The sequence below is a fragment of the Triturus cristatus genome, chromosome 10 (genome assembly GCF_964204655.1).
Source record: "Triturus cristatus chromosome 10, aTriCri1.1, whole genome shotgun sequence".
Taxonomy (NCBI): domain Eukaryota; kingdom Metazoa; phylum Chordata; class Amphibia; order Caudata; family Salamandridae; genus Triturus; species Triturus cristatus.
In genome coordinates this window covers 994,264,000-994,408,178 of record NC_140593.1, presented here as the reverse complement: position 1 = coordinate 994,408,178, position 144,179 = coordinate 994,264,000, and the positions used below count along the sequence as shown (strand labels likewise).

Here is a 144,179-nt window from a genome sequence, read left to right as displayed (position 1 = left end):
CTTAGCATTTAAAAAACCGTACAAATTCACTGAAAAAACCATAGGTTTCACACACGTTATAGTTAGGAATTAGCATTTAAAAAACCTTGCAAATTCACTGAAAAAACCATAGGTTTCACACATGTTATAGTTAGCTGTACATTTCACTCGTAAAAAACCAATGAAATTCCCCCGTTATAGTTAGTGCAGGCAACTATAACTCACGCGACCGCAATCTTCTGCTGATGACGTGTGTCTTTATGAAAAAAAAATATTTGTAATATATGTATAGCTAAAATTTAATGGAAGAAGACATGGGCAAATAAGTGTCTAAATACAGTATTAGCATCAGCAGAGGATTGCGGTCGCGTGAGTTATAGTTGCCTGCACTAACTATAACGGGGGAATTTCATTGGTTTTTTACGAGTGAAATGTACAGCTAACTATAACATGTGTGAAACCTATGGTTTTTTCAGTGAATTTGCAAGGTTTTTTAAATGCTAATTCCTAACTATAACGTGTGTGAAACCTATGGTTTTTTCAGTGAATATATATATATATATATATATATATATATATATATATATAGTTTCAGCTGACCAGGGTCCTTCCTAGAAAATGATCCCATAATTCCTATAAAATCAAATATATCAAATTCATATATATGATTTTTTATGAATTATGGGAACATCTGGGCAGCTGAAACAACAATTTTCTGTGAAATCTTTGCTTTGCGGCTTGCTAATTTGCATGAAACGCTACTTGGCCTTTGGGCGTCCTGATGAGTTGCATGTTCTTTTTAACAGTAGGAAATCAGCAACTCCTTCCAATAAAGGGAAAACCCTAGATGTCTCGTCTGTAAACGGTCTCTACCTTGTGACAGGTGCAGAGTTGAGTTTTTTGTATTGACTGTAAAACCCAGTCTTTGCAGCATCTGTAGAGTTATGCCTATTATATAGGAATACCAGGCCCGCAAACTTAATCAGCCAATTTTCCAAATGTGGCTTAATAGAGTACCTTCTCTTCTGAGATGTCCTGCCGCCACCGAACACAGTCTGCACTTTAAATATAAAATTCAGCAGTATCTTTCTTTTAGTTTTGAGAAATGCAATATCGGCCTCTCATTCCTTTTAAGCTTTCTCTCATGTCTATTTTCAGAGGCAACTCCAAAGCTTCCTTCTTAGAACAAACATTTTGATACATCTTCCATCTGCTCGTGCGATAGGTCTAAATTTCTTGTTGGAACGGTCACAGCAACCTAATGGTATTGTAACCAGTAGTAATGTTTGATTGAAAGGATCAAATATCTTCTGAAACAAAGCACTATTGGCTTCCAAGTGGGGTTGCCATGTTGACAGTGCTGGTCAGTGAATCATATCTTTGTGGCCACCGCCCCTGTGGTGGTATATGAATATCTTATACCTTTGACATTTCTGTAATTATCTTGCTTTCTTTGGGGTTAACTTCTTTTAGGAAGTACATCCTCCATATTTATTATCTGTTGTACTGTCACTTTTTCGAGGACCAGGTTGGTTTGCAGAAAAGCGCACTCTGCTACTTAGTCCCATTGGATTTTGTTTTTCTTGGCTTTATTTTTTTTTATTGTATTCAGGGTGCAATCTACTGGTGTGCATTCCTCTATTAAAAAAATGCATATTCCCTGATATGGCTTGTTAGACTTTGCACTTCTGGAGCAGCCATGGGCTGTCAGCCTTAACATGAAGCCTCTGTGACATAAAGTTAAGGCATTATGCTTAATGACCTACATTGAAAAAGGTGCGTTCCTTTTTTAATTCAAAGGACTAAGAGATTCCACGTTCTTCTGAAACCTTTCTAGGCGAGTTTTGGGTGGAAATCTTTTTGCATCTGCATACGGTCTGAATTAATTCATTCAGTGGAATAAATGTTGGGGTTTCCCACCTTGCTCCACTTTGATGAAGTGGGTTTTTATTTTAGACCTTTTCTTAACCTACTGTTATATTTCATATTGGTACCCTAATAGAGGTCCAGGGAACATCGTACACTTTCCCTTCATCATTTCCTCGTCATTTCATATGAACGAGCCTTATAAGGACATAACTCCAAATAAGGACAGAACGCCTTATAAGGACTGCAGCCTTTTATGGACTAAACCCTTCACCTAGTTCCATGCCGAAGGTGGGTTTTTCCCAATCAATATTGCTAAGACGTCATCTTTAGCACATATGAATAATTTATGAGTACAGTCTCCAGGGGGTATACTTCACCTCTCCCATCGATGCACAAGGATTAATCCCCAATGTCATTCTCATACTGAACAATGGGTAACACACGTACATAGACTGTATAAATACAGCACCTCTTGCTATCAGTAGTCAGGAGGGAACCGAGAGTTCAAGGCCGACACACTGACCAGAGACGCTGCGGCACCGACATGCAATCGCTCCAGCTGACAGTGGTCTGGCTATTCCTTGCGGGGTGTCCAACTCAAGTCCAGGACGAAGTCCCACACTCTCACTATTCAGGTATGGGGGTTTCACTAAATCCTAGTAGGATTCTTGGCTCTTAGATTCTAGGCTCTTTAGCACCTACTCACGGGCTAGGTACACTCAGGTACATCTAGACAGGCATCTTAGGAGTACGCACTTCATTTTATAAATGCATTTCATATTCATGTATGTATTCATGACTATTGCAAAATGCTAGAATAATACTATTCCCTTTTATTCACTGTACTGCTGGTTCTATATCTCTGCTACTGTGTTACAGCCATAACAGTGCACTTATTTTACATGAGAAGAACGGTACAATAAATTCTTATTGTAAACACGCTCAACTGTTTCTTCTATGTATCTCTCTGAGCAAAACAAGCAAGCACGAGTGACTGGATGAAAAGTAGTATATTGTTTCCACGAGTCTGAGGTTATTGTGTTCGGAGGTTGCCAAAAACAAATCTCTCCGATATCAGGAGATTCTATTGGCACTGCGAGCTAGCTAATGCAAAACATAGGCTAACATATGCAGCGGCGGTGTACGGAGTCAGTCTGCCATCAGACCCACTGTATATGTTATCCGTAAACAGGGTACGTCCGGCATTAAAGGGTACTATTGGAGCTACGCTACATCAGCGATGCCTCCATGGATAGATGCATGGTTTTTCGACCATGTCGTTTAGTCACTTACACCCTGAATGTAATTTTGGATGAGACATTTATGAGTTGTACGCGATGCAGCCAGAGACTTGAAACTACATTGGTGTGTCTTTAAATTGGATTGAATAGCCTGGGGAAAAATAGGCAAGGAATCATGTTTGAATTCATTAATGCTTATTATTACAGTCATATTCTTCCTCACCACTAACTCGAAATCCTTTTCCTCGTACCCAGTCTGTGAATTCAACTAATATGGTTTTAATTTATGGTAATAAATATGACCACTGGGGATGAAAGTAGAAGCACACAAGTAAAGGGAGGACCAAAAAAACATATTTTAGTTCAAAAGGCCATTGAGTGGGTGAGGAGGAGGGGACATTCTGGGCATGGATTAAACTTCATGTTGTAAAAACTCCGAGGAAGAGCGAGAGTCCGTGTAAATGAATTATAGCAGTACACTATCAAAGCACTTTTTTCCCTTCTGTAACCCACTACTGGTTATAGCTATTGAGCCAATAACTTACAAAATACTCAGGGTCAGGATATACCATCTCAGTTCACAAACCGGGGATTAACAAATTGCACACAGACTGGTTTGCGAACGGGGACTAACTGCCCGTCTCACAAATTATTGCAATTGATTACTTAGGCAGGTCACTATTTGTAATCTCCTGTGATTGACTGCAAATGCAGGGACAAAGACCTCCTTTATTTGCATTCCCTACCAAAACATAAAAAAAGAAAAGAAAAAGCATGGTAAAAGACGTGTGCTGTTTTTTTAAATACTATATGGGAAGAGCCAACTGCTTGCCTCCCCGAGGTGACTGACATTTATCAAAGTTTGTCTTTGCGAACCAGGTATCACCCCCAACTTGGAGTGGTAACTGCAGTCACAAACCATTGATTCATATCATTTCAACTCATGAAGTGGAGAGATCTGTCCCATTCACTCTTATTTGAGATTAGCAAATGGCTGCAACAGTCCTTGTGCATTGAAAAGACTTTTACCACTCATAAGTAAGCATTTGTGCATTGTAAAAAGCCCGGTTGCGGTTATAAACCCTATGATTGTGATAACTATAGGTTTTGAGGCTGCAAAAAGCCTATGAACATCTGGCCCCTCATTAAGACAGTATTCAAAAATACAAGCAGTGGAGTGTTTATATAGAGATCAAAACACATTCCAAATGGCAAATATTAACTGACATATTAGGAGACTGAACAAAGGGGCACAGTACATTTACCAACTACTTACTGTAAGTTTATGTATGTAGTACTGTAGATTCACATGCTCTGCATACTCCTACCATGTAGTGTTTGACGTTTGCAACTTGTTTTTGTTTTAGCTGGAAATGCAAATAGACATCAACTCCATTGTTAGATTGTTTTCTATACAGCAGGTGAAAGCAGTATGGAGTTGAAAGTGAAGATTACATGATGCCCATGTGCATTTCATGAAAGAAGATTATGAAGACCTCTAATGTTACATTCAGACATGTCTGGGTAGGAGGGTGGGTACATGCAAATCTACAGGACTTACGCTACAAACAGAAGACTACAGGGTAAGTAACATTTTCACTTTGAAGCATGTGTTGATGTAGATAAGCAAGCTTTGCACAGATTGTAAAGCAGTGCCTCCTCATAAGTGGCAGCTAGAGTGTGGATGATATAGATGTCTGGAATAATGTCCTAAAGACCATTTAACCAACCACTACTTGTTGTATAGAAAGTGCATCCACATCCACACAATGTTTGGCAAAGGTGTGAGGTGTTGACCAATTAGCTGCCTTATATATGCTGGTAAAGAACCTACCTTCCGTAACGCTTTATCTGGTAGACACTCTATCTAGCCGTAGATTCCTTATCTTAGAATATTCCCAAGCATCAGACTGGGTCGGGAATTGTTTGAGCAATCCTCCTTGTGTGCTGATAGATGGTGTCATTTAACTCCGTGCAGCATCGTTTGCGCTGGAAATTATGTGTACAGTGCCTATATAGGTGCCACCCCAGCACACTAACCTCAGTTCTAGACTGTATTTTCTGCAGCAGAAGCATGGAGCCCAGCTGAAGAGGAACGGCAAGATTGCCTGTGAGGTCCTAAAGGATCTCTTAACTGAGAGAAGACAGTTCACAGAAAAGGTAGATCAGGGGTGGAGATTTGTTAAGGAATCTGCGGCTAGATAAGATCTTTACCAGATTAAGTGTTACCGAAGGTATGGGTCAGTAACTTTTTCATCTGATAGAGACTCCTTCAGAGTCCCTACCTTAGAAGAGATACCAAAGCACTCTATTCCTGGAGGTAGGTCAGCAGACCACCTTAGAATAAGAAGTCCAGGAGGGCCAAACAGGCCAAGTGACTATCTCGTCAGACATGACTGTCAAGGCAATAATGGTTAGCAAACGTGTTCAGTGATGCCCACGTAGCTGCTAAACAGAGGTCCGAGACTGGGACTTCTCCAGCTAATGCCACGGTCACAGCAATAGCTCTGGTGGAGGGAATTCTTAAGCCCTCAGGGGGGCTGCTTCTTGGCCACTGCATAGCAGATCTTACTACAAAGGATTATCCATCAAGAGATGGTTCTCTTTTCAATTTTCTTCCCGTTCTTTGCCCCTGTAAATCCAAGAATAAGTTGTTTGTTCACCCGAACCCTTAAGTACAATCAATATACAATTATCAGGCTCTTTTTGGATCCAGAGAGTGGAGTCTCTCGTCTTCCTAAGAAGGATGAGGCACAGGAAAAAACATAGGCAGGGTGATGCTTTGCCCAACGTGAAAGGGTGTGGCCAAATCTGGCAAAAAGGAAGCCCAGGTACTAAGAACCAGCTTGTTTGGGAAAAAGGAAGTGTACGGGGATTAAAGGAAAGCACCTGCAATTCACTATCCCTCTTGGCAGATATTATCACCACAAGGAAGACAGTTTTGATCGTTCGGACGCGTAGAGGGCATCTGTGAATCAGATCAAGAGGCGAACACATGAGCTAGGTGATAACTAGATTTACATCCCACCAGGGCATAAAGAAGGGCTTAGGAGGAAACATATGCTGTCAACCTTTAAGGAATCTAATCACAACCAGTGACAAACAGGGAAGGTTGATTCGGCAACTATAAGAAAGTGTAAATGGCGGACAGATATTATTTTACTGTGCCCAAAGCAAAGCCTTTCCCGGCCAGAGAAAGAACGAAAAGGAGAACTTCAGACAAGGGTTCAGACAGAGGTTCGACTGATTTGGATGTACGCCCAGCCCCAAACTTGTCCCATCAACAGACGTAGATGGTTTTAGTAGAACAACGCCGGGCAGCTGGAATAACATCACATACTTCAGGAGGGAGATCAAAAACCCTCAACTGTCTTCGCTCAATACTCCATGCATGAAGGTGGAAAGTTGACAGGTTTGGGAGCAATACCCTGCCCTATTGCGTGAAAGAAAATCTTCCTGAATGGACAACCTGACTGGAAGACTGATTCTCATGCTCAAGAGTTTGGGATACCATACTCTCCGTGCCCAGTCTAGAGCCACTAAGATGACTTAGGCCCTGTCGTTCTTGAGAACTCTGGACAGGAATAGTATTGGTGGAAAAGTGTATAGGAGACCTGAACTTCACTCAAGACAAAATGCGTCTGTGATCGAGAACTGCGTTGGAACTCCAGCGTGCAAAAGTGCTGACATTGCGCATTCTTGGGGGTGGCGATAGATCTAACCAAGGCTCTCCCTAATCTCGGAAGAGACTTTGCACCACCTCCGGATGAAGTAGCCACGTGTGATCCGCTAGGCTTCGTCTGCTGAGTTTGTCTGCTCTGCTATTCAGAGAGCCTGCCAGGTGTTGAACCACCAGTGAAATGCCGGACTTTCCAGCCATGTCCAGAGGCGCAGGGCCTCTTGACGAAGGGTCCACTACCCCCACCCTGACTAGTTTATTGCACTACCAAATGGCAGTGGTGTTTTCCGTGAACACTTGCACTAGCTTTCCATTGACTGAAGAAAGAAAAGCTTTCAATGTCAACTGGATCGCCCGGAGCACTAGCATGTTGATGTGAAGCCTCAACTTTCCCAGAGTCCTCTGATCTCCACCTCTGTCAGATGGCTGCCCCAGTCCAGGAGTGACACACCTGTCACCATTCTGAGCTCTGGTTGAGGAAGAGACAGAGGTTGGCCATTGACCCATTCGCGGTACAAGAGCCACCACTGCAGGTCTTTTGCAATTCCCTTCGATATTTGGAGCAGATTGCAGAGATTTACCTGATGCTGTTCCCACTGGGTCTTCAAGTCCCACTGTAAAGGCTTCATATGCCAAATGCTCATGTTTTACCAACAGGATGCCCCCGCAGCCTCAGTTAGTCTCACTGAAATCCAGGACAGAGGCTGAACCATCGGTGTCATAGTCCGAATATCATGGACTTGCTGTTTCAGAGGATAAGCCTGGAACTGCACTGTATCCTGAACCACTCAGATGAAAGGGAGTGTTGGACCTGGCCCCTTTTGCAGGGTTATCCCTAACTTTTTGCCTTCCTCCTGTATTTTTTATGACCTGTTTTTGTTGGCTTTAGGACTCTGGGCACTTTACTACTGCTATTCAGTGCTAAAGTGCATGTGCTCTCGCCTTTAAACTTGCAATAATTGGTCCACACCCGTTTGCCATATTTAATTTAGATGCAAGTCCCTTGTACAGTGGTATCCCATATACCCAGGGCCTGTAAATTAAATACTACTAGTGGGCCAACAGCGCTGTTTGCGCAACCCACAAAAGTAGCCTTTCAAACCTGTCGGAAGCCTGCGACTGCAGGGTTTGCGTGCAAAGTTTGCTGCCACAGTGACTTGCGTTTAAAGTTACTTGCAAAGTCTGAAACTCCGCTTTTACCATATATAGGTCACCCCAAAGGTAGGTCCTTGGTCAAATTATGGGCAGGGTGCTGTGTAGGTAAAAGGTAGGACATGTGCCTTCATTGTGTGGCATGTCCTGGTAGTGGCAAACAACCTATTTGGTTCCTCACTGCTGTAAGGCCTGCTCCTCTCATAGGTTTGCCTTGGGATTCCCTGATGTTATTAAATGGTAATTTCTGATCTGAAAGGAGTAGTTACCATGTTTGGAATAGTGATGATAAATCCTGCTTATTGGTGAAGGTGGATTTTTCATTACTATTTTAGAAATGGCACTTTTTTAGAAAGTGGGCAATTCTTTGTGCTTTTCAGACTGACTCCAAACCACATCTAGGGTAGAGTAAGAGCTGGGATTGTGCTTACTTTCCAGACAACCATCGCACAGGAAAAGTTGGGTGTAACAGGGTTACATCTGCATTCATCTCCATACTGAATGGTCTTCCTGGGCTGGGAGAGTGGGTAGCGTTCATGCTTTACATTTGCATAGATTGTCCTGCCCACACACAAAAGGCTTGTTTACCCCCTACTGATGTCTGGAGCCAGAGCTTGGATTGAATGGGGGTGTTGTGCACTTCTAAAAGTTCTTTTGATGTTACTTCCAGAATCAAAGACATTTTGAGTACAAGTACAGGGGCTCTGGCCCATGTTTTTAGATGCTGCTTGCTTCACATTCTTCACCTTGCCAGGAGGAACTGCTGGGCTGTCAGGAGAAACCAACACTTGGACTTTGATCTGTAGTGCTGACCTGCTAAGAAGGACTGTCACCTTGCTTCAAAGACCCCTGTGCTAGCCAGCCTGTCTGTGGCCTGCTTTTGGTGCCCCAGTGCTCTTCCAGAGCCTGTTGGCCTTGCCCCTGGTTGTTGGTAACTCCAGGGTCATTAAGTGTGGTGTCAGTACACCTCTACTATGGGACTCTTGTGGTCTGCGAGTCCGGCAGCAGTGTGATCTGCAGTGGGAGCCGTGCTGGAGTGGCCCGATCTTGCCACCTTATTTACACTGCCAGCACGGGTTGAGCGCTGTTAGAGGCTGTTGTGTGTCCTCCCTCTCCTGGTAAACTCCGGTCTTGAAGTGCGTGGTGATCACTGCACACCTATTGGGTCTTCAGCGCTGTGGAGACCAGGTGCCTATATGCCGTCTTTTCTCGCCTGCAGCACCCCAATCATGTGTACACTTGAGGGTGCCCAAGAAGGGACCTACTGGAGTGCTTCTGTTCTGCCGTACACTCAATAGTCCCCTTCCCCTCCCCACAGGCCCAAGCAGGCACTAATTTCAGTGCAGACGAGAGGACTACTTGTCCCTGCCCCCAGCCCAACGACCTGCCTGCGAGGGAAGGACTTGTGCTTCCCTAGCCGCTCTGACCAAGGAAGCGCTCCTGTTTGGCCGGGCCCTATGTGATCAAGGGGGTGCTGAGTAACCCTGCATACATATGGTACTGTTTAGGGCTGTGGGAGCCCAGTGCCTCTCCCAGCTGCACTGTGTGGTCGTGGGCAGCTGCCCTTGTAGCCTTGCACGTGTAAGGACCCAGAGAGGTCTCCTGCTGGATATACAGTGTGTGCCCCCCCCCCCCTTGCCTGGGAGCACTTGCTGATAATGGCAAAAGTAAACCATGGGGGTGACCTCAACAGAGGTCCCCGATGTGTATTGGAAAGTGCTGCTTTTAGGAGGCTGCCTCAAAATTACCACATCTCACTGGCTAGGCATGCAGGGGTGCTGGTACCCTGTTTTGGGGATTGGAAGACCCTGGCGTCCCCGGGTCTCCTAAGTGTTCACCTTGTAATATGTGAAAGAAGCGCAAGTGTGCCATGACCAGCATATTTATGGGGATTTGTATATGTTGTTTTGGCCTTACCTTGGTCAAGATAAATGCTAATTAATTCAGGCTTGTAATGTATGCACAGCATTTATGATTCATATACTTTCTCGCTCTAACCGAACTCCTGCATTTCATGCTCTGATGTTATTATGTGTCATTTTATGCCTTGCATTGACAGATAACAAGTATTATTTCAGGACCTGCAGAATATGTGCAGTGATGGTGTTTTCATGACGTGTGCACATAAAAGTCTTTATCTTATTGAACCAATTGTGATGCTATGGCATTTGCTTTGTTGGCAAAGTGATTGGTTTATGTGGTTTAGGTCTATGTTTATACGCAATACAGAAACTTATTTAGGGTATAATATTGTGTGGAGTCCCTTTTGTGGTGTATTTATTGTTTCCCTGGTGTGTGTGTGTATGTTGCACAAACGCTTTACACATTGCCTCTGGTATAAGCCTGACTGTTCTGCCAAGTTGCCAAGCAGATGATATCCTGGGTGCATAACTCTGTTATCCTTACTAGCGTGATGAGCCCTTCCTGGCTTAGGTACATACCATAGCCAACCAGAAACCCCATTTCTAACAGGGAGCATCTGGGAGGGAGTCAGGTGTGACTTTGGTACATAGATAATGCGCCCCAGTGAGTGCAGGCGGTCCACTGTAGTCTGAAGGTGGGCGACGACTGCCTGGGGCGAGCCTGTCTTTAACAGCAAATCGTCGAGGTAAAGGAAGACAAACACCAGACCTCCGCAGCTGCAACCACCACCATTACCTTGGTAAACACCCAAAGGGCACTGGTAAGGCCAAATGGAAGACCAGCGAACTAATAATGCTCCTGGCTCACCATGAATTGCATGTAGGTACTGGGGGCAAGTAGGGTGGGAATGTGGAAATAGGTGTCCAGCAAATTAAACGCTACCATCCAGTCTCCAGGCTCAACGGCAGATAAGACATGGGCCAGGGTGAGCACTAATTGAGAGGGTGCAGATCTACGATAGGATGCAGGCCTCCATCCTTCTTTGGCACCAGAAAGTAGCGGGAATAGCAACCACGACCTACTGAGGATGCTGCCACCCTCTCAATGGCTCCTTTGGCAAGAATGGCCAGTACTTCCTGTTGCAAGATTACAGGGTAGTCCTCGGTCAGCAAATCTGGGAACAAAGGGAGCGGCAGTGGGGTTTGTTAGAACAGGGAGGCGTAATCACTTTGGATAATCTGGAGCACCCATTTGTCAGTTGTAATTTCCCTCCATTGGTGCAGATGGCATCGAATTCTGCCACCAACCAGATGCCCATGCTAGATTGAGGGCAAATTAAAGAGACTTTGGACGGTGTGGCTAGCGGGGCAGGAGCAGATTGAGCAGACCTCTGGCTTTGGGCCCTAGGGGCTTGTGGGAGCCGCATCCATGGCCACTCAAGAACAGAGCCTGTTTGCAATGGTGGCTAGGGGGGAAAAGAACACAGCTGATAACCCCTACCGTAGCCACAGAAGGGGCATTAGGCGGAATGCGGCTGTCGTGGGGCTACAGAGAATCCCAACGACCTAGAGTGGACCTACTATCCCCATGGCCAAATCTGCATTGTCTGAAGAGACTGGTTCCATTGAAGGGCATGTCGATAAAGGAGGCCAAAACATCTCCTGAAAACCCAGCATTCCACAACTAGGCATGATATCAAAGCGCCACTGAAGAAGCAATGGCTCTGTTCAGGGAGTCGGTCGTATCCAACCCACATCTGATTGTGAATTTAGCTGCATCTTGCCCTTAAAGAAACGCTTGTGAAAGTACGTCCAGGGCCTCATCCAGAACCATAGGCAGCACTTGCACAATCGTATTCTACACAGTATGGGAGTAACGGGCCAATAAGCACAGTGTTCACGGAGGGCAGTGCTTGGCTGGAAGAAGATCTTGGATTCCCTATCTGGTGGTGTGGTAGGGAACACACCGGGATTGAGTTGGGAAGTTGAGGCCTGGACTACCAGACTCTCAGGGGTAGGGTGAAGGGAGAGGAAGGCTGGAACCATGGGAACAGGGCAATGGAGGCGAGCAATGGTCCTATGCACAAGATTGCCTGTGCAGGGCTTGGACCGGGCCCCAAGGAGGACATTAGTCAGGGCTTCATTGAAGGGTAGTAAAGGTTCCGATGGGAATAATCCCAGTTAAAACACCTCTGTCAAAACATTGGGGAGGCGAGAGGAGGCAGTGTCTTGTGAGATGTCCAGAGCACTAGCATCAGCCAGGTCCTCCTACCAGTTATCATCGGCCATGGACTCTGCTAGTGGGTCAGCGTGGGAATAGGGATCCTCAGATCCCCTTCGTTCGTGTTCCTCAGTAAACCCTTCAGTGAAACAGGGCTGTCTCCAATTCAAGTTGTGTAGGCCTGGTCGGCAATGGACCTGAAGTTATGTAATGCCAGTCCAGCTCCATATCGGAGTCGGGAATCACGATGGGTTTGGCGCCGACAATGGGCGTCAGCGATGCCGGGACTGGCACCACTGGAACGGTCCCCGGAGGAGGCCCCGGCCAGGATGGCTCCTGGCCGGGGCTGATCCGGATCCATCAACAGATCCTAAGGGGTAGACTGGTGGCGAGGCCAAACCCGCCGGCAGAGCCCCAGTCGAAGACTCCGACGAACCCGTGGGACCTGAAGGTGTTCCAGAGGGGTTTGATCACCCAAAAATGAGGCTCTTGGCCTCATAAAACTCTCGGAGTTGGGCGGGGGTCGCTCTGGCTCCAAGGAATTGAGGGAATCATGGTGCGGATCCAGTTTTCCGATGCCACCTGCAAGTGAGGTCGGGGCTTGTAGCATCGTCGGAAGAATGGGAACGACGTGAAGAAGTCAAAGAGCACTTCAACTTCTTGCTGTGGGACTTACCAGAGTAAATCCTGGATTGAGACGATGACAGACATGAGCGACTCCGGAGCAGTCCTGAGACCTCCCATGCTAACTGGTCAAGGATCGGCAAGCGGTCGCATAATAAGCATCCAACAGATTTATGGCCCACTTGTAGATAGCCTTGGGGTTATGGTCTTCCACTCTGCACATGATGCAGAGTCATGGTATCTCTCCAGGCACCACAGACATACCTAGTGATGGTCCATCACCAACATCTGTCGATGACAGGCACCACAAGGGTAGAAACCAGTAGGTTTCTTCTGGGACATCTCTGAAAAAAGAATGCACACTAGACTTCGTAAAAAGGTCAAAAGAAGTCAGTCAAAAAATTACTGAGAGAAGCTCGATCCAGACACGCGCTGATGGCACAGAAAAGAAGGAACCGAGGTCAGCGCGCTGGGGTGGTATCTATAGAGGCACCACACAAATCAGCTCCAGCACGGATGACGCCAATGCCATGCAGAGCCAAAAAAAAAACACCAACTGGCGGGTAAGGGAGATTGGTCAAAAAATATCCGGATCCAGTCTGACACCTGGGAATATTCTAAAGTAAGGAATCTCTGGCTAGAAATCTCTATCAAATTGGGAGGTTACCTAGGAAGGCCACATATGCTGCCTTCTTTCTGGCATAACAGGCTCTAGGTGTTAAAAAAGTAGAGCTCTTTTTGCCTTGTGATAGCAAGTTTAGATCCATTTAACTATCCACCTAGCAATCTCTGCATTTGATATGGATTGGTCTTTGTGAGGTTTTGGAAAGGTCACAAATTGCTAATAAGTTTTGCAAAAAGATTTTGGGCTAGATGTATGAATATTAGAAGTTGCAAATACCAAATTGTGATTAGTACCGAATTGTAATTCGGGAATCACAATTATTATTGTATGCTACTTTTCATTTTAAAGTAGCGATTCCTAGTGGGTCGCAAATCGACCTACCTTATGAATATTAATGAGGTAGACGGCAATTTGCCCACTAGAAATCAACGCCATCAAATTGATGGTGGTCTGCTGACCTTAACAGGCCACCATGTCTGTGACTGCTTTTAAATAAAATGTATATATATATATATATTTTTTTTTAATGCAACCGAAATGCATTTAAAAATAAATTTTTATAATTTTATTTTGTTTGTTTACGAAGACGCAGTGGCTCCGTGAACCACTGCCTCCTCTGAAACAAACTTTTTTTTACATCCTCAATGGGGGAAAGCAGTCCCAAGGGGCCTCTTCTTGGTTGTGAATGCATTAGCACTACACCTCTGTAAGCAGTACATTATTAATGTTTTGAAACTGGAATTCCGAATCACAGTTTGGATTTGGCACATACCAAAATACTTTTTGGAATGCAGAAAAATTAGCAATGTTGCCAGTTTGGCATATACACCACTGTAATCATTACATGGGTCCGCTATTAAGCCAGGCTCATATGGTGCTTCATAGGGGATCTATAGGGTAGCTTGTGCTCCCCATCCAAATGGGGAGATTACATTGACGACCCCTCCAGAGAATACTTAGAAGGGGAGCGATGGTGGTGGAGGAGGTGTAGGAGCATGAGGGGGATGTGGACAAGGTGGGTGGCGGGTGCCAGTATACTTGTATTTTATGTGCCTCGGTGACTGCAAGAATACAAAGCGATCTCCTTTTCAAACGTTTGCCTTTTTTCCTAAGAAGTGTGTCTGTTGACTTCGCCAGAGTCATGGTTCCTATTAACCCAGTTTTTGATAAATAATCAAGAGTTTCTACTAGGCATTGAGCTCATCATGGAGACACTGAAGAATATGTTGTTCAGAGTTGTCCGATGCGGTAGACAAGTGTCTATTTGGTGCCAATTGGCTCTATGAGTCGAGAGTTCTTTCAACGTCAAAGGTGATTGTGCTCTTGGAGTCGAGAAAGGTTTCTACTTTGGCTTTAAGGTTGGTTTTGGTGCTGGGATTTGTTTCGGCAACGCCACAGTCTTAGTAAAGCATACAGCAAGTGATGGGTGGAATGTTTGAAGTAATCTCAGCCACTGGTAAATTACTCGGGTTACATCCCAGTCCATCAATATTTTGCACACCATGCCACCTCAGTTTGGACCTAGCTATATGCAAACCAGTCTTGACCCTGCTCCAATGGGAACAGTCCAGCCCGAACTGGAACACAAGAAACCCAGGAATTGTTTCTCCCTAGTTATGGGCTCATCAGACAGATATAGCTTGGTTCCAGGACACAGTGTGCCCGGGACCCATGTCTGGGCATACCCGTCCCACTCATGGCAACACATTAAAGCATACAAAAGTGGTAATTATGCTGGCCTCATCCCGGTCCATCATTATATTGCGCAATGTGCCACCTCAGTTTGGCCCAGACGTGGGTCCCGTGCACAATGTGCCACTGGAACCAAGCTAGATCCGTCTGATGAGCCCATAACAAGGGGGAAAACTGTTCCTGGATTGAGTGTGTTCCGGTTCAGGAAGGACCTGGCTTGGCAGTTCGGGCTGGACTGTTCATATTGCAGCAGGGTCAAGAATGATTTTCATATAGCTCGGTCCAAACTAAATCGGCACAGTGTGCAAGATAAATATGGGATGCGGCTCGAGTAATTATAAAGTGGCTGAGAGTAATACAAGCATTCCGTCCATCACTTTTGCATACTTTATTATGTTGTCCTAAGTGGGACGGGGATGCCAAGACGTGGGTCCAGAGCACACTGCGTCACTGGAACCAAGCAATATCCGACTGACAAGCCCAAAAGGGTGAAACCAGTTCTGGATTGCTTGTGTGCTGGTTCAGGGCAGACCTGGCTTGGCAGTTCAGGTTGGACTGTTCCTATTGGAGAAGGGTCAAGACTGGCTTGCAAAATCTGGGTCCAAACTGAGTTGGCATGGTGTGTAAAATAACGATGTACTGGGATTCAGCACTCAGTAATTACCAATGGCTGAGATTAATTCAAGCATTCCATCCATCACTTTTGTGTAACTTTATTATGTCGGGGGAGGAGCCTAGCGCGCAACCAAGATGGCCGCGTAAGTGCGAGGCTCCCGAGGACCTCCGCGACCTCCTGCATGAATCCTGACCATATCCTGTCCTAGACGAGGGGACTGTGTTCGTGAGACCGAGCTGAGGTGCCACCCGTTTTCCGTTTCCAAATCGGACCTCGGACACCGGCGGGAGCATCGATTGAGGTTTGCGGCCTTCTCCACGCCGGCCCCCCGGATTGGAGTTGTGGGGCGATCCGGAGACAAAGTGAACAACAGCGGCGGGCGAGGCTGGGCGATTCGCGTACCCCGCACTTTCACTTTCGCGCCCTCCTTGCTGCCAAGCGAGGTAGGGTCACGAGGCGGCGTGCGGTGGTGTGGCTTCATCGGGGTGCCCTGCCGGCCCGCCAGCTGTGATCCGCCCTTCGGAGCTGTGGTCGCCCTCCCCCGGAGCCCGTGAACTGGTTTGTCAGCCCCTTTCAAGGAGATTGGCACGATTTGGGGACTGGAGCCATGTCCACGAAACAAGATGGCGACCGGGCAAAGGTGAAATCGACCCGCCGTGGCGCAGCCCCTCAGTCTAACAGCATGGACCGCTACACCCTCCAGAAGGGATCTCCAGAGGCGCCGCGTAGGTCCCCTGTTGGCCCGACTGATGCTCCTGCTCTGCCCGCGGATCTGACCCTCCGGGACGTCATGGGCGCCATCGCCGAGATGAAGGCCTCAGTGGACCAGCGCTTTGACACTCTGGCGCAAAAGATTGACTCGGTCCTCGTGGATGTGGGCCTGGTGAGGGCCGATCTGTCCAAGACGAATGACCGGGTCGACTCTTTGGCCCACACCACCTCGGGCCTCACAACGGACGTGGCGGCCCTCCAAAAGGAGGTGCGCCGACTGGGCCAGGCGAGCGCCCTGATGGATCGTCGACAGGAAGATTCCGAGGGTCGGGCCCGGAGGAACAATGTTCGCATTGTCGGGGTGCCGGAGGGACGTGAGGGGGAGGCGGCGGATCTGTTTGTGGAGGACCTGATCCTCACCCGTCTCCAGCCCCAGGGGCTGAGTAAACTCTTCGCAGTGGAACGTGCCCACAGGGTCCCCGGAGGGAGACCTAAGATCGGAGCCCCTCCGAGGCCTCTCATTGCCCGGATCTTCAACTTTCGGGACAGAGACGCTATCCTGCAGACTTCTAGGCAACAAGGACCGGTCAGACTCGACAATATGGACGTAAACTTCTATCCTGATTTTACTCCGGCGGTCCAGAGGCAGAGACTGAGTTTTCTCGGAGTCAAACGTCGCCTACGGGACCTGAACCTCAAGTATGCGATGCTTTTTCCAGCGAAGTTGAGGGTAGAGGTGGATGGCCGCACGCACTTTTTTGATCGTCCCGAGGCGGCCGGGGACTGGTTGGACACTTTGCCCGGGGATCGGGGCCGGGGGGGGCGCGGTTGGTGGGGAGGGCTTGCCGGATCAGGACTGAGGGACTAATAGTAGGCCTTGCTCTGGACAACATTATTGTCATCATTGACTGATTGTGTAAGTTCCCCTCCCGTGGAGGTCGTACGGGGTCTCTTGGGGGCTTTCCCTCCTCCTCTGGGGGACTAGTTAGTGTTTTCATCTATGGGGCGACAGGCACACTGCACTTTGGGGAGGCTGTTTGGGCTCATGCAGGGGTGCAGGGAGGGGGGAGTTCTGTTGGGACGGGTGGGTTGGGGTGGGGTGTTGTTCGTTTTTACCGCAAGGCAAACCCTTTACTGTATTGGTGTTTTTGAGGTGCTCTCGGGGGGACGAATGATGGCTTCTGTATGTGATGGGGGGTAGGGACTTGACTTTGTTGTCTTGGAACGTTAATGGACTGGGGGATAGGATTAAGCGAGGTGTGGTCCTGCAGTATCTGAAACGAATTTCGCCAGATGTGGTCTTTCTGCAGGAGACACACCTTATTGGTAATTCCTTTTGTGCCATGAATCGGCGTGGCTATCGTTTGGTGGCCCACTCGGGCTTCACGTCTGGCTCGCGGGGGGTGGGCATCATGGTTAAGAACTCGCTCCCGCTGGAAATAGATGAGGTGCGCCATGATGAGAGGGGACGCTACACTGCCTTGGTGGGGAGAATGGAGGGCAAAGTGGTTGTCTTTGTTTCAGTGTATGTCCCACCGGGGCTACAGTCTACCACTTTTGCGGACCTGGGGCGCCTCCTCCTTGACCTTCCGGGGGGGCTTCTGGTGGTTGGGGGGGATTTCAATGCGGTGGTTTCTGGGACTATGGATCGTCACCCCCCTAGGGACCTCCCCCGGGCGCAGGCGTGGCTGTCCGGCCTCTTAGATACATTGGGATTGGTGGACTGCTGGCGCTTAAAACATCCCACGCAGCTGCAATACACCTTCCATTCGGGTGCCCATGGTAGCCTCTCGCGGCTTGATCATATCCTTGTCCCAGCGGCCTATGCTGGGAGGGTGGGAGAGGTGCGCCATCTGGCGCGGGGTATTTCAGATCACTCCCCGCTCCTGTTGCACTTTGGTGTCCTCCCGAGGGGGGAGGGCAGGGTAGCTCCAATCAATGCCTGGTACCTGCGCGACCCCACCATTCGTGCTGACCTGATTAAATCCTTGCAGCGGTATTTTGAGGAGAATGTGGGGTCTGTCCCTTCGGCTATCTCCCTTTGGGAGGCCTTCAAGACAGTTATTAGGGGGGAGGCCCTCTCCCTCATATCCCATGCCCGGAGGCGCGAGCAGGAGGAGGTGACCCGAGTGGAGGCCGAAATTACTGAATTAGAGGGTGATTTGGGGAGTGGGGTGACGGATGCTGCACTGCATGTTCTACACCTTAAGCAAGCGGCCTATAGGGCCCTCGTCACGGAGGCAGCCAGGGGCCTCAGTAGAGAGCAACAGGGGCGACTGTATGATGTGGGTGATAAGGCTGGTAAATTGATTGCGTGGTTGGATAAAAAGGAGAGAGTGAGTCGTGTGGTCCCGCTGATTGAGAGGATGGATGGTGTACGTGTCACCGAGCCAGAAGACATTGTCTCTTGCTTCGCGGATTATTTCCGCGAGGTGTATTCCCCGGTCTCTCCCTGCTCGGAGGCGGATTCCCATGCCCTGCTTCGAGATATCGCGCTGCCCTCCCTTTCGGTGGAGGACAGGGAGTCGTTGGATGCTGCTCCTACCTCGGACGAAATTGCCCTCGCTATACGCTCGGTCGCATCTGGCAAGGCCATGGGCCCGAACGGCATCCCTATCGAGTTGTATAAGCTGCGACCGGACGTACTGGCACCCCACCTCCGCGCGATGTTCCTGGCGGCCCACTCGCGGGGCTCCCTCCTGCCGGACCAACGTCTGGCTACAATCGTGGTGATCCACAAGGAGGGGAAACCCCGAGACCGGGTTGCCTCCTATCGGCCTATCTCGCTCTTGAATGCGGAGCCCAAAATCCTTGCCAAGGTGCTCGCCAACCGGCTGGTCGGCATGGTAGGCGATTTGGTCCACCAAGACCAGTCTGGCTTTATCCCCCATCGCAACACGGCCCTCAATCTGCGGCGCTTGCACGGGGTGCTCGCGCGTGTTCCGTTTGTGCGGGAGCCGGCCATCTTGGCGTCCTTAGACGCCACCATGGCGTTTGACACGCTCGAATGGCCATACATTTGGGCGATGCTGGCGAAATTTGGATTTGGACCGGGATTCATCAGCTGGGTCAAATTGTTGTACTCGGGCCCGTTAGCGCAGGTGGTAGTGAATGGGCGAGTCGCGCTAGGACGGGGCACGCGACAGGGTTGCCCCTTGTCGCCGCTCCTGTTTGCATTGGCCTTGGAACCCCGGGCGGAGTGGCTGCGGTGGCACCCTTCCATCCGTGGTCTCCGTTGGACCCCCGAGTATGAGGACCGCGTGTCCCTCTACGCTGACGATATCCTTTTGTACCTAGCCTCCCCGCGCAAATCACTGATTGTCCTGGTTGATGTCCTGCGCTCCTTTGGCCGTAACTCAGGCCTTGTCATCAACTGGGCTAAATCATGTGTCTATGTGCTTTCCGGGGAGGCTCCCGTCCTCCCGCGGGGATGTCCGATCCAGATTGCCTCGCAGGGGTTTCGGTACCTGGGTGTCTATATCACGCTGGACCCGGAGGCCCGCTACGAGCGAAACTTGCTTCCCCCCCTCCAGCGCTTGAAGGAGGACGTCGCGCGCTGGCGGGGCCTGCCGCTTTCGCCGCTCGGCCGGGCGGCATTGTTTAAGATGATGTCGTTGCCGCACTTCCTGTACGCTCTCCAGAACACTATGGACCTAGTCCCGGCGCGCTACTTCCGTGAGGTGGAGAGTTTACAGCGCCGCCTGTTCTGGGACGGGAGGCCGCGTATAGCCCTGGCGAAGTTGACGCTCCCGTGGTATGACGGGGGGATTGCCCTCCCGGACATTAAGCGGTATTACTGGGCCTCCCAGCTAGCTGCAATTAATCACGGCCTCTATGGGCCCGCCTTGAACCCGGCATTTGAAATGGACAAGATGCTCCTGCCCGGTGGCGACTACAATCGAGCACTCTACTCTGGCGCGCCGGATCCCCGCTTGACGGGGCCCACGCGTGTCATGGTGCGGGTGTGGCACGCGGCCAATGCAGCTATGGGGTGGAAGGACCGTTTGACCCGGGCGTCGCCGTTGTATGCGCCTCAGCGGTTGGGCTCCCTGTGGACCTCGAAGGGCTTCGAGAAGTGGGACACGATTGGCATCAGTAAAGTGGGGGACCTTTGGACGAGAGGGGGATTTAAAACATTCGAGACGCTGCAGACGGAGTTTCAGCTGCAGGGCAGTGAATACTTTCGGTACTTGCAGGTCCGTCATGCGCTGGGCTCCGTCTTCCCAGACGTCGCCTCCATCCCGGAGTCTTCCCCCCTGGAGGATAGAGTGCTGGATGGCCACGTTCCGGATAGCACGATCTCCCTCATTTACAAAAAATTGATTAATGACCGCTCGGGCCTGCTGACCGGCCTCCGCGAGGCTTGGGTTGCCGACGGGCTGGAGTTGGACGACGAGGACTGGATTTCCGCGGTGGCCTCTCCGAAGGAGGTGGCCATACCGGCTCGCCTTCGCTTCGTCCAGCTTAAGATACTCCACCGGGTTTACATGACGGGGCCAAGGCTTCTGCGTATGGGTTATGCTGAGGATGGGTTGTGTAAGCGTGGGTGTGGTGCTTTGGCGACTTTTTTGCATATTTTGTGGGAATGCCCGAAGGTGGAGCGATTCTGGCGTGGTGTGCATGAGGTCCTGCGTCTGGTTACGCATGTCGCGCTGTTGCCTGAAGCGAGGAGATGCTTGCTGAATGTGTGGGAACCAACTGATTACTCGGTTCCGCAGACGCGATGGGTGACTCTGGGATATATGATAGCTAAGCGTGACATCGCTCAACTGTGGGGATCCCAGCGGCCCCCGGCGGTGTCGGCCTGGAAAGAACATATGGATTGGTGCATGTTCCGAGAAAAGGTGGTGTATGTGGCGAGGGGCAGGCCTGGGGCGTGGGTGAAAATATGGGGCCCCTGGAACGCCTACCGCGGGGGTATCTGCGAGCCACCACTGCTGCCTGCTGCCTCACCGGCTCCGTCCCCCTAGTTGACCCCCTCCCCCAGCCCCGGGCACAGAGTTCCCCCAGTCCTGGACTTGTTTCCCTTCCCCCTCTTTAGATTCCTGTGGATGGTCGGGGTCCCTCATTTGAGGAGCACGTGTGATTACCTTCGATTGCGGGTTGCCTTGCGGGTGTGGTTTTTCTATGTTGTTGTGTTTGTATAAAATGAAACCGTATTGTGGGCTTAGAGTCATGTGGCCCACGTCGTAGATGCCTCCTGATTTACTTCTCTGCAACGCCAAGTGCCCTTTTGTAAGTTTGTCAGGTGCTCCTGTCACTCTAGCGGCCGGCCGGAAGGTTGTAGGCCCATACTTGTATATACTTGAGATTACAATAAACGGTTTCAAAAAAAAAAAAAAAAAAAACTTTATTATGTCACTACAGTCTTTAGTGCCAGGGGTGATGCAGAAAAAGTTTTTTGGGCCTCGAAGGATTGTGATGGTGTTTCAGACTAGAAATCCAGCTCAGTTCTGTGCCCAAAGGCAGGGCCAGTCTCGGTTCAGAAGTTTTTGCTCAGTATCTGACCATGGCTCAAAGGCACTGGTGGTCCGGCTGAGTGTCTGAGATCCAAAATTTGAGGTTTGGTCGCCCTTGGTATGAAGCTGCTGAGCAGGATCAAGTTGACCCACGGAGGACACGGTACTCACAGTCTTCGATGTGGTATAGACAACTCCAAGCTGCTCCTGCTGTTGTTCTTCAGACTCAAAGAAGAGCTTCGCCTCAACGTTCGGATATCACCGAGTAATCTCTGGTTCCGACGGCCCAGGCTGTTCCTCCTGTTATGATACACTGTCTTGCTCCCCAAAAATATCAGTGGTGGCTGGTTCCCAGTGTTGCATCCTATTGGTCCACCTGCACTCCTGTTTGTGCCTTAGGGCTTTTATTGGACCGAAAGACATGGCAGGCCCAACATGTGGTGGTGTTATGTTCCGGTGAGAAACAGAAGTTTGAGATTTGATAGAGATTAGTCCAATGGTATTTGGAGTGACACTGTGGACAATATTGAAAAGTCATCTCCTCCATCACTGCAAATGCATTTTCATCAAAAAGGTTTAAGGGAAGGGGCAAAAGCCCAAAAGCAGGTTGAAGGCCCTAATTGTTGGATACCATTAGTTTAAAGCCTTCTAGTACAAAGAATTGTGATGAAAATTGAATGAATTGTTGTCAAAATGTTTTTCGATGCAATCAGGGTTGAAAAGATGCAAAGAGAAGGCCCAAGAACTGTGCTGTTCACAATGAACATAGATACACTTTGGACCTGAAGTCAGAAAAAAAAAATCTAACAATGGAGTAGATGCCGATGTAGATTCACAGCTACGGGAGGAGTCACTATACCTCAAGAATCAAAGGACGACTTAGAAGACAAGCATTTGCAATGCTATAGGTCTCGCATTTACGCGAGTTTAAGCTATTGGCATTGTAAATGACAATGCCTATTATTTTAGTTTTTTGTCATTTACAATGCCAATACCTTAAATTTGCGTAAATGCGAGACCTATTGCATTGCAAATACTTGTTTAAGTGTAAAACTGAGCGTGGCGCCCCTTAAATTACACCGCGTGCCGTTTCTTTTTAAACTTTAACGCTGAGCGTGGTGTCCTTGAAGCGGGTGCCGCACTCAGTGTTAAAGTTAAAAATAAAAAAAGTAACCGAGTGAGGTGTCCTTGAAGCAGCGCCGCGCTTAGTTTTACATAAAAAACCCACAAAAAACAGCGTGCGTTTTCCCTGAAGCGGGCACCGCGCTCACTATAAATGTTAAAAATAAATAAATAAATAAATAAAAATTAAACAGAGCGCGGTGTCCCAGAAGTGGAGCTGCGCTCAATATTAAATTAAAAGAAATAAGTAAACTAAGCGCAGTCTCTAAAGCGGGCGTCGCGCTCAGTATACAAATAAAAAAAAAAAAATAGCAGCAGCCATTGTCCCCATAAGTGGCCATAAACAAAATAGTGCTCATCCCCTAGATAAAGCCAACCGTGTACGGAGCCAAGTAAAAGATCCAGTCGTCATGGGCGGTCACAAATGGAGAGAGGGCAGTTACAAGTAGGGACTAACAAGCCTCATGATGACTCGGAAGCCAGCATTTACCAAGAACAATGACACCAGCCAATCAAAAATATGGGCGGAGAGAAGGCGAGGCTTACACAGCATACTCAAATACTGCATGCCTCGCAGAGCGAGCAGCGCTTGCTCGCTGCTGGTAGGCTCGACCTAAAAAACAAGTTGCAAACATCCAAGCCCAACACTAGATGACAGAAGTAAGCTCAGCACATGTAACTAAAGCAACACATGCTACAAACGTCAGAATTTCCAATGCCAAAAACTAAGAATGGAAACGGGTACCAAATCTCAGCATTTTTACTATTTTCTAGATCGAGAAAATAGCATGCAGTACTAGAAGGACAATGTTTTAAGTATTCTCAAGATACACTCCTAACATAAAAGTAAACAATAATTTTGAACAAGTGTGTACGGGTCAAAAGCATGCCTAGAAGACACCTCATATTACTCCTTGCACAGTAAATTGCAAAATTAGGTAACAAATAGCTTTTTTTAAGCTGTAGATTTTACACTTATTGATGGCTCAGTCTTGCTTTTAATTAATTGTAAAAGATGTTGCCAAGTTTCAGCCATTTTGTGGTACTGAGTTACAGCTGAAATACTGGCGTGTCTGTTGGGCTTCTCTGAGAAGTCAATAGGATCACATGGTAAGTTTGTTAAGGATAGAATCCAGTGGTTTGCTGGTTGGGTAGGAATTACCAAAATGTGTTACTTTGGCTGAAGATGCATTTTGTGAACTGCATGAAATACACTTAAGCTTGCTACCTGTATATTGTAAAGCATCACCCCAGATACTGTAAAAGATATGCTATACTGGAATCTACTAGCGCTCTATTGCTTGAATTTTAAGAGTTTCACCTCCATCGGTTATTTACTTGGGAGTATTTGGGTGTACATTGGAAGAGAAATACAAAGATTAAAACAATGTTCATGCTTGCTGCAAGATTTAATTTTCTACAATAAATGTAGTGACCAATGGCACTGTCCCTGGGGGATGTGGGACCCCTGGGCCACACTACCTAGTCACCTCTGAGGGGATTATTGCTTCTGTCTAGTTATCCCACTCACACTTCTTAAGGCCTGAAGCATAACAAATTTGAACTAAAACCAAATGGATGCAACAATCCTCTCCCACAAGCACATTTAAAACAATGAAATGCATGCACAAAAGTAGGCAGCATAATTTGAATACTTTGAGCCACTGGCTGGCAGGTTTAATGTTAATACCAGCAAACTGCAGACTTGCTTGTGAAATCATCAGTGCTTAAAAGGCTGCTAGCCAATTGGTTATCTTTCCACACTTTGTAGTTAAAGGGAGAAAGCTGGAGGTCAGCTCTCATGTTCTGTGATTGTAAGATGCCGTATATATGAATTGTCTTTTGAGAAGTACAAGTTTCACTCTTTTTTGCTTGTCTTTCCCACCACCCTCGAGATGAGAGCATCACTGTTGGTTGTTCATCTTTTCCTCGGGCTTCATGGAAGCATACACTGATTTACGGCTCTTTTCCTCCTTCTCTTATGGAGGAGCTCTCTTTCTGCAGCAGGTCACATTGGCTTGGTTACAGCAGGGTAGGGGATGTCAGGCACCAGTGATCAGCAGCAGTGGAGATCTACTTCTTCACAATCTGGATAACATCTTCGTGTTCTATAATGTGCGTCAGTCCAACTCTCTGAGGGCTGTACTTTGTGCTTGTGCCCTGAGAATAGACAGCCAAAAAGAAATCATGAGCTAAAGAGTTTTTAATTGCAAAATACCAACATCATTGGCTCATTTGTCTGCCAAGTACTCACCCACACCAAGGCATATTTGAACTGGCTTGCAAGTGTTCTGTGAATTCGGTGGCACTACGAGGAAAAAACAAAACCTTTAAATTGTGCTATCAAACCTTTTTCAATAGCACTTAAACATGGGAAATACAAATGTTTACAATTAAGTTAGTTCTCATACATTGTATTCACCTTTAAATACATATCAATGTTTTAGAATTATGAGCCGGAGCATGCAACCAGCTTCTGAAAACTATTTTAAATATCAGCTGCTTGTTTACATTCCAGTTACTGCTTTTGGTGCTCTAGGCTTACTTCTCACAATTGTATGCCGTTTACCACAGATATTCCTTTATTACGCAAAGTAAGTGTAGTTAAGCTAAGTTAAACACACATATACATATATCATTTTAAATTCAAGCAAGCCCCCTCCATTTTTTAAAATTATGGCTTATTTTCTTTATGGACTTAGACCCCCTTTTTCTTTTTAATTCCCTTTACCACGCTATACCCCTACCACCCCTAAAAATACCCTTGCCACCCTATGCATCTACACACCGGAAAACCCTAAAAATACCCTTACCACCCTATACCCCTATCCACACCTAAAGCCTAAAAATACTCTTATCACCCTATAATCTTACCCATCCCGAAACCCAGAAAAACCCCTTTACCACTCTATACTCCTCTTTTAAGTTACAATACCTTGTGCCCTAAAGTAACTATCTCGCACCACCATCATGCAGTGTTATCAATGATGTTATTTCAGATGTTACAGTCTTGTTATTAATGAGGTGATTGAACATGTCATGAGTGATGCGATATGGGAGGTAATTAGCAGTGCATGGCAAGGGCGAGAGCTATAGTTACTTTAGGGCACGAGCTACTGGTACTTGAGATAACTATATCTGGTGAATTTCAATGGTTGTGTTAGTTTAAAACAGTATGTTTTAACAAAACTTTTCAGCTAACTATAACATCCCTTTAACCTTTGTTTTTTTCAGTGAATAGCGAAGGAAAATGCAAAGTAAGATAGAATTACAATTCCTAACTATAACTCCACTTTAACATTTGGCTTTTTCGTGATTTTTTTTTTTTAATGCAAAACACCAACCCCACACAGTGGGAGGTTGGACACAGGGCCAGGTCTGCGGCCCCCCTCCTCTAGCCTTTGGGGCCTCTGCTACCCCAACCCCATCCTCTAGGGCCATTTACTTTAAGCAAAGCGGCAATTGGTCCCCTCCTCAATCCAATAATGGCCCCAGTGACCATATGCCCCGGGGTCTCCGGTGGGTGCTTCTGTGTCCACACGCTGCACTAACAAAACACTATGATGGGGGCTGCGGTAGTGCCTCAAGGACCCGCCAGCTCCCCACATGCACTCATCCTGGGAGCATCAGAGTCAGTATTGCTCCCGCAAGAGGGAGCAGGATTTTCACTGCTTCCACCGGGTGGGAGCAATTTGCGTTTCCCTGCCCACAAGAGCGCATGCAGGTAAACACATGTCTGCTCTCACTCGGCTGGAGCATTTGTTGTGCTTCCACAGGATGTGAACAGACAAGTACCCCCCGCCCAAGTTCTCACAGACAGGGAAACTGTGTCCTGGTAGTGGTCTCTCCAGGACTGAGCGAGTGAGCTGGCCCCAGAAATGGGGTCTATGGGGCTTTGGAGGCTCAGGGCGGGGGGCCATGTGCTTCCCTTCGCTTTTTTTTGTATTCGGCCCAAGGGATATGGTCCCTGGGGCCTCCGAGAGGTGCAAGGAAGGGGGCCATGCACCACCTCCTCTAAATATTTAACTGTGCAGCCCTCCCTAGGGGGTATTTATTGTTGTAGCACGGATCCACTGCAAAATCGTGGAAATCTTTTTTTTTTTTTTTTTTATGTTGTTGGCACCAGGAGGGTGTGCCCCACTGGGACCCCTCCACTAGGCCTGGGTGGGCAGGGTATCTCTATCCTGCCCCATATAACTTTTTTCCACCATTTGTTTCTACATGACTCCTTAGTGGGCCCAGAGTCATAAGATGACTGGCGCCACATCATTGTGGATGTAGTGGCTGCCAATCACACCTCCTCTTGAGATTTGCAGACTCTACAGATGATCCGCGGCTTTACATATACAATGTTTTTGAGCCTAACTATTACAAAAGCTACTGAGCTGATTTACATCAATTCACAAAAAGCGCACGTTCTATACCAAAATCTAGCTTTCCGACAAATTTGGTGTGATTCCGTTCAGCACTTTTTGCGGTATCGCTGTACAATTTTCCTATGGAAAACGCATTTTGCACCCCCCCCCCCCCCACACACACACTCACTCTCAGCCCCATGCTTGACGAATCACCCTGAAACTTTCCAGGAAGGTGCCAATGAGATCTTTTTTTGGAAAGTTTTGTGAAAATTCGTCAAACGGTGCAAAAACTATTATCAAACCAAAAAATGATTTTCCAATGGAAACGCCGTCCTAATTATATCCAAGCACTGAGTAATAAATATGAATACTTACCTTAACTATACTTACCTTGCGTTGCAAAGGGAAGCCTGCTAAAGGCATATGTGTTCAGTCCAGGCATATGTGTGGTAAAGGCATAGGAGCGGTAGAGGCATAGGAGCGGTAAAGACGCATTTATGGTAAATTAGGTTTCCCCTCTTCACCGTTATAAATAAGCAATAAATGCCAGGGGATGTAGAAAGCACACTCTGGAACGGGGGAACTCTAATCCTAACCCCTAGCCAAAAAAGGCAATTAAGAGTAATCGTGCTATGAAACTAGGTTTGCCAGCTGACCAGTCGAACAGCACAGATTCTATACCCCAGCATTTAACACTGGCTATCATATCTGATAAAATGATAGAGCTATTAAGGCCACTATACGATAAATTAGATATTTTGGCCAGAGAAATTCATAAAATTACTGGAGTACTGGATAAAGTAAATGACAAACTTATAAAGGAGCCAAGTCGAATCCAACAGAAAGATGCTACTATAGGCCCTACTAATTTGATCACCGTACAGGATAGGGAACCCCCTAACAACTTAAAAGAGCAGATTATTGATTTAGAAGTAAGAAAGAAGGGAAATAAATGAAAGGTTTATAGTATCAGGTAACTCAGTTAATAATTATGGATTTAAACCACCTCAGAAGGACAGAACAGTAACTAGGCTGGACAAATTTACTATACCCAATTCTGTAAAATCAGATGGCTTAAGAGTGCCAGCCCACGAGGAAAGGAAGATGCCCTTGGTTACAAACCTGCCTTCCAAATGCAGTGCATATGTGGCAATCCTGGCCAACGTACCTAAACTTGAATTTGGCCAGGTAGAAGACCATGAGTCCCTTACAAATAAAGTAATGTTTTGGTTAGCTAACAACTGTAATTACCCAATGGAAGGGATAAACCAGATCCTGACAACACGTAGAGTAGGCTGGATCGGACCTTCAAGAAAATGTTTTATTGGCGATTGTATAATTATTCATTTTAGGTCCCCGAGGTGGGCATTTAATACACTTAATAACGCGCCATTGGGGGAGGAGCCAAGATGGCGACCGGGACGGCAGCGTAGACTCCCGGCTCCGTGAACCTCCGCATCCCGCACGGATATCCTGCATGAGATCCTCAGCCTGCGCTACGCGCTCGTATTTGTGAATGAGAGTGGCAACCGACCGTGTGACTCCGAAGTTTCTGGCGGCGGTACCGCCGGAGAAATGTGCCTTTGAAATTTGCGGCCCGTGCAGCCCTGGAGCCAGGACCTCGAGTGGACGCCTTGGCCGGGTGGCAGTTCAACAACAGCGGCCTGTGGTGACTGGGTGGAGTCGGACCACCGGAGCGGTGCACACCTCGGCCTACATTTCGCCGTGGTCGTTCCTACCGCTAAGCGTAGCGGACCGAGTGCATGCCCGGGGTGGCAATTCTGAGATTCTCCGGTGATTGCCCCTGCCTTTGAAGGTGAGCTGCCCGGACGCCGCCCGTAACTCGCCCTGATTCTTGCGGGCTGCTCCCGGATTTTCGCGGGCGCTGGTCCGTGGTGGGGACGACTGTTGCCCGTGACCACATAACGGATAATTTTTGCCTGCCCCCGGAACCCTGTTTCCAGCGACGTGGACCTTGAGGCGCTTGTCCCTGGGTCCCGGTCCCAATACGGGTCGGGCCTACCCGGCGGCCATCTTGTTATGATGAAGCCTACCATCCTGTCCACCGGGTCACAGCAGGATTGGGAGTGTGTGACTTTTGGGAGTGTGGCGGAGCGATCGCAGAGAGCTGTGCTGGGGTACGGCGACCTCCTCGAGGCTCTCGGTGCCCTTCATTCCACCTTGGTTCATGGCATCGGGGTCTTGGGGAGTAAGCTCGATGGTGTGGAATCAGCGTCGGGACAGTTGCGGCCTGCCTGTCCTCAGGTACACAGGGACTTCGCACACTGCACACAGGAGGACAATGTCGCGGCCACCCCTGAGATTAGTGAACAGCTGGAAACTCCGGACAGTATGCTTCCGTGTGATCGGCTGGCTGTGGGTCTGATCTGTTCCGGAGGTATTGGACCTGAGTGGGAGGTGGTGGCCTCGTCCCGTGCACGGCCTCCGGCGACCCAGGGAAAATTCAAGCAACAGTTGTCTACTTTGGCTGATTCCGCCTTCCTGGACCTTGTGTGCAGTGCAGATCCTGGGGCAACACTGGGAAAGACGTCCCTCCATGATGCGGACTGTGTTGGTACTCAGAGACTTCCACCCCACCTGTGTGCGTCGCTTCCCGGTCGTTTTTGGACACTCCTTTACCTTGTAACATTGGACATGGCGCTGGGTCGAGGGGTATGCATGGGCAGATTTGCAAAGAGTGGTCAAGGATAAGGTTGATCCTTCAGGGGTGGTCATCTAGTAGACGGGCGGGCTCAGGGGTTGCGTGCTCTCATGGCATAGCTATTAGTATAATTGGTGCATAATGCTCCCCATTTTTCTTTGACATGATCGATTTTGTGTTGCTTACTGTTTGCCTTGGGGAAAACTTACCGTGCGGGAGGGAGAAGCCGGGGGCATGTTTTGAAGGCCCTCCTCCAGTTTATTAATACTCTCTCTACCCCCCGTCTGGTGGGGTTCTTTTCTTACTCCCTTTTCTCTGTTCTTCTATATTTCGGGTCTGGTTCCAGGGCGACAGGCACACTGCTGGGGGGGTGGGGCCGTACTCATCTGCAGAGGTGCAGGGTGGGGGGTTGGGGAAGGGGATTCTTTAGTCTTTACCCCTTTTTTTCCATGGCCTCCTTTTTCTTCTCCGATTCTTCTTTGTTTTTCTTTTCTGGGATCAGCGTGGTACAACTCCTTTGTTGTGAATCACTGCTTTTTCATGTGTGCCACAATTTCCGGGGTGTTTTCTGGGCTTTAGGGCATGGGACTGCAGGCGCAACTGGTCATGATACTTCTCTACATCCTGCACTTCCTGTCTTAGCGCCATTGACTCGATAGATTGCCGTTTATTGTTTACGTTTGTTATTCTGCCTGCCATTTTTCGCTGCTGGGAAATTGTTTGGCACCTGATCCTTTCGTCTTTTCCTATTATAAAATGAAAGCCTTCTTAATCCTGGTGTCCTACTTGCGCCATTCACTGGCCGAGAATATATTAGCATGGAGATTCTGCTCCCCGAGGTTCTGCCTGTGTCAACATTGGATCTCTGTTGCTTTGACTGCTTAGCGGCCGGCCCCGGGGGGTTGTAGGCCCATACTTGTTATTGGTTGAAATGCTAATAAAGGTTTTTCAAAAAATAAAATAAAAAAATAAATAAATAACGCGCCATTACCCTCTCCTCGGGAATTCAACACTACTCTTCTTCCGTTAGGATACTTTTACAGACATTTAATGGGACCACTCGGAAACTGACACGTAGGTCGACCTAGAACTGGACCTCCGTCAATCCCTTATTTGTACCCTCCCGTATCTAGTTTTGCTGTCCCAGTAACCAATAAATACCAGGTGCTAGGTGACTTGGACAGCAACGATTGACGTAAGGGACTGTCATGGAATAACCAGGCAACAAGAGAAAGACACGTACCCAAAAGTCCCAAAACAGGAAATCTAAATGTCAAGAATATAATTAGAAAGGTTGATCTATGCACGTCAGAGCAGGGCGGGTCTTTAACTAAAAATTTAATATGCCCACGCTTTGCTTCTAGTGAACTAGAGTGCATTTTACCAGAAGTAAATATTACTAGAAAAGAGGTGGGTCACGATGAATCTTTTCAGCAACTTGATGTAACGAATTCCGCCATAGGGTACCAGGTCACTACTTGGAACATTGCTGGTTTCAACAAGAAACAAGCATTGGAAATGCATGAATAGGTCTCGCATTTGTTGGAGCTGGAGCTATTGGTATTGTAAATGGCAATGTTTTGTACTTTGAAAAAGGTCTTGTGTTTGTTGGAGCTAATCACATTGTAAATGGCAATGTTTTTTATTTATCCTTAGGGTTTTATATAGCACGAACTTAACAGCCTCAGTTGTGAATTTCGATTCATCAAAGTTTTGTGAGCCCTGAAATTTGCACAAGTAAAGGGCTAACAGTATAAATATGGGCACTGTTTAATAAACGAAGCCACTGCAATACAAGAGCAAAGGTGACAGAGTGACTGCTTCTGGGTTGACGGAGTTGCTTACACTCACTGGCCGTTAAAGCTAGCAAGCCCACTACTATGAGTTTATCAAACTTAATGCTATGTTTTCTTATGTTATGTTAAGCTATGCAATGCTATGTTTTGTTATGCTATGCTATGTTTTGTGTATGCTATGCTATGTTTTGTTTTGTTATGCTATGTTTTGCTATGCTATGTTTTGTTGTGTTTTGTTATGCTATACTATGTTTTGTTATGCTATGTTTTGTGTTTTCTTATGCTATACTATGTTTTATTTTGTTATGCTATGCTATGTTATGCTTTGTTTTGCTATGTTTTGTTAGGCTATGTTTTGTTATGCTATGTGTTGTTGAGTTGTGTTATGCTATGCTATGTTTTGTTATGCTATGCTTTGTTACGCTATGCTATGTTTTGTTTTGATATTTTTTGTTATGCTATGCTATTTTTTGTTATGCTATACTATATTTTGTTATGCTATGCTATGTTTTGTTGTGTTTTGCTATGCTATGCTTTGTTTTGTTATGCTATGCTATGTTTTGTGATGCTATGCTATGTTTTGTTGTGTTTTGTTATGCTATGCTTTGTTTTGTTATGCTATACTATGTTATGTTATGCTATACTATGTTATGTTTTGTTATGCTATGTTATGATTTGTTATGTTAGGCTAGGCTATGTTTTGTTACGTTTTGTTAAGTTATGGTATGCAACGCTTGGCTATGTTTTATTATGTTATGTAATGGTATGTTTTGTTATGTTAGGCTATGTTCTGTTATGTTATGCTGTTATTTTATGTTAGGCTAGGCTATGTTTTGTTATGTTATGGTGTATTAAACTACTGTGGATTTTAACACATCCAAAAGCTGATAAATGGAGCGGGCTTGCACGTCTTTGGGCTTGTGCGCGCTCCCCTCCCTCCCCCACCACAGTACTTTGCATTTTGCCCTGTGTTTGTAAGTGTGTTATCATGTGGAATTAAGGTGCCTGGTGACGGGGCACTATCCGGCGCAGCAGTGGGATTAGTGTCTTAATACTGAAAAGTAGCTGTGAATTGTGGAAACCCCAGATTTTTGCGTGTGAAGTAAATAGCTTGCAGGAAGCACTCCAATACATTTGGGGACACAAATGAGGGCGCAGGAGGTGGCTGAAGAAGTGGGGTGGGTTAATCAGCAGAGAGCGGGAGGAGGAGGTGGTGGTTTAAAAGCAGGAGGAGTTGTTAAAAACAATGGCGGGGGCTGGGAGGGTGAGTTAACACAACCAATGCATGTCAAAGGCAAAGCTGGCTAACGGCAAGTTGTGTATCCTCTTGAGTGCTGCGGTGGGTACCTTTGAGAAATTTCACGCAGCAATAGACCTTCCATGCTTTCGAAAGTCTAATATTGGCAGCACGTTATGACCAATATTTGGTGATGTTTTTTATTTTGGCATGGCATGCAAAGCAAGACAGGCCCGGCGAAGCGTGGCGCGCGCGCTTGGCGGGGGCGGGGGGAGCGCATTCCAGGCGATTTGTTTATGGTCTGCAACCCCGATAAGAGTACTAACCATGGAGTGGGCTGGTAAAAGATAGCAAGTACTTGGCAAAGCGTTGTCAACCAATCTCAAAGTGGAAGCTTTATTGCAGGCCTGAGTGACAAGTAGACATGATTAATGGGTGGAGTAGTGTTTGCAGGCGTGGTGAGCGTCATGCATGTGGGACGGGAATGGACATTATACACATGGAAAATGTATTAAAAGAAAGCTAACCGACCCTTTCATTTTAGGATGGTTCTCATTCGTGCCTCCTCCTTCGACCTAAGGAAGCGGGTTAGAGTCTCTGCGTTGGCTCAACATGCTATGATCCTGGGCAAATCACTTAATGCCTGTGTGTGTAATAGAAAAAAAAACTCCAACTGAAAGTGTCTTTGTAATGTAAATGGTGCTTTTATAAAGCACTCCGATACCTTCGGGGATTCGAGTGATAGTGCGGGAAGTGGCTGAAGTGGGGGGGGGGGGGGGGATTTAAATCAACAGCGATCAGGAAGGAGGACATGGTGGGTTAAAACAGGGGGGGGGGAATGATTTGTTAAAAACAGCGTTGTCGGATGCTTGGTTAATACGCTGGGAAGGAGAGAAGATGGCATGCAAAACAAGACAAGCCCGGCGGAGCGTGGCGCGCGCGCGCTTGGGGGCGGCGGAGCAGACCCTTTGAAGTGCTCCCAAAAAGCAGATTGCATGGCGGCACGATGCGCGTGATTGTGCGCGTGCTAGCCATGCAATCCACTTTTTGGGAGCACTTTTAAAACCCACAATAGTCTCGCTTTGCGATCGCTTACGCGATAGCAAGGCGAGACCTAAAAAGGTACTCCCTCATGGTCAGATTTTATTTCGGCCCAACACGATATCATTTGCCTTCAGGAGACGTGGTGCATCGATCCAATTTATGTAGAGGGCTTTACCTCCCATTGGCTTCCGGCCCAGGCTTCCCCTTCCGGTAGACCAGGACTTTTGATCCTGATTTCTATTAGTTTAAACAAATGTAAAATTAAAAAGTGTACTAATGTGGATTTTTATGCTCAGATTATGTGGCTGGCTTCCCCCTCAGAAAATTACTCTCTTGCCCAAATAGGACGGCTCGCATAAAGGATGTATTGGCACTCTAACAAATGATTCACTAGTGCATCCACACAAAGGGTAAGTGTCTCAGTCAATAGACTAAGTATGAACTTATTTCTCTATCGATATTCATAAGACAAACGGGTCACATTGGATTTTCATCATTGTCCATTCCTATAGATCGTACCATCCCTGAAGCGCAATTAAATATATTTGGGATTCACTCCTTTTTAAACAAACGCCTTGAAATGCCTAAGCAATGAACATGACCTTGTGTATGAAGTGAGGCCCTATCTGATTGGCCCAAGGTGAGACAACACAGCAAAAAAACACTATGGTTATAATTATTACTGTCAATACTGAGTGGAAGTAGTATCAATAATGTGTCCTACCCAGTCTCCACATAAAGCACTGTGAGATATATTCATTTTCCATTCTTTTTAGATAAAGTAACACGTCGTTTGTAGGCTTCTCCTTATCCCTAAAGCCACTCGTCAGCGATTTTTATTGGGACAGAAATGTAGGTATTTTTTACCACTCTTTATATAATTAGACTATGATAGATGATAGAGAACCCACGTAATAATAACACAGTGGGGACCTGAATTAGAAACAAACGAGTTATATATTTATATATTGGTTACATCCTCGCAAAATTGTCTTCATTATAAATTTTGCTAAATTTGACAATGGTGTGAGTGAGGAATGAGGTTTTCCCTTTTTGCTTAAAGTGTGGTGCTCCCAGTGGGATGTTGGAAACTTTTAGGTCACATTGTATATAACTAGGTTGGATTTAGATTTTCCCTAGGGCACTTTTTGCTATCTAGTGAAAAAAAGTACTTTCTATTGTGTAATCAAAAAAATTTATATGTATGCTATTTCTTGCACTTTTTCCTTCTCTAATGCTCATGTTATGTTTTATGTTTAGGGATTATTGTTAAAGTTATTCCGTGGAGGATTTAAATTTGTCAGTCCTGAGGAAGGTAGTTTTTATCACTGTACACCACCGAAACGTGTCGACGCTTAGGTTGTTGGGTGGAATTTGTTGCGGAACAGAACTCCAAGTAACTAGGGTGCATCGCCACCAGACTGTCTCCGTTTACTGTAATTACAAATTCACACATCCAAGACATAATTTTGGTGTCTGTCATTGTTCCTCCTACTACACAATTGTTTGCATGTCTTATTGTCTTTTTAATTTGTACCAAAAGTTATACTTTATAACTGTGTGTGTCTTTAGATATAACATACATATATTTTTACTTCATTGTCATTGTTGAGGCTTGATCTTTAGTCACTTGTCTGTGACTATTTTATCTGATGTAATTTGATCATGAGATTTTTTTAATTTGTTAATAAATTTCAACCAATGTTTTTTACTAAAGAAAGACTTTCTCTACTGATAATTTTCCAACATTACACGTGGGGCGTTCACAACTTTGTTTGAAAGTGTGCACGTGGGTGAATGATATAAGGTCTGTTTATGTGACATAATCTTCTATTCTAGCTCAAAGAGAAAAATCTTTTTAACTAAACAGTTATTGGTGCTCTATCTCTTTGGACTTTACTGAGCCCCTCTCCTTGTTTTGCAATGGCTTCCCACTCAGACAAAGATGTCATCCTGATTATTTTTTACAATGATATGTTTAGCTCCTCACGTGGCCTAATTATTAACGATCTGGAAAGTGAACTTGAGAAGATGACCAGTATTATTAGGAAGCCAATTGTTATCCTCTGGGTGGGTGATTTTAACGTCTAAATATGTCCATTATCTTTAACCAAAGTTTGTGGTCCTAGGAGGGGGGATTTTGATGATGACTGTTACATGCATTTTCCACACTGCGAATATGGTATGGCACTAAATGGTGCAATGGCTAAATGGGATTTAGAATTGTTATATTGTGCTACTGATAAACTTAATAAGAAATGCCCCACATTCACAGGTAGAAATGCAATGTCCTTTATTGATCACATCATCATTTCATGTAATAGTGCACATTTATTTTCCCTACCTTGGATAACGGATCAACCCACCAGCGATCATAACAGTATTTGTGTATTTATTATATTGGGGACCCAAACATATTTCTAGTGCACTTCAAAGCTCATGTATCACCCCCACTCGACCAAATGGTGTCCGGATAAAATGGGCCGGTGTGGACCCATCCAAAATTTTGAATGACGTTGTTACACAATGCCAGAACGAAATTGAAGTTTGTCTAGGGGATGAGGTTGATCCTGTAATAATGCTAGAGAATTTTACCAAGATAAATAAAATTGTGGAGAATCTTCTGACGAAACCAGTCTGCAAAAACAAAAAACCCAAGGCGGGCTGGTTCAATACCAGATGCACTAAGGCCCTGAGTAATCTCAAACAAGTTTGAGATGTACTCCCAGAAACTTGGATATAATCAAGGCCTCGCGCAGAATATGCTATAGCTTTAAAAATTAGAAAAACGGAACTCCAAGAAATAGCTTGGAAAGATTTAAATTTGGCAGCCGACACTAAAAATAGCGAATTGTTCTGGGATACCGTAAATAGCACCTTCTTGAAGGATGACCATATCCCCGAAATTAATTCCCACATCAACTGTAACGATTGGGTAACCCATTTTTCTAATATTTTTAACCCTATTAATACAGTTGTATCACCCACCCAATCCAACCAGTACTCTGACGAATGGGCAATTATTCCTTTATCTATTAGTATAGAAGAAGTCACCAATGGTATTATTAGTAGTAAGGGGGGTAAAGCACCAGGACCCGACGGGGTTCCCATAGATTTTTATAGGAATGAAATTGTTCTATGGTCCCCTTTTCTAACAAGAGTTTTTAATGCCGCAGTTGAGACCCATTTTCCTTTATCATGGGGTGAATCCATTATAGTACCTATACATAAGAAAGGAGTCAAAACTGATGTTTGTAATTACCGCCCAATATCTCTACTTGACTCATCTATTAAGATCATGAGTAGGGTCATGTTATCGAGATTAGAAGCTTGGGTTCAAGAGAAGGCAGTTCTTACTCCAGTACAATATGGATTCAGAAAGGGAGTTGGCACACTAGAGCAGTGTGTCAATTTGGACCTCCTAATTGGAAAGTATACCCTAGCTAGGGAAGGAAATTTATATTTATGTTTTGCTGACCTTAGCAGCGCTTTTGATTTGGTAGATCATTCAATTTTATGGCCATTATTGTTAGACATGGGTGCGCCAAAGGAGATAATTTATTTTCTAGCGAGATTATACGAAAACCCGTCAAGTAAGGTGCGGTATGGCCTTTTAGGCGAATACACCCCTTCTTTTAAGGTTAAAAGAGGCATCCGACAGGGCTGCGTTCTGGCTCCATTGCTTTTTTCTTGTTGATCAACGAAGCAGACGCAGCCCTGAAACTGTTTGAGTCGGATGCCCCCAGGGTTGACGGTATGGCCGTCCCAATTCTTTTATATGCGGATGACGCGGTCTTACTCTCTCGCACTCCCATTGGTTAACAACGTCTTATGGATAATTTTACCGCTTTTATTGCTAAAAGGAAACTTTTAATTAACAAATCGAAAACTTTCGTAATGGCTTGTGGCAGGAACCCCATAACATCGAGTACTTATTACATTGAAGGCTCCAAGGTACAGACAGTCAAAACTTTTAGTTACCTAGGCATTACGTTTGCAGGAAATCGGTCTTGGGTCCAGGAACAGGACAATGCCTGTTCTAAGATGTCGAGAAATATTAATGGCATTTTTAGATTTGCTGCCAAACTAGGTAACCGACGCATCAGAGATATGTTGACAATTTACGAGATACGATGTGTCACCGCAGCTCTATATGGGGCAGGTGTTTGGGGCCACTGCCAAGGTAATAAATTACAACAAATTGAAAATTCATTTTTAAAGCGCCTACTGTGTGCCCCTTTATCTGCCTCTACTGAACTCATCCATAGGGAGGTGGGCATCAAATATATTTCAGACCTGGCCTTAATACGCCCTCTCCTACTATGGAAATCTATATGGTCAAAAGAGGAGACTATGTTTACGCAATCCATAATACAGGATTGCCTTAGTTTGGAAAATTGTTTAAAAATACCCTGGCTCAATTATAATATCCATTGGTTTAAAATGTTATTCAACTGTGATATTCGATTGGATCCTGAGTGTTCAGCTTCTGTTGCTAGAACTGAGATAAAAACAGTTATGATGGCTAACAAAATAGAGGCTAGATCCCACACTATCAAGACCCAACCAACTCTCGTATTTTATTTACAAATGGACCTTAAAAAGGGCTTCCAAAGCTATTTATCAGTCCTGACTAGAGCATCACACCGTTTCGTGTTGACACGTCTAAGACTGGGTACTATACACCATCTTGTTAATTTCCCAGTCACGAAACAGAGTTCTACTCACCCATGTCCATGTGACGGAGTCTCCTACCAAAGTTGTTGCCACATGCTACTTTTTTGCACTTTTTATACTCATCTTAGGAAATTTTACTTAAAACCTTTCTTTTTATATTATAATACTAGATCTTTTAAAAATGCCATGGAGTTGCTTTTTAGATTGGATGATCCGCAATTGTGTTTTTATCTAGCCACAGTCCTTATGAAAGCTATTAATACCAGGAAATCTTTGATCATTGATAATTGACTATATGCTCCTTTTATTCTGCACCTGCACTGTGAATTAGGCTTGTTTATACCCAAGCAAAATGCTATGGGAACTTTGTGACTTATGTATTTGCACTTTAGCATCTGATATATCTTGTTTACGAATTTTGATATTTTATTCCTTCAATCCCACTGTTTTTACATTTTATTTTGTTGTCTTTTAACTAAACTGTTTATTGAATGTATTTGCTTATATGGTTGATCTATTTGACCGAATAAAAGCTTCAAACGAAAACGATTTTCCAATGGAAACGCCGTCCTAATTATATCCAAGCACTGAGTAATAAATATGAATACTTACCTTAACTATACTTACCTTGCGTTGCAAAGGGAAGCCTGCTAAAGGCAAATGTGTGCGGTCCAGGCATATGTGTGGTAAAGGCATAGGAGCGGTAGAGGCATAGAAGCGGTAAAGACGCATTTATGGTAAATTATGTTTCCCCTCTTCACCGTTATAAATAAGCAATAAAATGAATGCATGTCACACGCGATCAATTTATTAAACATGCCAAGATAGTGTTGTATAATTTCAATACAAAACAAAGCTGGCAGATAACTGGGAATGAATGATAGAACTCCACATAAATCTAGGGGTTTGAAAACTATTTGTGATAGTGTAGGTTTCGGAGTTCCAGATTATTCGTCTCGATGTACTTTGAGGAATTTCCTGCTTTACTTTTTCCAATGCTCAACAATAATTTATCCTTGCACTTGAACGCAAACCGGTTATACAAAAATGCCCAAATAACTGTGCTTCTCACTCTCCAATCTCCTAATCCCAAAACATGTCAGACTACATTCGGGGGCCCACAGAACCAATCATGGTAGTGGGGGTATCATTGGCCTCTGGTGTCCTGCGTTCCATCCTACTATGGCTCTGCAAGCTTGACTATCAGAGTAGTAAAGATGAGAAGAACAGGCTTCTCAGTGAGGTAGAATGGCCGGGGCGGGGGGGGGGGGGGGGGGGTGACTCAGAGCTCAAACAGTCAAGCATCATACAATACCTTAGTACAAATAAAGGACTTTAATGTGAAAGCAAAGTGAAATGCTACATAGTTTGATGGAAGGTTCAGCTATAGGTTTCTACGATTCTGCCTACACACACTAGTTAAATCACAGCACCTTCTACGTTACTGCCACTATCTAAGGTGACAGCAAAGACACAGTCATGGGTAAAGATTAGGCAAGTTACCTAAGCAATTACTACATCAGGCATTTCGTAGGTCAGTTCAATTAATTCTTACTGGCAAAGAGGTCATACTGGCAAATGGTATCTTTCTAATAGCATGTGTATCTTTAGCATTCATGACACACTCTCTAAATCTTTCGATCTTAGCCCTTGTGTTACCTGTTCAGTGGAGACACAGCTTGGAGCAGAGCTGGATAGTGTGCTCAGTAGCATTGCACTGGCTGTGTCTTCGTCTGCATCACAGCGACACAGACAGAGGCATTTCTCCTCACATGGGGTGCTTGGATTAACAAGCATGGAAGGCTTGAACAGTGGTTCCTCATATTATTCAGTTGCGGCCTCTCTGCCGTGGAGAAGGTTCTCACTATAGAAGTTATGATGGCGCTCACAAAATACGTCACACATTGGGCAGCAGTGGCATACTTTCTTCTGGCATGCTGCTATTCTGGCTTGTAGTTTTTTCAAACAGTTCCACAGATAAACTGCACAGAGACCGAGTGAGCCCTTATGGCTTGGGTCGGCAATGGCTTTTCTCCCAATGTCAGTCGTGCTCCACATACGTGGAACACAGCCGGGCTTTTCCTCCTGTGTAGTCTCTCTTCCTGCTAAACCAAGCACTCTCCTTCCATCCACCTCAGAGTAGGCAGGCAGGCTTCTAGTGGGTGCTAGGCAAACCAAGTTACTCTAGTAAGTTGCAAAGACTTCAGGTGATGTCACCTCACCTCTGGAAGATTAGATGCCATCTAGACACCAGCACTGATCTCACAGCAGCTCTTCGAGGACTCTTTTGAGCATCAACTTCTTTAGTCAAGAAAAACTTGTAAAAGGAACAATGTGGGAACTTTTGATCCCATCTTTATATTGATTTTTCAGACCGGAAGTGGATTTATGACCCAAGGCCATGGAACCCGTTTAGGGCGATTCCCTTTCAAATGTAATTTTCTGGCTGTATTGCAGATACAGCCATTTTGCAATGTGAGCGAGCCAGCATCATCACTAACTGCTGCGAGAGCCAAGCAGCACTATTTAAAACACGGGTACAATGAAGTGTGAAGTTTTTGAACATTGCTGTCATCAGCCTTCCTGAATCTGTAATCATGGAAATACAAAAGAGTAGGCCTTGCCTATATATGTACTCCCTTTTAACAACATAATCTGCAAATTCACCCTCAATCCCCCACCATCCAACAAAATGCACTGTTCATGAATGACTGATCAACAAATCCTTGCTAAAATGTATTCAAATAATTTGTAAGGGTAGCCCTGTTTTCATCCTACATCACGCCAGTGTCAGGGTCTCCAGAGTGCATGCAATACACTTCCAATGTCTGGGAAAGTTTTTCCAACTCTCCATCCTGTACAATGCAAAATCAGAGGTGATCTAAAAAGGATCCCGCAGGTCCCACCAATCATTCTCTCACCACACACGAAAGGCATGCATGTTTGTATGTTTATATGTATAGATACATATACATACATATATATACACACCACACACACACAACAAAGGAAGCAGGGAACTCTGGGTAGTTTAGCAGCTCCTTTATATGGAAGAGAGCAGATTCAGAGTGTTGGTGGTGTTGTTGTAGGGTACTCCGTGTAAAGAAGCTGCTCACTACCTAACCTTAGGAACTACCCAGAATTCCCTGCATCCTTTTTTTCATAATTTACGCTCCACTCTAAGCCTGAAGTGTTATTGTCTTGATATATAGATATATATACACACACACACACAGCCAGATATATATGTGTGTAAATATTCATAGACTCATTTATACACACAAACTTATACAGTATATATTTAATTTAACTTTGTGTCTTTTCTCTGACTTTTGCACCATGCTGTGCTGTTTCAATAATATTGTTTACACAAAGCGCAAACTACATTCTCTTGCTTGGCACTTCACTAATCGGTATACAAAGATGAAAAACGCTGCACATCTCAGATATGAGTGACTCAGAAACCTGGACAAAAATCGACAACTTATTTATGGTTGGAATGCAACAGTTAACAAGGCACGTTGATTTTTCATACTGCATTTTCAGTTCTAAAAAATATTTATTTTTGCTAAAAACTAAGAACCATGCAGCAGACGATTGACTGTGTAAAACATAAGCCAAGTCAGTAATTATGCAAATTATCACATGGCCATAGACTGACATAAAGACAGGTACCACCACCAACAATAAAATAAAAGTGGGTAAACTATTCAGAGACTACAGCAGGAGTAGTTGGAATGATGTGTAAAGTCATCAGGCAAAATAAGGCCATGTTACCAAAGGGGAAACTGTGTCTGGAATACTATGACAAGATCATGAAGTTAAACATGAAGTGCCCTCTTAGCCTGTATAAAACACACAGCAACACAACCTTACCACATGTTCGACAGAAGCTCCTTTACGCAGAATGATTGCATCTGCAAAGTCTGGTCTTTCTGCATAGAAAAAGCAAAAGGAAACTGTAGAACGAATGTTACTGAGACACACAAGGCTAGATTTATTTTGGAAATGCAATTATTGAATTCTAAAGGCTCTCTTACAAGTAATGCCAGTTTTTGAAAAAAATTTGGGGAGCTTTTCATAATTTATACTTTTCAAACACAAACACATGGCGCTTTTTATTTTATTTTACACATACATTTGTAGAACAAACACAGTTGATCCACAAATAAGAGCCAAATAAAGCCTCCCATTTACATCTTATAATTCCATATTTCTTAAGAAATAGGAGAGCAATAAGCAGACTACTATAAACTGACAACTACATTACTATCATAAATTTACTAAGCCAAACCACAAAATTATAAATAGCATAAGTAAGGACAGAAAACAGCATGTGTATAAGAAGTGTCGTTTCTGGTTTAAAACTTAATAGATTTAAAACTGAGATTCTTCCCTTTAGAAAACAATCTCTGGTGTGGACACCCCACTCTTTCTCTGTTCAAATAAATTGTGTGACTGCTGCCTGCTTTAATTTTCTTTGAATGCTGTCCAAGAGTTTTTCACTTCTTCCAACCATTCTCATGTAAACAGTGGTACAAGCTCTCCTATCCTCTAACATGGACGAGGGGATTTCATTATAGCCTGGGGCATCACATTAGCGGTGAGCTGCAATACCTACTAGCTGCCTTATATAGATCAAATATGTTTTAGTAAAGTGACTGTGTGAAATTAAGGCAGACATCTAAACAAATGCCCAACTAATTGTAGAGAACAATTGGACGGCATTGTTATTGATAGGACATTAAATATTGATAATAATAAAATGGTACTTGTACAGCACTTACTGTTTTAGTTATACTCAAATTCATGGCATTCTTCTGGATCTCAAGACTGCACATCATAAGGGCACAAGGAGTAAACCGGTTACTTGCTGAACTACGTTATGCCACCTGTTGCAACGGAGATTGCGAATGATGCTCTCTACATGCTAATGGGCAGCCATCTTCCTAACAATAACACCTCTACCTCCAATCAACATGTATCCTAATAATCTTTGTTTGAATAAACTAAGAGAAACTCACTGTCTTTCTTTTGGAACTAGAAGATTGTTGTCAGAAAAGTGGAAGATGATCCTAAGCAGCCGACTTAGGAACCCCCAAAGTTTATGAGATGATGGGTAAAGGAGATGATGGAACCGTTGAGTTGGTCAGCAATCGACAGTCAACCTTTTCCCCACAGCCTATCGTCACACACTAGCATTTGCGTGACACCATTTCTGGTCAGGTGGAGGCTCTCCTAGGCAAACAGTGTTGGCATTTGGAACAGTGTTTAAATGACTTTGGAAAGGATCTCTTCAAATTCACCACTATAGTGGTTCCAAATATACAATCCAGATGCCACATCTGAAAATGAGATACATGTAAAAGGGTGGAGAGCAAAAACAGTACTCCACAAAACTCACAAAGGGCAATAAGAGGTTGAGGAAGAAACTGAAATCTAGTATGGGTTCCGGATCCTTCAACAGGAATGGAAGACGACAGACCGTATGGTTGCTTTGTGACTGGGCCTCTGCCTTAAAGAGAAATTAATTCTAAGAATACCAATTAAGAAAGCCTCTTAATTACCTCCACGCTTTTTAGTATAGATACAGGTCAATGCAAGGTATTCCCATAGCATCTCCAGTAGAAAATCCAAATTCAACTTCATACCGCAGCTGGAAGAGAGAACAATTAACACCGGGTCAGGATTTTTCTAAATCAGAAGAAGTGCCTAGGTCAAACACCAAACCCTCCATCACTGCCAAATAGCAGGAGGAATTCATGACCTGTTCCAAAATACACAACATTAGTAATGCAGGTCAAATTGTACAGCAAACATGTGCTGGTACAACTGGAAATAAATTGCAGTGAAATAACAATTATTAAGCTTTCAGTCTGGCAGAGCCCTCATGATACAGGTATGTGTAGTTATATGTATTCAATTTACCTAAGCCAACTCGTTTTATGATCCTCAGTAAACTTACCTTTCCTCCATGGTTCAGTTACCACCTGGTAATGTTTAAAGGCAAAAGGTGTCCACAAGCGCAAATACTCCATTTTCTTATGACATAACTACCAGTATTAGAAAACCAAAATATAAAACACCTGAGGAAAATTCTGCATGCCCTGCACTTGTGTTTAACATGCATAAAGGCACAAACAACCATGCTAGTGTACTTTGTTGGAGCACCACTTTATGCACAAAGGATTACATTGTTTTCTTGCTGGATATTACTACAACATGACTTGCAGGGTAGAACTATTACACAATGTTCCATGTACACCATGAATTAAATAGCAAGAGATGAGCTATGCCACAGTGTTCTATATAATGTGACTTTTTCCTAAGATATGGCTCTATGACAGCATACATACTAATCAAGAATATGGGTAATTGTTTGAGTCACAGGCTCTTAACTGTGGATGTATATTTTTGCTTAAAAGTATTTAAGCGGGATCCAATTTGTAGGCTGGCGAAAAGAATTTCCTCAATTTCAATGCTTTAAAAAATACATTATTACTTAAGTAAATGATGTGCAAGGGTTTGATATTCCAGTACTGCTTTACGATAGAATACTTTAATTATTCTGAATGTCTGTCCTAAGCAAGGCAGCCTAGTGTTTGATGGGCTGAAACATCAACACTTACAATAGAACAGATTCTCTTCATGTGGTAGTTTAAGGAATAAATAAATTGATCTGTGTTTTTTAAAATATGTTTTTGGAATGAAAGATATTTTCTGATATTGTATCACATTGGCCAATGAAAAAAACTATAGTTGTATTTCAAGCTAATCACCTGACAGTATAGAGAACAGATGTGTTCCTCATCTTTATACTTTGGACATTCAAATATCTTTAAATGACCCAGATGGTTATTTCAATTATTATTATTATTTTTTTTTAACTTACTCTCTATTTAAAAGATATCAATCAAAGCTTATAAATATCTTGCACTGGATTTCTAAAAATTGTACATCCTCCTATTCAGCTCTTAATCAGCTTTGTGTTTGGTGCAGTAGGTTTCTTCAGGATAACGGAATACGAACTTCAAGTTGAAATTTGGTCTACTCCTACAATAATAAGCGTGACATACATGGCTGGCAAAACAAAATATTTGACAGTTCCTGTTTAAGCCAAATAATGCTAAGCATGTAAACTACTCTTTAATACTCCCTTATGCACTGTTAAAAATAGATAGTCAGTGAAAATGTTGATGGAATCTAGTCAGCATAGATACATTTGAAAGTAACAGAAGAGTACATTGCACAGAACTCTCAGAAAACCAAATTGCCACATACTGCATGTAACAAGCCTCTCTTATAAAGTGAAGTATTGCGAGATTAAAATAGATGGACATCAACTCACGTGCTAAATGGTATTTTTTCCTTTTTCTATTTACACAAATGCTGCTCTTTGTAGAGAATCGTTGCATTAACCAACTATTCACTATGTTGAAATGCAAAGTGCGACCCTCCACCTGTGCACACTTCCCTAAAGGTTTTACAGCTCACCTGATCACAACACTGTTCGGCCTCCTAGCCAGACGGTCTACGTCCTCCATGGAGACCTGATCAATTTTGTTATAAACCTAGAGTAAATCAAGAAAACAATTATGCAAAATTTTTAACAATTTCATGTTTCATAAAGTTTTCATTCAAAGCATACAAATGGAAAAACAATTTCAGAGCAGGACTAATAGTTCTACTCTGTCCCATAAGGACATAAGTCAGCCTCTGTACTCTATAGCGGTCACATATACAATTTGTGTTTTAGAGATCTTCAGAAAAAGGCACCAGCAAGAATTGTCGAAAAGGAGAATAGTAAAAAGAACAATTAGTAACATTACATACAACACCAAAAAAAACAAAAAAAAACAAAAAAAAAAAACACAAATGAACCTGGATTTAGGATCAGAGACAGTGGAACAATCTCCAAAATGGACCAAATTCATAAATTAAAAAATGGGCAAAGGACTTAATTCCCATAACTTTAAGTGTAACAGAGGTGTGCAAAAAGTAGACATTTCAAGTGCAAAATGCAGAACTTGACTTATAGACTTATTAAATGTGGATTCTTACGGCCATAAATCCCATTACCACTTACAGACAATTGGTTATTATGATGTATTTTCCACAGCCAGAAGGCAAAGAAAAGGGTGGGAGTTGAGATGTTTGCCCGTGATGATCATTGGGAAGGATGTGGACATCCGAAAAGCCATAACTTTGTGCACACACAAACAAAAACCTTCCAAATTCCTTTTCACTCCATTTTGTGAACTCGTGGTAAAAAAGGTTTTTAAGTGTACATAACAGGTACTAAACAATATTTTAACACTTCATATTTGTTGGGGGGCTTAGGGTAAGGGGTGTCTCCACAAGCAAACGTTGTATGTAGGGAAATATTAAATAAAGGTTATGGTAACACCATCACTTCTCCCACAAACCAGTCAAATCCTTAGTGGAATAAATGCTAAGCATTGAGCAGAAAGGGCTGTTCAACATTGGAACGTGTCCAAAGACTTTTGTAATGGTCTATTAATGGACACAATGCTTTATACCACTCAAGCACCCATGCACAACCTTTGAAAATAACTCTCTTGGAGTCTTGATCTTTAATATGAAAGAGATAGTACGGATGCAGATGAAGTATAAGAGCCGAATCTGCTGAGCAAAATTAATCACACCAAAAATCAGTTAGCGTTTATTCGCAAAAAGATATTAGAATCATGTCCATTTAAGTCAGCCTGAATAATACTATAACTTAGAATAAATGCAGAGAAATTATATCTTCTATGATATCACTTACAGTATGGAAAAAAATAAACATGTTGCCATAAATATCTCCTTTCTGTTGATCACAAGTTCTCTTTTTTGCTGCAGCTGTAATTTTGCTCTGTGGCCTGCTTTTCACTTTTGGCTACAGGCAGCAGACATTATTACGCAGGGCACAAGTCCTATAAAAAGAAGTGTGGGGACTGACAATATGCAAATGACCTCATGAATCACGTGCTGAACGTGTCCCAGTGGGTGAAAATTACACCGGGACACGTTCAGCATATTTCTGTGGGGTCCAGCTTCTTGGCAGGGGGGACGGTGTCCACCCTGTGAAAAGAGTGCGGGGGGGGGGGGCGACGCCGTGTACCTGCGTTTTCCCCCCGACTCGAGCCCTGTTATTATGTCACAAGTCAACAATAATAATTTATTACAGTTGAGCAGCAACGTAATTTGGTTTTTACAGGTGACTAGACTTGTTACATCTTGAATAGTAAGGGAAGCAGAGACTAGCTTTTATGCAGTGATTGTAGGCACCCATGTATTATAAAGAAATATTGATTGAAAGACAGTGGAGTCATTTCATTACACTCATATGGAAGATATCACAAGCCTTTAGACCTCACACACCAGATGACATCAAATAAACAGTTATATCAAGCAACCCGATCCTCTACCACATTATAAAGTACAGTCTTTGACCTAGACTAAAACATATGAATTAGCAGAAACAAAGTAGAACAAGCATTGGCATAGCCAATAGGTCTCGCTTTTGGGACCTTCTAAGTATTTAGTTATGCAGCACAATATTTGTTATTCCTCGATTTAAGCTTGTAAAAATGGGAGGACGAGCCTTTTCCCATCTAGCTCCCAAATATTGGAATGCGTTACCTACCACCCTGAAAACGGAAATTAATTTTTTCACTTTTAGAAAAAAATTGAAAACTTTACTTTTCCAATGATCTGCATGCCGCCTTAGATGATTCACGGTGCTGTTTTTGAGAGGTCTGCTTTCTTCTTGAGTCTATCCCTTGCGCCGGGAAACCCATTGCGGGTAGCTGTTGTGCGTTATAAGCTTAAATAAATAAAAATAAATATCCTTGGTGCAACAACATCAACTGTTGCATGGCTAAACACTTTTAAGGTCCCAAAGGCGAGACCTATTGGCTATGCCAATGTTTGTTACTATAAAGATATAGAGTCCCACCTAGCCTATAGGTGTTTCTCTCCTTAATAGGGACCCACATAGTGAGCTTATGGAATTGCCACACATTGTCTCTGTAGTGAAGGCATCGTTTGTCTGTAAATTAGCTGAGACATTGTAATGCACTTCAACTACATATTTGGAAAGCCATTTTAAAATGTGATGACTGGTGTATGCATGTGTGTAGTTAAGAGTGTTGGTTACCATACGTATTATTTACATGTTATCAATATTTGCGTTGTTTAATGGTCTAAATAAACATCATTTAGTTATTGATGATAATTTCATTATCCAGTGAGTAGAGGCATATTACCCAATTGGCGTGTCATAGGTCGAAACATTCCACCATCCTAAGATCATGTACTCTACATAATTAAGTTCTATTGTCACCGCAACGCGATGTCAACCTCCTGCCGAACTTGGAGGTTGTTTTTCTATTTCTTCACCGATGTGCACATCATACCTAAAACTTTGTATCTAAAGTAATCAGTTCACAATTTCCATCTAGTAATTAGAAATATGCATCGTCACAAGCTGTGCATTTGCATACACAGAGAATTCCTGGTGTGTTGAATGACCGTCACGATGGGTGATTTGAATGCATGTTTTTTGGTGTAAACTGCACCCTTTTTGCTGATTGTTGGTGATGCTGTAGGCCAGAGAGGTTACTGCCCGAAAAGCTTTTGGAGCTGAGCGCAGAGCAGAGGTGTCGATTTAACCTTAACATTGATTAGGCTCAATGGAAGCTCATCTCTTACTGACTAGTCGGTGCATACCTATACATAATTATGCATATCTGTATTCAATGCACCAATTAGTGAGACCTCATGAACAACATGTGCCCCTTGCATGACTCGCCTTGTTCGAGAACTGCATGACCTTGCATTCAATTTAGGAGTATTCCTTGAATTTGAAGGGTTTTTTTCCAACAGGGAAACAATTGCAGACTCAAGTGGGAGAAAAAAACAAGCTCTCAGACATGGTGACACCTTTTTTTTTTTTATACAGAGTATAATAGTGCTGTTTTTGCCAAATCGTTGTAAACAAGAGGTGCTCCTGTTACCCAATCTAACTGTAGTCAGGAAAGGGGGAGGTGACCTAATTCAGAGTCAAGGCCTGCATGTCGCAAAAAAGTATTTTCCACTGCCATTATTTGACATCTAAAAGTAAACAAATGTTAACACGCTGTTTTTTTTTTTTTTTAAACTGTGCAAAAAGCCTCACAAAGACATGGTTCCGTACACCACAGAATAGAATGTGTTTCTAAGAAGTGTGTGTAATAGGGAGTGTTTAAAATGTATCTTCTGTTCGCTGTTACTTCTGTTGTATTGCTTTGCAGAAATGTGAAATATTTTCCGTGATACACGGTTCTCGTACAGCCAGTGCTGCTTTGGCTCAACCCACCAGCATATTGCTCTTGGGAGCACTTTCCGCCCCATACCAAGGCTCTTCGCATGCGAGAGGTGACGTAATTCCCAATGTGTCAGTGGAAGAAAATACCCAAGGTTTCGTGCTGTCATACACATAAGCCAATGCTATATCAAACTTCACATACACATGCGAACCAACGTAAGTACATTTTACCAGAGCCGTAGGGAGATTCTCTTGTGATAAATGACGATTGATTACTGTTCGCTTTCATTCGAAGTAAGTCTGCTCTTCAAAGTAAAACTGTGAAAACAGTCAGAGGGTACAGTGTGAGCTGTCGGCTTTAGTATTCTTAGCTGGAGACCGAAGGGAAACAATTGTGTGCATACTTTGGATTGCACTGTCACTTATCTGAATAAATATAATATTTTAGTGTATTGAATTTTATACACCGGTGAAAGTGAGGGCTGTCACTTATCTGAATAAATATAATATTTTAGTGTATTGAATTTAAGCATACGCCTATATGATGACATGCCTCATCGTACCCTGACAAAGTGTGAGGTGTTTGCGCAGTTTGGCCACCAGATGTCCGTGTTGCTCCACTTTTGGACTAACATAAACCTGGGAGTTGTGTGCGCGCGTGACTGGGCCGTCAAAGTGAAAGTGATCGCGATTGCGGGCTGGAAGGGTGCCCGCGAGCGATGCACTTAATGAGCCATGACGGAAGCACGTGCCCGCGCGCGTAACCGCAAGCTCTATGCCACACGCAAAAGTGTGTGGTAGCATTTTCTGAAGCCACTTACTAAAAGTCTCGCCAGAGCACCGCATGCGCTGGCTCAGGCGAGACCTAAAAATCACATAGTAAGTGCAAAAGTAATATAATAACTCTAAACTCTCATCTCAAAAAGCTGATAAAAGGCAAGCACTGGCACCATAAGCAAACAGTCGCACTGTAATCCATGGCAAACCCTACTCTGATGACTCTCAGGCGATCAGTTACAGCTACGTATAATAGCTTCTTGCTTCCCTCCAGCCTCTTGCTTCCTCGTGTGGAGGTTTGTGACTCAAGGGATGGCTCACCCATAAGTTAAAAGACTGTCAAAGAGTCAAGCAACGGGTTGCTAAAGAGGCATTAAGGGTTTATAATCCAGTCCCTATAGGACACCCTGGTTGGCTGCACCACAACACATTGATTAAATGAATCCTTTAGTCGCATTAACAAACTATGTTTTAGAGCAAAGTTAATGTCTCTGCTCATGTTATTAGTCACTATCTCTCACAACAAAAGGCTGAAAGGACTTTGGTTTATATTAAGTCTATTCTGACAGCTGAATAATTGGAGGAAGAGAAAGAATGAGAAAGGGAAAGAAAGATGTTTATGTTATGATGGGCCATTGATAGATCTATTCTGGACATGGCCAGCCCATGCCCTGGCAGTCTGTCTGTTCATGTTCAGTTTGTACTAATTTTAAAATCAGTCATTGTAAAAAAACACACATCACTGTTAAAGCAAATCATTAATGAGTAAAGGCAAACTCGTAAGTAATTGTGAATCAAAATTTAAAAGAAGTGCAGTTTTTGGCAGAAAAAACATTACATAAAAACACAAAACAACCAATTATAAGAAGTCGCAGTTATGTTTCCATTTCAGGTACTTTACCTGCAGAAGTAGAAGATATTAGATCTTTATGCATTACATGAAGGACAAATAAAAAAGCACCTTCCTCTCCGGCACAAGCCCAAAAATTATTCCCCAGCTAAAGATTACACAGTAAAAATGGAAAGCTGACAAATGCTTGCCATTTAAAATATTCTTGAACATAGATTATAAATTGTGGCAATCTCTTTGATGGCCATAAACACAGTTTAAACAAAGAAAATATTTCTATAAGAAGTACTTTTCTTTACGTTCTTAGATTTTAAGTTTGAAAAAATCACTAATTCAATAAATCAGCTAATGTGCATTTGCCTGTAAACACCCATATGTAAACAGCTTTTAGAGACTAAAAAACAAATTGAAATGTAGCATCTGTCATAGGATCTTATTCAATAATAATAAGTTTTGTCAAAGCCAGTAAGTCTGACTTGCTTCTTGATTCCCGACTAAAACCTAAATAAATTGTACATGGAGATGTAGAACAGCCCCCCTTGCATTGTAATGCAAGCACTCCCTAGAACGTGGAAGGATAAACTAAACAGCTAGTAGCACAAGGTGACAGGGAAATTCTGATAAGAGGAGGACTAGCTGTAGCACTCTGTACATTATAAAACACTGAGCATAAGCCCCAAACATTGCCTCTGTTGAAGGTTTTTTTGATTCACTCGGCAGCTCAACATCTGGTTACTTAAGGTAAATGTAAGCGCGTTTTTCTTTTTCGCTTAGGTACTCACTCTCCTCAACCTGCTCTCTCCGATACCACGCCAGCTCTCTTTGCCAGGTGTCAGACTTGTGAATAGAAGTAGTCTTAGAAGGATGATCAGGACGTTGTGTTATCTGTATTCCACATTCATTTTATCAGGTGCAGAATCTGTTGGGGGATGCCTTTCAAGAAACAGGAAGGATATTTACTTCAGGCTGAAAAGGGAAGTTAGCTGAGCACCTTCTGGGTCCCCCTGACATAGCACAGCTGGGCAGTAAGAATCCTTCTTTTCTGACCTGCTTCTTTATCCTTTGTCAGTGCTCAGCACAGCAGTAGGAGGCAGTATTATGAACTCCCTTCATTACAGAGAAGACAGCAACGAGTGTGCAGAATCAAATTCAGCTGTTCTCAACCCAGCATTCTATGATGGTGCCAACATCAATTCTCCTGGATCTGCCGGTACGGGAGTATATTCCCTTTGGCAAGAGAAAGTGGTGGACTTGGTTTAAAAATACCAAGAGATGAGAACATCTGCAGCTACCTACTAGTCAAGAAAAACCCAAGTTTAGGAAATAACCCAATTCTGGATCTTAAAGGAGCAAACAAATAGGTCAAGAAGTAAAAACTGTTAGAAAGGCATTTCACCAGCACATGCAACTCCATATAAGTGCTTCAAAAGAGCATGTGCTCCACAGAAGTGAGCTTTTCACATTCCTATCTTCTGAAGGCAGATCGTTTTTTAGATTTGAATTTGGAAAATACAAAACCAATACGAAGTCCTTCTGTTCGGTTCCCTGAGCTCCTCTAAACTCATGGCACTTGTAATAGCTTTGTTTCAGAAGAAGGGCACAAAGGTAACTCCCAAAACTAGGTGTTAAAGAATGTGCAGACAACAATAAGCCTACTTTAAGACTTGGCACAACAGATCTGTCTGAATAGTCTACGCTCCAACCTTTTCAAGTCACTCAGTACTTGGGGGCAATGCTGGGCATACGGATTCCAAAAATGTTCGCTTCAGAGTGCCTTTATCCAGAAAAAGTGTCAATACTGGGAACAACTTCTCAGTATTCCCTGTACGGGTTGGAATAATTTGTGAGAATGAAAGAACTAGCCATCTCAATACAACACTACAACGTGATCTATAATGAAAATGTCAGGCATCGTTAAAATGAGTGAAAAGTGAGGTTAAAGTCCCTCCTCCAAGTGTACCCACATATAAGCAAGGCATGTAGACCCGGTTTCCTACAATCACATCAATAAAATCATCAGGGGTTGCATCTTCTCGAAACAGGATTTCAGCATTGAAGATTTCTAAGTTATGTACTGTTAAGGAGTCTGTATCGCATATGTCATGGACACACAGCAATTTACATTTCACAGTATAGTCACCACTGTCCTTTGAATCCAGCCACATACTTGCTCCACACACATATGGCATTCAACTGACTTCTGAAGTCAGAGCTCAAGGATAGAGGAATGTGCAATTGGTAAAAGATTAGAAAATACCCACAAATGCCCCTAATACAAAGAATCCAAAAGGTAGTAGTTAAATTCATGTTAAACCAGCAGAGCAGTCAAGTACTATTTCTATCAAATCTAAATGAAACTTATCAAGAAAACCCATGCTTTTCATCCAGTGAAAACTTTCCTGTGGTTTTTGTTGCCATGAGGAGCTCTCATCTTAACTACACAGATTAACTCTATGCTGCCCCACTATATGGAGATCAGAATGCCCCTGAAAGACTTTTCTCTGGATTTAAGACATTCCAACCATTCTCTTCTTCCCTAAGATGGATTCACTAGCTATCCAAGGCAGTGTCACTTTTAAGATTACCAGCCTCACATACAAATGCTCAAACAGGCAATCCTCAATCTATCTCCAGAAAGATGTCAAGCAACCAACCCATACACAACCGGTCAAAATTACTTTCCCAATACAGAGGAAGAAGGAAGAGAGGCTATTCCTCAATCATTCCTTGCCTTTGAAATTATATTCCTCTAGGCATTCACCAACCAGCAGTGTCAAGAAAAGAGGGGCAAGCTAAAAATACCCCTATTTGTTGTCTGACATTTTGATTAGAACTCTTCTCCCAAATGTATGAACTTTGGAATAGTGTGATAGAAGCCACGTATATAAATTCCAACACTATGCATTGTCACCGACCATGTCTGTATATGGGCCTATACTCTAAACTGTACAATGTGCACTATAGATTGTGGATGAATATATGCAGGTTACATGTAATAACAAACTCTCCTTATATGTAAAGTCATATCAACATAAATAGGATCAGCCTCAACAAATCCTTGTAACCAAGAAGCCTTCAATGCTGTGGCAATAACAATTAAGCTGTGCAGTGTGCACTTCACAAAAATACTTTTAAGTGTTCCTGTCCTAGGCCTTAGTTGAAGGGAGTCATCATGGCACGAAAGTCATAATTGCAGTAGAATCACATACTGGAAATGCCAGCTCATCTGGTCTTGGCAAGATGGTGCAATGATTTTTTTTTATTGCAAGTATATTTTCCAAAACTAAAGAAAATAAAAAAAATACGCTGCTGCATAAATGTGGCAACCAGAAGCTTGCATATTACATGATATAGATGTTAAAATTATCTACAATGGTTAGGTTTTTAATTTAACAGAACAAAACAGCTGCTTCCCGGCAGGCATGGCTACTTAGAACATATATAGAAACCTCTTACTCTCTAATGCACACCAAAGGAAAATTATGGTTGTTACTAGGGCAAAGAAAACATATTATTGGCATTGCAACCTGAATACCTAGTTTATACACAAACTAATATATATTTTTAAAAAGGGTTATGACTAGAAAGAAAAAGAATTGGCAAAGTAAAGTACTGGCCTATCTGCTCTGGCACTAAATTCTACTTCTTTTTAGGCAGATGTGAATATGTGATGGGGCAAATTGTTTTCACTCGTAACGCAAGCTAGCCAATGACGGAAATAGGTTTATCAATTGTGCCATGGTGTATTGCTATGTAGGCAGCAAAATGTATATGAGAGTTGAACGGATGAAGAGAATAGAACCAAAGCCCTTCTATGTATCTACATGTGTAGGTATATATTTTTTAATTGGCAAATTATTTTATCTATACAAGCCTAGTGAAACAACCAAAATTGTCTCCACACAGGACCTAACAACTCAGTAAAAACTGCCATAAAGTACAGTCATTGTGGGCGGTTCTTAAGACGCCTCGTTTTGCCCACAGTCTAAATGTAGCAAGTCCTTAGATGTGACTTATGGGTATTAAGTGCTCTAGATATAAACAATGAAACTGGAGCCACCACAATTTCACCCACACTTGCGCCTTTGTCAGAAAAAATATTTAACAAAACTTTTGTAGGTCGCAAAACAAAATACATTTGAGGATTGAAAGGAGGAAAACAGAAGAATCACAAAATTCTATTTTTTGACAGCTAGAATTAGTAAACATATGGTACAAAATGACAGTACCCCTCAAGAAAGCACCTAAAAAAAAAAAAGACCCGAGATCACCAATAGGTAATTTTACTAGACTTTGTGACACAAGATATGTTAAAATGACTGGGAAGGACAACATAAAGGATAAGGCATTTTAAAGCAATTACAAAATTTTGCTCAACACTCTTCATACATTCTGTGTACAGATGCACGAGGAAAGGATACTGTATTCATGGAGGATGAGTTGCACCAACTTTTCAGAACACTGCGTCAGGGGAACTGTTGAATTGAAGGACATACCGCCACCTTTCTTTGGCTGAAAAATGGAGAGGAACATTTATTATTTGAATGGTTATTGCTCCATATGTGACCGTCAGCCAGTAAAATAGATTTTCTATAAATAATAATGATAGTCATAATCACAATTTGTTTATTCGGTTAAAATAAATTTACAATAAAAGATCCATAAAATACATATACATAACCAATAAAATGCTTCAGAATATCTATGGCTCCAGCTAGTACAGTCCACAATACCATAAAATACACCGAGCATCAAAAATAAAAACAATAGATCGACATCAAGAAAGAGTACATAAACATTTTTTAAATGTAGGGCCCGATTACGATGTCGTACAGACTACCACTGACAGGACGTCGGTAGTGATCCGTCTGACATCCAGGGCCGCAGTCCGAATGCCGGATTACAATGACTGCGGTATCCACAATAGAAGTGAGGTATATAGGCAGATTCTAAATTTAGCTTAAAACCAACCCTGGCGCACCCCTTTCCAGACACAAAAACTGTCCGTACACAAGCAGTCATTATTGTAACAGAGGACTGCTGACATTTTAATGTGCAAATTGCTCAGAAAATACACTATATCAGGGTTCATGCCACGGGACAAGATGATGTTCCCCAATTTCGCCCTCTTAACCAGGTCGAAGGCTGATGTAATTTGAAGGTCCTTTTATTTCATGGACAACAGAGTTCTTTTCACCCTTTCTAAGGATCGGCATAATGATAGGGTTCGACCAAGATGGAGTTAGCCCAACCATTACAGCAGCATTAATAGTCTGCATAAGCAATGGGGCACACAAAACGGGTCCACTGATATACAGATCATGGTGGATGCCATCTGCACCTGGGGCTTTGCCTTTTGACAACCACAAAATAGTGGTGTTCACTTCCTCCAGCAAGAAAACCAGGTGAAAGCAACTTAGGAGCAGAGGGGACACTGCGTCAGGCAAGATGGCGATCTGACGTGGATCGCAGTGCTAACGCATCAGGCTCCGGATCGGAAATGCCGGAAATGCCGAGGGAACCCCGCCAGTCTACCCATGAATGAAAACGGAGGTTCAGCAGCCGTATACCTGTACTATGGCTCCTGTTTGAAGCTTGAAGTGATACTCGCGGTGATTAGCGGATGGAAAGATAAAAGCTAATGGATTGCAGCACGTATGGATCTCACGTACGGATCTCACCCCCTCAACCCGATACGCAGCTTGGACTTGCTATTCGTGTATAGGCTGGTTAGCTATATATCGAACTCTCATCAATTCACTTACCTCTGTAAACAGACCTGACTGCTGTGCTTGTGCTCACCGAGTCGAGTCAAAGCAATCCCGGGACGTTGGGATGCAAGCTGTGCCTGTGGCAGAAATGGCCCCTAAAGTTGCCGTTCCTTCTACTACCTCCATGGTTGCTGCACGCGCAAGGGCAGCGAGGCAAGCCCAGCGCGAAGCTCTGGAGCGCCAGGGGTCAGACAAGACGACAGGACAAGAGAAGGCTGACACACAGCACCCGAAAGCAGCGACGGCGGTAGCGGGCAATTCCTCCAAGCCGGGAGCTGCGACCCGGAAGAAAGACACGTGAAGGGAGCTCGCTGGACCTTCGGTGGTGGATCTGTTGCGGAAGGGTCCCCGTTTGCTTCCAGGTCAGGAGAGGCAGCGGCGGGCCTCGCACTCCGAGGGCAAGAGCGCCCCCGTTCCAGATCTCTCAAATGGCCCATCCTCTCCAACGACGATAGTGGGCGACAAAATTACTGCTACAGAGGGTCTCCAACTCGAGAAAAGGGATCCTGGTAACCCAGCTACATCCCAGCAGCAGTCACAGCCACATCCAAGCCTTGAGGTGAGCATATTACCTGATATACACTCTGATTCAGTGATCTCCCTAGATAACGAACTGATTATTACTGCAGAGGATGACCTTGTACTATATAAATCTGCCAAGATAGATGCAAGCATAAAGTCCGAGACGCTCAGCAAACAAGCGCAGCAGCAGGAGTCTCTTAGCTCAAGAGCGCAAAAGCAGCTAGAGCCGACAGCCACTATGAACACCAACCCCAATTTGGCTGAAAATAAGCCCCATGAGATGCCCAAAAATAGGGGAGCAACACCAGCTCTGGATCACTTTGGCACTGGCAGCGTAATTCGCAATGATCCCGAGAAGGAGGCTAGTGACTTCTTCTCCTTCTCTGATGAAGCAGAATTAGGAGAACTAGGAGCAGTATGGGGCGATACATCAGCTTCGTATGTGTCTGATGAATCTGATAGCGCGACAGATGCGGGGCCTGAGCCAATCACTGTCAAACTAAAGCAAAAGGTCCTCAACAAGCGGGGCAATAAATCACATGGAACGGCTCTACACTGGGATCACACACATACCGTGCAGCTAACTCGAATAAATCCCACAAACTCACCTTCCCTAAACAACCCGGCAGCTGCATCTATAGATACTGTCTTACAGGCGATAGCCTCACACCGCGAAGAGACTTCACAGGATGGGCGAAGGGCACAAGCAGCACTGCGCAAGGTGTGGTGAGAAAGCTGGTCAAAACATGTAGTGCGTTCGGCGACCGACTGACTGAAATAGAGTCCAGAACCTTGGCCAACAAAACTGAAGTTGTTGCAATCCAAGAGCGGGTGGAGTCAAATGAGCTACAGATAGGGGACATGAGATGGAAATTGGAGGATTTTGAAAATCGTCAGCGCAGAAACAACTTGCGTATATTAGGAATACCTGAGAAATCAGAGGGGAGGACATCCGCTCATTTATGATCAACATCTTCCGAGACTCTCTGCCGGAGCTTTCAAATTGGAATTGGGACATCGAAGTCCAACGGGCACACCGCATGCCTCTTATTCAAAAGACTCCCGATAAACCTGGTGCATACCCGAGGGCTGTTTTGGTTTATTTTGGCAACTTTTTGCTCAGACAGGCAGTGTTTGAGAAGGCAAGGCCTGAAGCTAAACGCAACTCAAAGGATATTACCAATTTCTCACGTCCTGATTTTTGTCACACAACCGTTGAGAGAAGATGGAGGCTGCGTCAGCTTATAAAACCCTTCCAAGATAAAAAGGCAATAGTGTACCTGAATAACCCAGCGCGGCTGAAAGTTATATATGGAGGGCAGGTGACATTTTTTGTCTCGGAGATAGCAGCGCAAGAATACCTGGACAGCTTAAAATAATTGTTTCTGTCTGATAATTGTATAAGAGGCAGGGCACGGCTGAGTATGTCTGAGCTATCTAAGTAATCCAAAGCAATCCAAAATATGTCAACATAATGTGAATACTACCAACTGGGGAAGAGGTGGCAAACACTGCGGAATATCCATCAACTTAATGTGGGGGGGGTCGGTGGTCTGTGAGACATTTGTTTAAAAAAATATTCGGGAAGAGGGGTCTATAAAAAGTCTAAAAAAAATGACGGCTCGGCATTCCCTTCTCGGCCGACCGATCGGGGACCTGATAGCGCGATGCACTTCCATCACTAATAGACTCTTATTGAGTCTTGCTGCCTCATGTTGGGAGCAGGGGGGGGGCAGGAAGGTGGGGGGTGGGTGGGGAAGGGAGCAAAATTGAAAAAATGCAGACATCTCCAAATAAAAGAACTCAAACTATCACGACACATCATAAAATATCTTGGTATTATAAGGCAAATCTAGATTTAAATATCAGTACCAGTAAAAGGACCAAAAACTTAGCTATATGGGGAAGATAAGTATCTGTAGCTGGAATATTGCAGGGCTACATGACAGAGGTAAGCGAGGGCGGCTGTCTGAGATAGTAACGCAAAATTCATTCGATATTATATGTCTGCAAGAAACGCACCTACCTTGGGCAATGCGAAACCTACTAAAAATACATGGTTACAACATCTTGGCTACTACAACTCAAAACAACTAATATTCGGGGGGTGGCGATTTTAGGCAAGAAATACTTAGGAATGCCCACACGCCAAGCAACGGATCAGCATGGTAGGTGGGTAATTGCTGAGCTTGCCATAGGGCTAACCATTTGTGCTGTATATGGGCCAAACATAGATGACCCATCTATGTTTGAAAGCTTAGAAGTGGAGTTGCCTGGTTGGCCTGGCCCGCTGATCTTGGCCGGCGATCTCAATATCACACTAGATTTAGTTCGTGAAACTCTAGGTAGGCATAGGTATTATGGTCGCAAACCTAGGGTGTTTAAAGCTGTTAATTCACTTCTTATGAGTCATAATTTAGTCGATATCTGGCTGCTTAAACACCAAGGGGATCCGGGGTTTACATTTTTTTCAAATCCACACAATAAATACAGCAGAATCGACTATATATTTTCCACCAGAAGTATCTCCAATTCAGCAACGATCGTAAAATATCCTAAGTTAGTTTCTGATCACAACGCCCTAGTGCTTACCATTAATCTAACAAGCACTGCTAGGAAACCCTCAGTCTGGACGTTCGATAGGAAACTATTGGCTAACAGCGACTATGTTGATTTTATCAGGAATTGGGCTCAGGGGTATTTCGATATTAACCGCTACAGCGCCCCTAGAAACATAGTGTGGGATTGTTTCAAGGCTTCGCTCAGAGGGGAAACCATCAGCTATGTAGCTAGGATCAAGAAACAGCAGACCACCAAGTTCACTAAGAAATTGGGTGAACTAGCCAGCTTAGAAACCGCGCATACCATATCACTAGCACAAAAAACGGATGGCTCAGATCTACTACGGAAGATTTTGATCTTAAAAAACGACCTAAATAAAGCAATTTCAAAGAAGTCTGCAGAAACCTTCAGAACACAGCAAAGAAATCTCTACGAGAATGGCGAAAAAGTTGGTAGACAATTGGCCTTACGGACAAGACAAAGGGCGTCTCAAAATACTATCTCCTTAATTAAATCAAACGGACAAGATTATACGCAAACAAAAGATATAGTTGATATTTTCCAACACTACTACCAGAGCCTCTATCAGAACGACATTTCTTATAATAAAGAGGAAACTAATACATTTTTGGGTAACTTTGTAACTTGCTCAGATAGGAGGTTGGATAATGCCATCAAAAATAATCTGGAGAAAGAAATATCAATAACTGAGGTCGAACTCGCCCTGGCAGAACTAGCTTCGGGGAAAGCAGCAGGCCCCGACAAACTGCCGTTAGAGATTTATCGAGTCTTAGGTAAAATAATATTACCACTTTTATTAGACCTATTTCTTGGAATCCAGTGGAATGGTCACACGCCTGTATCTTAGCAGGATACAAACATTGTCATTTTTGCTAAAAAAGGTAAACCTACTGATTCTCCATCTTCCTTCCGCCCAATTTCACTGATAAACTCAGACTCGAAACTCTACTAAAAAATACTTGCTAATCAGCTTAGGGGGGTCATTGCGCATCTGGTCACGCCATGGCAACATGGCTTTATCCCAGGAAAGGGTACTACCGATCACATCCGTAGAGTAATTACACTATTTGATATCACTGCAACAACGGGTGGCCAGATGTCAATGATTCTCCTTGATGCCGAAAAAGCATTTGACAGAGTATCATGGGAATTTATGTGGGCTATTTTAGAGCGATATAATTTTGGGCATGGGTTTATCAAATCAATCAGGGCAATGTATATTGACCCAAGGGCTAAGCTCCAGGTTATGGGGTGTGAATATAATGCCATCAAAATCTCAAGAGGAGCAAGGCAGGGATGCCCGTGCTCCCCGATATTATTTGCACTCTACATCAATCCTCTGATACTCAAAATCTTAGAAAGTAACAGGATTACACCTGTGGTGACAGGACGGTATGAAACTAAAGTCCTAGCATATGCAGACGACGTTGCTATTGTTACACCTGACCCCGAGACAGCCATAACCGAGATAGAGGCAATTACACAGCAGTTTGGTGCCTATTCAGGATACTCCTTGAATAAAAATAAAACCATAATATTATGTACAGCAAATACACAGTTTGTGGATGTGAGACGGGCCGAACTGGCAACATATCTAGGGGTCCATATATCCACAACAGTACAAAATATTATTAAAACCAATTATGAACCCCTGATTGACTCAATTAGTCACGATCTTACAAGGGTAAACAGTTTGCAGTTATCTATCATAGGGAGAGGGAACTTTATCAAAATGACTTTTTCCTAAAGTATTATATTTATTTCGTGCTATCCCTTTGCTAGTTGATGATACATTCATCACAATTCTGGATTCACAGTTCTCTAAATTTGTTTGGCAAAATGGCAAGATCAGAAGATCGCTGAAATACTTGTCTCTTCCACTTGACAGAGGGGGGGCTGGCAATTCCACAGCTACTTCTTTATTTTTGGGCTTGCTTCTTGAAACAACTTGCCCCAATGGTTAACCCAGTAGATAACCGGGAAGAGTCTGATATTCCGTCCATATATGAACTAGCCCTTGGACAAAATGCAAGAGGACTTTTGTTAAGACAACTCGAGCCCAGTTACTATAAGAAAGTTAAGTTCAAGACTGTGATCGGGGCATGGACAGTTTGGCGAAGAATCACAAAATTTATGAATATCCCCAGGCTAAGTCGTTATACTCCACTCTGGCATTCATGTTTATTACCGCAATTCATGAATGACGCTATCTCTGACAGGTGGGAGAGACAGGGAATTATTTCCCTTTATGATTTTCTGGGTATAGACATGAAGGACAATTTTACTACTCTCCAAAATCAATTCAATATACCTGCGATAGATTATTTAAAATTTCTTCAAATTAGATCAAGTATAAACTCTCAGTTGCCTAACATAAGCTGGACTAGAAGCTCTCTTATCGAAGCTACCACCAGCCCTTCTTCCAGAATTGGTACAATTTATACGTTTCTCCACGAGAACTCACCAGATGATATTATACAGACAGAACTACTATGGGTAAATAGGCTCGATAATTCAGATATAGACATCGATAAGGTTCTTGCCATGTCATCACAACTATTACTTTCCACTAACCTAAAATCTCAATTATACAAAACTATCTATAAACTCTATTTCACTCCAACCAAGCTATTTTTATGGGGGAGAAGAAGCAACGATCAATGTCCAAGGTGCAATTGTGGACCGGCCACGCTAACTCATATGTTTTACTATTGTGATAAACTGACATTATTAACCCCTTCCATGCTGCGCAAATTCCGCCGCTGTGCTGACGGTTTCTTGCGCGGGCGTGGTCATGACGGAACGGTTCCGTCATGAGCACAGCTCAACCGTGGCTCATGACGGAACCGTTCCGTCATGAGCACCGAAGGGGTTAAGAAAAATGATCTGGGAATTTTGGGAGGCGATCTTTGGGCGTAAATTGCCCGAGTCCCCCACCATTTGCCTGCTTGGATATGATTGTACGCTAAAATTGAAATCCAATGAGGAAGCTATCCTTTTTATCGGAACTGCGATATATAGAATTATTCTTGCTGCATTATGGAAAAACTGTGATGCCCCTAGTTTCCAAATGTGGCTTTCCAGATTTCTGTCTGTATATAACTACGAGCTTGCAATATACGCAACTAGGGGTCCTAAGTATAAAAGAAGAGGCGATAAGATTTGGTCTCCCGTCACTTCATGGTGCACTGCAGCTGTTTCAAACTAATACATAAACCCTTGGTATTAAGTTTCTTATAATGCAACAGTTCTTATTGTCTATCTGGATTATATATGAACTCTTATGTTTTAATTTTGATTGTACTGGTATTGATGTATGATTTGCTTCCTATTTTTTGTTTTTTTTCGCTATTGATGATCTCATTGTCTGTGATTTCTTTGGAGTTGTCCAATAAAAAAAAAAAAAAAAAAAAAATAAAAAAAAAAAGGAGCAGAGGGGACACTCCAGTGTTCTAAATGTTGGGAGTTGCTTTATAAATACCTTGAAAGCTCCTCAACCAGAGGTCAGGGGAAATGCGTGAACAAACCGAACCACTATCGGAACCAGTGAAAATCGGGTGACTGGTTATAGCACTAAATTTTGAGAAATTATTAGACAGCTGGCTTGTAAAAGTCGTTCCCACACCTCATTCCTTAAAAAGGTCTTTAGCCTTTGAAGTTTTTTTTACAAAGCTCGGCGAAAAAAAGCTATTAAGGCTTTCTCTCTTGGGCATGAACGAAGGGCCTTCTTTAATTTCTATTGGCTTTAGAACAGTTTTTGTTAAACTACCACTTGATAAGAGGTAGAGAATTCTGATCACAAACTGTCAAAAGATCCAAATCTTTCTTAGCAATTGTGTCAAAGGCACCCAAAATATCATGATCAAGAGAATCTTCTGTCCCCAAAGAAATTGTAAGATCTCCAGCACAGCTCTTAAACAGCTCTACTTTGAAAGCCACGGGAATGACCCTTGATCATTGTAGCTGCTAATCCTGGTGAGTCAACTTTACCCCCGCTACTAAAGACCCTATGAAGGTCCCCAGCTAGGAGGATTCCCATCTCGAATGCGAGATATACAGGGTTTGTGGTCACTGAACCCTTTGGATTCTACCTTGATGTTGTTAATTGAACAAAAAATGAAACTGAAAGAAAAATAAAGTCAATGACTGAGGAGCAGCCAAGCACTGTGAATGTGGGTCGTATGGAAACAATCGGACCAAGCACCAATTTCTCCAAAGAGAATATTTAGTTGCGTTCATACAACATGGAGTTCTGAAAATCTCCAAATGTGGTATGTTCCAAATGAAAGGACTCATTAAATGTACACCTAGATCTTGCCTTAATAGAAGGTAATGCCCACACACAGGGATGTATTTTAAATTTTCATAATAACGAACCAACATGATGTTTCACAGCTCTCCTCGGGGTGTTTTAACAGTGTTCATTACGAGTGAAGATGCTGGGCATCAGGGGCGTAACAAAGGCCCCCGCAGCCCAAGCTGCGCCACGCCCTCAGCACACAGTTGGCACAGAATGTTTAGGCTGTGCGTGGTCACCCGGGTGCGTGCTGGTAGGGGCATGCTTTGGGAGGTTTCTCGCACAGGAGCTGCTACTAATTTAAACACTTGAATTGTCACCGACTCTGACCTCGCGCGCAACATTTCAAGTGACCCCATCAGGAGTCAGCGACTGCCCGGCCAATGAATGAGCTTGAGTTTCAATTATCTGAGCGTGCGCATTGCGGCAGCTGCAGTAAATAACGTTTGCCTACTGGTGCGGGTAATCTGATTCACAGAAGCACGGTGCAGCTGGAGCCCAGAGCGTAGCACACATGACCAGCCGCCCAGAACCATAATGATTGCCCGGGAGTTTCCATTGGTTGCCATCTGCTGGCCACAGGGTCGTGGCGGTGGGTTTTAGTCCAAGTCCAGTCGTAATGTTGCAGCTTGTCGCATCAACGTTACCAAATTGCCCTGTTCGCTGCAAAAAAGTAAGTGTCTGGGCTGTGTCGATGACTTTAGTTGCTGCTTATGCCAGTAATTAATTTGCTCCTGTCACTAAAGTTTAGCAGAGTCGCCCCAGCTCCGCTCTGTGATTAAGTGGATGCTGGGGGCACCGTGCGTGCAGCTTGTGTGATCTGGTGAAGCTATATCTACGGCTCTGTGACAGCCTCAGGCTGACTACCTGCGCGGTGCAGCCGCGAGTAAACAACGTTGTAGTGTTCTTTTTATTTTTTTTAATACAGCCAGCCTGAGGCCTGGGTGTGACCTATGTGACTGACCTGTGCCTCAGTCTGCCTCACCCACGTGGGACAGAGAGCAGCCTGGAGCCATAAGTGCTGTAATGCATGATCATGCTATTATTATGATTGCAAATACCAGGGTAGGAGCCGGGGTGCCCAGTAGGCATACGCTGGCTAAATGGCATCATGATCTAATTGTTTTTCTGCCGGCACAGCAACACATGTCCAACTAGTGCAAGGGCTCGATGTTCAATTTCCTGCCTCAGCATGTCCGGTGCAGTGAGCACCAGCATTGATGCCCAAGTTAAATGACAACAGTCGAGTGAAATGGATACCAGAACTCTGCAGCACTGAGCCCCAGTAAGGATAACCTCAGCCTCAGACTAACACGCCAGCACCAGCAGCATTCAGCTAAATTATCAGAGAAAACAGCACTAGAAGCGCAACTCCAATACAGTAAGCATTTTAATATCCTGGCAGACACAAAAGGTATTTTACCCATACCTGTACATAATTTAAACAGTGCATTTGATAAGAAAACATTATAAAATGTGTTCTCAAGTCAAGCTGTCCTAATGACCGCCGACTGATAACGTAAACAAAGACAGAAAGTGCATTTCAAAAACGAATATGGACAATTTCATATAAAGTTCCCTTAAAAATCAAGTCCAGGCCTTAATAAACTGTTAAAACCTGGAATGGTTGCGGGTATTTTTTCAGCAAAAAGTGGCAATCCTAAGTGAGCCGCCAGTGTTGAGGCCAGAGTTAGAGGACAGCAGCTGAGTGCAATGTATGCCAACACTCTCTGCATCATTGAGCCCTTGACAGATGACAGTACGATCATCTTAGAAAGAGGCAGTAGGTTAGTGAACTTCCTTTTCAGGTATTCTATAGTAGTTTCAATATCTTTTTTAAACTACTCATTACTTGAAAGTGTGTAATTTCGGATATTTATTTCTGTCAATGCACTTCATTGCTTGATTTGCGAAAGTGTCATTCTTAAGTGTTACACATGTTGTCACAACTGAATGTCACTCATGTGCAGTGAAATCATGAAAACGTGACACATAAGAGGTCAGAAAACTTGCCAGCTATGAGTACATGCTCGAGACCGAGAGACAGTATAATCTCCTAACTGGACTTGCTATGCTTTAAAATTTGCTTTTTAGGCTATCAAGTGGTCATGAATGATCAGATTAATAAGATCATGTTCTGAGCAGCTGCAGTGTCTGCCCTCTGTTACTGAGAACTGCAGTCACCCCTTCCATTTCTCGTGCTTTGTAGCAGTTTTAAGATCTTCTCAGAGTTTCTTGTTGCTCAAATGGGTGTAATTTCTGATATTTATAGGTTTCCCTCGTCTTCATTGCTTGATTTTGCTCATGAGAAAGTGTCACTCATAGTCGTTGAATGTCACTCACAATTACACTGAAATTATGAAAATGTCACACATAGCAATCAGAAACCTTGGCAGCTATGAATTTAGTTAATAAAAGGTGCATTAGCAGCGCTCCCGCTTTCACAAAGGAGGCACTATAATGCGTGACTTCGGATTTCAGTGCGGTGATGCGGACCACCACACTGAAATGCGTTAGTCTCACGCCGGATGCGTGAAACTTGGCAGAGCTGTTGGTTAGACTGTACTCCTACACAGCAATTGTTAAATAAAACAATGTTTTTTCAAACTGAAACTCTAAATCATGCAGTAGATTGCACAACCATTAGTCATTGAGAGCAGGGTCGTCGATGTAGTTTAAATGTTACGCCGCTGCGCGCTCCAGTCCAATCAAATAAATCAAATGCTGCGCTGCGCGCAGCTTCATAGTCTTCAGCCTCGGGGTGGTACAGCGCTGGTCTGGAATGTTCATGCAGTGTAAACTGCACGTGAGGCGGCGCCGGTGTGCCGGGGGCACTGAGACTGTGAGTGAGGCCATTAATGGTTAATTAACATTGTCAAAACAGGGGTGTCTGTTCACACCTCCCGCCAGCGTCTCACGACGGGATTCTCGGTCGGGGATTCGTGGCTACCCCATTTCCGCATCTGGCATCAGGATACCCTGTCATCGCCTCTAGCCTATGACCCCTGCACGGAATTTGAGGAAACTCCATTCTTGAGTCGGGAGTTCTACGGTGGAGTCCAGGACACCAAAAGTAGGTGCCCTTCCCGTCTTCTGCTGCCCTCAGTATCAGCGAGCACTGGTATGGACACCAGGACACTCTGGGGCAGCCCTGGACCCGCACGATGGTTTGGCCAATAGCTTTGAGGGCGTGTGCCTGAGAGAATAGAGCCCTGCGGGTGCATCACCCGTCACACACAGGGTGATGCTCACGCACCACCCCAGTATCCCTAGCGAGCAGACCACCCAGTGACCTGGGGCTAAGCAGGGTCAAACTGGCCTATAGGGCAATCTGGCAGTGCCAGGAGGGTGGTCTGGCTGGTCAGTGTGTGGGCTTGTGTTTTCTGTTTGTGGGCCTGTTTTAAAGTCTGGAGGGCCAGGTAGGCCATTGATTACTCTGATATATCTACAAACATTGCCTGCAGCAAGCACAAATCTATGCAGTCTCACATACATTCCAGAAACACTTATACCATGTGTCTTTACAAGTTCAGAACTGCCCTGATCTGCATATGTGGGCCACTTCTTTAGCTATCTAATTTACCAATGGGGCACTTTTATTTTGGGACTGGGGTTATTTTGTGACCCATCCCGATCTAGGGGCTAAGTGGCCCTTCAAAAGAGTTGGGTGGGGCGGGTTATGAGTGTGTGTGTGTGTGTGGGGTGGGGTGAGGTGGGCGATAGGTGGCCAAAGAATCTAAGGATACCCTCAGTTACTGTAGAGGTATTTGCAATCAAATCGAGCCACAAATCACTCCGGACTTTTCACCAAACTTGACTTTGCGAAGGCTCATTTTTCTTGATTGAGTGGAGTGGGGCTCTCACAGCAGGATCCTGCCTCAGAGAGCACAGTGACGGGCAGAGGAGAAAGGGTGGCTGGTAGCACTAAACATGCCTTTAAAATCAACAAACAGCCTTTCCACATATTTTCTCACCATAGCAATGAAAATGTGTAGGATGGGTCTGAAGGCTGTTATTTGGCTCCCAGATGCCAGAACAATGACAGCTAAAATGTGCAATTCTTCCTTGTTAACCTCCTGCTATCATCGAGAGGGACACTGCTTAGTGATCTCACGCTGTACCTTACTTTAAGAGGGGTCTCTCAGGGGATTTAGGCGTCCCCTGCAGGCTAGAGGGTGTAACCATTTGTTCACAGGTTTAAATTTTGGTGGATCCGTTCAGACTTTCAGCCTTCCGAGATAGATAAATCATCAGCGTTGGACTGGGAAACAAAGCACCCACTGAATGTTATGCTCTATTATTCATTGGCTCGGCCTGGGGGAGACACGCCGGTGTGACAACAGCATACACCAAGGCACCAGTCAGGCCACTCTAGACACATGTAGCAGCATGTGACAGGCACTCTTCACAGCAGCGCCAAGAGCTGCAGCACAGGTCTGCGAGGGTCCCACCCTGCACGTCACAAGCATCAGAGTAATGCTCTCACACAAGACACACATTTTGGGGAGGGCCACAGCCTCACTGCAAGGGGAGGATAACCCCCGCTCTTCTGGTGGTATAATCCAGCTGACTTTTGCCACCTAGAGGGGAGATGGAGGGAGGGGTGGGGAGCATGTGAGCACAGAGCGTGAGGTGGATCCTGGTGCCCACGTTTAGCACACCTGGAAGTATACCGCACTGACCAGAATGTGAGGAGCTGGGCACATGAACAGAGCCCGAGGTGGCAAGTGTAAAATGGAGTCTGGAGCACATGGAAAATGGCTCGTGGGGCCTGGGGCACAAGGGAATTGTGTGCGAGACATGGATAGCTAGGCTGCTGTGTCGGGTCACATAGACAGACAGTGTGGGGAACACTTGAGCTAGAGACACCTGAGCAGAAACCACGAGGACCTACTGGTGTATGGAAATACTTTGTGAATAGCCCGGGATCTTAGACAGCATAAGGAGCTTGGGGTGCACAATATGAGGGCCCGGGGCCAAATAGAGAGCGGGGGGAGCTTAGGGTACATTGACAGTCAGGGGCATGGCAGGGCACATGAACAGTGAGGAATATGGAGCACGTGGGCATGGCGGGGCACAAACAGTGAGGAGTATGGAGCACATGGGCAGAGTGAGGGGCACGGGCACAGCACAGCTTGGGGAACAAAGACACACAGTGCGACGGCCTGGGCCACATCGACAGAGAGAGAGAGGAGCTTGGGGTAATGTAATGTAATGTAAAAATTACTTATAAAGCGCGACATACACCGGACGGTTTCTTGGCGCTATTTACTTTATTCAGCAGGAGGCAGAAGGCGGGGAGAGAAGAATTTATGAGTAAATGCCATGGAAGAGGTGGGTTTTTAGGAGAGACCTGAAATGAAGATGAGAGGGAGAGAGTCTCAGTTCCAGCGGCAGAAGGTTCCAAAAAGAGGGTGCCAAAAAGGAAAATCTGAGACCTCCGTGTTTTTTGCGCTTGAAGCGAGGAATCTGAAGGAGCGCAAGATGAGAGGAGCGGAGGTTCCTGGAGGGGGTATAAGGATGCAAGAGGGAGGAAATGAAGGACGGACCGGTGCCAGCCAGAGATTTATGAGTCAGGCAGCCAAGTTTGAACTTGCAGCGCTCCGAGACAGGAAGCCAGTGGAGGGCCTTAAGGAGAGGACGAACGTGGTGATGTTTTGGTTGGTGGTGGATAAGGCGAGCTGCCTGGTTCTGAATCAGCTGCAATCTGTTGATTTGGTATTGTGGGATGCCAACGTACAAGGCATTGGCGTAGTCGATCCGAGAGATGACTAACGCCAGCAGAACCAGGGTGAGGGCTTCAGTAGTCAGAAAGTGGGCTATTTTCCGGATCTTCCGGAGCTGAAAGAAACAGGAGGACACAGTGGCACTGACCTGGTGCTTCATAGAGAGATCTTGGGAGATGTAAACCACAAGGCTTTTCACTTTGTCAGCAGGGTGGGGGGGGGGGGGAGGGCCGAGGGAGAGGGGCCAGAAGGTGGAGTTCCAGGGATTGGATAGGCCTCCGACAAGAACGAGCTCCGTCTTGTCGGGATTGAGTTTAAGATGGTGAGTGCTCATCCAGTTGCTGATATGGCAAAGGGTGGACTGGAAATCTTGAGCCGCTACGTCCGAGGAGTCGAGATTGAAAACGAGCTGTATGTCATCTGCATAGTTAAATGCAGTGACATTCCTGCCGCGGAGGGAGCGGATCAAGGGGGTGAGGTAAAGGTTAAAGAGAAGGGGTGACAGGGATGAACCCTGCGGCACACCGCAGGTGACTCTCATCCGGGTTGCCGTGAACTGGGAAAGACGGACCGATTGATGGCGGTCCGCAAGGAAGGAACAAACCCAATTAAGGGCCGTCCCGCTGATGCCTGCCTCTTTGACACGGTCGACTAAGATGGTATGATCGACCGTGTCAAAGGCCGCTGACAGATCTAAGAGCACCAAGGCTTGACTGATGTTGGAGTAAGCGCCTCTGCGAAGTTCCTCCATAACAGAGAGGATAACCGCCTCTGTCGAATGGGCAGGTCTAAACCCAGCTTGCTGGGAGTCCAAAAAATTGGAGTCCTCGATGAAGGAGCTGAGGGCGCTGGTCACATGCGTCTCAAGTACCTTGCTCAGGTAAGGTAGAAGGGAAATAGGGCGGAAATTGCCCAAGACCGCGGGGTCGGCGTTGGGTTTTTTTAATATGGGGACCACTTCGGCGTTCTTGAACTGACTGGGGACCACGCCAAGCAAGAGAGAGTTGTTCAGGAGGGCCAGGGCAGGTCGAAAAGGCGGTCCGGAGAATTGCCGGAGGGCAGCAGTCAGTGGGGGAACCAGATGAGACTTTGTGGAGCAGGGGGAAGAAGTCTTCTTTGGGTATAGGAGGGAGCTGTGTCAGGGAGCAAGAGTTGAGAAAGGGGGCAGCCTCTGGGAGGGACATTACTGGGGCCCCAGAAGAGATGCTATTTTTGATTTTACTAATTTTGTCTATGGTTAAGGGAATCGCAGAGTGCCTGAGAGGGAAGGGGTTTGATGGTCACTCTGTCCGGATGTGAGAGTTCCTCCACAATAGCAAAGATGTCTTTAGATTTTTGCGCAGAGTTGAGAATTTTTGTGGAGAAATAGGCAGATTTTGCAGCTGAGATTGCATGTTTATATTCTCCGGATAGTTTTAGGAAGTGGGCTTTTTCTAAGGGGTCGTAGTTTCGGCGCCAGCGGCGCTCGGCTTGGCGAAGTCTCAATTTAAGAGATTTAAGGCTGTCGGAAAACCAGCGATGTGCATCATGAGGGCGCTTACATCGAATAGACTTAAGGGGGGCGACTTTGTCGCTGGCAGATTCCAACCAGTCGACAAGTGCGGCTTCCTGAGAGTCTAAAGGACCTAGGCCGGGCGGGGCTGAAGATGTTAGGGAGGAGAGAAAGAGGTCGAGGTTAGCTTTGTTCCAGTTACGGGCCAGGAGGCTAGCGCCTCGACTGCGGGGGGGCGGTGGGGGGACCAGAAGAAGGAGAGAGATTAAGAAATGGTCCGACCAAGAGCAAGGAAGGATCGTGAGTGACTTGATTTCAAGATTATAAGTCCAGACCTGATCCAGGGTGTGGCCTTTGGAATGAGTGGCTGTGTGGACATGTTGATGGCCATTAGGGCCGCTTAATAGATCGGTGAAAGCCAAAGAGTGAGGGCTTTCATATGGGTCAGATGGCCAGTAATTAAAGTCTCCTAGGACCAGGAGTTTGGAGTTATTGAGTGTGAGCTGGGATAGAAGATCGCCAAAGAGGGAGGGGAAGTTAGGCATGGGTTGAGGGTACATGGACAGTGCGAGCGGCCTGGGGCACGTGGACAGATAGTGTGAGTAGCGTAGTGTACATGGGCAGGCAGTATGAGTGAGGAGCGTGAGCAGTGGCGTGGTGCGGGGGGTGCCCCCGAGATCAAGGGGGCCCGTCAGCACAAAACTCTGGGTGGAGAGCTCCCGATTTAATCCGGATGGGGCCCCCCACCGTACCTTGCAGGGGGGCCCCTTCAAGTTTCGTTACGCCACTGCTGGGCATCATTCTCTGCAGGATTAGCATTACAAAAATTTTGCAACATCAATTTAGACCAATTAGAAAAGATAATCAGTACAGCCTGAACAAAAGGGGACACCATATGAAACTCCTTGAAGTGACACTCAAGAGTGATATCAAATTTAACATCCCTTATTTTCACCTACCAGAAGGAGAAGGAATCGCAGGCAGGGAAAAATAGATACACGCATCTAAATGGAAAGTATTAGACACGTCCTAAGTTTATGGCATCACTTCGAAATTGTCTAATAAACAAGATCAATGATTCGTCATGTTTTTAACTATTCAAGCCAGCTCGCAAATTCTATGCTACCATGCAAAATATGAACACGCTTAAGGGGCAACTAGCCAGGGGGATCAGGGCTGACAGAGGCAGGACCCGCTTGAAACGGTCAATCATTACACTCCCAAAGATCCAGTGGCTCGAATCAGTTAGAAATTGAAATGGTCAAAATGTATGCTTTTGAAATGGGAGCACTCTGGGGGAGTGAGGTCTGCAACAAGGGAGAATGCCCCACAGCTTGACGTGGTCTATAGAAAAAGCCCAGCGGTAACAGAGATGGAAGTGGGGATACTAAATGGCCTAGAAGCCTGCTCCAAGACCTGTGTGTTCACCTCCTTTTGGTTAAAATTGACAACCACACAGTCTTCCCAAAGTAATTCCGAACCATGCCTACTCAACAAACCTGCCTCACCATAATATTATGGAGACCAATAGGCCCTGCCTCCTCAACATGAGTGCTTAGCCAGTAAATTACCTTATTACTCAACTGTGAATCGTCTTCTCTCACTTGCTCCAATAGAAGCGGTACATTACCAAGAACAGCAACATAAGGAATAGCACCAGATGGAAATTTTAAAACTGTATCTTCAGCTGTGGCACACAGACTGCTAGATCCAATTTTTTTTTTAAACTATGGAGCATTAGTCACATAAGCCTGACTGGCAAGAACAGGAAAGAGGGGCTACCAGGAGCAGGCTCATTAGGCATTCGGGTTTAACTCAGCGAGAGGGGGTCTCTGTGTAACAACGCAGATTTCAAAAGAGGGTACAGCAGCCACCATGTCAGTGGGCATTCCCTTGGAGTAACACTTGGCTCCACCAGAAATATGTGGGATAGCCATAGCTGGAGTGGCCATATACACGTGCACTCATTTCACTTGAATGTATATGATGCATTTAATTACAGGTGATATGAATAATCCTTTTGCATCCGGTGATTTGTTTGGTTTTAGCCTTTGTTTCTGTTCTTTTAAAAAAAAATGTTTCAACTTTTTAGGCATCATACTTTTAATATGATATTTTAGGAACTATGAAGTATGTTTCCTAATGATACTCAATAGGACATTGTTGCATTTGAATGTCTCAAACCCTAGTCCTTTGGGGTCTACAAGTGGCTCATGTGGATTATAACAAGACAATTCTAAACAACACTTGATTTCTCATCAAAGTACTGGAGTCACTTGACACTTAAGTCCTATGTATGAAAAATCCTACAGTTCAGATATTCACCCACAATGTTTTTCATTATCCATGCCTGCAGGATTTTTGATTTTTATGTCTGTGAGATATCTCGATTCTAATGTACTCTGAGCCTAGGTACAATCTCCGCTGCCCTCTGGGATTTCTTAGAATACCATCTATTCCAAAAATGTATTAATAACCCTGGTTTACTTGGATGCCAGTTTTTGAAATGATGGGCAAATGAATATGTTGAATCCTGCTTTCTTATGGCCAACAAATATTTTACTATCCACTCCTTCAGTGGATCTTTTAAGATAGGGCAATACATTCCACTGAACAAATAGTAATCAGCAAGATTTTGATATTCCGGGACATTCTGGGGTAGAACGCGCGGAATCTGGTCCTTAAAAGTAATTTTGTTAAGTTTAATGACTGCTTTTATAAACCACTTCAGGGTACCTGTGTCGGTGCCACATGTGTCCCGAGGATAGTGATCTTATACATGGGGCCATTTGAGCAGAAACATCTACAATGAAGTAGCCCTCCTCTCTGAGAATGCAACTACCTGGTCTAGAGGACACCTTTTTTATCTTGACCGGGAATATTGAAATACTCGCAAAAGTTCAGTTTTTTTCTGAACTTGTGTGTATAGCCTTCAATTTACAGCCAAACTAAGTAAAAAGTAGGCATTAATTCTTAGACACCTGAATATACAAGGTTGAATTCAGAATGTATGCAGAATTATTTACCAAACCTACAGCCTGTAATAATTAGTTCCTCTATACTAGCTTTCATCCCAAATCTCAAAGTTAGCATCTCCCTTCAGAAGTTACCCCACCTTATAAAGGTACTGTACAACCATGCACAATTACTTAAAACATGCAAAGCTTTTGAAAGAGAAACAGCTGATAAGAGGATATTCTAGTTATACTGTCCCTACAAAAGATGTAGATACTACATCCAGGATTTTATGTTTGTATCCAAGACCAACAGAGATACGCAGGATAAAATAGTTTGCGTGATTCACCTTTCCACATTATCAATACATTAAGAAATTTGATAAATTCTAAGTGACATATTTTAAAAACACATTTTTCTTTGCTGTTAGAAAGACCACTTTTTCTGCATTAGGCAGAAACAAGAACATGAGAGAAACTCGTGCACACCACTGAAAAAGAAAGGGCCTCTCAAACTACATAGTATAGTTTACCCAGTACAAAAAAAACAATTTTTGACTGTGGTTCTTCCCATGCTACTGGGGTAGCACTGGTCAGTTATTTTGTGGAGCTAGGTGAAAGGAAGAAATAACTAACATTCCATACTGTGGAACAAATATTATTATTAGATCATCAATTCTCTGTCCATGTAATACAGGTAGACAGTTTATTAAACATTGCATGTGAGACAAGGTGACTTTAACAACAAGTAACCAATACGGCAGGCTACCAATTCTATAAGCGTACATATCTATTAGCAGTACCTCGCTCTGCCACCCTACAAATAGAATACTGCTTTATGTAAGCTTCTTTCTGTCCCCATACGCCCAGGAGAATGTTCATCTTGCCCGCAAGCAGAGTCTTATTCTGTTCAACTACAAAAAGAGCGGTAGTTTGACAAGGGTTTGTCTTCTAATCTTATTGGAAGCATTCTATTTCATTTCAGTGTAAGAGTTTCATAATACAAAAGAAAGCTTGAATAACATCTTCTAATAGCGGTAAAGAAATCCTTTTTGTAAGACATCCTTAAATACCTTAAGGTATGAACGCCTACGTATATGGGTTAGAATAATGGATAATTTCTGTTAAATTTCTGATGGAGATTTTTTAAATGTAAACATTTCTGTTGACATTTTTCAGTAACTTGAGGTAAAAGACAACATGAGATAGTTATGCATGAGCCCCGCAATGATTAGAAAGCTTAGAAAAATTGACTGGGATTGTTCGACAACTCTGCAGAGAATGTTGACTTTCGATGCAACTGAGAGGTTTGCAATATTTAACTATGTGAGATTGCAACAACTATATGTTTTATATGAAGACCTATTAATTGAAGATTCTCTCTTCTAATAGTAATGGTTTTATCCAAAAACCTTTGCATTATAAGTATATCTATTTATGTTACCAATGTGAAGTGCTAGATAAATTGCAATTTGCTAGGATTAACGAGAGAGTAATGGTCCATTTTTGCATCAGTTAAAAAAGTTTGTGTATATGTATTTATATTTATCCCATCTATGCTGCAAGTGAAATATAAACTATTGCCAGCACTGGTGTGAGATTAACTGCAGATTCATTGCTTATGCAAGGAACTATAATGTGTTTCTCTTATTTTGTGAGTACAATGTGCCATTTGCAACGATTCCTATGGAACTGTTCGTGCTCGAATTAAAATTCTAAATAAGACCCATATTCACAGTTCATTTATATCAGTTATCCTGTCTGTTAAACTAAGATCTGGTTTACGGTACATGAGAACACCAGCAAAAGGAGCATTTAGCTGTACATTAATAATAATAATCTGTATATATGTGTTTATAGACTGTCATATGAATGTTTCTTTATATTTGCATGTTTATATAATTGTATTACTTGATGATACTAGATGTCTCCAACTACTATCTGAAAAAAAAGTTCTGTGTCCTTAAGAAAGTGGCTCTCTACATCTACAGTCCAATTTGTGGGACACTGTTTTTATTAACCTACTTACTGCCTCATGACCTAAAACCAGTATGAAGATACCATTTGGATCATTTTGGATGATAGACTTTTGTAGCAGGAACATACATGTTTTTAATGTCTATTTTCATGGTTTTATATTTTTCCAAAAATAATGATTTATAGGATTTTAAAGTATGTATGTATGCAATTTGTTTCTAATACAAGGTGGATTAATAAATGATGAAATTTTTATAGAACATTCACAAAATAGTTTTTTTTAAAACTCTGTTTCTGACCTGCAGATTACTACGGTATAAAAATTAGTTCACAAAGGTGTGGACTTTAGTGTGTACATGGTTTATGTAGTGTGACAGTTCCTTGTAGAGTTTGTCTATATTTCCTTATACTAGTGCTCTCCTTTTGTGGTTGTTGAACAGACATTACTAAAGTTGGTGTGGCTGTCATGGTTCAATACATATGATGCAAGGAGTTGTGAAGCCTGAACGAGAGAGACTCATATCATATGTATCAAAAAGAGATCAAGATTTAGGAGTGAAAGGAGTTCAAAAATACAATACACTCTGAGTCCCTTCCAATTGTTTCAACGCAATCACCACTGAAAAGATTCAGGGGATGCAGCATATATCAATTCATTTTTAATTGTAACTTTTCTTATTTATCTCTATTATTACAGCCAATCGCTTCAAAAACAACTTAATGTAACTTTGTAAATTTTAGGTTTTTTAATATTTACATATTTATTACAAATATACAAGAGGCATATAAACACTTTTAATCTATCTTTCAACAATTAAACCAGTCAGTATAACCCTAATTATTCTCAGAGAGATAGAAAACAATTAGCACTCAACGGTTCCCAACACAATATTTTTACCTTGTAATAGATGTTCGGTTTTGGTTTGTTCAGCCGAATTCCTACAGATTCCAACTCCTTTTCCAGTAACTCCCTGCAGAGAATGACAGTGAATTAGAGCTTAGGATGTGATATAAGGAAAGACGCAAAAGCCTCTCTCCACAATGGAAAAAGTTCAGATGTGAAATTGATGTGGCCAATCGCTAACACTGAATCATGAAAAGGCTCCATGGAGGAAAAGGGTCTACTGACAGATTCTGTAACCTTAAAATAAAAGTATTCATGAAATGTCTAAAAAACATGATGTTAGCTTATTCTTCACTGCACTCACACCTTTGATGACTAGACTACGCTTAAACAATTTTGAGACTAAGTAGATAGCATGTGTTTTAATCATCTCAATGATATAGTCCCTTCTTACAACCAATTCTGGTCCTTAAGGTCTGCAACTTCTGTCTGGACACTGAGGGCCTTAAGTGCTGTACACTTCATCATAGCTCAGCTACTAACTTCACTCATTAAATTTGAGGCTGTGAGGCATTAGCAGATTTCCAAACCATGGCAGTCTCACATTTTGATAACAGAAATGCTGGGTCAATGAATATATACTCCTGTCTCACGTTCCAGGGATGCCAGAGTAGATCAAAGAGAAAGACTTCTAAATGGTGCAAATTCAATAGCACTCAAAGGGCAGAGACCTTGTCTGTCAGCCTTGACCAGGACAGCTGCATAAAGCACTCCTACATCACGTGAAAACACGTGTATTTCATTCTACATCTGGGCAACATTCTCCATAAATTCTAAGGAGTTGGGATGAGTTAAACAATCATAGTAGAAGTAAATAAATAACTTTAAACCTCGTGTTATGTGACATTTATGTTATATGCTATGTTCTATTCTGTTCTTTTGCAGCCAAAATTCGATGTGCATGTCTCCGCACCAAGCATCTTGCTGAGTAACGCTTCCCATCCCGAGAATCTTCCAGTATAGTAAAGTTATTGTCTTTGGCAAATGCCCAGGATTAACAGTGTATGCATTGTCCCATGTGTCTCTAGTTCCAGAACCAAACTGTACTATGCAGTCGCTATCAACCCAGGACATCAAAAGTCTGACTAAAGACATCAAACTTGTGCAGGGTTACTCTGTTAAAACAGACTTGTCAGACAAGGCACACTTGTGTCAGTCCATTTTGCCCTACCAATACTATGGATCCTTAAGACATTTAGGCAGACACTAAATTGGAGATCTGTGTGCATAATAAGTAATAGGATCAGAAAAAAGATCGGCATCAGAGTGGTAAACCCACAGACCCACATATTTAAATGTGGATGTGGCTCACTGTTAAGCAGTAGGCAATTTACCATGAGCATCTTCAACTTATGGCACTCTCATGGGAAAAGAACATGACTTCTAGGTCACATGGAGTCCAGATAGTTGGCAAAAGAAGTAAACCATCCTCGCGGCAAGAGGTACATCATGGAATACTAGATGTAGAGTAGTACATCACACTCGTATGGAGAGATGATGTGTTGACCATCCATATTTCGATTCACCTTCCAAACCCCAATGTCTGAACCAGAAAAGCCAGCCGCTCCTTATGCAAGACGAACAAGGGTGAAGGAGGTGGGGGTGAACCCCTGTGAGGTGCCACACTTTACACTACACTGGGACAAAAATCACTCCAACTGTGTGCATCTGCACCATCGTATCTGCATACATAGAGTAAATCCAATTCATAATCTCTGGTCCATAGTGGACGGTACGTAACACTGCACATATGTACTCTCAACCCAGCATGCCAAAGGCTTTTTCCACATTGAAAGGCCCCTTCAGACATTAAACTATTCGCTGGTACACTTGCATGTCATTGAAAAAGGCATCTGGGTACCTTGCTTCTACACAGCAATCGGAGAGCTGCCCTGATATCAACCGAAATTATAAGGCCCTTCCTACAGTTGAGGAGATCATCTAGGAATGTGGGTTTCCTCAAGCAACTCATACACTTGATTGGCGTGAAGTGAGGGTTGGGATTAGGGGCAATTCCTATACAGTTTTGCTTGGGGTTGCTACCCACGGGGACATGCATCTCAGGGTACTGGTACATTTGGCGGTGTGCAGGACAACACTGTCAGCCTAAAGCAAACAGTCTCACATCAGCTACCAGTGACGCCGTTACACCCCACAACACACCACCCTTAAAACGCCTGCAATTTCTTCTAGAGCGCAGAGTGCACAATATAATTTTGCAAGTAGCACACAAGATTGCTTTCTAACACCTTTGACCCTTGTTGTACACTTTGGTACCCAGGCTTTATGCACAGGGTGTGCTATGCCAAGACTGAAATAAATAATTGCATTAAAAAAAACACATATGGCTATCACTGTAAGTAATAAATACGAATAAAGTTAAAATAAAATCACACCTCGTGATGGAAGCATGTTTTTCACATAGAAGGCAAAGGTTCCCTTTCTTTTCATTGTAAACAGAGGTCTGAGAAACATCTGATCAAAGAAAAGCCAGTATTAATTTTAAAGTTCAAATGTAGATTAAGTCAAACCCATTGCCCAGAAAAACGTATCTTTTTCCATTCTAATCAATGGGTAATGGTTTGATGGCATGCTTTTTAATAAGCAACTGACAAGCTAAACTGTGTGATCAAATACAATTACCGATTGGGAATCCTTTGCCATGGCGGGAATAGTAATGATTTACTGGTGGCGTCTTTTCCCCTTTGAAACCTGGCCAGCTACGGTAAAACATCTTGCATGCTTCCCCTTAACACACTTGGACCCAGTGTGCCAATGGCATAAATGTTTTCAGAGAGTGCTATGTTTGGGTACTACTACTGTTAAAATAATAAATTGCAGCAACATCACCCACTTTAAATTGCAGCAACATCACCCACTTATTATTGCTATCTAAAACTAAAATAAATCAGCACTGCTCTTGATTCTCTGGACTGTAAACACCATTCTTGTACCATAAAAAGGACGTCTGTCACTTTTCAATGTCCACCTGAGCAGTACATATTGCTTGAATTGGCAAATACTGTACCACAAACTTTACTGTATGCCTTAGCCTGTTTTGCGCACGCAGCCCCAGATGCATCATGCCAATTAATGTCTTTGCCCAAGCTCCACAGGAGCATCCCACATGCAATCAATGGTTCCAGCTCCTTCACATCCTCTTCAGACACTGACCTCTGTACTTCTCCTTTGGTGGCATCCAGCATCATGATGACCACGTCTGCAGTTCTAGCCACAGCTATAACTTGACGACCTCTGCCTTTGCCTGTAAACAAGGATAAGCATCAGTGACACTCTGCACGGAGACATAGTCAACAGTCATATTGAAGAAGCAGCAATGGTCTATCACAAAGACTGACAGAAAGGAAATGCCAAAGTTTCTAACCATGTATTCAATTTGAGTAACTCAAAAAGCCTTATAGCCTTCAGTACCAAGTACCTACTTATGAAACTCACATCTGTAGGACAAGCCACGGCTACAGCCACCGAAGAAAGTAAGCCTGACTTAATACATTGTATGCAACATGCCTCAACTGGTGAACATTCCTGCTTTTTTGTAAAATTGTATATCCTTCGGATATTTTACTGTTTGAAGTTTATTTAAAATGAGTGTCCTCTTTAAACAACCATACTTTACACAACAAATAGTTTTTCAAGCATCATTATTAGGGCTACAGGTTTCTTGGTATTTATTTTGTTGACATTTCTGTCCGTATTTATCCATATTTATTTTTAGCTTATTTTATCTGTATTAATCCTTTTTAGGTCTCGGCTCGAAGGCTGCGCTTGCGCAGTCTCGCTCCGAGATTTAATGACTTGGAGAAGAGGGGCTTGAACCCGCCCCTCTTCTCCATTGGCTGGCCTCTTGAATGCTGGCCAGCCATTGGAGAAGAGGTTTGTCTCTCCGAACAGGCCCCGTCCTTTTCGGATTCGGGGGCGTGTTTTTTGCTACTTTTCTCATTTTCTCCTCCAGCCAATGGCAAGGAGGAGAGAAAAAAAAAACACGCCCCCGAATCCGAAACCGCCGCTGCCTTTCTCCGAGGTATTTCTGCTTCGCCTCGGAGAAAGGCGGTGGTGTCCCAGTGTCCCGGCGTCCGACGCATTTTTTTAATAATCTTTCTGTACTTTTTTTTTTTGCCTGTGCTAAATTTAGTGTCTGAAGAAGCCCCGAAGGCCCGCCGTCTCTGCGAACGAGAAGCTCAGCGGGTCATGAAATATATATTTATAAACCAAGCCCACAACAAGCACAGCATCTATGGGCTCACGGGCGCAGCAAGGCTGGCTGAAGGGCCCATAAAAAACGGGCCGACCGCTGGTTTCACCTTTCTCTACGTTCGCCTTTCACTTCCGGGTCACCTGGGTCGTTTTAACCAAACACGCGCAAACAGGGGTGTTGTTGCACATCCTCTGACTCGTGTTCCACATTCTCGTTTATTTCTGTTGCTTTGTTCTGGCTCCTGTCATCTAATCCTACATTTTAGTTGATCTTTTAATCCTGCCCTCTCTTGGCACTTCCTTCGACCTCAGCCCCCACCACGACTCTGGCGATGACCCAGTTTTTATAATGTTAAGGGGTCTGCCAGGAATCCAGGCTAATGACGCGCAGGCATGGTAGGGGGCCACTGCCCGCTCCCTGCAAGCCAGCAGAGACCGAAAATAACGGAGTCCATTTTAGGATTCGTCGCCCTAGATTTGGACACCCTCCCTTCTTTTTATATTATTAGTTTTTACTACTGCGGTTAAAATCGTTACAAGAAAGAAATATAGTGGAACTCTAATTACCAGAACCGAAGAAATCGCAGCCAATACCTGGAATCCGAATTAACGTCCCTCCCCCACGCCCTCTTTCTCCCCCCCCAACCATCTCCTATTAGAAGGCTGTAAAGAATAGTGGTTTTGTTTCCTTACCAATATTTATGTCGAATACCCGAGGGAGGAAGTGTTGCTTTAAAAAAAAATCCCGTACAGTGGGATAATACGGTCCTTTATCCACTGTCACTGCAGGTGGAGGACGAGGGCTGGTGGGGGTGGCTGAGAGGCGGATTGGGTTATCACTGGCCTCTTTCCCCAGTGCCCTTGTAGCCCAGGGACCCACATACAGCTAATGGGGTACTAGCCTGTTTTCTGGGTCTGAGGTGATCCACAAGCCTCTCGGGTTGCCTCCCCTTTTGCCTGCACCCTCTTTAGCTCCCCTGTCTTTCACCTGCCCCTTCTATCCATTTCAAAAGACGTTTCTTGGCAAAATAAGGCATATCGCTTTGCCAGAGTGTAAGAGTTGATGCACCATGCCAAGTGTAACTGACTTCAGGTGCGACTCTTTTTTGGGTAACAGTTGTGCTCTATTCATTCTTTCATTCATTCCTGCAGATGGGCAGACAGTCTTGACATAGCATTTTCTTTGTAACTGAACTCGGGATATAAAATATATGTCCGCTAATTCGTCTATGTTTTCCTAACAAGGTGCACCGTTTTCATTTTTGTTTTAGTTTTTTTGGGGGCTAAATAATTACGCCTTCTTTCTCTCTACCTCTTCCAGTCACCAGTGTGTGTTGTCTAGAAGCCTAAACTTGTCGAACGTCTTCGTGTGCAGTCTCGCAGAGGGGGCTCTTGTGCTTCTGCTCGGCAGTGTTCGTGCGTGGTCACCCTTTTCTCTGAGTGGTGATATGTCTTTCTAGGTCTCTGATGCCTCGAGCCATGGCTCTCCGTGGATTTGTGTGGTCATGCTGTGCTGATTGCCAGTGATGTTCTCATAGCTTGAAAGTTACGGGGCAGAACGCGGCTGCTGTGTGTGGTTGCGGATTTTGTTAAAGCTGCATATGGTGCAAAGGCTTTAAATTACATGGTTGGGACCAACTTGTACCTGTCATTTTCTGCATGCCTGGCAACATCGACCTTACTAAACTGTTTTAGGCCTTTGCACACAGAGAGCTTTGACTCGTCGGTATGTGGATGGTTTGCACGGATTGGAGCATCGATTCCACGGCGGGTAGTTTAAATCTTTGCTGGCCTTCAGCATACGTGCCAACATTTCAGAAGAGCAAAGTGGGAGATTTAAAAAAAAAATCTGGAGAATGAGGCCTTGAATCGGGTTACTGTCGTATGGGCTTTGGAAGTGTGCTGCTGCAGGATCAGACCTTTGAAACGCAAATGCACGTTTAGGTCTCGGCTCGAAGGCTGCGCTTGCGCAGTCTCGCTCCGAGATTTAATGTTTTGGAGAAGAGGGGCTTGAACCCGCCCCTCTTCTCTCCTCTTCTCCATTGGCTGGCCTCTTAAATGCTGGCCAGCCATTGGAGAAGAGGTTCGTCTCGCAAAACAAGCCCCGTCATTTTCGGATTCGGGGGCGTGTTTTTTGCGAGGTTTTCTCTGGGTGTGTTTTTCTCTCCTCCAGCCAATGGCAAGAGGAGAGAAAAAGAAAAACACGCCCCCACCGGGTCTAGGCTGCTGGAATAAAAGGAGGGCACCTTTTATTCTGTTGGGCAGTGAAAAGGCTCCTTTCACCACGTAGTTACCTAACAGGTGTGTACCTGTAGCACGTGGTGGTTACACACTGACCACGAGGGCAGTCCGGAGCAGGGTTCAGAGCTCACCTTTTACTGAGAACTTGAACTAAATATGTTTAATAATCAGTCTCCAGCACCCGCTGCCCAGTGTGTGTTTTCAGTTGTTGGTGCGCGGGCACTATAGTGCTCAGGACAACACGTGCTGCAGGTCAAAGCCTGCCATAGACCCTATGTAGGGAAACAACCAACATGCACACATCAAGCCCCCACCATGGAAGCCCCTTCTCTGCTGCACGCGCTGGGATTCTGATTCGAACCCGCTGGTGCTCCCCGCGTGTGCACGTGCCGGCTGCACGCGGACACATGCATGTACATTTCTGAGTGCGCAGCCTTACGACTAACAACAACTCTTTACCCGAACCGGTGCACCTAAGGCAGAGGACAGAGTAAATTAGGGACAGACATACTTCCAAAGTACTGGAGCAGTGACTATGTCAGAGACAGAATGGCGCCTCGAAACCCTAGTTCAGCTGACTGAACTATGGGTGCAGTGCTGACCCCGGCGGTAGTGTAACCGCACGTTCGTGAAGATTCTGGACTAGCAGCATGTGCTCTGGCTGTGGTACTAGTAGTTTGTGTTCGCTACTTTGACAGCAGTGCTAGTAATTTGTGGATATCTCTACAGCGTGCATACTATGGCTGTAAAGCAGACATTGTGTACACTGCTGGGGGTGTGTGTGTGACCATCCATAGGTACGTGACGGCTATGTGTCTAGTCAGTGTTACTAACTGCGCACCAGCACTGCTACAGTGTGCTAGTAATTTCATTTCCAGTCTGGTTCCTCCCAACCCTGCCTCGTTTGTGAGCTGCGGTTCCATTCTTCAATGACATGACCAGTGTATGCCTGAAACGCAGAAACCTTCCACGGTTTCTTGCACGCTTTATCTTTAGTGGCGAAGTTCTATTTTTATTTCCTTCTGATGTTGGCATTTAACTCCTTCGTTTCTCGTGCCTTAAACACTGTTAAATGATGATTTATTGCTAATCTCGTCACAGGTGCTGGAAGGTTTGTGGAAGCCACTGTGTGTGTGTGTGTGTATGTGTGGCTCTGTGAGTGTGGCTCTGCGAGTGTGGCTCTGTGTATGTGGCTCTGTGTGTGGGGCTGTGTGTGTGGGGCTGTGTGTGTGGGGCTGTGTGTCTGGCTCTATGCGTGGTGGCTCTGTCTGTGTGTGGGTAACTGTGTGTGTAGGTGGCTCTGTTGGTGGCTCTATTTGTGTGTGGGTTGCTCTGTGTGTGTGGGTGGCTCTGTGTGTGTGGGGCTCTGTGTGTGTGGGGCTCTGTGTGTGAGTGCAAATGCAATAGGTCTCGCATTGGAGAGTGATTACGCTATTAACATTGTAAATAACAATGCCGTTTCTTTAAATGTTTTAAAAACAAAAACAAGAATAATGTCATGAGCAATGCCAACAGCTCTAACTTTAACAATGCCGAGACCATTGCATTGTAAATGCTTGTTTAGTTTACGTTTGGTGCAAAAAATGAAGCTGAAATGGGTATATTTCCAGATGTATTTAACCGCAAAATGTTTACTCATGTTTGAATGTCCAATTGATTTTAGCCATGTACAGTACAAGGCAGTCATCTGAAACCATCTGCATTGTAGAACAGTCTAAACAGCTGTACTGCTGCAGTTATTTAAGCTACATTAGGATATCCTTCTAATTTTTTCAACTTCCTGACCCGACAATCTGCAAAGCTATTGACTTGGCACTCATGACTGATAATAGAGAAAATAGTCTAAGAGTAAACCCATTTTCATTATTTATACATATGTAAAAATAAATAGACAGGAAAGTAGACGTTTTTCTGCCTGTATTTATCTGTAAAAATTGGGCGCCTTAATCATTACGTGGGAATTCAGGGCTGTCTTGAATACAGGAAAGAGATGACAGCATACAACTGGTTTCCAATGGAAAGGTGGGGGGGGGGGGGTTGGTGCTGATGATTTAGGGTAGAAAGAAGGTCACGGTAGCTAATAACACATTGCAAATGTGATTTTAAATTGTAAGTGTGTGAGAAATTCATTGAGTTGTGCCATGGATCATGCTGAACACAAGACTCTAGTGGATATAATGGACAGTGTTCTTCAAGGAGTGCCACACAGCCTGTTAGAAGGTGGAAGTGGGGGCTTGCAAGCAGAGGTTAATTAGAATCCATGTGGTAAAGTTAACAAAATGTCCAGAGAACAAGGCATAGAGTAGGATGAATAGTAGACTGCTGTAAGAGGGGATGTACTAATGACAAGACCGCAGGCGAGTGATAAGACAGGTGAAGGAGAGGGTCCATTTTTCAAATGCTTAAGGTGGAATGGCTAGAACAAGGTTCATAGTGCAGCTCTCGCTGCTCAAAATAAAATCTTTTTTTAGCAGAATTTGGCTGAAAACCATGGGCCGTCTGCTAATCAGCAAGTCAAAACACCAGACAAATGGAGGAGGAGCTAGTGGTTAGCATATAAATTATATGAAAAACAAAAAAGTAGATATTATTAAGAGATATAGTGCACATAGGAAAAATGAAGAGACCATATACTGAAGGGGGGTGGGTATTTACAGGCTGGGGAAGTATAGAGGTAGGTGGCGAGGAGTGAAAAAAAAATGTGAATGATTTAGGAAGCAAGAAAATAACTATTTTATGGTTAAGTCAGAGACAGTGAGTGGCAAGAAATAAAAGGTTGGAAAAATTAATTGTGTTGAATGCTGAACATACATTTTAGAATATAAGGAGAGGCAATTTTGGTGGCTGAGGTAACAACGTGGTAATCATTGGCGACTGCAGTTTCCATAGGGTGGCTAGCTCAGAAACAAGACTGGAGTGGTGAGTGTGAATGGAAAGGATAGAAGTATGGCAATTGGAAAGCGGGTGTTTGTGTCTGTTATAAGAGGCACAGCTCGGAAATGGTGATATTTGAGGACATGTGTGCCAGCCATTATCATTTTTAGTAGCAGCAGAGCTGAAAAAAAGAGAAATACAACTCTATAACTAACCTTGTGAAGCGCCTTCAATGATTCCTGGGAGATCGAGAAGCTGAATATTCGCCCCTTTGTACTGAAATAAAGAGATGAGGATCCAGAGGGTTAGTAAATCTTTATCACCGGTCTTTCCAATAACAATCTCTGAAGCACCTGGCAACACGGATTGGAAAATCTGCACACCATATCAAGAATAGGGCCCCCGATTTTATGGTATTTTTTTTTATTTAACAATTCCGCCTGTACTTATCCATGTTGATTTTGGGCCATTTTTTGGTATTTATTTTATGTTTTGAGAATAAAAGGAGTCATAAAATTGTATATTTCCACAAACATGCAGTCATACTCTGATGCCGGTCACGTTTTACCAAATTAAGCAGCCAAATATAACAAAACACTAGACCGACAGGTAAATATTAGCAGTATATAAATATATGTTTCAAACAAGAGTGGAGCGACATGGCGCTCCTATCTCGGACGCACAGCCGAAATCCTTTGACAAAAAGGTAACTTCACTTATCCATTTTCCTTTAACTTTTTATTTTCAAATTAATCCATTGTTTTGAAAAGTTAAAGTTCGTTTTAACAATCACTTGTGATACGGTAAATGTAATTCCAACGTTTCAAATGTTGCAGTTTGCCAATACAGGCCTTTCATCCTGCAACACGACGGGTACATTTAAAACATCCTCAATCCAATGCATTTCGGGTATCTTTTACCCTTCCTCAGGGATACACTGCAAATTTTAAAAAAACAACGTTACATCATGGCACTCGATAACTCAATTCAATGTACAGGTTACTTCACAATGCCTTGGTTTACACTTGCCCCTATTTAACGCTTTCCCACTAATCGCAAAACATCAGAAACTATGGCTCAACGAACTTCTCCCGCCCAGCGGAACACTTATCCATCTAATACCAGCACTAGATTATTCCTGTCGTGTTCTAACTCAACGTAGCGTCACACTCAAAAAAGTTTTCTCCGTACTTACTTTTACAAATCTTCCTGCCACATTTACTTCCTTCCTGCCTTCCATACGTTACCTCTCGCTCTTTTATCTACGTATACCTACACTTCACCCCCTTATTCCGCCAATCATCTAACTTCCTGCTTTCTTACGAACTACTCATCTCAGAATGCCTCTTTCTGATGCTTTATTATTATTTTGCTAAATCATACTTTTGTTGATGGAAATTAACTTAGCTTTTGTGTATGTTATGCCCGCCCTCCCTCAGATGTATCATATAACGTTAAATGTGACATTAGGCACGATGCGTTTATAAACCTCCAAAAAATACAATGTCATGGTATTTAAGCTCCCATGTGTATCTCTTGTTCGTTCATGTCCTTTAAATTTGCTGATCTTAAAAACAGATGACCTTATGTCTCGCATGTGATTATAGTGAATCTTTAACTGATCCTTGATGGGTGCAACATGTCGGCAGGCAAACTGTAAGCATTACAAACACAAATGACGAAATGCACTCCATTTAATCCAGTTTTTTTAGGGGTCGCTTTTTTATTCAATCCTTTTGCGTGCAGCCCAAGTAAATGTGGTTATTGCCCTTCAACCATTGACATGACGTATCAAACAAGAGTGGAGCGACATGGCGCTCCTTTCTCGTACGCACAGCCGAAATCCTTTCACAAAAAGGTAACTACACTTATCCATTTTCCTTTAACTTTTTATTTTCAAATTAATCCATTGTTTTGAAAAGTTAAAGTTCGTTTTAACAATCACTTGTGAGACGGTAAATGTAATTCAAACGTTTCAAATGTTGCAGTTTGCCAATACAGGCCTTTCATCCTGCAACACGATGGGTACATTTAAAACATCCTCAATCCAATGCATTTCGGGTATCTTTTACCCTTCCTCAGGGATACACTGCAAATTTTAAAAAAACAACGTTACATCATGGCACTCGATAACTCAATTCAATGTACAGGTTACTTCACAATGCCTTTGTTTACACTTAAATAGGGGCAAGTGTAAACCAAGGCATTGTGAAGTAACCTGTACATTGAATTGAGTTATCGAGTGCCATGATGTAACGTTGTTTTTTAAAAATTTGCAGTGTATCCCTGAGGAAGGGTAAAAGATACCCAAAATGCATTAGATTGAGGATGTTTTAAATGTACCCGTCGTGTTGCAGGATGAAAGGCCTGTATTGGCAAACTGCAACATTTGAAACGTTGGAATTACATTTACTGTCTCACAAGTGATTGTTAAAACGAACTTTAACTTTTCAAAACAATGGATTAATTTGAAAATAAAAATTAAAAGAAAATGGATAAGTGAAGTTACCTTTTTGTCAAAGGATTTCGGCTGTGCGTCCGAGAAAGGAGTGCCATGTCGCTCCACTCTTGTTTGATACGTCATGTCAGTGGTTGAAGGGCAATAACCACATTTACTTGGGCTGCACGCAAAAGGATTGAATAAAAAAGCGACCCCTAAAAAAACTGGATTAAATGGAGTGCATTTCGTCATTTGTGTTTATAAATATATGTTAACATATGCCTGTTTTTTAAGGAATCTCACTCAGTTTTTGCATCCTAATGGTGTCTATCTGCTTAGCAGTTGGTCTGGAATTCATGAAGGACAACAAGGAGAGTCACTCACAAGCCCAATTTTCTGTATTTTTCTGCTTTTAAAAATAAATCCAGACAGGAAATATATTGTTTTCGGTCTGCATTTATATGTACGAATCAATAAAAATGGAAGCCTTAATCAAGAAGCGAAGAATAAACACCTTTTCAATGGATTTTCGCTCCGATGTATGGACTAGAAGGACTAGAAGCTATAGCTGGAGCGAAATATTTACTTTATGTATCACTTCTCTTTTTCTTGAAATCCCTTTCCCTTAGGGCGATCTGATATCCTAAATAAGGAAACTGCAGCTGTTCCTTTAAAAAAAAAATCTTTTTGACAACAGGGCGCACATAGTACTGGTTAACAGTTCTCAACTGAGCATTTTTGGATCATAACATACTTTGTTGAATGCATGACTCCCACCGACAGCCTCTCATTCCACTTCCCTCCTCGCCTCCCCCCAAATGTTCATTATTCACAGCTTTTGTCACATCTTTTGTAATAGCGCAAATGTGTTGACTCCTCAATAAGTCATACAGATACTAAGTTCTTCATGCTATTGTCACAGCCCTCCTTTGCTTTCATGTGCAGAGAATTGTGGCAGCTGTACCGTGAATGCTGAAACCCGAAGAGATGAGTCCAGCTTACCTCAATGACTCCTGGAATACAGGTGAGTGTTGTGAACTCATAAGAGGCTGCTTCACTGGCCGTGGAGGTCATCAGGCTGAGGAACGTGGACTGAAAGACAAAACAACATGCCACTAATTAACATACAAATGTAAGGACATAAGAGAAATCAACAGTCTCTCACAGTGGTAAATACACTTAAAGTTAAAGAATAAATAAACCACATGAGCAAAGGTCAAAGACCCTTGTGTCAACTGTAGATGTACGCACTAAGGACAATTTAAAGTTTCAAAAGAAAATTAGTAAAAGGCACTGCTTTGTCTTTTTTTTAATACTAGATACACAACAGAAGATGGTACAGTATATACAGCTGGTGCAGGCAGGGCCACAAAACCCTGGCAGGCAATGCAGCAGTGAAACAATAAGTTCTAAATGTGTATTTTTTCAAAGAGGAGACAAGACAGAAGTAAAATTAAGGCCAATGCAAAATGGCTATATGAAGATGATCGTAGGATTTCCAAAAGTAGTTATCAAATCCAAAATATGATATGTCATGCATGACCAAGATCTTTATATGTTTATGGGGACTCCTCTGCCCCTAACTGACCACTTTCCAATGTTAAACACCTGTACATCCCTTTGAACCATGTTGTTCTAATGCAGGGCTTTTCAAGGGGTAGCTCGGGAGCTACTGGTAGTTGCCCAGTTCCCTGGAAGTAACTCCATGAAGTGGACCACAGCACATAAATCAGGTGGTCTACACTAGCCATACTGAAGAAGGTTTGCAGAAAAAAAGGCAATATGGTCTGTGAGAGCCAGCCCAAAATGAAAAGTGCATATTTAATAAAAACCATGTTTCTTGAGAAATTGATATGTTGATGTATGAAAACAAAAGGATTGAAATCCAAAACCTATTTAAATTGCTCCTTCAATGAAAATGTATACTATATTGTGGAGATTTCTAGATTTTAGTATTTCCTTCGCGGCAGTGGACTCTTACTGCTGTGGCTGTCATTAGTCACATGGAGGCAATTTATTATGATTACCTGACATTGCTGTTACCCCGCTTATATAGCGGGTTCTACTGAAATTGTCAAATTTTAAATATCATCCTGCCAAAATATGGTATCCAGAATATAGACTTCCACAAAAAGATAACTATATAAAGAGAAGTATAGATTCATGCATGTTCTTAACCGATCGATTTATCTTTAAGATTTGTGTGTGGTTTAGGAAAGTAAATCTATGTACTTTCATGATATTGTATTAGTCCGTATTCTGTATATGACATTTTAGCATAACTCAATATTGTGACATGCATTCGGATTGCTGCCACTAGTAATTTTGCAAGGTGTGGCCACTATTGAGATTGTATCTAATGTGGTCACTACTGAACCAAACTGAACCAATCAATCAGAAGTAGACTTCTGTTCTAATACGACGGGTTGGATTCCCCATTCTCTCTCAATGTAATGCTTTGCAAACCTGAGAAAAACGTCAAGCTATATCTTGATGAGTCCAGATCATTTGGGAAGTAAAGAAGAGATACGGTTTCAAAAAGAGCAGCCGTTCCACAAAATCTGGATTGGTCCTCTCATAGCACTACCTGTGTAGGACCTTCAACTGTATTAGACGTACTAGCTTACACTGCTACCTCTCTAATTGCTATTTGTACCTCTGTTTCCCCAGACAGTCTCGTTCATGTTGTTTCATGTTTCCCTTCCACCCCCATCCAACACGGCTGAAGGCACTGAAGTCTCCAGTTAGGATGTCGTTCCAGTTGACTGCGCGTCTAGCAACAGAGTGTCTGATCAGTAGATATTTGTATATTTCATTAGAGTATGGGTTTTATTTGGAACACAGTAGTTATAGCTTCCCATCTGGCAATGGCCCCCAATCTGGATATACCAATGAGGTCCCTTCAACGAAAGTTTGTGACCTGAGCCACTGCAGACAGCACTTTAGGTTTGAGTCTCCCTGGTGAATTTGTCCTTCTAGTCTGTCATCGCTGTGATAGCCTTCCACAGTTACATAATTATAGACACCTTGTAAATAATGTACTTATGTTGTATCCCCCGTGTAATTAGATTTACACTTATCAAGGTGTTGTCGAATGGGGCATAGGGCTATTTATTGACCAAAACCAATTGGGAGACCCAATAGTAACTACGAATGTCGGGGAGAGATATTTACCCATCACAGACACATCCACAAAGGGCAGGCAGAGCTATTTGAGGTACCTTATCAAGACATACAGGTTTTTCGTACACATACAAAAATGTGTCATTCTAAACATTACAGCATGCCTCAGAGACGGGGAAACTTCCTCCAGTGTCAGACATCATTTTGGAATAGTGTATGTGTCCATCCTCAGATACCGACAAAGCTGGTCTAGAGCTAAATTTCCTTGACCTCCCAGATGAGATACTACATGAGCTGCAGTGACGACCATATATTCGTGAAATCCACACATGAGCATTGACACTGAATTCCAAGGGTCAGTTTGGCAAAGAAGGATATCATGCACATGCAGTGAGATCCTACATACACACCAAGGATCCCATTTAATTTCCCCCACTAGCGGGTCCACAATGACAGGCATACCAAGACTGCTCAAAGAGCAGAGGAAGAGGGGGCAGCCTTGACCAGACATTCTCATTGAATTACAAATTTCACGAACAATACACCTTAATAGCTGCTGTGGGTTTTTGTACTGAGGAGTCACTCATGACCAGAATAAACTGAAACGCTGCAACGCCTCATGGAGAAAGTCACCTTCAATACCTAGGCGCAGGGCATGCCATGTTGGGTAACGTTGAAGGACATGAGCAGTGGCCTTTAAGTGGAGGAGGCTTGGCTTATGATATATCACTAAAAGTTGAAATCCAATGGGGGAAAAAACTTTAGGTGGGATTTTAGGGTTGAGTTGGTAGCAGTCAAAGAACATTACCACATTAAAACACGAGTTTCAAGATTTAGGATACACGAAGAAAGAAAAACACTTGAAATTCAACAGATATGGTAGTTGTTCACAGAGTCCATAAACAATGTGAAAAGTAAGCCAATCAGAATGTGCCTTTGTATTTTTTCCAATGGTCTTGAATACCTAATGGATATATAGAGAACCAGAGAATGAGCTATGACCTCTTTGTATTTTGCTTGCAAATTAAAACGAATGCAACACAAATATACCAACGAAAGGCACAATATAGAGCTAAGTATTACATGTCTGCCAAATTTGTTGTACTTTCATTCAATGTTTTTTTTGTTTTTCTTGACTCAAGTAACTTACATAGATTTCTAAACTGAAAAAAACCAATTATGTGGGAGGCGCCTTAAAATTGGCTGTCCCACCACTGCGTGAAAGAACATTGGCCAAATTAAAGTCAGATCTTTGTACAAGGCTAGGAGAAAACTGGATAAGGGTAAACAAAGTCATCAATGGTTGAGTGCTGCTGTGTCAACTGTAAACAGAGGCATGACTGGCAATTATGTAGTCTATAGATGTATAATACTATATACATTAAAATATATATATATATATATATATATATATATATATACACACATATATACACACACACACATATACATTAATATATATATATATACACACATTGCTGTGCATCTTGCTTTCATTTATAGATACAATACAAACCTTTAAAAGTAACTAAAATATAAGGTACTGGAAAATGATGTCTGCAGCTGCCAAGAATGATTTCCTTTAAACAACACTCAATGGGGAAACATTTTAACCTTAAGATGCAACATTCAGTTCATTGGTGGCTAGAAAGAAAGAGCAAAACTGATCACTGACCTTACCGACAGAAGGGAAGCCAATCAATGCCACTCTGGCATCTCCAGATTTCATCACATCAAATCCTTCTCCTTTGGCCGCTGCTGATTTTGAGGGCTCAAGAAGCTGGGCACGGTACTTCGCAAGCTTGGCCTTCAGCAAACCAAGATGGTATTCAGTGGCTTAAAAACAAAATATGTATATAATAAATAGTGATTTCTGGTCCCTCGGCTTCAGGCATAATTGCAAAAACACTCCACTAGGTCATCATAATAAATACACCGCTTTAAACTGCTTGAACGGAGCGCAGTTTAAAGCATATAATCAACTGCACACTGTTTTGCATGCCACTTCAAGCAGCCGGATTGCCTCCTGCTATTACAGATGTCAGGAACTCTATTTAATCTGAAGTTCCAATGTTTGACTGAACAGTGATAAAGGACTGCTTAGATATGATCCAAATTACAATGAATATCTGTAGACTCAATTAGTGCAGCGATCACTGCCTTTTCAAAACTTTGCTGTCCCAGTTATTATTTCATAATCTGCCTTTTCATACTAAGACTGGCAACCACTGGCCCTCCTAAAAATTCATCCTTTAGAAAACATCCTCTCAATAAAGATTGGATTTGTCTGGATTGGGGTGAACTGGATTGGAGTGGGGCGGCTTGGAGAGGGACAGATTGGGCTTGGAGAGGGATAGACCCGGATTGGAGCGGGGCAGACCCGGATTGGAGCGGGGCAGACCCGGATTGGAGCGGGGCAGACCCGGATTGGATTGAGTACAGGAGCTTGGAGTGGGGCAGACTGCTTTGGATTAAGTAAAGCAGACTGTTTTGGATTGGGGCAGATTGTTTTTAATTGAGTGGGGCAGATTGTTTTTAATTGAGTGGGGCAGATTGTTTTGAATTAGAGTGGGGCAGATTGTTTTGAATTAGAGTGGGGCAGATTGTTTTGCATTAGAGTGGGGCAGATTGTTTTGCATTAGAGTGGGGCAGATTGTTTTGAATTAGAGTGGGGCAGATTGTTTTGAATTAGAGTGGGGCAGATTGTTTTGAATTAGAGTGGGGCAGATTGCTTTGGACTGGAGTGGGGCAGATTGCTTTGGACTAGAGTGGGGCAGATTGCTTTGGACTGGAGTGGGGCAGATTGCTTTGGACTGGAGTGGGGCAGATTGCTTTGGACTGGAGTGGGGCAGATTGCTTTGGACTGGAGTGGGGCAGATTGCTTTGGACTAGAGTGGGGCAGATTGCTTTGGACTGGAGTGGGGCAGATTGCTTTGGACTGGAGTGGGGCAGGTTGCTTTGGACTGGAGTGGGGCAGATTGCTTTGGACTGGAGTGGGGCAGATTGCTTTGGACTGGAGTGGGGCAGATTGCTTTGGACTGGAGTGGGGCAGATTGCTTTGGACTGGAGTGGGGCAGATTGCTTTGGACTGGAGTGGGGCAGATTGCTTTGGACTGGAGTGGGGCAGATTGCTTTGGACTGGAGTGGGGCAGATTGCTTTGGACTGGAGCAGATTGCTTTGGACTGGAGTGGGGCAGATTGCTTTGGATTGGAGTGGGGCAGATTGCTTTGGACTGGAGTGGGGCAGATTGCTTTGGACTGGAGTGGGGCAGATTGCTTTGGACTGGAGTGGGGCAGATTGCTTTGGATTGGAGTGAGGCAGATTGCTTTGGACTGGAGTGGGGCAGATTGCTTTGGATTGGAGTGAGGCAGATTGCTTTGGATTGGAGCGTGCAGGCTGTTGTGGATTGGAGTGGCACGGATCGGAAGGACTGGAGTATGGTGGACTGGAGTGGATTGGGGTAAGGGGTTTGGATTGGTCTGGGGCGGACTGGATTGCGTGTGGTGAATTGGGGTGGGGTGGTTTGGAGTGCAGCGGAGTAAAGTGGATTGGGGAGTGCTGCACGATTATGTGTTAAAGCATTGTTTCAGAAATTACACACAAGAAAGAAACAATGTTGCTTTGCAATAAAATAATCCTCATCTTTTGAGAACAGCGCCCACAAGCAAAAAGAAAAGAAAACATGAGTGCAAAGTGAGAAAAGAAGCCTTGGCAAAATAAAAGAAATATAACTATAGAAAATAAATCTCTGCAATTTTGTTTGTCCTGCTGGACATGTTTTTGCCAGTCACATGAGTTCTGCTCGCAGGGCACTAAATGTTAAACAGACCAAAATTGTACCTCAATCATGTTGGGAGAGGCAGACGGGCACTGATTAAGTTGAATCAATCAGTGCTTGGTCCCTGCTCCACAGAGAGGAACGGAAATGCTGTTAGGCCTGCCTTGACAAATTACGAGGCTATAAAGAGGAGTGCCACGCAAGCTAACAAATGGTAAGCAATGGGGGGCTCCAAGCTCTTTTTTGTTAACAACAGTGTCTCACAAACAAGACACGTGTAAGCGCATGCTCGTGCAGGCTAGACTCTAAGAATAGTACTGTGCAAGGCCCCTAAAGAACCTTCTTCATCTCACTCCGGTTCAATGTGTACAAATTAGCCAGATTATCAATCTTTACCACCTTCAGTTCAAGATGTATGTCAAGAACACCCAGATCGGGGGGCGTGGCTAGCGGCCGATGGAAATGGTCGCTTGCTAAGGCAGCTCCGGTCGAAAAATCCGATAATATATCCGTAGAACGACCCGTAGACTTCCCCCAACAACGGGGACTGTTCCAGACACCAATCCCCATCGGAGGAGTCACTTCTAAGGCACAACAGCGAGAGTTAGAGCCTGGCAAAACATCTGACTCGGAGCGGCCCCGGAGTCCTCAAAATGGCCGCCGAGAACAAGCGGCTCCGGCGGCCAAGATCATGATCCGCGGATCGTGACTGTATCGCCCTAGAACATTAACTGGACACAGTATAAAACTGCTGCGGCCCCTGCTATCCTTTTTCGGTCGGCGCTGAGGTGGGCTCGCCGAGTGTGGAGGCGAGGTGAAACGACTGCGGCGAGCACCAACCGCGCACGGCTCTCACGTCGGGGAGCTGACCCGATCGAGGTCCATGGCTTTGGAGGCCTTCCTGGGGGACTACGGAGCCACATCGGGCTACACTGGGCCCTCCGACAGCCTGAGGTGAGGAGGTGTGTGCTGAGGGTGGAGGCGAAAGGAAACACAAGCAGCGCCCACCCCGCCGTCCGAACTACGTGCTGAGCAGCGAATGGAAATCGAGCCCCTGGCCCTGCGGCCTGCTATTACAGAGACTGTTCGGACGCGGGCTCTTCTGGCGCGGATCCCCGGAAACGCCGTAAAAGACATGATCTCGCCTGCATCTACACCCGACTTTGGACCCATTTCCACCCCGGGGTCCTAGATGGCAAAAGAGCGCAGCGCTTGGCCCGGGTGAGGCGCAACCTGCCAGACTGCTGCGCGTCCCAGATCGACACAGCCCCCAGCAGGGTACTGACAGTAACAAGCCCTACCCCACAGAGGCGACTGCGAAGGGCGCGAAGAGCTGGGTAGATCATTAATACCCGGATTGGCAACTGCTCGTACCGCCGCAACTGGGATCCGGGGCTCGCTTGCCGCCACCCTCGGGGCCCGGGTACTGACAGCGGTGACAGTTCTGTCAATGTAGGCAATCAACAATCACTGGACATAGGCCACTGAGAGTAACCAACGCAAGAGCCCCTGCTCGTCTCCTGGCCCACAGGATCCACCTGGAACACCGACAGGCTGGCAAGGGATTGCCCTTCCCACGTGCAGGCGGGGGCCATTACAGGTGTGATCCCCCTGAAAACCTCATGGCAAACAACAAAGGTCCAAAAACACAAGTTCAAAAGCAACTGGTGAAGTTTGCCTGGACGAAGCAAATGTGAAAAAAACGGTATGGCCCCAGGAGAGGATCCTAAAACATCACAACCTTGTCCCCCGGCTAAAACCCTTACTCTGGAGGACGTCATGGAGGCCATAGCAGGGGTGCGAACGGCCCTAGAATCGCGCATTGGCTCTGTGAACATTGAGGTGACTCTCTGAGAGCGGATTTGAAAAAGAGGGACTACCACGGCAGCCCTGGTGACTGACACCTCTGCCCTCCAAGACCAGGTCGCACAATTACAGCACCAGCAGAAAAGGATGGAGGAGCTCCTCGATGATTATGAAGGGAGGGCTAGACGGAACAACATCCGTATCCTTGGAGTACCCGAACGAATGGCAGGACCAGCAGCCGACCTCTTCGTGGAGGACCTTATCCTCAAACTCCAACCCAAACGTCTCTCCAGCTATTTTTCCCATCGAGTGAGCTCACAGGGTTCCCGGTGGGCGCCCTAGACCCGGAGCTCCTCCATGACCGATGATTGCAAAAGTTTTTAATTTTCGGGATAGTGAAGTTATCCTGCAAACTGCAAGAGCAGGACCTCCACTGAAAATAGATAATCACATTCTTCCCGGACTACACGGTCAAGGTACAGGTACAAAGACGCAGCTTTACAGCAGTAAAGAAAGCCCTCAGTGATAAAAATATCAAATACTCCATGCTGTTCCCGTCCAAACTCCGAGTGGAGTCCGAAGGTAAGACTTGGTTCTTCTTGTCCCCAGAGGAGACCTGAGATTGGATAGAAGGCTGGCACCGAGCAGGCAAACACTCAGATGGACAAAATAATGGTGGTCCTAATGGTAGCCAGCAGAAGCTTCCAGATACGAGAGTGAAACAGTCGGAGGGAGACCAAAAGACACACATTAACTCAAGCTGTAAGGTCCCATAAATTTCACTCAGGAATTAGATCCACGCCTACTGAATCGGTAACCCCATAATCTCATACAAAGACCCTATGAGATTACAGTAAATTGCATATCAGTTTGAAGACTTACAAAACCAAACGAACGTTCCACGGTTTTGACACTATTGAAATAAGTTACTACTGGATTGGACAGTATTACAAGTCGTTTAATTGCATAATACTAATATCATGATGGACGGCGAGGGTTGGAGGTGGTTAGCCAGGCACCTCACAAATGGGAGGGTGGGCAACAGGCACTCTGCCTTGTTGGGGAGTGGCTAGTTCAGATTCCACTGGCAGGGAGGCTGGGTGGGGGGCTCAGGGCGGGGGGAGAGGGTGAGGGATCAGTTGGGGTTTTGTTTGTTTGGTTTTCGTTGCACGGTACACACAAATCAGCAGGGATCTTTTAACTCACCATAGCACACAACATCTGTTGACAATCAAGAGACGTAGAATAGAGGGGTTCCCAAGTACACCACGGTCTCATACTGCTCTTCACCACCGGGTCCATTGCCAGAGCTGCGACTATTGACTAGTGGCTCCATACTCACTGTCTCGAAATATTAGACATGGCTGACTCTAAAGATATTAAACTATCCATACTGACGTGGAACGTCAATGGGCTAGGCAGCAAGATAAAGAGGGGGATAGTCCTACAATACCTTAAACGATTCACCAGATCTTGTACTACTGCAGGAAACCCACCTAATAGGTAATAGCTGCAAAGCACTCCACAGATGGGGATACAGGCTTGTCGCCCACGCAGGTTTTACGTCTGGCTCTAGAGGCACTGGTATCCTAATACGCAACAACCTAGCCCGCATTTGGGCCGACCCGCATGGGCAGATTCGCCGCTCTAGAGGCCACATGGGAGGGAAAACAACTAAACATAATTTCAGCTTGTCTCCCACCAGCCCTGGGCAAACTGGCACTGCAAGAACTAGGCAAAATACTCATAGATCTTCCCCCGGGCACGCTCGTTCTAGGTGCAGACTTCAACATGACTATGGACGATACAATTGACAGACACCTCCAAAGAACCTCTCCTGGACGCCACACTTTCATAGCAGACTTTACCCATGCTATGGGACTTACAGACATATGGCGCACGTTGAACCCAGATGGAACTCACTTCACGCACTATTCTAATGCACATAACAGCATGTCCCGCATAGACTATTTTGTCACCATCCTCCCAGACGTAGGGAACTTCCAACATCCTCAGGGACTCCCATGGGGTATCTCCAACCATTCTCCCCTCAAGGTTGAACTCACCTTTCATCGACGCCTGGTCCACGGCCCCATAATTATCAGTCCATGGCTACTCACTATTCCAGACATTAAAGAAGACCTAGCCGAACATACAGATCACTACTTTGCTGAAAATCTAGGCTCTGTAGACTCAGCAAATACCATATGGGAGGCTTATAAGGCGGTAATCAAGGGTCGCACTCTAGGGTTAAAAATAGGATACCTCAGGAACCACAGCGAACAACTAACCCGGTTAGAGAGCGCCTTGCTTCTTCTGGAGACAGAGCACAACACCTCTCCCACTTAAACCACAGCCCACAAACTCCGAAATAAACAATTGGAGTACAAAGAGCTAGCAAGAGAAAAAGCCCAAATCAGGCTACTTCATACTCGACACAGGGTCTATGAACTCGGGGAACGGGCTGGAAAAATGCTGACCTGGCTGGAAAAACAAGATCAGGAGTCACGATGGGTCCCAGAAATCGTACTGGAAGATGGGAGGCGGGTGACAAACCCCCAAGAGGTAGCGGATACGTTTGCGAATCACCTGGAGGACATATACACCTCTAAAACCTCATACTCCTTCGAGGAATCTCGCCAGCTCTTGGAAGAAATGGTTCTGCCAACACTATCAGATGCTGACAGGAATGCTTTGGACGCCGATATTATGGCAGAAGAGGTTTGCAAAGCTATCTTTGCTATAAATTCTGGAAAAGCGATGGAACCCAATGGGATCCCCATTGAGTTCCTCAAAGGGATGGCTCTTAAGTTAGCTCCACACCTTAGAAACATGTATGATGAGAGTAGAGAGAGAGGAGTCCTTCCTTTAGATCAAAGATTTGCGAATATAGTGGCCATCCGTAAACCAGGTAAACTAGCAACACACTGTGGCTCATATAGGCATATTTCATTAATTAGCTCAGAAGCCAAGGTTCTGGCCAAACTTCTTGCAGCCCGACTAATAGCTGTGCTCCCCTCTCTGGTCCATGAAGACCAATCCGGATTCGTACCAGGTCGAAATACCGCCCTCAATATTCGAAGGGTCCAAAATGTCCTGGGAAGGCAACCCTATCTGCGTGAAGATGCGGTCATACTGTCATTAGACGCCACCATGGCTTTCGACTAGACAGTGTGGCCTTATCTTTGAGGTACTGGATCGGCTTTGGCCCCAATTTTAGATGATGGGTGGCACTACTATACAAAGACTTACTGGGACAGGTCAGGGTGAACAATCACACCTCCCACACATTTGCCTTGCAAAGAGGCTCCAGACAAGGCTGTCCTCTGTCCCCCTTATTGTTTGCACTTACCTTAGAACCGTTAGTCCATTGGATAAGACGGAATGTTTCAATAAGGGGACTAAAATGGAGTGAGGATATAGAAGACAAAATATCACTATATGCGGATGATATCCTTATATATCTGGCATCCTCCCGAACCTCCCTTAAGTTTATTTAATATAATCACCAACTTTGGCAAATACGCAGGCTACTCTATCAATTGGTCCAAATCAGTATTGTACGTGCTCCATGGCTCTCCACCTAGTCTACCTCGCGGATACTCAATCCAGTGCGCCGTGGCAGGTTTTAAATACTTGGGCATCTTCATCACATCCGACCCCAAACTGTTCTATGAACACAATCTCCTAGGCCCCCCTAAAGTGGCTACTGGACGACGTGCGACACTGGAGGTCGCTGCCCCTGTCCCTCCTTGGCAGAGCAGCTCTATTTACAATGCTTGCACTTCCCTAATTCTTATAGGTCATCCAGAACTGCCCATTCCCCATAGCAGATAGTTATTGTACCACCATAGAAGGAGAACTCCGTACCTTATTATGGGATGGGAAAGCTCCACGTATCGCCCTTCAGAAACTCACCAAGGGGTGGTATGACAGAGGAATAGCCCTTCCGGATTTCCGCCTTTACTATTGGGCCTCCCAACTGGTACCCGTTAACCACTGGATCCATGGATCCCCAACAAACCCAGCCTTTCAGTTAGAGAAATACCGAACAGGTCGAGAAGGATATATGGGAGCTCTCTACAGCAAAGTCCGAAATAGCCGATACTTAGGACCCATATCACATACGGTGGCGGTTTGGCATAAAGCCAACAAACGCCTGGGTTGGGCGGATAGGTTCACCAAGGCTACACCGCTGTGGTCCTCGCAACAATTAGGATCGCTCTGCTTTCATAAAGGATTTGACAAATGGGATACTATTGGAATCACCAATTTTGGGGACTTGATTGCTAAAGGGGAAATTCTCACATTTAAAGAACTGCAAACCAAACACACACACGCACAAGGAGCGATCTTCCGGTACCTACAAATCCGACACGCCATTCTTACCAATATCCCCGACCTCCCTTCCCTACCAGACGCCTCCGCTTTAGAGGACCGACTACTTTACGAACCACTTCTGACTAAAGCCATCTCTTGTACTTACCGCAAACTTTGCAATAACTTACCCGACACCTTTCAAGCTCTGCGAAACCGCTGGCAAGCAGACTTAGGGGAACTGGACGATAAAGACTGGCAGACCGCTTTAATGTCCCCCAGAGAACCAACCATGAACCACCGCTTCCGCCTCATACAATTAAAAATGCTCCATAGAACCTACCTCTCTGGCATCCTCCTGGCAAAAATAGGTAGCCAGAGCGATGAGTTATGCTTGAGGGGATGCGGACAAGACGGTTCCTTTTATCACATCCTCTGGGACTGTCCCCGTATACGCCCGTTCTGGGTTAGAACCACCAAAAAGATGAAAGACACCTTGGGCAACACATCCACTGTCTCCAAAAATGGGGATCCTAAATATATGGGAGCCCTCCGAACGGAAGTTGAGCAGCAATGGGTGGCGCTGGGATACTTATTGGTTAAATGAGCCATGGCAATGTCCTGGGGTTCCAACAAATTGCCGCTTACGATTGGTTGGATAGCAAGAATGGACAAATGCATGATTGCAGAAAAATAGATCTACAAAAGGAGGGGCTGCCCTAAGAAGTGGGATAAAAATTGGGGAGGTTGGAACGCCTTTAGGGGGGGAAATATGTACCTCTCCCACAGAAGATATGGCAATGAAACGGACTAGAATTGAGAACCCATAATTCCTTAATTTATGATGTGTTCAACACCAATTTACTGTACTGCCTAAGTGATATACACCACAAATGTATTGTACCAATGATTCTGTGCTTTAACTTTTAAAAAAAAGAAATTTTTTAAAAAAAGAACACCCAGATCCACCCTAAAATAATGTCATTAAGCGTTTCAGGGATATATCCTCTCGAAAGTAAAGTTACACCTGCTTCATAGGAAGAGACCCCAATATTCACATGTTCTACCTTATTTATGGACTCCTTCACCAGGCCAAGCCCAAAATCCACAACAAAAAGCAAACAATCTAAGAGACCTATTTGATACCAAGATGTTCTTTGTCCCTCGGATCAAGTTTGGGGCCAAATGTACCGACAACTTTACCAGCTAAAACATTTTTGTCCTCTGTTACATGCCAACCACGTAACTGAACTAACAAGAGCCTGAACTCATTGAGGCAGGTATACTAGCCCACTTAATCTGTCCAAGGTTGTTTTGGGGATTCACTATTTGAGGCTATGTTAGAGGTCTTGCCTCACCTATGCTGTTACCATGTCAGAGGGTACACAGATTTGCCGAATCTTTAAATGCAAGCTTTATCTTCACTTGCTGGTCTTGCTAAGACATGGGTAGAATATTATAGTCTGGATACTCAACAGTCATTGATACATTTTGTGATATTTCTGTCAATGGTAAACAGGGTTGGTGATATCAGTTTTTCAGCACTTATATATGTTGCCTGGGGTACTTAGCTATGGCTCACTGAATTTCTAATCACTTTTGGGCCTGATATGAAGCATAACTAACAATTAAAAGTGACAGCTACTTGTAGAACTGTTGTTCTTGGGCAGAGGCTGTTTCTGCTGTTGAAGATCAGCAGGTCACCCTTCCCATACTCTTGCCTTCATCCAGAATCAAAATCAGCACAAGGAGATAGATTCCTCTGCAGGGGGCTGTACAACCAGACGGTGTCTTTTTAGGCCTGGCTTGACAGTGGAGCTGTTGCCAGACCTTATGCTAAAAACTTTTTTTAAAAGCTTCCAGGAGTATTACAGTGAGGGGTTTTGGCTCCACCCACATGTTGGTGGAAAGGACTACATATTTTGATTGGGCAGAATCTGTGTGCTTCCCCAAAAAATGCTTCCCCTCTAAGCAGCTGTGAATATTTTGTTTATCTAGCTGCCTGAGACATCAGCATTATGGCTTCCTTGACCTTGTGGGGCACACATATGGCACGGAGTCTTCAATAAGTATTTAATTTATAGTGTCTGTTTCCGTCTGACGCCAGCACATTTGCGAGGAGGGCAGTCATGAGGAATGTATTGCAGTTTCCAGTCCCAGCATCCTTCATTATCCTAATTAGCTTTACTACTTCAGAGTGCAGTTGTGTGTCTGACAGCAGTATGTGATGCCAAGGGCTACATTTAGGTGTCACTTGAGTTTATGTGATCCTCAAAAAAAGATCTTTCACAGTACTACCAAAAGAGGGGCTTAGGCTCCATCCACTTGTGAGTTTTTTTGAGTTCAGGGTCTGATTGGGACGCAATTGTGTGCTTGTATTGAATATTTCGGCTTGTGGCAAAGCTTCTACTCAATACAGCAGGACTACGTTGAATTATTGTAGCAAGTCAGTGATCATGACTATAGGGCCAATGTGTTTATAATGAAATGTTACAATAAAAGCAGAAGGTAGGACATACTTATTGTAACAAGCATATGTTAAAGTAAATAGGCCTTTAAAGGTGGATTGTTATTATACAATAAAGCCTACAGAAAGGTATGTTACATGTCTCACAAATAAATAACTGTAGTAGGCATGGGTTTTGGTGTTGTTTACCACTTGTGACAAACTGTGAAGATAGAAGATTTTCTCTATGAGAATCTCTCTTAGGAGATAGAATTTTACATAGTCATCTGTAATTTCGTATACCTTTACAATTGTATGACTGTGTGCCTGATGGATGCCTAGTTAAAAAGCTTATATTCAGAACAGTAGGCCCACTAGGGGCCTGACTGATGCACTCTGAAACGTTTTACCTGATGCCATTGGCCTGGACTGCTAATTATGAAACATTATAACAAGGGCAGTTGGTCTAGCTTACTTATTGCGAAAAGCATTTGTGAAAACCGATAAGCCTTTAACGGTTGGTTGCTATTACATTGGGTTACAGACTATAGACAGGTATTTTTGCTACATGTAATCTCAAAGATTACCATAACAGGCAAAGAAAGACTTTAGTGTTTGTCACCCACTTGGACGAACCCTAAGAGTTTTCACAGTGATATAACTCTTTTTAGTCCCTATTAAGAAGGGTTGCAGGCCTTGAAAAATCATTAAAATCTTACCAGACCTGCAGGTCTAGTGACTTGAATAATCTATTTGATCCAACTAATGCACTTCACTCAAACTGGTCTCAAATTACGTCATCCTAGGCAAATATTTTATTTGACAATCGCCTTACCGACTCCCCAAGATATTGGGGCATAAATTTGCAAATTTTGTGGCATTATTGCAGCACTTTATTTTACGTGGAATCAGTCCTTTTCAGCCTTAAATCATGGAAACTGTTTTAGCAGAGTATTCCACTTTGAAATAGGCATGTTTAAAATGTCTGAGAGTGTTTGTTTGCTACATTGTCCTTTGTGGTAACATTTTGGATAGTAGGTTAAGCCAAGCACAATAGCACAGGGTTGCTAGTCATGGCATTGTGCCGACTTGGGGCTAGTGGTTTCAAACCCCAGAGGGAACGAAGTGGCCTGTGGACACTTGGTGCATGTAGAGCATGTCTGCAGACTCCTCGGAGGGGAGCCAGGCATCAGGCGTGGGTGATTGAGTGTGGGAGTGAGGCAGATGACCATTGACTTGGGAATGAAGGGCCTATCGACACCTAGTGCGTGCAGAGCACGTCTACAGACTCCTCGGAGGGCAGCCTGCTATAGGGCATGGGCTGATGATGGTGGCAGTAGAGGGTAGGAGGAACTGTCAATGGAAGGGACTCTTGACTTGTCACACAGTAACCAACTTGTGTATTTTTGTGCTTGCTTGAGGTCTGCCTGTATTAACCAATTGAAACTCAGCTGAATTATTGCCCTCAGAAGGATTAAATAGTGAGTTGGCAGAGCTTGAAGTAAAATCTGGTCACATACAGACCTTTTCTCCTGAACTGGCCTAACCTGCAACCTGCTTAGCCTCAGAATGTATACATCAAAAGGCGAGAGCAAGGCCAGGCTGCCTCGATCCAAGAAACAGGAGTTTCAACTAGAAAAAGGCTGTTTTACGCATTTTTCAAGGGCGTTTGTCCATGCAGAAGAGAAGCTTTCTTGAATGTCGGTGACTCCGTTTGTCGATGTGATGTGTTTGTTTTATGTATGCTGGGTGCGCTGTATTTTTTTATTTTTTTATCAGCTAACATGGTAGGTCAGGAGAGAAATGGACGCCCTTAAATGTAGAAATAGTTACACAAGTAAGCTGGAGCATGAGGACCTTATGGAGGACGGAAAGAGTGGAGTTACAAGATAGTTGCACTTTGCTCAGAAGGGAGATGTGCCTGATACTGAGATGTGTGTAGGTGCTGCAGTCGATCTTCAGATCTGACTGCCTTTTATCAATTGTGCGAGTTAAATACAGCGCCGTGAAGCTGCAAGACGGGGACGTGAGTGCTATACTGAAAGCACATTGTTGGTTGTGATTCCTGTAATGCAGCGATACAAAGCGTTGGCTATGAGCCAAGGGCCTCTACCCACTAGGTTGATTTTTAGTCCCGCCCAGGTCACAATGGCTGAACTCGAACGAGTTTGTGCTCTCAGACCCGGTGTCAGGAGCCTGCTTTATCAATGTCCTAATTCACAGGTGAAAGTCTCGCTGGAGCCAGGAGCTGTCCTGACTGCCCCTAATCCATAAGGCTTGTTCAATTATTCACCACTTCTAAATTAGCTAGTATGACTGTACGGCGCCATGTAGTGATGTGTGCATACACCCAATCATATGTAACCATTTTTTTTGCTGTCTGTCGGAGACTGTTTTTTGCAGCAAAAACAAATATTGTGGACATCGCGCTCCTCAGCTGATTTTGCGATTATTTTGTGAATCGCGAAATGCTGGAGGGTCTGGCCTTTATCTTCATTATCACATATGATAGCACCTTTAAAATTTGCGTTCAGTATGTCTACTGTACAAAAACTCTTTTGTTTGGTTTAATATAATAAACATTTGTTCCATGTTTAATAAGAATCTAGCACACATATAGGGTACACACGACCACTGACTTGCCTCTTACTTCACTAATAGAATTGTCATCAGGGCGGGGAAGGAATGTTTCTCAATTCATAAGTCTCAATTTTCATAAATATATTCCTAAAGCATGAAGTGGTAGCACACTTTCATTTACAGACATAACATTTTATAATGAAATGGCCTCAAACCTTCCCACTGACATGCCAATTTCCTGATAAAACCTTATAATACAAACAATGATTTAAGGAAATTGGGTTTCAGAAAATATTTATCATTTGCTGGTCACCTAGTAAAGTGCTCTGATTTACTTTAATCCTACTAAAATCTTTGATTGCATTACACCTCAGAACGTCAAAAAATATGCTACTGCGGATATATCTTGAAATATTTGTACAGTTCGTTTACAAGCTATTTAAATAGTGTCTTGGACAAAAACTGACATTCTGAAGGCTTTCATTTAACACTCCCAGTTCCACAACACGACTATCAGACATTTCACTTTACAAAATCCTCTAACTCTGCAGTCAGAGAAACAAACGTCAACACCAATATCCAGGATGAAATAAGCAGCATTTTTAAGACTTAAGCTGGCATTTAACCTCTGTCACAGTAAATGTGGCATGATAAATACAATATTTAAAGTCATCTTTATTGCTCATTCACTTTCGGAATGAACTGTATTTTTCTACATAATTGTAAGAGAGTGTTACTGTATGCATGGTGGTTGGTAATTTGTGTGCAGTTGAAATAGATCTGTGTTGGTTGAGGTAAAAAGTCAATGGTAAATTGGGAAAACGTCATGACATATTTTGAAGGGTTCATCCGTGTATTATAAAACATTATGACAAACACAGGAGGCCTGATCTACTTATAGTGAAAAGAATGGGTTAAAGGCAACAGACGTTTGAGGCTGGATTATTACTGCACCGTACTAAAACCAGTAGCCAGGTATTTTGTTACACAGAATTTCACAGATTACCATAGTAGGCATGGGTTTGGTGTTGGTGACCCACCCAATAAACCATGGGGATAGAAGATTTACACTAAGATAGTCATCAGACTCTATTAGTATGGATTTTATATTGTTTTGACAACAGTAACTTTGTAAAGATCAATGTTATTACATGTACCTGGTGGTTACCTTGTGGGAAAGCTTAAGAAGGCCTGAAGTGCACTATGGTGTAAAGCCAATGATAATAGCCAGAAGCCGGATTGGTTTATTTTGAAAATATATTTTAGAAGCCACAGGTCTGATCTTTTTATTAAAAATTACTATAAACACAGTAGAGCTGACATATTGCTTGCACAAAGATATTTTATTACAATTAAATGTCACAGATTTTCTTTGTAGGAAAGGATTTTGGTTACTGCTTCTCATACTGTAATAATTCTTGCTAGAACCTCTTCGTAAGGCCGGGCAGGTTTCGCTGTCTGCAAGGATCTTATAATAAAAAAGCATTAAATATTACATACATATTTATAAATCTGTGTCCTAAAGATACATAGAGGATCTTTGGAGGAGCTCTATTCTGCCACTGGTCTGTCTCAAGTGTTGTTGACACTCTGCTTCCATCCATGACAGTGTACTACATGGGGAAATGGGCATAAATCATTAGGTCTGCCCTGTGAATGACAACATTTTCTGATCTTATGTGCATATCCGCCTGCAAATAAGTGAAATTCAGTGTCAGGAAGGGTTGGCCAGTCCTTTAGTTTTCAGTTTCCTCTTTTTGTAGTTGCTTGCATATTCTTTGCTTCTCTTTATTTGAATTTTTCTTAAGAGGATACTACAACTCTTCAGGCAGTACTAATGAATCACTTGCTTGCCACTCATTTCATCTACAGTTCGCTATATCCCACATGGCCACTTCTCTAAACTATGAGACTGTCTGGTAATGCTGTTGTCCATAGACTATCATTTGTTGTACCATTCCCAGATGACCAACATGTTGTTTCTAAATGTGCAGCTCAGGCTGGAACTTCAAAACAACAATAGAATATGTACAATGCCTCTACATGGCAGGCATCTGCTTTCATTTTTAGTGTCATTATTGCAAGGATATGTTCGCCACTGTTTAGACAGCAGCAGGTTTTCTTTTTTTCTACTTGTATTCTTATAACTTATCTTGCATATGTGGACTTTGTGTGCGTTTTATTTCAGTTGTGTAAAAGCAAGAAAAGTCAGTGGGTAAATGAGTGGAAGCATGAGTGCAAAGAGGAGTGACAGAGTACATGTATAAATGACTTATTCTGTGCCTAAATCCATCAAGGATATAAGAGGCACTTTCATTCATGAGCTAGCCATATTTCATTGGCAATTCTTGTTTTCCAATCGGGTGACAAAAACTGAGGGCCATACATGTCTTCAGCACCTATGTGGTGCTTAGAAGTATTGTAAAGAGTGTTCTTATCTCCCACTGAGAAATTACATTTTAGATAACAAGTCTGAGAAGCGTGTGGGTCACTATTTTTAATAGGGTTCTGAGGCATCAAGGGAACACTAGGTATGAAGGGTTCATGTCTGTTAAACGCCAGTGAGATCTGCAGTCTTCCTATGTGCTGGCATCCTGGGATGAGCTCTTTTACTTCTACATAATGGCAAACAAGTGATGGGATGGAATGCTACCATGCAGAATTCCTAGTGATTAGGATGCAGACATTTCCATTCATAAATATTTTCTAAGTGAGCTCCCAAAGTAGGAGGGTTGAGCCCAGTCATGGTTTCAAAAACTGCTCTGCTATAGGGTCTTGACCACACTACACCGATTAGGCCCCTTGTCACATTCTCCCCCTTCTGCCCAGGGCCGTATCCTGCCTTCCCAAATACTTTCCCATGTCCCATTTTTCACATCATGAAATCCTTCGTGTCTACCCAATCCACTCAATTCTCACACTTCTCTACTTCAAATTTTAGGGTATATCACATCATCGCAAACATCACTACGTTTGACAGTGTTTTGCACAAGGTCCTGACGATTTGAAAGACATTTCAAGGTGCCTCATTTCAGGCAATTATGTTCTCCAATTGATCTGGCTTTGCATTCTGGTCTATGTAGTTATTATTTTACAAAGGCTGAACTAAAGTTGGAACTGCAGTGAAATAAACAGGACACTATCCATCACATCAGTTGGGGAGTGTACAAGAGGTTCCACATTACATCCTCATTCAAATATCAGTATCTTTATAGAAGTGTAAACAGCTGTCAGTATCTCTCTAATAAAAGTGTGGCAAACCTGCTTAGAAATTAAAAGAACTGCAGTTCGGATGAGAAGCGGCTGTGGTGGTGCATTGAAGAAAATATAACTTCTCCTGGTAAGTTATGATATTGTCCTATTTGTCGCGTTCCTTTTGAAAAGGGACATTACTGCTTTATTCAAATTATAGCTATGATGCTGATGTATGGTGGAAACACCTAACTAAAAGTATACCAATCTTGCTTAGGCATAGGAGAGCTGGAGCTGTACTATTTGCGCTATGCCAGTGTTGGTGTGAAGTGCAGGGACTAACCCACTGAATTCAAAGGAGCCTTGGCAAGGAGTGCCAATACTGTCCCAATTGAAATATTACAACCTAAATAAGAAGTGACACTAGTGCCCCATAAAACTTCTAGCAGCTATGTTTAGTGGTGGTTGCTTCAATGCAAAGTATGGGAAGTATTAATACTGTTCTATTATTAAACACGGTGGTACGGCCCTACATAGGTATAGAAGCAATGAGAGGGCAATGCTCTGCCACCTTTTAAGTGAAGCTGCCTTCCTTAGTAGTGTTGGGAATGCCTGATTAAAGGTAGAGCATAGACGACTTCTAGAAACATTGTCCGAAGGACAGTTTATCCTTCTTTCTCAGTGGCTTCGCTGGGAGGAGGGCTGGGGAGGGTGGGCTGGGATGCCTGGTGCAGCCGGTGCCTGTGCCCCACCTGTAACTGTCCTGAAGTCCCCTTGTGCCCGACCACAAGCGACAACAGCAGCCAGCAAAATCAGACACTGCCCTCTTAGCCCGGGAACAGCAATGTTGTTCCTGTTTAAATGTCACATTTTACTTACTCTTGCACCCCCTAAGGGTATTTGCTATTTTCAGGATGGTGTGTTTTGTAGTTTTTCATACAACATGCTTATTACTCCTTTATAGTGCATACTGTAAGAAGGGGCGCTCCTATGTAGCTGAGTGAATACCAGTTGTGAGTGGGCCAAGAATAAGAACTGTGGAGTTTAGGTCAAATGCAGGGAAAGTTTTTCTGTCAGCAGGTCGTAAAGGGATTCAGAAAATATGCTCATCCAATCCTTAGGCTGTCTGCAACACACAGAGCAACTTTAAGATTAGGCAATTGAAACTGTGACGATATGCAAAAGCGTTTAAAGAAGTGTAAGAATCCAAGAAATATGAGTACAATAAATAGTTTATTGATTAAGTATAGCAGCACAGCAACAACCAGCCAAGTACTCCAAAGACATCAGTGCAACTCACCCTTGGAGCGGAACATTAACAAACAGTCGTTCTAATGGAACTAGAACCTAACATAAGTAATAACAAGCGATTAAAATGTAAATGGGAATGTAACACACCCCCTTATATAAAGTAGAAAAAGGAAAAAGGAAAATACTAAGATACACCAAAAAAAAAAAAAAAAACACAAAGTGCAAGAAACTATGTAACAATCTAAAAATGTTGCAGGTACACATCTTGAACGTGTATAGTCTTTAACCCTATTAGCCACAGAATCATTATGTACATATGTGGTTTTAGAACTATTCGTTTGAATATGGTGAGAAGAATTAGGTGATACAAATTTGGTACAGTAGCTTCTAGGACACCTGGATACATGTCTGATGTTCCACAATTTACCATCCTGAGTTATAAGAGAGTTTCTAAAGATCTTGGTGACCTTAATAGGTTTAGAAAATGTACTCATGCACTTACTTAAGAAACCTGTTTTTTTAATTCTCACCCATTCTCCTACTTTAAAGTTATGTTGTTTAGTGTTCCACTTCTTGTCATACCACCCTTTGTACTTCTTTTGTTTTTCTTTTATTTTAAAAGTGGTATCAATTCTATCATAGTCTGTTCTTATGTTATTTTTAGATTTTTCTTTAAGCCACCAGGGACAAATACTCGAAGCTGGGTCTCTTCCTTTCAACAAACGGAAAGGACTCACCTCAGTGGTAGAATGCGGCGTAATCCTATACACCCACAACCTTTCCCTCAATGCATTCTTCCAATTTTCTTTCTCATTAATAACATCAGTAATATAACCCTTCAAAACACGGTTGAATCGTTCCACCTGACCATTCTCATGTGGTGCATTTAAGGATGTGGTGATGTGTTTTATCCCATGACATTTAAGATAATCTTCCATGACATTGGAAATCAGTTGAACCCCATTATCAGTAACCATGACTGAAGGACAACCTTCCTTAGCAAACACTTCCTTAAAAAAATCCAAAACTTTATTTGTGGTAGCCATCGGAACAAATCTGACCTCTGGCCATTTCGAGTGATAATCCACTAAAACCAAAGCATAGCGTGAATCTACAGGTAAGTTTAAGAAAGGACCAGATATGTCAAAAGCCAACTTCTTCCCTCAAAGGCTCCATTTTGGTAGCAAAATTGGTCACAAACTTAGAATAATATTCACACATCCCGCAAAAGATAACAATTGCTCTTTGTTTTTTGGAGCAGGAGCATTTAGAATACCTTCCACATTGGATTTTTTAGGTACAACACCGTCCCCTGTAAGAGTATGACCGAAATATTCTACACTTTTCTTGAACATTTTGCATTTGTGACCCTTCAGTGTCAAGCCATTTTCCTTTACCCTATGACAAACTTCAGACAAATGTTTTAGATGATCTACATCATTTGCTGAAAAGATCAAAATATCGTCTAGAAAACATTTTACACAATCATCCAGGTCCCTAAAGACATTAAACATAATTATTTGGAAGACCGATGCCGCAGAGGCTAACCCTTCTAGTGTATTGATATAGCTCCTGTGGGGTTATAAAGGCTGTTAGCATCTTCGAATCTTCTGTTAGTGGAACCTGATGGTAGGCCGATCTTAAGTCTAGTGTGGAAAACACTTTTGCCCCCTCTAGCATAGAAACTACCTCATTTATATTTGGTAAAGGGTGACAATCTACAATGATTCCTGCGTTCAATGCTCTTAAGTCCACACATAACCTCAATTTTTTGTCCGGTTTCCGGACCAAAACTATGGGTGAAACCCATTCAGATGAGTTAATAGGTTCTATGATGCCTTCTTCCACAAGTCCTGTTAGCATCTCCTTGAGCTCTTCTCTTACATTGATCGGTACAGGTCTGATTTTCTGTCTTATCGGAGTAACATTGCTTTTAAGTATGATCTGATGAGAGTAGTTTTTAAGTTTACCCAAAGAGTCAGAGAAGACTTCTTTGAACGAGTCCTTTAAATCATTTTCCATGTTCTCAGTAGCCGTACCTGAGATGGGACTAATAAAAGCGGACTCATCTAACACAACCGGATCTTTAAGCCTAGGATTCAACATGATAGCCAGTTTCCATTGATCTCTCCACCCAAGTACATTTATTCCCTTCACAGCCACATATAGATGTATGTTTGCAACTCTTTCCTTAAAGTACAATAGAGTTTCAAAATAACCCACCATGTAAATGCGTGAACCATCATAACTCACCGGATTTATATCAGACGGTGTGATTTTATCTATATCAAATTTTCCACTAAGTTTTTCCTCAAAATATTGCCTAGAGATAATAGTCCACGGTGACCCAGAGTCAGCCATGAGACACAGATCCACATTGGACACTTGTACAATACACATGGGCTGTTTGGCATATTGTATGTTATCCGAGGTTCCAACACTTGCAAAGCTATCCATTAGTGATACCACAAATCCTGAATTTTTTTAACCATCTACAAGCCTTTCCATTCTTCCAGAACTGAGATCTTGTTCAGAGCTTTCATAGATACATATGAAACCCTTGGGCGATATTGATTAGAACTTTTCCTTTGATCTCTACAAATGTTCGCACAATGTCCAAGTCTATCACAGTTATTACACTCTCTTTTGACTGCTGGACATCCACCGAATGAAGCCATGTGATTTCTATTTCCACACCTGTAGCAAGTTATATTCCTTACGTTACCAAACTTTTTTTTTTCTTTGAAATATGGATTACGAGAGGAAAATTGGTTTGTGCATTGTGAATCCTTTTTTTCTTCATCTTGACGTTTAATAGCGCACACTTCTAATTTATCATTTTTATTATTAATATTTTTTACTGTATGCATCCATTTTTCTGTTTGTTCGAAAGCCTTTGCAGTTGAAATAGCTTCTGATAGTTTGGGATCACCCATAATTGTTCTTGTGTTTTTTTACATCTGACATGGACTATTATTTGATGCCTTATCATTTCATCCGAAATGTTTCCAAAATTGCAATGTAAGCTCAGTGATCGTAATGCCGTCAAAAAGTCATAAAACGACTCATTTTCATCTTGAATTCTTGTATAAAACTTAAACCTATTCAATGCAATATTACTTGTGGGTTTGAATCTCTTCTCCATTCTTATTAAAGCTTCTTTGTACACATTGGTAGCTTCTGCATTTTCCGCAATGGTAATTTGAGGCAAAGCCCCAAACACCATCTGTCCTTCAGATCCCAAACAGTGTAGTAATATGCTTTTCTTTCTTTCCGCTCCCATTCTTTCCCCATCTATGGCCTTCATATAATTTATAAACTCTTCTTTCCATCTTGCCCATGGTAATGGTGGTTCCCCTTTAGACTGTAGGAACTTAGCTGGAGGATCAAACTGCATTTTCCTATGTATTATAATATTTCCTTTTAATAATGTCCACTTTATCTCAGCTCCTGACTGCTTACTTTGAGGCTGGACACTAAGCTATATGATGTGGTATTCTCTATTTATGATGCTAAATACTTCATATTTTAATCTTTTATTTTAATTTTAAATTTACTGTTGGATGTGTGAAAATCCCCTTTCTTTTATTATGAATAATGTCAATCCTTACTTACTTTTCTTTCAAACTTGTGCAGAGTCGTTTAACCTTCTTCTCTCCCGACGATCGTTTTCCTTTACAGCTAGCGTTATGGTTGCTAAGGCTGTATCCAAGGAAAACAAGATGGCCCCCATGTATACGCGATTGCGCTTTATGGGATTCGCTATTGGTATCACAGAGTTCTTTGCGCATTCGACTTCCTGTTTGTGAGGATTACGAGGGTGTGACGCTGAGGATCAGCTCGCGGAGAATTCAGCGCCCGCTGATGTCCTTCGCCATTTGGATGCGCGAGTTAAACGGTAACCATTGTGTTTATTTTTGAAGTTACACACTAACCGCATTGACATTTTCCATCGTACCTTTATGTAGCGAATGATGCAAGCCTTGTATTTTATATTTCCTTGTCCAACAGCGCCATGTCGTTTTCCACTGTAACGGTATTAAGCATTAAGTTTAATCCAATCCTGTTCCTTGAATCCAGGCAATGAGATGCGCGGAATATTTCTCTTAAGCGTACTTCCAATTCACGATCTCCCGCCTTCTAAGCGCATTCCAACTAGAGTAATCCAAAGTGTTAAGTCTTTCTTCGTCAATTTATTATTAAATTTAATTCCCAGATCGGTAAATAATCCTTCTTGGGTTCATGTAAAAAAATAAATAATAATCTACTCATCTGTGCTGCTTCCATCTGTTGTGAGTAGTCTTCTCCCGCTCGTCGCCATTGCAAGAGTCCATGAAATATGAGTACAATAAATAGTTTATTGATTAAGTATAGCAGCACAGCAACAACCAGCCAAGTACTCCAGAGACATCAGTGCAACTCACCCTTGGAGCGGAACATTAACAAACAGTCGGTCTAATGGAACTAGAACCTAACATAAGTAATAACAAGCGATTGCAATGTAAATGGGAATGTAACAAGAAGGTAAACAGGGTTAAAGTTAAAGAAAATGCAGTGTGTATTGGTGAGTAGGTGCGCTGTGTGTGGGGGGATATTGGTGGCGCGATAGAGTGCAAGGACATACGTGCAAAAGAAAGTGAAAAGAGGGCGCTGAAGAGGAAAGAGAGGAGGAGTGAGATATGCAGATCAAGTGTTTCAGAAAGATATAAAAAGAGTCTGCTGGGCCATTTTTACTGTTGATTTCCTTGACATTAAAACAGACATTGCCTGCAGCAACTCAAATGCATGCAGTCTCCCACATCATGCAAAACATATATATAGCGTGTCTTCACAAGTTTTAATATGTCCCAGTTTGCAAATATGCGTCACTGCTTTAGCTACCCAATTCACTATTAGGGACATCTGTTTCGGTGGCCGGACAATTTTCTATCTCATTCCGAATCTGCATAAGAAGTTAGCATTTGTCCAATTTTCTTTACGCCAGTATACCCATTTATTTATTTGACACTATTGTGCTTCTCCTGTCGCCTCTTTCTCTGAATTGTTTTGGCCCTTCCTACATCTCGCCTTCTGCACTTTCCACTCTGTGCTCCCTTTTAACGTGTAAACCACCATCCTGCCTTTCTCCCCTGAGTCCATCTCCCCATACCCTTGTTTTTCTGCGTCCGTGCTATCTCCTTCTCAATCTCAGAGATCTTCTCCAGGATCCCCATGGCTGCTGCAGGGCAGAAAGACGAGCGTGTATCCGAAGAGAGCCGGTGTTAGAGCTGCCCTAGCCGCGAGATGTAAGTGTAACGAGGATCCGGTGAGCCGTCAAGCAAACCGGAAGCCAGCGCCCAATGTGCTCCCCGATTCAGTGTTACACACTAGAAGCTCCGAGTGAAAACCAGCAAATCACGTATGGTTCCGCCCTTCCTTGCTGACGCGCTTTCCCGGCGCCGAAAGTGCAATACTTCAGTGCTAGAACGCTGGAGGAGGTTCGGGAAACGTTCACTGTGCGCGCTTCCCGGAAACGACCATCGCTAGGATCGAGTCACGGCATCTTGGGATTCTTGGACTTTATTTTCCCGTGCCCGAATTCAACGAAAATAGTTCATCTGAAACAAGTGAAAACGATGTTTTGCCCTTGTACCGTAATCGCGCTTTATAAAAATACGAAATAATACATTTTACAGATTTATAAACTGATATTTTTTTGGATTCAATGTCCAGTACAAAAGTTACTTTGCGCTGGAAAGTTACCTGCAACTAATACAAAGTTCTTTTTTAAGCAAAATCCTTTCTAATAACAATAGGCAGGGCCACTGAATTTATAGTGGTTAAGTGGGCCAAATTGTATGCTAGGAAAGGCAATTGATGAGGTGTAAATCTGCCACTGGTCTGTCTCAAGTGTCGTTGACACTCTTCTTCCATCCACGACAGTGTACTAAATGGGGAAATGGTCATACACCATTGGGTCTCCTGCCCTGTGAATGATGACAAAGACACTTTCAGAACTAATTCCTTCATTCTTAGACCCCGCCAGGAAGTTCGTTAGTCATTGTAAATTGCTGTGTTTGGTATTGTGTTCTTGCCTTCTATGTTTTTCCCTACCTTCTCTTGCCTGCTGTGTTTGATACTGTGTCCTGCTATTTTTGTAACGTTCTATTTTGTAACATTTTTCTCATGTAACTTAACTGGTTCTATTGTACAGCGCTCTGACACCTTCGGGTAAAGTCCGCGCTTTATAAAACTGCATTAAATAAAAAATACATAAATGACATTTTCTGATCTTTTGTGCACATCTCCCTGAAAATGAGTGAGATTCAGTGTCAGGGATAGTTGGCCAGTTTCCTCTTTTTGTAGTTGCTTGCTTATTATTCTTTGCTTCTCTTTATTTGAATTTTTCTTAAGAGGATACTACAACTCTCCAGGCAGTACCAATGGATCACTAGCTTGCCACTCATTTCATCTACAGTGCGCTATATCCCACATGACCACTTCTCTAAACTATGAGACAGTTTGGTAATGCTGTTGTCTATAGACTATCATTTGTTGTACCATTCTAGGATGGCCAACATGTTGTTTCTAAATGTGCCGCTCATGCTGGAACTTCAAAACAACAATAGAATATGTACAATGCCTCTGCATGGCAGACATCTGCTTTCATGTTTAGTGTCATTATGTCATCTGAAAATCATGAAAATGACTTTTTGCCATTGTACTTTACTCACGCTTTATAAAAATACAAAATAATACATTTTACAGATTTACAAACTTGTATTTTTTTGGATTCACTTTCCAGCACGAAAGTTACTTTGCGCTGGAAAGTTACCTGAAAGTAATGCAAACTTCTTTTTTAAGCAAAGTCCTTTCTACTAACAATAGTGAGGGACACTGGAATTATTGTGGTTGAGTGAGCCAAATCATAGGCTAGAGAAGGCAATTTACGGGGTGTAATGTGCCATATTTTGTGATAGTATTACTTTGTTATTTTGTCATTTTTACACTTGTAAACACTGTCTGACATTGGTTGCACCTCATTAGTACCAGTTTAACACCCAAATAGTGCAATAATCAACAGAGAGGTGACAAGTCAACTTTGCAAATGTCCGTCCTCTGCATGGCAACATGTGTTGCTTTATTTTTTAGTAACTTTTGAACTGTTCGAGCTATAAACAATTTTTGTTGTTAAAATCTGCAGTTTATGTGGCTGATAATGTATTATGCGGCAAATCTATAATTGTGCGAAAATCACAGCGGCTGCACAGTCACATAATTCCAGTGGCGATAACAGGGTTATGCAGAAAAATTATTATGCCTAATGAAAGTAAGCATTAAAAAGTCAAAATAATATTTCATTTAACGGTTCCCAGAGTGCAGGTGTGCTGCACTGTACAGCACACAACCAAAGTGGGAAAACTTTTAAAGTTTGTCTAGGCATAGTAATTTGTTCTGGCAGAGTATCCTTACAGGGCAAAACCTATGCTAGACTCATGCATACCCCTTTGCTCTATAACAGTGTTTCCCAAACTGTGGTCCGGGGACCCCCAGGGGTCCCTGACACTTTCCCAGGGGGTCCGCAGGCAGCAGTTTAAAAAGCACTGCACTTGTATAATTAGCAGTTTTCCAGAAACAATAAAAGTGTCAAAATAACACCAGTGATTAATGTACCTGCTGGAGAGATATGAGAGTTTTGTCCTGTGGCAGCTTTGAGTTAGCTAATGTAGCACAGAGGGCTAATATGCCTATTGCAAAGAACGTGTACTGTGCATTTTAAATAACAGTACTTTATGTGCATAGGCGAGTGGGTTACTGCTTTTGTCACAAAGATTATTTTGTTACTGTGCAGTACATAAGTGACAACCGTAATCTAGCACAGTGACCTATAAACTGTCATCAAAGTGCTGCTTGCAAACTGCATGGTACAAGTTAGTAACTTATGTTTTTTCCCTGTCTTTCATTATCCCGATGCTGCTAAAAAAGTTTATTAGGGTGTAAATAAATTTTTATTGTTAAAGTCAATGCTAATCACTGTCTTATGTTCTGAATCCTGAGTTTTTTGTGCTTCTCCAGACCAAGCACTCTTTAAAAATGCCTACCAGTGTAAAAGACATGTGAATCCTACACCTTGTAGTCCCCTTTGCCTTATGTAACATTTTCTATACACTGAATTACACTTATGATTAATTGTCTCTATATGTGTGTGATGTAAAGTGATAAAACGTGTTGTAGACTGCACCGTTGTTTCCTAAATTTCTTTGGGGGGAGAGCCTCCCAAAGCCCCATTTGTAGTGGTCAGGCACACTCAATGCACTTAGTGTGCATCGTATGGGGACTGGTCTGAAAACATTTGCCAGGGCTGCTTTGGGTTTCCAGTCTGGCCCTGGCAGGAGTAGGAGCCTTGTACTGCGAAATAAAACCAACCATTTAAAAGTTAGTCACAGAGATGCAGCACCAACCTTTCCATTAAAATTTTATTTTTTTGCAAATTCTTTCAATATAAAATACTAAGGGGGATATTTACAAAAGAAGTGGTGGAGCGTGTCGTTAGCCTCTGTGGCTTAATGACATGCGCCGCCACTTCAGAAACGCAGGGCTGCACCATATTTACAAGAATATGGTGCAGCCCTACATTTTGCCCTGTGCTAGTGCTACACTTAGCAGTGTAGCGCCAACGCAGGCACCCTTGCAACACAGTGCAAGGGTGTCTGCATGCAGGGGAATATTGTTTATGTAAAGGAAAGGCCCCCCTTCCTGCACATAAACAATCTTGAAATGGGGTTTTGTCACTTGTATGTGTGCTGCTTAATGCAGCACACATGGAAGTTACAAAATGCCATTTTTTTCATGATTGTTTATGTGCAGGAAGGGTGACCTTCCTGAACATAAACAATCCAATGCGTTTTGCTTTTTCCATGTGTGCTGCACAAGCCAGCACACATGGAAAAAGCAAAAATGAGGAGAAATAAAGCATTTCTCCTTGTTTCGCCAAGTTAATATCTGGTTTTCCCTGGAGTTAATTTTGGCGCTGCCTCCTATTTACGCTGCCCCTGTGAATAGGGGGCAGCATCAAAATCAATGGGTTTTGCGGTGGAATGCCCACTGCAAAACCCACTACCCACCCCTTCACGCTAAGCATTGCGCGAAAGGGGGCCTTATTTACAAGGCAACGTTAAGCCATATTAAGTGGCTTACCGCTGCCTTGTAAATAAGGCAAAGCCCCTATCGACACGCGAACATTGCAAAAAGTGATGTTTCCACGGTGGTAGGGGTTTGTAAATATGCCCCTAAAATCCTTAGTATTTCGAATATTTGTTTTGTGTGCACACATGTTCATTTTTTTCGAATTACTGTTTTAACGTTTGAAATTTAAATCATAAAAATTGCTTGAGGGTCCCGACTTCCAGTGGTGACTCAGTGGGGTCCTCAGGAGTCAAAAGTTTGGAAACCACTGCTCTATAATATAAATGTGTGTGCTTGGCACTCTGCAGCCTAACTGCAGCATAACTAGGGACAGAGCAGGATACTGCCATATCTCAGTAGATATGGCACTTTCTTGCTCGCTCCGTCATGCGGCACAGGAACTTTGGGTACTGTGCTGCATTATGTGACAGTTTTGTAAATCTGTGCCTTGATTTCACTATCAAGGATGCTGATTACGAGTGTCCTGATAACTTTATTCACGTGCAAGTTTATGTTTGCACAAAGGTCAGAATTATAAATCACGCTGTGTTTACCCTACCCAGCAATTACTGTGTGTGATCAACTCATGGAAAAGAGCCCTCACCTCCTGTTTTTTAACTGAGACATGGCTCAGAGAAACATCCAATTTCACCATCGCCATAGCTATTCCCCCTGGTTATCTGATGCTCGGGGGGATCGGGCGACGGTTACTGGAGGTGGCATTGCTCTAATTTTTAAACACCACTTTTCCTGCACCATGGTCCCGACAGCTGACATAGCTGGTGCTGAAAGCTTGGATTCCACGTAAGGGTGTCAGCGCAACAATCTGTGGCAGGCATTTTGATTTACAGACCCCCTGGTCCTGCCGGCCAGTTTCTTGACTCCAACAGTAATGCCGTTGCCTCTCTGGTTATCAACTTTAAACACTGTCTGGTTTTAGGGGATTTTAACATTCACATGGATAATTCCACTGAACAGGAGACCATTAAATTATGCGACTCACTAGCTCTTTTTAAAATGTTACCGTATGTCCTTCATGCGACACATGATAGAGGACATATTTTGGAACAGATCTTCTCCACTGATTCTATAGTGACCTCAGTCCTAGTTCCAATAGTATGGTCCGATCATTCGATGGTTGATTTTACAATGGAGAGGGTGCTTAACCCCTGCAAACTCCAGGTTAGACCACCCCCTCGTAGTTTCAGACCTTTCAGCCTAATTACAGCTGAGGCTTTCACTACTGCCCTCAGCAATCATCCGATCCCCTTCCACAGGAATGTGGAGGGGGATGCAGAAGGTCTGGACAATTGGCTTCAATCCCGGGTGGACGAGCTTGTTCCCCCCTCCGTGCGACCAGTCAAGGCCTTGCGTGCCTCAGCACCATGGTTTACGGTCGCCCTTAGGAAAGCAAGAGTGAGTGTAAATGCCTCGTAAGGGCTTGGCGAAAAAACTTTGACCCTATGGACTAAATAACATGCAAACAGACACTGAAGGTGCATTATAAAACAGTATTAGAAGAGAAAAAACATTTCCTCTCCTCTAAAATAGCACAGTCTGCTAAACACATTAAAGACATTTTTAAAACAGTTAAGGAGTTTTTATCCCCAAGCGCGGTCACAAGGCCTTTTACTCCGACTGAAGCATGGACGAGCCTCTTAGCCTCCTGCTTCCATGAGAACGTTAAATCTATCCAAGACACCTTTTCTATGCTGCCTAAGGTTGAGGGTGGAAATCAAGCATTTTCCACCCTGCCTACGCAGCCAAGGGGCCCGCAACTTATGCAGTTCCCCGCTATATCCTTGGACAACTCTGTGGATATTATGAAGGCCCTTAAATCAGGCTCTCCGTCTGACCGTGTCCAGCTAATACACTGGCGTCACTAGCCAAGATAATTAACTTTGCACTAAAACGGATTCTTAATACCTCTTTGGAGTCTGGACGGGTTCCAGACAGTTGGAAGAAGGCCAAAATGCTCCACCTCCTGAAAAAAACAAAGACAGACCCGGAGGTAGCCGCCAGTTATAGTCCAATATCCCTGCTCCCTTTTTTCTTGAAGGTTTTGGAAAAATATGTAAATGGTATTATCACCACATATGCTGAAACTAATCAAATATTTCATCAGAGTCAGTCCGGCTTCAGGTCAAATTTTAATACTGAAACTGCGCTTCTAGAAGTCTCAGAGGCCATCAAGGAGACCTTAGACCAAGGTAGGAAGGCTGTGCTGATTCTTTTGGATTTATCAGCAGCCTTCGATACCGTGCCCCATGATCAGCTCCTTTTAAGACTTCAAGAATGCCCGTTGTGGTGGCACTGTACTCCAATGGTTTGCTTAGTTTCTAGATAACCGCCAACAAACGGTCTGGTCTCCCCCTTTCGCAGCGCCTTCACCTTAAAGGTGGGGTTTCCGCAGGGCTCAATCCTTAGTCCCACACTTTTCAACCTTTATATGACCCCCATGGCGCATCTGGCCGAAGCCCACAGAGCCAAAATTGCATCGTATGCGGACGATACACAATTGCTATTCACTTGTGATAAGAAGTCAGACTGCAGAGGAGAAGCAATAAACACCTGCCTTGCTGAGGTGTTTTCTTGGTTCCAATCACACCAACGTAAATGTAATTCCGATAAATTGGAGATTATTCTTTTTGGTCTTCCTCTAGACAATGTGTGGCGAAATTGGTGGCCACAGGACATGTCTCCCCCCATCGCCTCAGTCAAGACTGTCAAAAACTTGGTAGTCAGGATGGAGGATAACTTATCCATGAACTCTCAAGTACAAGCTGTAGTAGGCTCCTGTTTTGGAGTGGTTAAAATGCTTAAGCAGTTCTTGCCCCTTTTGTTGGTAGCACACAGAAAAACTGTTGTCCAGGCGCTGGTTTTATCCAGGCTGGACTACGTAAACAGCCTTTACTTGGGAATCCCTGAATTCTTCTTGTCACGCCTACAGGTGGTTCTAAATGCTGCGGCGAGGGCAATACTGATGCTCAGACCCAGAACATGAATGTCTACCCACCTGAAAGCCATGCACTGGCTGCCGATCCGTAAGAGGATAATATTTAAGGCCTTGGTCCTGACCTTTAAATCTCTCCATGGGATGGGGGCCCCATACCTTAGGCAGAGAGTGCAATTATATTACCCACATCATGCCCTGAGGTCTGCTGCACTTCAGTTAGCTTGCATCCCCAAATCTTCCTATGCTTGAATTGATGGTCGCTCCTTCCAGGTACAAGCAGCGCAACTTTGGAAAAAGCTTCTTCTGGGACTTGGATAGACGCAAGATCTTCTCCCTTTTAGGAAGCTATTGAAAACCTGGTTATTCCTGCTACAGTGTAAATTAGCCATCCAGAGCTCACTGTTAGCCCCACCCAGAAGGTTTAGAGCCGGGACACTCTATTGAGTAGCCATGCGCTTTATAAATCCCTAATAATATAACATAACAACTGCACGTGCATGTTGGCACCTGATACCTCTTGAAATGTACCCGAGAGTGGTGTCCTGTGTTGCGCGAAGCCACAACACTGCCACTTAGTTGAGGGTCGACTGGAATGGAGCACTGCTCCAAGCTCCCTTTTGCTAGCAGAGTCGCTTGACTGGTGATGTTTGTGAAGAATCGTTGTGTAGACAGTGTTAGGATAGCCCTCTTGTAGAGGGGATTGTCCTGTGATATGTCTGCAAAACACTACATTCCTCCCAAAGTCAAAGATTCCTACAAGCAAAATAAAAGCAAAACAAAACAGAACTCAACTGTTATTCTAAAAATAAATTCAACAGGACAGTAGTTGACAACTGAACTAAAGATGCCAGTTAAAACAGCATGTCGTTTCTCAAGTGTAGTTTAAACTGATGTAAGTTAGGGCACAAACACTGACGTCGACAAATCTTGCATAACGTTTACAGCTTCAGATGTCCAGTGGCAGGCTGATACCTGAGTAGGTGGTCATGGTCACATGCTGAAGGCTGTGCCTGGTTAGGATGGGTGACTAGATGGTTGCTGGTTGGCCATAGCTTCGGATGGATGCTTCATTGCCTTTTGTATGATACTGCAGGGATCGAAAAATCCACTCGGCCGCTGGCATGTGCGAGCCAGATTTAATTAGGGCAAACTATTTTTAGGCCCTACTGGCCCTTTCTGTCGATTAGGAAGACAAACTGACTTTTGACTTTGGTCCCTGAAAGGAGAGCAAATGTGACAAGATAGCAAGATTTAAAGTCATCTTTATTGCTCATAAAGTGAATGAGCAATAAAAATGCCTTTAAATCTTGTTAACTTGTCACATTTGCTCACAGAGGTCAAGTGCATTACAATTAGGTCGAGTAGATATTTTAAGTTACTAGACCTACAAATCTAGTAACAATTTTTTGATTTTTCGAGCCCTGTACTGGTACATGGTACTGATGGTTTGGCTCGAGTCATTGTTAGTCACTCTACAAATGGTGGGGGTGTTGCACAATGGAAATGGGAGGATGATATTGCCAGTAAGATCACCCTTGAATAACATAAATGTCTTAATTGCCCTTAGTTAATGTTAGCCGGATCAGTTCGCTGGGAGACACACAAGGTGGTGACGTTGCAGGTGAAGTACAACCACTGTAATCTTCTAATATGTATGAACTTTAACCTGTAGCATTCTTGGCTGGTGATGGCTGTTCTATGGAGCTGAGATCATTCTTCCATTGTGCATCAAGTCTTCTTTTGAGCGTGAAGATGATTTGCGTGATGGTAATGGAACAGACTTTGTATTATGATGGGCCTTTGAGTTCCTGGTGAAGGGTGATTGTCTTCATCCTGTGTAAGGAGCAGTTGATTCTTCTTGGCTTGGATACTATGGCATGTAAGGCAGCATGTAACAGTGTCTGGATAGCTGTTCTCAGAAGCTAAGGATAGAGAGTCTGCTGCTCAAGCAATGGATACTTACGCTCACAGTCAGCAGTACGAGTCCTTAATGATGTCAAGCTTGATCAGAGAATATAGCTGGTTCTTCTTTTCTCGTCTGCACAGAGGGGTCTTTGGTTATGCCACTGTGGAATGGAGGGTCACTCCTATTCTACACATGTCAACAGACCCAATTCAAGCAGGAGAATCTTTTAAAAAAAAAAATATATATATGTCGATACAGCATAGTCCAATCAGTACATATATAGATATTTCAAAATGGTATACAGAGTTAAAAGGAAAACGATAGGATAAGTAAAGAAACCACATAACATAGCGTGTATATACTGTACAAAAGCCAAGCGTCCGCTATAGTCTGCCGTCTCCCTTCCCACACTCTACTCAAAAGTTGATACCTCCCATGTTTTCCAGATTTTAACCATTTTCTGTGTAGACCCTGTACGTTTTCCGTATAGCGCTTCATAAGTGTGTACTTTGTGCATCTTGTTCATCCACTGTGAATAAGTGGGAGCCTTATCTGATTTCCAGTTGGCTAAATCAATGATCTAGCCACCAGCATTGATATAAAGATTAACTGTCGCTGTCCAATAGATAGGTCTCCTTCACGGACCACTAATCCAAAAAGGGCTCATGTATCTGGCGCAATATTAACCCCTAATTTAGAGAAAAAGATCTTGCCAATATACTCTTAGATGATTACAGCTGAATATCATGTGGAGCCAGTCGCCAGTCCTTCATCTGAAGCAATTGGCTCTTCCTTGGGATAGAATTTATACAATTTAGCGGGAGTATAATATAGCAGCCATTTGCTATAGAATGACATGCTTCTTAGATTAGTGGCTTGAACCACCTTGGCACTCATGTGGTTAAAAAATGTCCTCTGTGCAATGTCTACTTTGCACCCAATAGAGGATTCAGTCTGATATAGTAACTCTGATATCATACAATCCTTGCCTTCAAGATGCAATAGTTTGTACCAATTTCCAATACCTACTATTTTACACAAGGGGGGGACTCCCGATTTTAGAAACCAAAAAATGGCTCCTCCCTAAAATTGCCTCTGCTTCAATATATGTCAGTGGGGAAATACATTCCACAGATTCTTTTAAAAAATCTTCCACTTTCCAGTTGGAAAATGTTGGCACTTGTGCTATTTATCTCTTATTCTTGGCGCACAGAAGTTTTACTGTTTTTTTGAGGTCAGGCAAATGGAGTCTCTGTTGTAGATAGTCTTGGCGGTGAGGGAGGGCAGCCTTGGGACAAGTGTTGACCCTCCTCATTTTGAAAAGAATTGAGACAGTCATCTATAACATCATACCATGTATTTTCCTCATCAGGAAATGTTATACCTGTCATCTATAGGCTGGTCTTCCCAACATTCTGACTGCTTACGTCCTCTTTTTGCTGTATCTTTTTGTTGTCCATAGGACTCTCAGCACTTTACCACTGCTAACCAGTGCTAAAGCGCATGTGCTTCTCCCCTAAATGTGGTGATATTGTTGTACGCCTGATTGACATAGTTTGTGTATAAGTCCTTTGTAAAGCGGTATACCATATACCCTGGGCCTGTAATCTAAATGCTACTAGTGGGCCTGCAGCACTGGTTGTGGTACCCGCATAAGTAGCCTTTCAATCCTGTCTCAGGCCTGTTTTTGAAAGGCTTATGTGTGCAGTTTACTGCCACTTCAAACTGGCATTTAATACCTCTTGCCAAGCCTTAAACTACCCTTTTATTACACATACGTCACCCCTAACGTAGGCCCTAGGTAGCCCTCAGAGCAGGGTGCTGTGTAAGTAACATGTAGGACATGTACTTTTATGTTTTGCAAGTCCCGGTAGTGATAAAACAGCTAAATCAGCTTTTCACTACTGTGAGGCCTACTCCTCTCATAGGCTAGCATTGGGAATTCCTTAATACACTTTTAAGCTCTAATTCCAGAATAGCTGCATAATGTTTCATATATTTGAAATGGTAATGGTAAATTCTCTTTAATAGTGAATTTGGATTTAACATCACTATTTTAGAAGTACCACTTTGAGAAAGTAGACATTTCCTTGCTCTTAACTTAGCTCTGTGTGCCTGCAGCCTGTCTCCAATACACGTCTGAGGGTGGGTGACAGCAATACCCTGTGCATTCCCTCTTGACAGCCACAAACATAGGAAGGGTGGGTGTGACAGAGAACTCATCTACATTCATCTGCATTCTGATAGCTCTTCCTGGGCTGGACACTTACACTTGAATAGGCAGTGTCCTGTTTCCCACACAAAGGAGTGTTTACCCCCCATAGATAGTCTGGCAGACAGGACTGGGATGAAAGGGGACCTGTGCACTTCAAGGGCCTGCTTTGAAGTCACCCCCCACTTCAAAGGCACATTTGGGTATAAGTATTGGGGCTATTACCCTACCAAGACTGCACACTACTGGGCCTGTGAAGAACTCTGCCAGGAGTAAAGACTGCTGTGCTACAAGGAATGCCACTCTGCTTGACTGCTACTCTGGAAGAGCTGCATTTCTGCTTTACTGTGCTGCCCTGCTGCCTTGTGATCTCTGCAATGCTGATGACAAGGACTGGACCCATCTCACTTGAACCCAGTGTGACTCCAAGGGCTTGCTGACTTGCCCCCTGTTCTGAAGTCTCAGTGCCATGAAAGACTTCCTTCAGCTCGGCAACAGCACCTGGACTCAGCCATTTGTGAGTCCTACTCTGCGACGTGGTGCCAGTTCAGTCCTGGGCCCTTGAAAGGTGATTTCTGCTGCCCAGACCATCAAAATCTCGGCAGTGACAAATTTGCGCCGATCGTAACCGACGCAGTGCCTATCCGAGGACATCAATGTGTGGCTCGACAAAGATGCGGGACCCAACTGTGAGGTTCCACAATGACGCAGTGCCTGCATCGTAAGTGGTTCGATGACGACACAGGACCCAACTGCAAGGCTTGACACTAACGCATCCTTCCAACTGCGAGGTTCGACAACCATGCAGTGCCTGCATCGTAAGGGATTTAACACCGATACAGGACCTGATTGTGAGGCTCGAAACGACACATCCACCCGGTCTTGTTTTATTCATAAAATTATTCTCTATTTTTCTAAACCTGTGTGGAGTATTTTTGTGGTGTTTACATTGTGTTACTGTGTTTACAGTGTGTGTGTGTGTGTGTGTGTTGCACAAATACTTTGCATATTGCCTCTTTAGATAAGCCTGACTGCTCTTTGCCAAGCTACCAGAGGGTGAGCACAGGTTATCTGTTAGTGTGTCTCTAGCTTATCCTGACTGGGATTGTAGTCCCTACTTGGACAGGATGCATACCTATGCCAACTAGAGACCCGATTTCTAACAGAAAGCATCAGGTTTCAGGTGGGTGCAGCACTGGGCAGCAGCAGGGACCTGCTTGTGTTGCTGGGGCATGTCCTGCACTGGCTTAATTTCTGATCGACACAGAGGCATAGGCAGCCTGTTGTTGTCGGTGTGATTGGTGTAGCCTTTAGTGCGTCTCCTGTTGGGTAAAAACTGCAAGTTTATGCTTATTTTCTCAGCTTTTGCCTTTTCCTGTCACGTTTCAAACTTTAAAAAAATAGGCTGTGTGACGCAGGCTTTAGGATTAGGTTAAGATGAACGCAGGGCTAATAGGTCCCCAAAATCTTCACCTCTGGCCTCCTGCAGCTGGTAAGCTTGGGAGGAGCCTCTTTTCTTGAGGCTTGGGCTGTGTAGTCTATTAATTTCTTCCCGGGTGAATCTGGGAGACAAAATATCTGGGAGGCAAACAGTTTTTTTCTGTGCCTCTGTCTGTGTGTCTGCATGAGGGTCAATCTCCCTGTCTGTGTTGTTCTGTTCACAAGGGAAGACAATGGGTGGTATCCTACAAGGTGGCTACTTTGCAGGGGAGTAGCTTTAAGGGGCTATTTGGCGTGTTATACCCCCAAAATAAATGTACTATTGAATGAATAATTGGGTACAGGAACTTTCAGTCGGATATGGTAAGGTGTCTGCCAGATCTCACTTGGGAATTTTAAATACTCACTTAGACAATAAGACACAGACATATTCTCATCTCTGTTTTAAACATTATTTTACAAAATACTGTGTTTTAAGTACCCCCTCACAATCCACACTCATTTCCATTTCCACTGGCCCTTAAGCCCCCATATGCACCTCTTCTCACTTAATGATTAACATGATATGTCAGTGTGATTGCCTGAAAAGCTAAAGCTCACACTTCCCCAGTCTTACTGACCAAGCTACGCCCCTGCTGCTTTGTTTCTAGACCTCTGGACAGCATGTCATTTGAAGGGCAGGAGGCATGCTTCAGGCTGGTTGATTAGTAGTCCTGCATGGCACTGATCCACCGAGCAAATAGAGCAGACTTAATCTTAGTTGAGCATGAACGCTTCACTCGTGTTAGTCACATGACTGGTGATCTCGGCGAGAGATGGGTGTGTGTGCGGTGTTAGGACAGCTCAATAAGTGCAGGGGTATGTCCTGTGAATTTTTCTCAGGACACTATACGGGCAAATATGCCTGGAACATACCAGGACGTGCATGATGTGACCTATTTAACAGCAACACTCATAATAGGTGTTCTTTATCCAGGTATCAGATTTTACTAAGTCCAATTAAATATTGCAAACCACTTTGAACCACTAGTAATCAGGGTCTAAGTTGCATTGAATGGAGAAAAACATAAATCTAATTTTGCCTTCAAAAATCACTTACCTTTCACCTAAATCCGAAGTATTGGCATTTATGGTGTTTTTCGGTGCCTTTACATACTGTCAGTGAGCAGGGAGAGTAAGAAAATGGGCATGTCAGGACAGAAGTGGCAGGGCATTGAAAGACATGTTGCTTCAATTTTCAGAACATCAAATTCATCTACACTACCTAAAGGCAAAATTTGCACAGGAAGGGAGGCGAAGCAGATAAGATGCCTGCGTGAATCCTTAAAATAAGAAGCCTGAGGCGCCAATCCTGAATATTATCAATGTAACAGGAGAGAATGAGCAGGCCCAGGTTGCCATCAATGAGAAGTTTCACAAACACTTAAACCAACTGTATTCCAAACTGCCCAGTCAAATATTGCTCAGACACAGTATTATGTAGAGGCAGCAGGGTTGCCAAGGCGGACCCAAGACACCCTGCGCGAGGAAGTAAGTGTATTTGCACATTTGAACCTTTTGGTAGATACGTATGTGGAAAAATACTTGGAAATGTGAGAAGTGGGGAGGGGGGTTACTCAACAACAAAGGAGACTACAAGGTACCAGAGTGGGAGAGGACCTCATATATTGATTTGTCCTTTGAATAGTCAAACAATAAAATCTGAACTTGAGCGTTCAGTCACTGGAATCTCCTCTCCGAAACAGTATTCCAAAATCTGTCCTTATTTGCGAATCTTCTTAGATTAAAAATTCTTATGCAATGATTCAGCCTATGCATTTCATTTCACTTTAGGAACTTCTTCAAGTTTAAAAAAGTCTTGTTTGGTTGATCGTCAATGCTTGTCCATAGAATAATCTATGAATTGATCAATACATGTTTGGTCCTGAAAAAGCACTGGGCCTTACAACGTTATATCTTAGACAGATCATCAAAGATTTTTCCCCATTCGTCGTATGGACTTTGTTGGTAACGTGAAGTGTTTAAAGGGGATAGGCATCAATAATACCTTTCTGATTGGTGAAGCCAATGTGACTCCACAATAAGAACCAAGAGTTGCTAAATATAGTTAAAGGGTTTTACTTTGGGTTACCAATCAATCCAGTGTATACGAAAACCTAAAGTAAGTTCAATAAGTACAAATACAGCAGATAAGCTGAAATATCTCAATAGATTTAGTCAGAATAGAATGAGATACAGAATTGTGATAGCCACAGCAATAAGAAACAGATTATTGCAAACAGGTGTTCCATAAAGAAACTCTCTCTCTTCTCAACATAAGTCATTTATAAAATTGTATAATAAGAGTGCTATTTAGGGACTATAGAAGGTGTCAGCATGATCAGACATCAGCAGAAGTCTTAGGAAAAGGAAATAAGTGTTTAGCATAAAGCTTCACACTTGCAGGAATAAGGCAAGCAGAGAGACTTGTCCCCCTCTAAGTCTAAAGGGAATCTGCTCTGACTCAAATGTCAAATCAAATTGTTTCTTGAGTGCATTTGCAACATGGCTTCAGTTTCTCAGCACCTCAAACTAAGGGGTCCATTAGGATGTAGGGCGGTGGGACCACCACCGCACTGGCGGTGCGGAAAAATGACATTCTCCGCCCGCTAGCAGCAGACATCACGCCCGCCATATTAGTATGGTCAAACATAGGCCAATTCCCGACAGCCGTGGTGCGACGCACACCGCCATCAAAGTGCGCCCGCCACCGCGGCGGTGGGAGCCAATGGAGATCCTCCATCGTGCGGAATGACGTCCGCCCCGGTCCACAAAATAAGATGGCTCAAGCAAGCAGACGCACCGCAGCGGAGACACCGCCCAACCAGAGATTACGGAAACTCGACAGCGGAGCGCGAAACCAGAATCCCGGTCCACACCACCCGGACACGGCCGCAATGGGCCCAGCTCTACACGTCTTTCCAGTGCTGTACTTGCTACATCACCAGGAACTCATGGACCGCCGCGAACTCCACCGCAGGTACGCAATATAACAACACACAACCCACGGCCTGACACAGGGTCCAAATCCACTTCAGACACCCTTGGGGGGATAGGGACACATCAACAAGGGCACCCACACATCACCCACCTGCCACAAATTCACCCCACAGCATCCTGGACACACAGCTACTGCCACCATGCAGCAATGTCCCGGTCATGTCACCGCAGCGGCGAACACAAGCAAATACATGCGCAATGCAGAAGGCAGGGCCAGTGCCAGGCATGGGCAGGGCACAAAGACCACAGGGCCACACCCATACACTATCACACCCCATAAAGGCACATGCCATGTGCCCCCCCTGTGCACCCAATGCCCAACAACAAGCCAGGGCAACACATACCCTGCACCACACAACCAACAATCATGGAGACACACAATGCAGGAGTGGCTGCACAGGAACACACAGCACAGTAGCACAGGGCCAGGGAAACACACACTACACCACACTCAGGGAAAAAGCAATGAGGACAAGCAACACATGAAAACACACAAGGAATCAACATCCAAATGGACACACAGCCTGCACAGTCACACATACATATCACAGACTGACACACACACACATACACACCCCACATGCCAACAGCACTGGAGCACAACAAATAGGGAAACAAAAGTGGGCTGCACACAAATGGAAGGCCATGGAGACACACAACAAGCATGTGTACATCACATCAACACAAGGAACAGAGCACAACACCCACACACCTTCAAAGCACACATGTCTGGCACAGTCAGTGAAATCAAACCACAGACAGCTCAGTGCAACTACACAGGGAGACAGCAAGGCAAACCGTGTATAGGCACAAGGATGAAAGGAATAAAGGAAGGCCCTGAACTCAAACTGGGAACAGCCACACATACCTACAACTACTTCACATGAGTACACAAGCAGCACCACACACAGGGACCATCTACACACCTCAGACCAGACAAACACCAGTAAGAATCTACTCACATTCCTCCCTCACAAGCAGCACCACACACAGGGACCATCTACACACAACACCACTGCCAAACACACCGAAGGCTGCCAATACTTGACAGGCAATACACACACAAACAACCACGCACCCTGGGCTCAGCCACAAACATCACACACACACACAGGGATGCCACCACAAATGTGGAAACAAATACAACAGACAAACACATCACCCAACTGAAACTTACACAGAGCCACAACAACAACAACAGACATGCCCTGTGCAGCTAATCTGGGGAAAGGCAATGGGAGCTCAGACACAACAGGAGTGCACAACTCATCACCCAGGAATATTGCACAGACAACATTCCACAACACACAAGAAGTGCACCCTCACAGAACAACACAGTCACAGCAAACAAACAACAGATGCACAGGCAGAACAATCACATAGCAAACATAGCACGACATCATGGGATGCTCAACAGGCAATCACAAGGCAACATACCCACAGCACAGAAAGCTCAACAAGCTGTGTGTGCACACCAAGCATTCCAGACACACACAGACATCAGTGACAGAACAGCAACCCACACAACACCATACAGCACAGCACAAAGACAACAGCACACCCAGGAAGTGAAGCAATAACACAAACAACACACATACATCCAACACAACACACAATAGATGCACAAGTCTGGGGCACAAAGGTGGAAACAACTTGACCACAGGACTGGGCAGCACACACAGTTGAACTGCATAGCAGCAACCATGACTGACGAACAACACCAGTAAATCACACATGACCCATTGGGGAAATGCACTGAGTGACACATTGACCCTGGACAAAGAACTGCACCACAAAGCACAGTGGCACAAATGAAGTCATGGGGAGGCACACACACATACAAACCAAGGGGACAGCTCACACCAAAGTGAAGTGTACTGCATGTCAGTAGGGGACATGGCAGGAGTGTACCATACACAAAGAGAGGGAGTGCAGACCCACAATGGGTAGGCAGCTGAAGCACAGATAGGGGATGGCATGACAACACACACAACATGCCACACTGGAGGCAAGAAGGCCCCATGGGACAGCAAGGCATGAGAAAACACAACCACAATGGTAGTGGAGAGCAGCAGGTCTGCAGAGACCCCACAAACAGCCACCAGACACAGGGATGTGCAACAAAATACAACACTGAATTGCCAGTAACACCCTCTGCATACTCACAAGCAGTGCTTAATTTGTGCCGGTGCTTTCCGGTGCTTAGCACCGGCACTTATTTATCAGGGCCGGGTTTACACCACGCATCACACTGCACCATATGGCATTGTGGCATAGCATATAAAATTGCCTCACTGACTCGCGCAGACAGTGTTTTTCTCCAGAGTCCCAGTGAAGAGTGAAGTGTTGCGGCTGTGAGAGCCAATAAAAAAAAGATTCACATATGATTACCGTTCAAACTGTCCAACCATATTTTATCCAATATTTTGTCTACCGACCTTGAAGCACATTGCAAATTTGCTTTAGGCGGAAGATGTGGCCCTTAGTTCAGTGTTGCCTGTGTGTGCAGTGCACTGATTGGGCTGGATTTGCTTCAAAGGAGTTGGGCTGTTCTGCCGGCAGCGTAATGCATTTTTTTGCCAAATGCCACGCCTGGCTCACCGGCACCCAATGAGTCATCAGTAGTGCAGGTCAGGCTCAACCTGATGACGTTGAGGGCAGGCAGCTGCAGCAGCAGGCGGAAGCCTATAAGTTAAAGGCATGCCAGTGCCCTGGACGCCCACCACCACAGTAACCGTAAGTAGCAGCCTTGCCAAACCTATGCTGCTTTATTTTTGCTTGAGCGTGGTGGCATGACTGTCACCGTGGTAGCTCCGGCTCAACATGAAGAATCGATTTTGCCTGCATTATTGAAATCGTTTGCATTCAGGGCCTTGGACTCGGAGTCGGGTGTTAATCACTGGGGTAATGCAAAAAAAAAAAACCCGACATCTGTGTGTCCCATGGATTTTTCCAGCCTTGTCCCTGTGGTGCGCTGCACGCGCACAAATGAAAGCACTGCCCTCTTTGGCGTCTAGTGCACCTACAGCTTTCTTCCTTGGGCAGTCACGATTGGCCTGGGGGCTGGGGTAACGGTTAAGTTGAAGGCCCTGTCAGGCTGCCCTTCCAGCCTCCCAGGCTAGTCGTGGCCCGGGCGGGCATTTTGATTGCAGTTGCACACGGCCGGAGGCATGATTCATTGCTCAGGGGAGGGCGCAGGCCTTGCCTTGAACTTGTCACTCGCCGTTGGTTCACTTAACTGTTCAGTTCATATGTATACTATGAAGTGAACTGCTTCGGTTGAAATATGCCTGCTTTGCTGGGCGGTCTTCATCCTGCTGCCTTATGGTCCATTTTGGCAGCTTTTATGTCCCTGTGCTTCAGGCTGTGGGTTTGTGTTTCTGCTGACTTGTGATTTGCTCCTTTGGTCTTTCACTCGGTTGCGGCACTGCTTCTCTGGGTAAACTGGCTGTGCCATTTCTCTTTTGGGTTTCTAATGCGTGTTGGAAGTTGAATCGGAGTTATGGGGTTACCTAGTAAGAAAATGAAGCGTTTATGCTGTGGCTTTCAAGTGTCCACAGAGAGAAGAGAAGAAATACATTTTATAGTGAAAGAGACAGTCAATCACGACATAAAGATATGGTTCTGTGATTTGTTCACATATGCCCCAGTAAAGAGAAACTGTATGAACATGTATATATGAAGAACGTTTAAAGATGTTAAAGATTCAGGTAGGATGGGAGAAATAACTAATTATGTGATGTCTGACATGGTGGTGTTTTTCTCACTGCTGGGACAATTATTTAAATGGTAATATTGTTTTGGACACGTTGCAACAATCTATTCTTATGTGAATGTCCATAAGTTTGTTCAATCAGTTAAATGCTTGCTGCCACCACACGCGTAAGTCATGCTGGGAACAATTATGAATTCTAATAGAGCTGAACTAACACCTTCATTCTTTAAAGGTGAAAAAATAAAGCACATTTTACATTAGTGGTAAATATTAGTTACATTGCTACAAAATGGCAAACATACAAAGCAAACAGAATAGAAAAATCATTTTATTATTTAGTCTGTGTGCACGCTTTATGTTCAGTGAGTCTACACATTTCTTCTTTGAACTCCCGTTTGCTTTCACTTCCAGCCGCCTAGTTGTGGCCGGACGCATTGTACTTGCACACGGTGCCCGGTGCCCGAGGCTCGGTTGCTCAGGGCAGGCCGTAGACTCATCACTTGGTGGTTCACTTCACAGTTCACTTCGTGTCTATTAAGTGAACTGTGAAGTGAACCACAGAGTGACAAGTCAGAGGCCTGCCCTGAGCAACCATGCCTCCCGCGCCTGGCACCGTGTGCAAGTACAATGCCCTTAATGACATTGATTTGCTTTTTGTTTATGTTGGGGATTCATTTATGATGTGGCACTGCACTGCATGGTCGAAATTCTCAATAGAAAAATGCAGGGTGCAGTTAGTCTGGGACCTGGGTCATTCCATGTCTTCAGCTGTTCTGTTCAGCAGAATGAGTGGATGAGAAATTAAAAAGCTGTTTTAAGGGAAGAGACTGTGGGATTGTCAGACATTTCAGGTGCATGTAGAATCGTGTGCTTTGGACTTGGAGCCACCTCTGCAGTTTGGTAGCCTTTATTGAGCAGGTGGTCCTATCTAGCCCTCCTCTAGAGATGCCCGTTAGACGGAGAGACATTAAGAAATATAGCAAAGAAACTTTAGGGAGTGGTAGTAGGGTACAAGAGAGGTGAGTTAGACAGAGAGGTAAAGTAGAAAGAGGTTAGTAAGAGAGCACTCTAGGCAGAAAGAAGTAGTGAAAGCAGTGGCAGGTAGAATGTGGGCGGTTACAGTACAATAACTATATAGGGGTGCAAGCTAGAGAAACCAGGGTGAGGAAAAGAAAGAGGTAAAATGTGAAGTGAGGCGTAGAATGCTAACTGAGTCAGGTGTAGAGAGGTAGAAAGATAGGTAGAATTAGAGTGCTGAAGTACAGGAAGAGGAGATGTTGAGAGTAAAGAGGTGAAGCAAAAAGACAGAGGTGAGGTTGTATAAGAGAGCTGAAGGTGAAAAAAAGCTAGAGTGGTTGAGGTAAAGAGGTAGAGAGTAAGAGGTGAGATAGAAAAGTTCATATAGAGAGGGAGAAGTAGAGGGATGGGAGAGGGACAGAAAAAAGAGGTAGAGAAGGAAAGGTGTAGTAAGAAGGAAGTAAGACCGTGACAGAGGTGAAGGGAAGAGTGGTAATTTTTAGGACAACACTGAAAATTGGGTGCTTTTGTTCGACGTTTTCATGCTTTCTGGCCTGGGTGCCTTTGTGTGACGTTTCCATGCTTTCTGTCCTGGGTGCCGTTGTGTGATGTTCCCATGCTTTCTGGCCAGGGTGCCTTTGTGTGACATTTCCATGCTTCTTGGTCTGAGACTGAGCACTTGTGTCTCACATTTCCATACTTTCTGGCCTGAGGGCTTATGTGTGACATTTCCACGGTTAATGGCCTGGGTGCTTATATGTGACATTTCCACGGTTCATGGCCTGGGTGCTTATGTGTGACATTTCCATGCTTTCTGGCCTGGGTGCTTACGTGTGACATTTCCATGCTTTCTGGCCTGAGGGCTTATGTGTGACATTTCCATGGTTCATGGCCTGGGTGCGTATGTGTGACATTTCCACAGTTTATGGCATGGGTGCTTATGTGTGACATTTCCATGCTTTCTGGCCTGGGTGCTTACGTTTGACATTTCCATGCCTTCTGGCCTGAGGGCTTATGTGTGACATTTCCACGGTTAATGGCCTGGGTGCTTATATCTGATATTTCCACGGTTTATGGCATGGGTGCTTATGTGTGACATTCCCATGCTTTCTGGCCTGGGTGCTTTTGTCAGGTCATCATTTACAATTAACTATGCTTTGAAAGTTAATACAGCTAAATATGTGATGGCAAATGTGTTGTGCACCATTTTGGTCTTTCTTTTTACAAAATCCCCCCCCCCCCCCCCCAACACCTCTAGCTGTCGTTAAGCACAGGGCAGGGGAACCTCCTATCAAAACCTTACTACGAGGAAGGCTCCCTTGCTGAAATCCAGATCGGGAATTACATCTGACTTTTAGCAGTGCCAGTTGAGGATGTGGGTGGAGCCAATAGATTGAGTGGGTGGAGCCAGTGGAAGAAGTAGGTGGAGTTTGGAAAGTGGATATGTGGTCTCCAACAAACATTTGAGCACCTGGACTTCATATTTTACAAATTAAGCACTGCTCACAAGTGACAAAAACAACAAGTAGGAGTCAGACAGAACTGCAAGGACACACCAACACACTGCACAGTGCACAACATGCAACTCACACATGGGCATACAACCACATCCACAGGGATGAGCAATCAAAACAAAAGGCACACAACTCCTGGGTGACACATGTGTGTAGTTGACATTGCAGAGGCATGCACACATCAACACTCCCCACAAACTCACCCCTTTCACACTGCACAATACCTGGTCCCAAGAGCACACATGGAAAGTAAGCCATGGGACTAGGATGACTGGCCATCACAAGATGACCACACACATACACCACTGGGCACACATATAGGAAGAACACACATGATGACCCTGGACAGCCTGCCTGAAATACTGTGTGCAGAAACCCACCCTGTGCTGGCAGTGCCCCCCAACCTGACATGTGTACAATAGAGCCAACATGAACTAATCAAGTAATTGACTACTGCTAAACATTCGAAATTGACACCATTGCCACCATAAGTATCTGGGCCAAGAAGAACTGAAGCCCCTGTCACCCCTGAAAAAAAGAGAGCAAGTGAGCCCAAACATTGACCATGTTGAAGTGCCACACTGACCATGTGGCACAGTAAACCATTTATCACACAGCAAAAGAACTTTATTCAGTAAGGACACTGACAAAATAGACAACTGGAGTAACTGTTTTTATTCACAAATTGCACAGATAGGCACCATGAGAAGAGAAGAGTAGACACAAAATGCAGAGCATGTCCATGAGAAGCTGCACAGGCAGGGGGCACACAGCAGTGAACAACAAGGCCAGTGGCCAGGGCAGAGTGCAGATCATGTCCATGAGAAGCTGCACAGGCAAGGGGGCAAAACAGCAGTGAACAACAAGGCCAGTGGCCAGGGCAGAGTGCAGAGTATGTCCATGAGAAGCTGCACAGGCAAGGGGGCAAACAGCAGTGAACAACAAGGCCAGTGGCCAGGGCAGAGTGCAGAGCATGTCCATGAGAAGCTGCACAGGTAAGGGGTAAAACAGCAGTGAACAACAAGGCCAGTGGCCAGCGCAGAGTGCAGAGTATGTCCATGAGAAGCTACACAGGGAATGTGTGCGACTGTACCTTTCCATGGCCAGCAACACAGTCAGGGTGCAACAATGTGCAGTACAGGCCCTCCTGTGTGAGACACAGGTATGTCAGACTTGGCTGTCAGGCAGGTTTGGAGCTGGCTGTGCCTCGGGGACTGTCGGTGCACTTAAAGGGGGAGAGAGCGTAACAGCTGAGGTAGAGCGATCAGTGTCTTGGCAGGCTGGAGGGCTGCTTGGACCAGGTGGTGTAGTGGCACGTGGAGGCGGAGTCATGCAGACGTGAGTCACGGTGTGGCTGGGAGATTGTGGAGGGGTGCCCTTCCACTTCTTGGGGATCCTAAATGACTTGACTGACTGTGGATCCATGGGAAGTGGTGTGGGCACAACAGGCACGCTCACCACCACTGCTGCAGCAGGTGCTGGCAGCCCCTCTGGTGATGTGCTGGACCCAGCGGAATGCTTTGCCTTGCTTCGCCTCTGCCCCCCTTCCCCTGTTTACTAGGTGTCACCCCTACAGTCCCCTCCGGCCCCTGCTTCACTGGGCTTGGAATGGGAGTCGAGGTGGTTGGTGATACTGCCTTTGAGCCCTTCCCATGTGTACCCTTGGCATGCACCACCTCCTTGGTGGGCACAGACACTGTACGATTATCTTTGCGCGATGCCTTAGGGGCAGGAGAGTCCTTGGATGGGGATGCCACTGAGGCATGTGTGCCTAAGGTCTGCTACTTTGCTAATTGTCCCCTGGTGTCGCCTGACGGTCTTTTCCCCTTCACTCGGGGGGTGCCATTGGTCTTCTTTGGGGATGATGTCTGTGAACGGGACCGCTTGGGTTATTGCTGCTGTGTGCTCCGTTTGCTGTATCGTGACTTTGATGTATGTGGATCATGGTCACTATCGTCAGACGTGGCCACTGCCAGGGGGGTGGACAAAGGGACCGGAGCTGGACTGTGAGAATGTGCCTGTTGCAGGGCAGACGTCACTGTTGATGACAAAGCCTGAACTGTCCGGTGCAGCCCACCCATGTCGGAATGTATGCTCTCCATGAAGGCAACCACCTGGGCCAATTTCTTGTCGTGGTCAATTAAGGCATTTAGGAGAGCTGTCTGGCCTAAACACAGCTGGTGCAAAAGGTCCACAGACTCAGCACTGATGGCAGCAGGGGGGACAGGGGCAGGGTCAGCAGTGCCAGGGGTGAAGGACACTCTTCCTCTCTTACTGAGGCGGACACGGGCAGCACCAGAGGAAGTGGCTGGGAGGTGGAAGTCGATGCAGAGTCCCCGTTCCCTGTGCCCTCCAACATGGATGCATCCCCACTGGCATCGGATGATGTGGTGCTTTGCGTCTTAGGCTGGGACTCCTCAGGCAGACTCCTGTCCCCCTCTGATGCGCTGGTGACATCTGTGTCATTGGGCTCCTGGGCAGCTGTGTTGCTAGTTTCACCCCCACTGGTGTCCGTCTCCTGTCCCTCCGTAACCACAGGTGATGCTGCATGGGAGAGAGAGATGTAGGGTCAGGTCAGTGGCAAAAACAGAACAAACATATGCAAGCAATGCATGACAAAAGTTGAGCAAATCTACATGTTGCACACCACCCTGTGCAATCACATCGCGCCAACTCACTACATAGACTCAAGCAGTGCATGGAAACTGGAAACTCAGGCATGAGTGAGCCATGTGATGACCACACAGCACAACACCCTGCTTGTGGCTCTGTTCAAACAGACACACAACTAGTTCTGAGCACACATAGGGACATGATGGGGGCACACAACTTGTTGCCAGCGACAGAACTGGATGTAATAGGAGGGGACAACACAGACCCAGACTACAACATGACAGTCCACAATGGACATTAGCCCATGCCACCCACCATGTCGTACCTTGGGGACAATAGAATGCTGCACATTGCTTTAAGATATCTAGCCCTACCCAATATGGGTGCATGCAATGGACACATTGATGTACGCACAATCAGATTGGGCACACTGCCGTTCCCTCCCATAGGATTCCCAAGACTACACCAATGCAGAAGAAACCTGAAGAGCACAACTCAGAATGTAATGTGAAGGCACAGCTTCCATATCAACTTTGTAAGTACAGGTAGGGTAAATGCATGCCACAGGCACCCAGGCCAGCAGCCACTTACATGCCACAGCATCACACTACCAACATCACAGAGGCCAGCGCTGGCACAGGCTCTGTACACATGCAGCCACTCCCATCTAAAGTCAGACTCCCCAAATGCTCACCCCTGGCTTGATGCTGATTCTTCTTCAAACGTGCATCCAGCTCAGGCTGTGTCACCGCCAAGATGCGCCCCATTAGTGGTGTCATGCTGCGCCGTGCCAGACGCCCAGTGTGAGGAAGCAGCCCCAGGGTCATCTCTGCCACATTCTTTGCCAGCCGGCTGATGTCATCCCATCTCTTGTGGCAGTGGGTGCGCCGTCGGTTTGAAACCCCTTCTCTGTAATGGCCCTCCACACGGCCTTACGCTGGTGTACCTAGAGATGCAGGCATGGGAGACAAGAGGGAGAAATGATCAGGTATACAGTGCCATGTAACGACATCTATCAGTATAGCAGCAAGATATAACCAAATCACATATCCAACGATAGATCAATCAGAGACTATAGTACAGCCCACATGTGACCCTTGCATGGGAAAAGCGGATGTTAAAGCATGCAGGTGTGAGGGGGAACACAGTCCCTGCACATCTCACACATGCAGGATGCCAGCACTGAAACCTACATGCCCACATCTCCAGTCAATTGTTGGGTTGAGCAACACATACACCACATATCAACCTGTGTTGTGGGGGTGACCCACTGTGTCTGAGAGTGCGCAGCCCTCAATGTCCCTGCCCTGTGAATAGATAACTGTGTCATGGATGTCCCATTGAGGGACATGATCTCACAAATACAAAATGCCCTTCACAAGGGCGGTTGTGTGCAAGCTACAGTGCTGAGATGGGCCACAGCTGGAGTGCAATGTGAAAAGACTGATGTCATACTCTGTAAGTGAAGTGATGTGTCCTTGTCTTAGTAGACGGGGACTGTGCAGGCTAGCTGGGCTCACACTGAGATGGACTACAAGGGCACACACAGCCATCCAGCCAAGCAATCACTGTCCTGACTACAACATGAACAACCTTCTGTGTCACTGTATGGCTGACAACACAACTCAGGTCACTCATACTTACATGTGCAGGGAGGGAAAGCTGTGGCATTGGGTACACACACCCTCCCACTGGAGACAGCATGTCAGGCAGTGCATTTCACTACTCCACACTCCCAGGCGCATACTGCATCAGTCCACTACATGTGTGGCTCCCCTGCCCTACCACAACACTGTTTAAGACTCACCACGACATTTGGGGCACCATGTTGCCTTGGGTACTGTATGAGCACCTCGTCCACCAGGACCTCCAGCTCCTCGCTCGTGAAGGGACAGGCACGGATCTTCTCTGTCCTTGCCATCACTGTGGACGTGAGACAACAGCAGGGGATTTTGGTGGTGAGGGTCCCCAGGCAGCAGTCCCTGGAGGCAGCAGCAGGTGAGGGGTGTCAGGCAGCAGTCCCTATAGGAAGCAGCAGGTGAGGGGTGTCAGGCAGCAGTCCCTGGAGGCAGCAGCAGGTGAGGGGTGTCAGGCAGCAATCCCTGGAGGCAGCAGCAGGTGATGGGTCTCAGGCAGCAGTCCCTGGAGGCAGCATCAGGTGATGGGTCTCAGGCAGCAGTCCCTGGAGGCAGCAGCAGGTGAGGGGTCTCAGGCAGCAGTCCCTGGAGGCAGCAGCTGGTGAGGGGTCTCAGGCAGCAGGCTCTGTGAGCAGTGTCAATGTGAGGCTCACTCCCACATATATAGCCCCCTGTGGTCGTTTCAAAGGTGCCAAGCTGCAGCAATTGGTGGTCCATGTCTGCCTCTTTCAAATGCAGCCAATGACCGTCTCCGCGGAGGCGGAGCACGCCTACCGCGATCTTCAAAATTGCATCATGCCACCGCTATCGAGCTTCCGATTGGCTCTATGGCGAACTCCATGGCAGTGTGACACCTCTGGGGCCCGGGGTGCGCTACCGCGATGGTGCATCTTTCAAATGCAGCCACTGAC

The 144,179-nt window shown here is 44.1% G+C and overlaps 1 protein-coding gene across 1 annotated transcript; it reads right to left on the bottom strand.

Moving 5' to 3' along the window:
* Positions 1 to 24,242: 24,242 nt before the first annotated feature.
* DRG2 (developmentally regulated GTP binding protein 2) lies at positions 24,243 to 117,407 on the bottom strand. Its single transcript, XM_085628970.1, has 13 exons — positions 117,204 to 117,407; positions 94,359 to 94,519; positions 90,563 to 90,652; positions 87,336 to 87,396; positions 80,965 to 81,055; positions 77,785 to 77,857; positions 55,986 to 56,076; positions 53,529 to 53,626; positions 46,121 to 46,197; positions 44,194 to 44,282; positions 42,503 to 42,561; positions 25,107 to 25,160; positions 24,243 to 25,012 (listed from the first exon to the last, which is right to left on the bottom strand). The coding sequence occupies exons 1-13, from the start codon at positions 117,265 to 117,267 to the stop codon at positions 24,926 to 24,928; spliced, it is 1,095 nt and encodes a 364-aa protein (XP_085485096.1). The 5' UTR covers positions 117,268 to 117,407; the 3' UTR covers positions 24,243 to 24,925.
* Positions 117,408 to 144,179: the final 26,772 nt, after the last annotated feature.

What these genes read in the sequence shown, in the direction of transcription:
- DRG2 (XM_085628970.1), bottom strand. Translation starts at nt 117,267, where the DNA reads ATGGGGATCCTGGAGAAGATCTCTGAGATTGAGAAGGAGATAGCACGG. An exon ending in GCTTCCCTTCTGTCGGTAAG is followed by an intron (nt 90,653 to 94,358) that starts GTCAGTGATCAG and finishes TTTGTCTTTCAG; the next exon opens with TCCACGTTCCTCAGCCTGAT. An exon ending in CTATACTAAAAAGCGTGGAG is followed by an intron (nt 42,562 to 44,193) that starts GTAATTAAGAGG and finishes TTTTCTATGCAG; the next exon opens with AAAGACCAGACTTTGCAGAT.